The following is a 144,179-nucleotide window of genomic DNA, read 5'->3' as shown; positions in this document are numbered from 1 at the left end:
ATCAAATCATGTCTTTACATCAGTAAACCAGAGTAGAAGCAAAAAGTATTATACTTCTGCTCAGAATAGAGAACAAAGACTAAAGCTAGAATAATAAAATACACGCTGTTAAGTAAGTTAAACCAAAGTCCTAGTGCAGTATTTCACTGCCCTTACGTTACCTACATTAATGATCATTCCATATTAAGGCCCGGGATGGCCAAGTGGGTTAAGGCTTTCAACTCGTAATCTAAGGGTCGCGGGTTCGAATCCCGATTACGCCAAACATGTTCGCCCTTTCAGGAGTGGGGGCGTTGGTAAAAGAGTAGCCCAAGAGTTGGCGGTAGGTGGTGATGACTAGTTGTCTTCCCTCTAGTCTTACATTGCTAAATTAGGGACGGCTAGCGCAGATAGCCCTCGAGTAGCTTTGCGCAAAATTCAAAACAAACAAACATTCCACATTAACATATTTAAGGAAGAGAACTCCAACCCATGCATGCTTGCGCTTCTCTGTGCTACTTCTTGAATGAGTGAAACCTTGCTCCAGAAGGGCATGACACCCAAATAGATCAATCTGGTATGCGCAGGTGGAAGGGCCATTGCAGTATGTGACCCTTGTCCAAGCAAGAATAACAATGCAAGTTTATTCATTTCTAGATCCAGTTTGTCTTGTTTTGTTTTTTATTTCGTGCAAAGTTACATAAGGGATATCTGCGCTAGCCGTCCTTAATTTAGCAGTGTAAAATTAGAGGGAAGGCAGCTAGTCATTACTACCCACAGCCTTCTCTTAAACTACTCTTTTTACCAACAAATTGTTGGATTGGCCGTAACATTATAACGCCCCCACGGCTGAAAGGACGAGCATGTTTAGTGAGACGGGGATTCGAACCCGCGGCCCTCAGATTGTGAGTCGAGTGCTTTAACCAGCTGGCCATGCCGGACCTAGCATCCAGCTTACAGAAACACCATTAACTATGTAGAGAACATCTACACTTCACATTTCAAAAAATAGGTTCCAGAATATACATAGCCGTGTAAGGATATATTCAATACTAATTATGAATGAGCAAAATATGGTTACATGTCTTATCATCACATTTGGACTCAACGTAAATGGATAAGGCCCGGCATGGCCAAGCGTGTTAAGGCGTGCGACTTGTAATCTGAGGGTCGCGGGTTCGCATCCCGGTCGCGCCAAACATGCTCGCCCTTTCAGCCGTGGGGGCGTTATAATGTGACGGTCATTCCCACTATTCGTTGGTAAAAGAGTAGCCCAAAAGTTGGCGGTGAGTGGTGATGACTGCTAAATTAGGGACGGCTAGCACAGATAGCTCTCGAGTAGCTTTGTGCGAAATTCCAAAACAAACAAACAGTAAATGGATAAATCTTTTCTTTTTTAAATGAATGCTTCTATTAGAAAAAAAATATATATTGTGCTGCAATAAAAACAAAAATAACTAAAAATCCAACTCTTTGCACTTATTAAATATTATATTTAAAGATAATCAATTTAATATAATATTAGTTCCCGAATTGATTCAAACAAATTGCTGTTGTATCTACTGAGTTTGTTGCCATTTAAAGTTGCTCAAAGATAAGACTAATGTTAAATTTATAGTGTTTATCACTTTTTTTTTTTACTTTCTCAATCTGAGGTTGAGATGACGCTAGTTAATACAACATGCTTTAGAACCGAAAGTGGAAGGTGTAGTTTTATCATTTTACAACTTGCAATTAGCACAGTGAATATAAGTTTAATCATTTGTACCGTAGCATAGAAACTTCTCACATCATGGACTAAAATGAGAATGGTAAGATTATATTTCTTTTATTATTGGTTATTACACGATATTTACAAGTCCTACTTATCCTTATTTAGGTTAATATGCAGCTTATAGCTGTTGACGTGTTTAGCATTTAAATCATTCAAAGTTTGTTTTTTTTTTACAGAGTAAAAAATTATGGCTTAGTTTAGCCAACAATTTATGTCCAGTTTTTGACTGTTTCATTTACGCCATTTATCCACGTAAAATTTACATTTTAAGTACGAATCTGACGAGGATAAAAGCTTGGAAACTTGTTAGTGGATACAAGTTAGTTGTACTATTAGTATTAGTTCTATAATTCAGCATAAACTTAACCTCTATCCCTTAACACAAACCTAACGTGTAAACCTCTTTTTAAATGTAATTTGTATATTTCGCCTTTAATTAAAGTGAGACCAAACACTTGAAAAATAGCAGTGATAGGTCATCAATTTTACTGTGATTGACGAACACATTATGTTATGCCTTTTAAGCTTTGTTGCAAGGCTCATAGTGTTTTTTTTTTCTTTGTGTTTAGACCCTTCACGGATTAGCAACGAAGATTATAATTTTTTTGTGCTTAACCAAGATTAACCTTAAACTTATAAGTTAGCAAACTTGATGGAGTGGTTATAATTTTTGTTGTAATTTATATGTAAATGCAACATATTTCAAGCAGGATATGCTGTCATATATGGCCTTACATCATCTTGTTTTTAGACTAATTGTAAACAGTGATATTGCATAAAATCATGTCTAGTATGATTGTACTGTGTATGTAGTAGATATAAAATAAAAACATAAGACTGACTATCAAGATTGAAACATTAAAACTGGGATTACACTGAGCATTTACTGATTTAAGTATGGTTTTGTACAACAGGGTAGTACTATTACTAGTCATTGCTACAACTAGCTTTGGACACATTTGGAATATTGTGTTGTGTCTTGGGTTCCTTACCTCAAGAAGAACATTGAAATGCTTTAAAGATCTCGGAGAAAGGCTAATAGTAATAGGATAGTACATGGGGTAAAAAAGTGTTACACAAAGACATGTAAAGATATATGAAGTTGCTTTATAAGTGTCTCTTGAAAATATGAAGAGCTAGACTAGATCCATCATATTAAGAGTTTAAGGTTGTGAATGGATTTAATAATGTTTTTTTTTTACTTAATTATGAGAATGGTAGGACAGTGACATCCCAGTTCATCTACTCTCATTTACAATAGATAAAATGGGAATAAACTGAAAAAAATACAGTCATCAGGTTGTTAAATATAAAATAAGGTTTATATACAAAAATCATTTTGGCACAGTATCAGAAACAATGCATTTTTGTGCTTTTATGTTTACAATAGCCTTTTGAAACATTGACACACCTATATTTTTATGTGTATGCACATATACGCTACAAATATAGTGCATAAAAAAACCAGCATGTTCTCAAGAAATTATAATACTGTTATAAAGTTTTTTTTCTTTTACAATAAAGTGGTATACCCAGTTTATAGAAAAAAATATAGAACATATATTTTAGTATTTGATTACATTGCAGTAGACTGAATGGAAGTAAACAAAATGGGAATAAACTAATAGGACTGTATGAGACAAATATAAAGTTTAGTAGAGTAAGTAAGAGTTATCTTTATCCAAGACAGCATTGAAATGGGTTGTCTTTAGATTGGTGGATGTGGTAAATGTGAGGGAGTATAAGAGAAGGTTTTCAGTTTCGTTTTAGTTTAATAGATGGAATAGTGTAAATGGACCAGCAGGTTCCTTGTTGTCTTTAAATTTTATTATATATTTCATAATTATTTAGAAAAAATTCATCATTTCTCTCCATTCTTAACATAGCACAAAACTTGTAAATTTTTAATTGAATACTTTTTTTTCAATAGAGATTTTTTTTGAGGTCTAAAAGGAATATGTGGTTCCATTTTCCCAAACAAAATAACATTTTTATGTTCCTGTTAATGAATATTGGAATCTTTGCTTATATTCTTGAGGTTTTTTTTTATAACATAATGAACCATTTGGCCCAAAAATAAGTAAAAATTTCAAACTTAGCTATCACTTTTTGTGGAATTATTGATTGCTCTCTTAAGCTCATGCAAAGTGTTGAATTCCACTACTATCAACTGCTGATGACGACTTATTGTGTATGTTCATTACCTTGTTAGAAAAATGAACTCTAACTTGTATTTTGAAAATCTTAAACTTGTTTCCTGTCATCTTGTTATTTTTGAAATACTGCAGAAAGATATGAGACCTTTATTCTATCAATCCTATCTAGTATATATTCTTGCAAACTTAAAAAAAACAAACCTCTTTCCCTTCTGTTTTTCAAGAGAAAAGATCTCAATCTATTCCCCAAAGATAATCAACATTTTACAACTTGAATCATTCTTAGAAGCAATTTTCTTAACTCCTGCAATTAAATCATTGCTGGTTGATCAGCATGTGCCCACCCTGTCCTTGTAATTGAATACAGCCTTGGGGGCTGTAGTCATTCATATCTCCTTGGGTCATACCATCACTGTTTGCTCTGGAAAACTGTTTACCCCTGGAAAAAATTATCATCCCTCAGACCTTTATGCCCTCATTGAGCAACTGCCAACTTCCTTTTAAATTTTAGGGGATTTTAATGGGCATTATCCCTCTGGGGTGGTTTTAATATTGATGTGAGGGGTAATGCTATAGAGTATATGCTCCTGAATTGCAACCTGTCTCTCTTCAATACTGGCTCTTACACTTATTTTCATGCACCCAGTCAATCATTTATTGCTATAGATCTTTCTGTCTGCTCCCCTTCATTTTTCATTTGCTTTTCTTGGGAGATTGACATCAATCCATGGAGTAGTGGTCATTTTCCTATCATATTGAGAGGTTGGCCGTGGTTAGTGCCACTTGACTCGTGTGCCTCAGTGGAAGTTGGACCAGGCCAACTGGCCCTCTTTCACTGCTCTCTCAGAACTTGATTCTGCCATCTTATGTAAATCATTGATAGATGATTGTTTAGTAGCAGTAACTAACTGTATTGTCCAAGGAGCTGCTCAATGCATCCCCAAAATCTTGACATCTTTCCCACAGCATCCCCACCCTTGGTGGACTTCTGCTTGTTCTATAACACAAAAAGCTCAGAAACATGCTTGGGATAAATTTCGTAGATATCCCACGCTTACAAACTGTGTTGCATTTCAGCAAGCCTTGCACAGGCTCGGCAAGTTTGACGTCAAAGCCAGAAGGAATCTTGGATTAAATACACCTCCAGCATTTCTTCAACCACTAGTTCAAAAGTCATATGGGACAAGATCTGAAAAGTGAGTGGATGGTATACTTCTGCTCCCCTCTCTATCTTAATATTCAATGGCCATGAAGTTGCTGATTCTCAGAGCATTGCCAATACTTTTGGTGAATGTTTCTCTCATGTATCTAGCTCTTCAAACTCATCCCCTTCCTTCTTAGCTATTAAAACATGAGTTGAACATCTGCCATTTCTTTTTTGACTGATCATCCCTGTGACTACAACCACCCTCTTACACTGGTGGAACTCGAACTTGTGCTTCATTGGTCTGGCAATACATCAGTTGGACCTGATGATATATATTATGAGATGCTATACCACCTTTATCCTGGCTGTCTTTAACCAGATATGGCAGGAGAATGTCTGTCTTGATGCTTGATGCCAAGCTATTGTACTCCCTATTCTTAAACCTGGGAAGGATCCAAAGATTCCTTTGAATTACTGCCCCATTGCTTTGACGAGTTGTTTCAGTAAGACCTTAGAGAGGATGATTAATGCTCATCTTGTTTGGTTCCTTGAATCAAACAACCTTCTCTCACCCACCCAGTGTGGGTCCTGAAGACAATGCTCCATGATAGACCACTTAATTTGCCTTGAAACATCAGTCAGAGAAACTTTTTTGAAGTGACATCTTGTTTTTATTTAGAGGAAGCTTGTGATACAACTTGGAGATATGGCATCTTGCGAGACCTTCACTCATATGGATTGTGTGGCAATTTGTCACTTTTTATTTAGCATTTTTTAATGAACTGCCAATTTCAAGTCCATGTGGGCTCAACACTTTCATGTTTTTTCTTATGGGTACTTGGAGTCCCTCAGGGCTGTGTTCTGAGTGTCACACTTTTCATTATAAAGATTACCATCAGTGAGCAGTTACCCCCTACAGTTGCAAATGGTCTTTTCGTTGATAACTTTCACATCTCATGTCAGTCATCAAACATGAGGTTTATTGAGCAGCAGCTACAAACTGCAATCAATCATATACTTAAGTGGACCACAGCAAGTGATTTTCAACTTTGTCTCAATAAAACTGTTTATGTACATTTCTGCTGCCAATGGGATATTCATCCAGATCCAGAACTTCATATTGATGATGCTGTACTTCCTGTCATCCCTGAGGCAATGTTCTTAGGTCTTATATTTGACTATAAATTAAACTTTATTTCCCATATCAAGCAACTTTGTGTCAAATGTATAAGAGTACTGAACATCCTCCATGTCCTCTCTTCCACCTCTTGGGGAGCAGATCTTAAAATGCTTAAAATTTATCATGCCTTTATCCAATCCAAACTTGACATTGGGTTTATGGTTCTGCCAGAACCTCAGCACTGAAAATGTTGGATCCTATCCACCATCAGGGGCTTCGGCTTTGCACTGGGGCCTTTCGTACTTCTCTAGTCCAAAGTTTGTATGTGGAATCCCATGAACCCCCTCTGTATATTTGCCATTTGTAACTGTCTCTTATGTATGCTTCCAAACTTTGCTCTTTACCACAGCATCCTACTTGGGGTTGTGTTTTCCATCCTCATTGGGCCACACTTTTTTATAATAGAAAATCTGCCATTGTTCCTTTTAGCCTTCGTATTTGGGCACAATCAGAAAAATTGGATATATCTTTGAATAGCATAGCAGTATCAACAGATCGGCCTCTTCCACCATGGCTAATTACTATCCCCAACTGTGACCTATCTTTGAGTCATCTGAGGAAGGCCGGAACTCCCAATTGGAAATATCGCTTTTTATTTGCTGAACATCTTTCAAACAATCCATCTATTCCCATATATATGTATGGTTCAAAATGAGGTGATTTTGTAGGTTCTGCCATGGTTTGTTACAGTTCAGTTGTAGCACACAGAATCCCCTCTACAGTTTTTGTATTCATTGCTGAATTGTATGCTATTTCTCTAGCCCTGAATCATATTGAAACTATGCAATATATCAATTGTACGATCTATACTAGTTCACTCAGCTGTCTATTGGCCCTGACATCATTCCATGTTAGTTACCATCCTATTTTTATCCATACCCAAAACAAACTGGCCTATCTCTCTCTATCATCTATCTCTGTCCAGTTTTTTTGGATATAAGGTCATGTTATTATTCGTGGGAATGAGCTAGCTAACAGAGTGGCAAAGTACATCTGCTCTGGCTCTGGCAGTCCCTGTTCCATACATGGACTGTAGTCTAGTTATCAAAACCCGACTTACACCAGTTGGCAGGTGACCTGGAGTGAGCAACAAAATAATAAGCTTTTTCAAATCAAGCCTTCTTTAGCTCTTTGGCCATCTTGTTTCTGTAAAGATTGAAGGAAGGAAGTTGTTTTGGCTAGCCTACACATTGGTCACAGTTTATAACTCACCACTTCCTTTAATCTGGTACTGATGCACTAATGTGTGGTCACTTAGATCACAATCATACATATTTTATTATCATGCTATCATTACAACCAAGAATGATGATGCCATTTTAAACATATTTTTAAGGTAGGTTTGCCCTTGACACCAGCTAATGTCATAGGTGATACTGGCTGGCTCATTCATGTTTTTACATTTTTAAGAGCCATTAGTCTTTTTATCTTAATTTAAGGTTTTTATTGGACTATACATTGTTTTAGCATGATTTCTTTTACACATTTTAACCTAGGATTGGAAAGGCCAACTTTGAACTTAATGCTTCAGTCTTCCTGACAGGTTTTAATTTTACATATTTTTACCTTTATTTCCATGCACCATTATAGTATACTACATTTTGTTTGACACAGATAGCCTAGTAGCTTTGTGCCAATAAATGTGAAATGCCTACCTACCTACCTACTTTCAATGTCTCAATTCATTTGTACATGAGTTCATGTCATCAGTCTGTTGTAGCTGTAAACGTATTGGAAAGTTCCAGTCACTGTTGTCCAAGCCAAGGCTTAACTATTGTTTGACCTCTGAAACTAAATTAACCTCCAAGTCAAAATAAATAATCAAACTTTTTAACAGAGCTGCTCCACGTTATATGATGAAACTCAGTATTAACTGTTTAGATTGTTAAAAACAATGATTAATCACAAGATCATTAAATTTGTACCAGCTCTTGATCATTATGGTCTTGTGAAGCTTGTGTGCTCCTTTTATTGCAAAACATTTCAATAAATGATTTTAAATTTTAATTGGCTCCACTAGCTATGCAACAAGTTTCAAAATATTTGTTAAATATGGTAAAAAAATATTGTGTGACTATATTTATGTTTTGTTATTGATACATTTACTCTTTACTTGCAATAAAACAACCAAGAGTCTAATTTTTTAGTGTTTTGCTACAGAAATAAACCTTTTCAGGAATATTGCATCAAAAAAATTTTAAAAAATGGGTGAGTAATGTTTATTTATTCAAAATATTTGAAGAGACGTGGCATCTTTTTCTTCTGATGAGCTACTCTGCCTCATGCACATACCTGCTATCTATTAGCCTACCAAAATTGAAAATGTGGCTCAAATATCTGGTCATTTATCTCAATTAAAATTCTGGAAAAAACCTTGTTTGCATTTGTGCTTTATAAGTTTTTAATTCCCTAGTCTTTTTAATTATCACAAAGAGATTAATGTTTATATGATTCAATTCTGATATTTTTCTGAAATACTAAGAATAAGGAATATTGCTAATATATTCTCTTTTACAAACAATTAAAAGCTCAGCTATCTCATGGTGTTCAACAAAAGAACCTTCCTAATGGCATCCTTTAAGAATCCAATTTCCATTTTAACATTTTGCACACTGTAGCATATTTAAAAAAAACTTTTATGTTAGTTTTATCACTACCAGCCAACTTTTCTCATAAGATCTTTTGGATTTGCTTATTTCTTTCTCAATTAAATACCTTCATGCCAAAATCACTGCCATATTTTGCACACTCAACAACAGACATACAAATGAAAACATACCATTGACGTCTTTGTTGGCACTCCCATCTCTGTAGAAAAATACATTGAAATACTTGGGGTTAACCTTTGATTGGCAACCTAACTTCACCAAGCCACATTAAAACTGTAGTACTCAAAACAATCAAAGGTATCACCATACAGAAATTGCAGTAGGTAATAGAGATGATAAATGTTTCCTGCTTATGTTTACTAACTTCTTATCTACATTGTCATAAATTGTGCACTACTAATGACCAGTGTCAATGCTAAGCAGCTGGATAAGATTGAAAGGTTGTTAAATACACATTTAAGACTGGTCACAAGACATACCCATCAAGGCCTTATTGCATCTCAAAGCCTCTGTAACATCATAGTGCACACCATTAGAGCTTACAAGCAGATTTCTTCAGTGCAAAGACCATGCATCCCATCAATTACACCTTCACTGGTCTTTCAGTTGTTATAGCTTCACAGCAAAAACATCAGCCAATTGGGGAAAGGCCTGAAAGGCATATCATAAAACAATCATGAATGGACATGTGCTATACAGCCACCATTCAGACAATTAGGCATTTCTAGATTTCAGACACCCACACAATAAATATATGGAATAAACATTTGGCATAATTGTGATCTGTGGGGAAGTCAGTCTAGACAGAAAGTATGAGATTAAGCAGAGGGTGAAAAGAAAAGCCTGTGAATACCTACTTAAAAACCATGGTGAACAGTCACTGTCATCAGTCTTTGATTTCTATATCACAAATAGCAAAAGAGCTGCTTGGGCTTTCTTCATGAGCTTTCTGAATAAGGCTGATGGAGTATTCAAATTTCCCATAAGTAAAAAAGATAGAACTGAAAGACATAATACATACTACCTTCTGAATTGCCAAAAACACTAAACTACTAAAAGACAGTGTCTACTGGTGCAACACAAAATGATGGGGCGTTCTTAGATGTATCATGTTTGAGACTGCCTGCTCTTAATGTTTTGTGAAAAATGAATTTAAGGCCATCCTTAGTAGCCCCCTCGGTGTGGATTCCTGTACGTGGTGAGGGGACCTCCCAGGGAAGGTTCTGCTCTTTCAGTTTACCTCCTCTGGGATCTAAACATCCACCAATGTGTTTGCTGTGCATGGCAACCCATGAAGAGGAGGAGAAGATCTTAGTGGTTGAGGGGTCCAACCCTAACACACCACTTTGGCCTTGAATTCCTGTAGACAGGCAGCCTTTGGATGGCCCCCCTTGGGTCAATTGGCTGGTCCACTTGCTGGTTCCAGTGTTGGAAGTTCTCATCGGGTGTTGTAGTTTTGTGTCTGATGCTGGTGTTTGTGTATAGTGCTCATGAAACCCTGGCATTGCTGCAGTGTCCTTGCATGACATTGTAGTGCGTCCCCTCTTAGGACTCCATGGTGGGTGGGGTCAGTGGGTACCAAAATTTTCCTTTTTTCCTATGGATCCTCCAACAAAAAATTTAAATAAAATAGTGAAAAAACAGTCAATAGGTAAACAATCACGTCTTGAAGACTGAGCAGCAATCTTCAACATCTGTAACACCTGTACCCCATTTTCTTATATTACATTCTCTTTCAGAAAAACCTTTAGGGCAGATGTCCCCCTTTTTTATTCAGAAGGGACTAGAGGGACTTGCTGGTTCTCCAAAGTCAGTAAAGAAGCTTCGATCTGGAGACATATTAGTTGAAACATTCACATCCCAACACAGTGAACTTCTCTTGAATTCTAAGGCAATTGGGGATGTACCTATTGAGGTTACCCCTCATGCTACCTTGAATTCATCATGAGGAGTTATTGTTGAGAGGGATTTGAAGAACGTCCCCAAGTAGCTGGTCTCTCCACTCAAGGAGTTTCTGCAGTGACGTGCATCTCCACTTGCAAAGACGGAGTTACATTGCTGACACATATTCTCGTTCTGACATTTACATCACCACGTGCACCTGCCACCATCAAGGCAGGTTATCTTAATTACAGGGTACGGCCATACATTCCATACCCTCTCCGATGTTTCCAATGTCAGAGGTTCAGCCACTCAAAGACGTCATGTCATGGTTCCCTGACATGTACTTGTTGTGGTGGCAAGGACCATGATGCCTATGAGTGTCACACAGACCCACATTGTGTCAACTGCAATGGTTCCTACTCTTCCTACTTTCGTTCTTCACCAAAATGGTTGAAGGAAAAAAAATACAGCGTTTGAAAATGACTCATAACATTAGTTATCCTGAGGCTTGGAAATTGCTGTCTGCCATTCCCTCTCGGACAGATGCTGCTGCACTTCGTTCCACAATTAAAGTGGGAGTGCAGACAGATCTCTTTGTGCCTCCAAGAGAATTGTTTTCAAAACAAATGAAAAGCCTTTTGACCTCCATGGATAAAAAGGTTGATGAATCGACTTCTACACCCATCTCTGTTCCTTCCATACATTCCAACAAATCTCAAGATCCACATTTTTTGGTTTCAAATACAGGCATTTCTTCTGATACATCTTTTTCTCCCACCCCACGATCCAAAACAATCACTCGTTCACATCCTCAGTCACTGGAATCCCCTTCCAACAACAAAGTCCTGCCCAATCAACCCAGGGCAGGATACATGGAGGTCGATAGACCTCCTCTGAATAAGAACAGTAAGGAAAAAAGATGTGGTCATAAATAGAAGGGATCTCCAGCCACTTCGTCTACCCGTCATTCAAAATGGCCACCTTGATACAATGGAACTGTCGAGGTTTACGTTCTAATCTGGATGATATGAAAACACTGATTGCTTCCTACCATCCTGTATGTCCTTCCTTACAAGAAACGTTTCTAAAACCTGCTGATACAGTCACCATTTGGCAGTTTTCACTGTACAGAAATGACAGGCTGTGTGATGGACGAGTACATGGAAGAGTGGCACTATTGGTTGATCAGCATGTGCCCACCTTGTCTTTGTCACTCAACACACCTATGGAGGTCGTAGCCATCTGTGTTTTCTTGGATCATACCATCACTGTTTGTTCTCTCTACCTGTCCCCTGGAGAGACGTATGATCAATCAGACCTTGATGCTCTCATTGAACAGTTGCTGTCTCCTTTTCTAATCCAAGGGGACTTTAATGGATATCATCCCCTCTAGGGAAGTGCTGTTATTGATAGGAGGGGTCACTCTGTAGAGCATATGCTCTCTGATCACAATCTTTCTCTTTTCTATACTGGTTCTTCCACTTATTTTCACGCACCTAGTCAGTCCTTTACCACTATTGATCTCTCAGTTTGCTCCCCTTCATTATTTTCCCATTTTTCATGGAGGGTTGACAATAATCCACTAGGCAGTGATAATTTTCCTATACTTTTGAGAGAGACTGGCCGTGGTCGATGCCACCCTACCCATGTGCCCCGGTGGAAGCTGGATCAGGCAGACTGGTCCACTTTCACTGCTCTCGCAGAACTTGATCCTGCCATCGTGTATCAGCCATCAATAGAGGACTGTATTATACAAGCAGCTGCTCAGTGTATTCCTAAAACCTCGACACGTTTTCCACAATATACTCGTTCGTGGTGAAATCCTGCTTGCCACTTGGCACAGAAGGCTCAAAAATGGAACTGGGATACTTTCCATAGATATCCCACACTTTCAAACTGCATCGCTTTCCAATGGGCCTGTGCACGTGCTAGGTGAGTAAGACATCAAAGCCAGAAGGAATCTTGGATTAAGTTCACAACTAGCATATCTTCTACCACAAGTTCCAAGGTCATATGGGACAGGATTCGAAAGGTCAGTGGGCACTACAATTCTGTCCCCCTCTCCATCTTACTCTCTGATGGCCAAGAGGTAGTTGATGTCCGGAGCATCGCCGATACTCTAGGGGAAAGCTTTCGCCGGGTATCTAGCACTTCTGCTTGTTCCTCCACCTTCTTGGCCATCAAGACTCAGGCAGAGCATTCACCTCTTTCCTTTCGAACAGACTGTCTTTTTGACTGTAATTGTCCCTTTACACTAGTGGAACTGAAAATGGCCCTTCATCGGTCTGGCGGTACATCTGTTGGACCTGATGATCTACACTATGATATGCTGCGCTATCTTTCTCCTGCTTCTCTTGATATTCTTCTGATTGTTTTTAACCAGATCTGGCAGGAAAATGTTTTTCTTGATGCCTGGTGCCAGGCTATTATCTTACCTTTCTCTAAACCTGGGAAAGATCCTAAGATTCCTTCAAACTACTGTCCAATTGCTTTGACGAGCTGTCTTTGTAAGACCTTAGGGAGGATGGTTAATGCTCATCTTGTTTGGTTTTCTTCAAATCAAACAACCTCCTCTCGCCCACCCAGTTTGGGTTCTGACAACAGCACTCCACCACAGACCACCTAATTCAACTTGAAACATCAATCAGAGAAGCCTTTCTCAAATGCCAACATCTTGTTTCAATATTCTTTGACATTGAGAAGGCTTATGACACAACATTGAGGTATGGCATTTTGTGAGACCTCCATGTAAATGGGTTACATGGCCATTTACCCATGTTTATTAAAAAATTTTTTAATGGACAGGAGATTCCAAGTTTGTGTTGGTTCAACACTTTTCCGTTATTTTGTACAGGAACTTCGGGTCCCTCAGGGCTGTGTTTTGAGTGCCACACTTTTCAGTATCAAGATAAATGTCATCACTGAACAACTCCCTCTCACTGTTGCAAACGGGCTCTATGTCGACGACTTTCACATCTCGTGTCAGTCGTTGAACATGAGATATATTGAGCGGCAACTACAAACTGCCCTCAATCATGTATTGAAGTGGACTACGGCGAACAGCTTTAATTATTCTCTCTCTAAAACTGTTTATATGCACTTTTGCCGCCAATGGGGTATCCACCTTGATCCTGAACTCCGTATCGGTGAAGTTTTGCTGCCAGTGGTCCCTGAGACGAAGTTCTTGGGGCTTATCTTTGACCGTAAGCTGACCTTTATACCACACTTAAAGCAGCTACAGGTCAAATGCACAAGAGCACTGAACATCCTCCATGTCCTCTCTACCGTCAGTTGGGGAGCAGATCGATGTTCTATGTTAAAGATATATCGTGCTCTTATTCCTTCAAAACTTGACTATGGATCAATGGTATGTGGCTCTGCCAGACTCTTGGCCTTAAAGATGCTGGACCCCATTCATCATCAAGGACTTTGACTCTGCACTGGGGCTTTTCACACCTCCCCAGTTCAGAGCTTATACGTGGAATCTCACGAACCTTCTCCGCACCTTCGCTGTTTGCAACTGTCTTTACTGTATTCTTCGAAACTTCGTTCCTTACCAAAGCTCCAACTTGGGGATGTGTTTTCTTCCTCAGTGGGCCTTACTTTTTCAAAACGAACGATTTGCCATTGCTCCTTTTGGCCTTCGCATCCAGGTGCAACTGGATGAATTGGGTCTGTCCTTGGATAACATTGCAGAATCCACTGGTCAGCCCATCCCCCCCATGGCTTATTACAACCCCCAAATGTGACCTTTTTTAAGTCATCTGAAAAGGCAGATTCTCCTGATTGCAAGTACCATCTTTTATTTACTGAACATCTTTCGAACAATCATTCCATTCCAATTTATGCAGATGGTTCCAAATCAGGTAATTCTGTGGGCTCTGCCATGGTTTGTTGTGGTTCGGTGGTTGCGCGCAGAATCCCCTCTACAGCTTCTGTGTTCACTGCTGAACTGTACGCCATATCTCTTGCCCTGGATCATATTGAAGCTGAGCAGTACTCTGACTGCACTATTTATACTAACTCTGTTAGTTCTCTGCTGGTCTTGGAATCACTTCATTTTAACTCACACCCTGTTCTCGCTGATATTCAAAACCGACTGACCAATTTCTCATTAACGTCTACTTCTATCAAGTTTTTCTGGATACCAGGCCATGTTGGTATTTGTGAGAATGTGCTTGCAGACACAGCAGCTACATCCATCTGCACTGGCACAATCACCACTGTGCTTATTCCGTACATGGACTATGGTCCTGTATTCAAGGCTTGGCTCCATGCCAGCTGACAGTCCACTTGGAGGGAGCAACATGACAACAAGCTTTTTCAAATAAAACCCTATATTGGGCTTTGGCCGTCTAGCTTCCATAAGGTTCGGAAGGAGGAAGTTGTTCTAACTAAACTACGCATAGGTCACAGTTTTTTAACTCATCGTTTTCTTTTATCTGGAACTGATGCACTAGTGTGTAGTTTGTGTTACACTCAATTCACTGTAAGCCACATTTTACTTTCTTGCCATCGTTACAAGACTCAACAACGGCACTATTTTAAACATGTTCTGTCCCAGGGTTTGTCTGTAACATTGGACAGTGTTATTGGTGATGGTGACATTGTCCACCTTGATAAAGTTTTTAGTTTTTTAATAACCATTAATCTTTCTAGTCTCATTTAAGTGTTGGATATTTATTCATTACACCTTTTTAATTGTGGTTCCCTTTTCACAGTTTCATTCTCTCTAGTTCAATTTGACATTGAAAAATGGCCAGAACATTAAATAACTCGATACCAGAACTGGAAAGGCCAACTTCAGGTGACTAACGCTGCTGTTTGAACTACCCGTTAGTCAGTCGTCCTGGCGAGTTGTTATTCCAGTTTTGTTGCATGTCTTTTAACACTTTTATTGCTTTACCTTTTGGTACTGGCCATAATGACACAACTCGGAACAAGGACTGGAAAGACCAACTTCAGGTGACTGACAGTGGTTCTTGTACTTACCTGTTAGTCTTCCTGGCGGGTAATGATCATTACCATTCTGCTACAGGAAGTCCTTTACAACTTTGAAGACTAAATGTCAACATTGGTTTTATGCCATTTTCTGTTTTTAATTGCTGTTTTGTTTTTATCTTTGTTTCCTTTTACAAATTTTACTACATTTACTTTACTTTTACCTTTTTACAGTACATTTGGCTAATTTTTATTACGATTTTGCTATTTTTCTTTTAACACTTTTCTTATTTTACCTTTTGATAATGGCTGTTATGACAACATAACCTGGAACCAGGATTGGAAAGGCCAACTTCAGGTGACTGACGGTGTTTCTTGTACTTACCTGTTAATCTTCCTGGTGGATTATGATCATTACCTTTTTGCTAGAGAAAGTCCTTTACAACTTCTCTTACTCTGTTTTCTCTCTTAACATTGTAGACTAGGTGTCAACATTGGTTTTTATGCTTTTTCTGTTTTTCAATGATGTTTTGTTTTACCTTCATTTCCTTTTATGTATTTTACTGCATTTAATTTATTTTTACCTTTTTACTGGACATTTGGTGCAGATAGCCTAGCTGCTTTGTGTCATAAAACACTAAATCAATCAATCAATTAATCAACCTAGTTAGCCCAAGATTCTACCCTGAGGTATTTCCTACCATTTTAAAAAACATTTGCCAGCTCACTCATTAACAATGGTTCTGTGCAAATGAGTTTTCTTTTTTTGCAGCAAAAGTGGCAACAGGAGTGTTAAATTCAGCAGTCACTATGGGGTCATTCCATGCCAACTCACCTAGAACTTCCCAGTTCATATCATAGATTTCCTTGAAAAAACTTAAGCAAAAACTTTATTTTGATTTATTCAGCCATGCAGTACAGCTCTAGGATGTTTCATGGCTGAATAAATCAAAATTGAAGTTTTTCAAGAAAATCTATGGCATGAACTGGGAAAAATTTTTTTCTGGATGAGTTTGCATGGATTGAGCCTATGGGCTCCAGGTAGAGCCATCTTATAATGTCAGTATGGGATCATAGGCTCCAGAGTGCAAATTATGAAGTATCCCTGTGTCCCTGGCTTTTCTACCATTCTTGCTGTGTTTCCAGAATTCTCTAGACCTCAGAAATGTGCCAATTAAGGCAAAAGTAATTGGGAGTCTTCTGAGGTTACCATACAGACTCCACAAAGATTTTTGGGGCATTTGCTACTCTACTGGAATTACCACCAATATATATTTGCAGTTGACTCATGAGCACCATTATGTAAAATACAAAATAATTTGTTTCTAGATGAACAGCAGAAAACAAAATAAATGCATAACAAGTCTAGCACTGATGTTTGTGTCAGGTGAAGCTGGAGTAAAGATAAACAAAGCTGACAAGTTCAGAAGAGAAGCCCCATTGTCACATTTGGAACAACTGTAGTGGCAGGATATTGACCTCCTCTGCATTAGTTAGATGAAACAGCAATCATGAAAGGCCTCCATGAACTTTCAGGAAATAGCCTGAACAGCACCTCACGAAACAGACGGTGAAACAAAATGCCTGTGAATACCTACTTAAAGGCCATGGTGAACGGTTGCTTGTCATCAGCCTTTGATGATTCTTACATCACAAATAATGAGAGAGAGCCCTTGTGTAGTGTAAATAGGAAAAGCAAACAATGGGAAATCAGAGGACAGCGTATAGCCAGAAAGTTACTGATAAATTCAGTAAAGGAACTTTCTTTTACCTCCTATGAGGCAGATGGTTTGAGGATCAACACAAACTCTAGGATTTGATCTTTAGCATTTAACTCAATCTTCATGCCAAGTTTCACTTTATAGAAGACTGAGATAAATGCTGCTTGCAAGAAACACTGGAAAGGACTTTTACTTTTGGCTGGCCACAATTGTCTTAGAAGTAACACCTGAAAAATAGGCTTATCGTTTTTCCAATTCATCTGAAAAATAAGCAGACATATCTTAGAAAATAATAAATAATATATAATATCAAAATAAATAATAAAATAGAAAGTAATACTTTCCTCATTTATGATGAGTTATGACACAGATAAAATTTATGAAATAGTATACTTCATCAAATTCATACCATAACCATTGTTGTCAAATAATGCATTAATATAAATAACATGTCAACCACTAACATATCTGTACCTTCCATTCTGAAGAGACCTGGTAACAATAAATACTTAAAAAATTACAAAAACCATTTAACACTTACTGACATTACTAGAAATGTACAAATAAAAGACAATGCAGCTCTTCCAAAAAAGATGACAAAATAGCCACTGGCAATCCTAAAAAGTTCCACATTAATGCTGAACATACCTATCTCTTTCTGCTGTTTATATTAATAGTATTATAGGTGTTGTAATTTAAAACTTAAGTTAGCACATGGAGGAACTGCCTGACCAGATAGATTAACTATGATTACATTCCAAATGCATGTCCACTTTAATTATGTGTTGCCATCAAACATAAAACTCTAAATATGAAAGTTAACAGTCTAAGAAAGCTACATGTGAATTTATGTAACTGGGTAGCCATAATTATAAAAGAGCTAGGCCATAACTACAGCAAATTAATGAAACAGTAGCTTTATTCTCATGTAAGAATTAAAGCTAAGTTAGTAAATAAGCTCTAAAAACAAATGTAAGTCTATGAATGGTAAAATTTGAATAATTTTGTACAAATGTCAAAGGAATTTCAAGTAAGTACCAATGAATAACAACCATTAATTATAAGGAATATAATATTTTTTTATTAGATTGAATGCAAATATGATTTATAACTGTTAAATAAGATAATGCTGGGGTTAATGTATAAAAACAAAAATTTGAAACTTTAATTTTATAAGTTCAATTCCAGTGGTCAGAAAAGCATTTTTATCCCTGAAACGAATAAGAAAAAAAAAAAAATTGTCTTACTTTCAACAATTCGAATTGCTTATAATTCGAATAAGAATTATTAATTCTTATTAATAAGACAATTGCCTTAAAATTGTCTTACTTTCAACAATTCGAATTGCTTATAATTCGAATAAAGATTATTAATTCTTATTAATAAGACAATTGCCTTAAAATTGTCTTACTTTCAACAATTCGAATTGCTTATAATTCGAATAAGAATTATTAATTCTTATTCACAATAACAATTGGAGATGGTTATATTCAGTGTAGGTTTATATTTTTTTTTATCCATTTCACCTACTTGACTGAATCTTGTATGGGTTTGAATATTGACAACAGGAGATATGAAGTATTGTTGTTATTGTGACAAGACAGGACATGTAAAAAGTATATTAATTAAAGAGTTTATTTACATTAGAACATTATTTGCATTATCTTTGGTGTGGTGGGCATTGCAGGTATTCTTGCTCAAAAGGTTTGTTTTGTTTTTTCTACAATTTGATTTTAAGTAAACATTATGAGAAAGGTATTGGAACAGGCCTTTTTATGAGCAAATCATGTTATTTACACACATGCATGTGTGCTTAAAGTGCTGTGTTAATACAGGGAAACAGTAAGGAAACATTTAATCCTTAATGTTGCAAATATTTGCACTATATTAAAGTTATAAATGTTATTAAAGTATAAAAATACAACAATATTTATAAGGGGTTAATTTTAATTTCCTTTGTTTTCTATTCGACCTTGTAAGAATCACCAATCTACTATGCTCCTCAGTGCATTATGTAGACAACATATTTCACTTTTATTAAGTGTATTTAAAATTATAATGTGACATATGACTGAATATGGCTTTCATGTCCACATTGAGCAGAAAGAACTGTTGGAGATGATAAAACTTATACTGATGGTTGTGGAGAGGTTAATAGATATTCATTGAAGAAGTAATGAATGTGTTATATATGGTGTACACATGTAATTGACACGAAGGTGTGAGTAGTACAGTAGTGACAGTAGAACTTTCAAGTGTTTGAGACAGGAAGGGAAGAGATTTGTTCTAACTTCATTCTATGTTACTTAAGAACAACCATTCTGAATTACAGCAAATGCTGCTGCTTTCAGAAGTGTCATAGAAATTATATGCCAATTGGAATGGACAGAAAGTTTTGTTATCAGAAAATTTTTCTAAAGTTAGAAAGCTCTATCCACTGCAAAAGAAAAAAAATTCATTATGTTGCAATGGTTTGAAGATTATTAAAATTAAAACATACATGAATAATAATTGAAGCTAACAGTTAACAGTATTATTTTTATTTGTTAAGGTAAAAGAGTTGCATGAAACTGTTCCATTAATATAGCATTCTAACATTTTCTACAAATGGCAAGATATAAATTGCAGTAATTCAGGCACTTTCAAATAGTCTAGATAATGGCCTTGTTTTTGTCCATTAATCCAGTTCTTATTCTGATTTATGTATCTTATCTGTTTTTGTGACACTTCATTCAAGTTCGTAATAAGCTTTAGGTAGGGATACTGTGTTGTGTCATTAGCGTGAAGCTTATCAAAGTTTTGCATCTGTCAAATGCTATAAAAGATATGGTGGATGACATAACTATGTTTTATATAACTATTTATTTAAATTTCCTTGCATTTTTACTGTATTTCACTTATTTAAATTTCTGGAAATACATCCATGATTAAATTCAAATTGTATGCAGAACATGCCTTAAGGTTGTTTTTTTAATAGAATTTAGGTATCTTATAAGTTATATTTTACAAGGTATTTTTTTCTGGATTAAAATATAAGCTGATTATTTTAGTTATCTATGAATGATTTATGAATAGAGGAATCATACTATTAAAAATAAATGTGTGTGTGAAAAACTGCATCACTTGTTTTATCATTTATTAACTATTTTATAGCATAATTTTGCTTGGTAGGTGCCTAGGTGCTTAATTCTAACAAAATCTTTTGATATTGCAATAACAAAGTAAGTAACTGATTATAAGTACTTGTTTTGGCTGTAATTCATTAAGAAAATTGTATGTGTTTGATTCAGTATGTGTATTTTTGTGATTAACTTGAAGAGATTTCATTTCTTGTTTAATAACAGTTTTTATTTCTTTTCTTAAAGGTAGGCTTTGAACAGTAAAGAAGTATTCTCATTGAACTTCTGTGTACTGAAAATTATGTAAAAATGAATTAAAAATGGGACAGTGTAAGAGTGCTGTTAATAATGAAGTTGATCCTTATAAAGGAGGGAAGTATAAACGATTGTATAGAAATAAAGGTGGAATATTAAGTGCAACCTTCCATGTTTATGATAATGATGTATATTGGAATTTGATCAACATAAACACTGCTACTGAGGAGGAATTAATGACACTCCAAGGCTTCAATCGCAGCATTGCTCATAACATTATAGAATATCGTCAAGCTATTGGTGGTTTCAGGAAGGTAGAAGATTTAGCTCTTGTATCTGGAGTTGGAGCAAGTAAACTAGAGCATGTTCGCTCTGAAATTTGTGTTGGTTCTCGTCGGGGAGGTCTTAAAGGAGGAAGTCAAGCATCTTCAGGAAATATTTCATTGGAATCTGTTGCTGTATCAGAAAATAACCATCATACTTTTCGGACTTCACCATTAAAAATGATTAATGTTAATACAGCTAATATGTTTGAGTTGATGTCTGCACGAGGTGTGAGTCAAGAGGTAGCAGCCAATATTATTCTCCATCGGGAGAGAAAAGGGCCATTCCATTCAGTAGATGACCTATTAAAAGTTAAAGGGATTAACCTCCAAAAACTTTCCAGTATGAGATTTTTTCTCACTGTTAACCCTCCAACATTAAATGGAGAGAATATGTCCCTCAATTTGGAAACACCACGAAACTGCAGGAAAAAAACAAAGAAAATTAGCAACCACAGGAGGACATTGTCAGCACCATGTAAATATGACATAGATAGAATTAGACACTTAGATGAAACAAATAAAAATTTGTACTGTTTCCTGTCTGATCATTGCAATCGACCAATCATTGAAGAGAAATTTCATTATTCAAGGAATGGAAAATCAGCTATACGTATTGCTGTGTGGAACCTAGAAGGTTTGACTTTAGAAAAGGTTTGCAACCCTGGTATACAAGAAGTAATTTGTAGAACAATACTAGAAAACAGGTAAGCTCTAATAACCATAAAAAAACTTTTTGTATTTCATAATCAGGGTGAACTATGATAAGATTAAGTTAAAGAAGATTTGATAACTGTTGGTATAGATACAAAATTGTTATACAGGTTATTCATGTGGCATGCTATAAACAATAATTACACACTGTAGATTAAAAAGGTTATTGTATGAGTTTCTATTCATTTGATATTAGTAAAAATTAAGCATCACTGTTGGAAATATAAAAAAGATTACTCTACATTCAGAAGCTGGCAAGCTGTCTGTTCTTATTAAGTAGAGTACATACATTATATGAGATTCATAATCTTTTTGCAATCTTCACATATAAAATTAGGACATAAAAATTTTATTTTGAGATTTGATATTTTTTGTTTGATTAATTCCATCATTCTCAGGTCATATTAAGTCTGTGAATTTAACAATTGCTAATTCCTATAATATATGAAGCATACCCTCACTGTTTATTAAACTTGAGTACCAAAAATTAACAATAATTACTGTTGTTAAACATTTTAATATTTCAAGTTTAACTGAATAGTTCTGTAAGTTGTGACTGTTGTCTTGTGAGTCTACCTTACATCTGATTGAATGTAAGACTATTAAAACTATGCAAAGAACATGGCAACACTACAATTCCAAGACCATAACTTGCCTTTGCATGTAGTTTAGCTCTCTTCCTTGCACATCTACCTGAGAGAATTGCATGCCACTAGCTTTGAGGCAACTCCTACCTAATTTCATATGATTTAATCTTAGTTGAGTTGGTGAATGATGATGACAACAAAAGTTCTCCATCTATGCGCTTGAATAAACTTCATTTTTCTCCTTGGCATTATATTAATCAGACATGTTTACATTTCTCTTCTGAATCCTATTTGTTGAGATTTGCATCATTAACAAAACTTTTATTTTCACTTTCTTTGGCTTTTGTTTCAAAAGTGTTAATTTTTGTCATGAATTCTCAACTAATGTTGACAACTTAGTTCTTTGTAAGTGATGATGTTCACACACAGGTCTAGGTTCTGCTATGGTTTCTAGAGGCTCATTAGATGTTGAGGTCATTGCAGCTATTGTTCAACATATTATGGGTTTCACATACATATGAGGCCTTCTTCTTTAGTCCCATTAGCTTAATTATTCTCTCCTTAGTTAGAAATATGTTAGACTAGGACTTTAACCTAATTTACTTTGTTTAGTATCTTATCATTTGAGAAATGACCTTAACTTTCCAATTTATTTCTGGATTTCATTCTGGGGTATACTCCATTCCTTATCTTTTGCCTGTGTTATTTTTTTCTTGTTTTTTACTTCATGTACTGATAGTTGTTTGGGTTTATCTTGTCTTTTCTCCTTTGTTTTTATTAAGATTTATGCTGTTTTATTTTGCACATCCAAATGCCTTGTCTCTCTCATATTCTTTACTCCTTTTGTTCTGACATTGTAGATTTTTTCCTTTCATTTTCTCAGTCTCTATATTTTGTATCTGTTTGGATATCTTGGTCTGACCTTATGATTCATTTCTGGTTCCCCATTTTGTAATTTTCATTATTTTTCTCTCTACTCTCCTGTATTCTCTCTCCTAACTCTACCTTTTATCTGATGCACTTCATGCTTCAGATTAATTTTTGTAGACATTCATTCTCTTTTCTGTCTTCTTGACCTGTGTCACTTCTGTGTTCTTTCTGTCTTTACTTAGGTTTCACCTGCTGTTGTGACTCACTGGGTTATATTTCTTTTTACTGTACTCCTTCTATCCCTCTTTTGTACCTTTTATTTTTCTGGTTATCTTTCTTTACTCAGGTATCTTTTGTGAGGTTTGTTTCTCTTTGTTAATTCAGACTGATATTTTACAGCTTTTGTCCTTGTTATATTTTCAGGTTCTTTCCTATTTCTTGCCTCTGCCCTTTATCCCTGTCCCTCATCTAGGTCATTTCATTCCAGTTTTTCTGGTCTTCTCTCTATCAGAAGTATATTTAATAGCTTTTCTTTTCAACTGTCAAACACATACAGTTCTGTGGGTAACAATCTTGTGCTGTTGATCTCATTTTCTGGGCCAACAGTCATTTTCTTATCTCCACTCTGACCTTTTTCTTCACTGATTTTCCCATTTCGTTTTCTTCTCCTTCAATCTATGATATTTCCTACCTGGTCTACAGTTGGCCAGGGTCAGTGTATTGGATACCTTCATAAATGTTACTTTTTGACCCATCCTCCATTTGTATTCTGTGTTCTATTCATTGTTTTTCCACATCTTCTTGTTCCTTACTTTTCCCTTTGACTTAGCATCTGGCTTCTTTTGTTTTCCTGAATATTGTAAGGGCCTTCACTTGCCATGCTTATCCAATATATCCTTTACTGCACATGGCAATAGGTTTTAGCATCTTACATTCACAAGTTTATTAAACTTTTTATATTGAACTAATTGGTATAGTCAAATCATTAATTGATAATTCATATTTTGATAGTGTATAAGTTTTATGTTCTTAAATTTATAAAGCAATATTTAAAAAACATGACACATTTTCTCATCTTTATCTTATCCCCACCCCCAGAAATTACAAAATTAATTACTGACTATAAAATCGTCATTGCTCAGACAAAGTATAATATTTATAGCCTTCTATTTTGTTTTGTTACAGAGCTATCAAACAGAAAATCAGACCCCTTCTGCCACACCCACCTGTCAACTCTTGTGCTTAATTATATAATACTTATAACCAATAAAAAGTCAAGGTTTTAATATATCAAATAATATATAAGGTTGTGCTCTGAACACAGAATATTCAATTTCATTTCTAATTCAACTTTAGTTGCCACAGGAATCATAATGGCTAGCCTGGATTAATTTGTAATGACCCTTGTCACACAGTTAGAAAGCCATAAAAATTGGGGTCTGGCATGGCCAAGTGGGTTAAGGTGCTCGACTTATAATCTGAGGGTCGTGGGTTTGAGTCCCTGTCACACCAAACGAGCTCGCCCTTTCAGCCTTGGTGGCATTATAATGTGATGGTCAATCCCACTATTCGTTGGTAAAAGAGTAGCCCAAGAGTTGGCAGTGGGTGGTGATAACTAGCTGCCTTCCCTCTAGTCTTACACTGCTAAATTAGGGCTGGCTAGCACAGATAGCCATTGTGTAGCTTTGCGCAAAGTTCCAAAAAACAAAACAAACCATAAAAATTGGGATTTTAAGGTAAATATTCTAATGCATTATTTGAGTAAATAAAAATATAATGCACAATTATCATTAGTTATAAAAAGTAGGATTAACTGTCATTGATAGTCAAGAATGAAAAAAAAAAGAATATTCAAGTAAATACTTTATTTCTTGTTTTCATGTTTATTCTTTATTTATTATAAAAGTAACTAACATGTAAAAATAGAAATCTCTTTAGGTTAGTATACATAAAATAATCAATAATATTAAAAAGGTATTTCATGAGGAACACATGAGTAACTTGGAATAGCTCATGGGTAAAGTAATTCAAAACCATAATGTGATCTGTATATTCCTCAATTGATTTATAACTTGTAATAGGGCAAATAGTAGTTAGACACAGTTCAAAGGATAATAAATCGATAAAATTCGATTATAAGTAGATGTATGCTGTTATGAGCTCAAAGCTACTTAGGATAAATGAATACAGTTTCACACTACATTTGAAGTCAAAGAAGGGTAATTTGGATTTATTTTTCTCTCTATCTTTTGGTAGTTACAAGGTCAGTCAAATTGATGAACCTTGTGTAAAAGTTTGAATAGATTAAATAACAAATAAAATAGATTTGATGAAGACAAACATTTGAAGTGTATTTAAAAGGTTTCAGAGATTGCACAAATGAAATTTGGTATGAAGAAAAGTATTTTTAATTTTAACATGAAAATCACTTTGCATGAAGACTATTCCAAATGAATACTTGGTATATTTAAGAACAAATCTGTTTTGTTTTTTGTATGGAAAAGGCTTATAATGTTTACTGAAAAACTTCCAAATTTTATGAAATATATGCACTGTATCAAGTTAGTTTCAAATCTTTAAAGACTATACAAGTACAAGAAGGTCATGTGAATGATCAAGTTGACCAAGTCTGTAGGGAAATAGTTAAAGCCTACTATCTGGTCAATAGGTTTTATGCTTTTCATTCTCTTCCTGCTCCAAGATTTGGGCTTCACTTTTGCAGACACTGTCTTCCTTGGGACCCATCATTCCTTTAGGGTACACACACCCAAGTGTCTCTTATAAACCCAAACAATTCTTTCCTGAAGTCCATTGTTCTCATTTTTGAACTTTTCCTTGAGGATTTGCCATCTCTGAATGAAGGTAGGAGTTTTGATGTTTGAATGCTGGACAAACATTCAATCTACCTCAGTGCGATTATCATTCCAATTTTGCTTCTCTTGGTGGATCACTTGGTCATGTTCCACTCAGTCACTTCCGTGGCTTTCTTACAGCAGTAATCTGAGATCCACCCATTATAGGACCCTTTGTTTTCAAGTGTTAGACGTACACTCCTCAGCCTAGACTCGTTCACATCAGATTTGTCTGATTATCTGTCATTTACCAAAAGTTTAAATTTTGTTAACAGGCTTCATCTAAGCCAGTTTGCATTCTAGAAATGAAATAGTCTCTGCATCCCTAGGTCTTTTCTGAGGTTTGCACTTAATTGAACACAACCCCATATGGACACATTTTCTATCCTCCTCATGTTTTAGCATCCTTTCATTTAATTCCCTATTCCTTGTCTTTTGTCTCTGGCTGTTTTTCTTGGTCAGGCTTGATCTCTCCTATTTCAGTATGCCTATTCTACTATTTGTCTCCTCCCTTGACTTTATACACTACTGTCCTTGTTGGGTCATATTGTTTGTGCTTCTTTGACCAGTTCAGCCTTTATTTACTTAACATTTGGACCTTCATTCCTGCACCCAGTATCTTGCTTCACCCTCACACATTCCTTTATCAGTTAGAGATATCTTCCCTTCATCATTAGTTGTGGAATTAGCAAGATACATATCCCATTGGACAGACTTTCAGACTGTATGGTATTATTCTTGTTGCTCTTTCACTGGGGTTACCATAGGGGGAATTATTATTCATGTGTCATCTTACTGGTGGAAGGCTTTGGTCATATGACATAATCAAGGATAATCACAATTAACATTAAATCTAACGAAATTAAGTGGTAGTTACTTTAAGATTAGTGTCATGCAAACCTCTTGAGCAAATGCATGAGAGAGGTAGCTAAACTGTGCAAGATGTATCTGTTGAAAATATATATTCATATTAGGAAAATATTGCATTTCATCCCAGTGGTCACAAGTTTGTAGGAAACTTGTGTAAGTGTGCAAGATGTAAGTAATTCTAATACAAACTTAAGGTTTCAATCATAAAATTTAAACACATACTGTATGTCCATCTAAAGTCTTGTTTATTTTAGCCTAGAGCTTGTTAAAAAGGAAAAACTAATAAAAATGAGTTGTGATGATAAAACTTTGTTTGACCTTGTATTCTGGTATGGTCTTACCTTCTTTCACACAAAACTATCTCAATATTCCTTCTGCCTTCTAAGCATTGCTAAATGAATTATCATGCTCAGCCCATCTGTATGTATACACCACCAATTTCACACCACTACTGAACATGTATATATCATGTGACTAATCTCCGCCAGTAGTGTTGAGCCACCTATATATTCATGCAGCTAGCTGCTTCTGCTATTCCCACTCGATTGTAACTTTCTTGATTGATACAGCTTCATTTAGACTTGTGTTTTTTTATGCATGTGGTTAACATTTATGACTGTGTTTCTTTACTGTTTCATTTTTTAAACAATTTTGCTGTGTTTGCATTCAGTTGTTCCCTCAATAGTTTTTTTCTTTTGAATTTTTTTCTTGTCCAATTATTCTATAATTTTTCATGATTCAGTGTATTGACTACTGTAGTTTCCATTACAGTCAACAGAGCTACTGGTATGACTTACCAGGAATCTGGTTCAGCTTTATCTGAGAATAGGTATAACCTTAATTTTTAGGAGGATAGTTTTAAATGTTTAACGGGAATTTCTTTTCATTTTCAGCCTGACAACGTCACTGAGAAAAGATACAATCAAGGAGAAGACAGTTTGAACTTTTTTTTTCTGGCACCTTATTTTGGTCTGTCAGACACTACATCTCTTTAGATTTCAATTTCCACACATTTTTTCCTGGTTATTACTTAGTTCGAGAGTTTATGCATATTTTCAGTTTTTTAAAAAGTTTGAGGCAATAGTAATTTTGCAAGTTTTCTTTTTCTTACACCCCTGCTTACCAGTGGCACAGCAGTATGTAAGCAGACTTACAGTGGTGGGCAGATTACACATAGCCCATTGTGTAACTTTGTGCTTAACTTCAATAGCTGTTGCCCAATAAAGGTTGTGCTAAGACAGCCATAAGATCGAAGTATTTGATTGTAGAGAAAATTTTGTGTATAATTATACATATTAATTTACCTACGTTATGAGTATAAATGCCAATTAATTAAGTTCTATCTCTTTTGAGGATTTGGGTTTGCTTGGAAGCTCTCATTTCCTTATGTCGAGCTGATGTACATTCCCTTCATTATACACTCTTCAATCAGTGAAACTTCTACTTGGATCCCTTGGACCACTTCTTTGTCCTTTGTTCTTCAATTAGAGCCAACCTTCTTTCACAGTCAGATTCAACACCGTGATTTTTGATTCTGTATTTAAAGTCTGAGACATCCTTAGGGCAGGTGTCTCTCTTTTTCATTCAAAAGGAATTAAAGGGACATGCTGGCTCCCCCAAGTCAGTAAGAAACTTTTGCTCTGAAGATATTCTGGTGGAAACATCAACACCACAACACAATAAACTCCTTCTGAATTTGAAGACCATTAGGGATATATCCATCAAGTTTTTTTTTTCCCATGCAACTTCGAATTGCTCAAGAGGACTTACTGTTGAGATGGATTTAAAGAACACTCCCAAGTTGGAGGTCCTGGCTCATTTTTTCCATCCAAGGCATTTCTGCTGTGCACTGTATCTCATCTTGTAAGGACTAATTTTTGACATTTGTATTGCTCAGTCCACGTGCCACTATCAAGACAAGATACTTAAACTGTAAGATATGGTTATATGTTCCAAACCCCATTTATCATTTACAGTGTCAGTGGTTCAGTCATTCAAAAACATCTTCTTGTGGTTCTGTGACATGTGCTTGTTGTGGTGGCAAAGACTACAATGCACACGAGTGCAAACTGGAATCTCGCTGTGTTAACTGTAATGGTTCTCTCCACTCTTACTTTCGTTCTTTCCCCATGTGGGTGGATGAAAAAGAGGTGCAATGTTTAAAATCTGTGAACAATATCTCCTACCCAAAAGCTAGGAAGTTATTATCCTCCACTCCATCTCGGACATATGCCACTGCATTTTGTTCCACTGCTACAGTGGGAGTGCGACATCCCTCTCCTTGCTTTCAACAGAGTTGTTCTCAAACCAGATGAAGAGTCTTTTGCCTCCATGGTTAAGAGTCGATGCATCAACATCTATGCTTACATCTGTCCCAACCATTCTGTTTTGTGATGGAGCCAAAGATCCAGCTTCTTCAGCCATAAAATGCAGAATGATTAATTGTTTACGTCCTTAGTCCTGGAATCTATGCCCATTGACAGAGAGCTGCCCACTCGACCCAGGGCAGGATCCATGTAGGTTGACAGATCTCCTACTAAAAAAAACAATGGGATCAAAAACAGGAAGACTCTCCAGCCATTTCTCCTCCACTAAGTAAAAACGACCACTTTGTTACAGTAGAACTTTCAAGGTTTCTGCTCTGATTTGGATGACATCAAGGCTCTGATTCTTATTATCCTGCATGTCTTCCCTTACAGGAAAAGTTTCTTAAACCTGCCGATACAGTCATCTTTCAGTAGTTTTCTCTGTACTGAAATGACAGGTTCTGTGATAAACAAGTGCATGGAAGGGTGGCACTATTGGTCAACCAGCAGTGCCCACCCTGTCTTTGCCACTTGATACACCCTTGGAAGCCATAACTATCCATGTTTCCTTGGGCCATTACATCACTGTTTGTTCTCTCTCCCTGCCTCCTCTAGGGACCTATGATCAATCAGTCCTTGCTGCTCTCATTGAAGACTTTCCATCTCCCTCTTTAATCAAGGGGGGACTTTAATGGACAATATCCCCTCTGGGGTGGTGTTGATATAGGTAGAAGGGGCTATAACATAGAGTGAATACTCTTAGATCACAACCTTTCTCTCTTCAATACCAGTTGTTATTTTAATGCACCATGTCAGTCTTTTACTGCTATTGATATCTCTATCTGCTCCACTTTTCTCTTACTTCTCTTGGGGGGTTGACAGTGGCCCATGGGGCAGTGATCATTTTCCTATCATTTTGAAGGAGACTGGCCATGGGCAATACTACCTGATCCACATGCCTCTGTGGAAGCTGGACCAGACCAACCATTTTATTTTCACTGCTCTCTCTCTGAACTTGATCTTGGCATCTGTAAGCCATCAATAGATGACTGTGTGGCAGCAGTGACCAACTGTATTGTCTCAATTTATTTCTTAAACCTTTACACATTTTCCATGATATTCTCATCTGTGGTGGAATTCTGCCTGCCAAATGGCATGGAAGGCTCAAAAGCAGACCTTGGATACCTTCCATAGATATCCCAAACTTTCAAACTGCATCGCTTTTCAGCAGACCCATGCACATGCTCGACAAGTAAAACATCAAAGCCAAAAGGAATCATGGATTATGTTTACAACCAGCATCTCTTCTACCACTAGTTCCAAAATTGTGGGACAAGATTCAGAAGGTCATTTGGCAGTATACTTCCACTGCCCTTTTGATCTTGCTCTCTGGTGGCTAGCGATTTGCTGATGCCCAAAGCATTCTCGATGCTCTTGGTGAACGCTCTTCTCTTGCATCTAGCACTTCTCTTTCATCATTCACCTTCTTAGCCACCAAGACTCGGGCAAAGAGATCATCTTTTTCCTTTCAAGCTAATTGTTTCTATGATTATAATCACCACTTTACACTGACGGAACTCAAGCTTGCTCTTCTTTGGTCTGGCAGTAGATTGGTCGGACTTAATGATACTCACTACAAGATGCTGTGCCATCTCTCTCTTGTCTGTCTTACTCTTCTAGTTGTTTTTAACCTAATCAGGCAAAAGAATACTTCTACTGATGCTTGGCACAAGGCTATTATGCTCCATTTTTCTAAGCCTGGGAAGGACCAGAGTCTCTCAAGGCTCTGTCTTGAATGTCACACACCTTTTGCTGTTTTAAATGAACTCTATGTTGAAGACTTACATTGTCAGTTGTCGAGTACAAGGTTTATTAAGTGGCAGTTTCATATTTCCCTCACTCATTTACTGAAGTGGACCATGGCAAACAGTTTTACCTTTTCTTTCTTTAAAACCATTTGCATGTACTTTTGCCACCAACAGGGTATTCATCCTGATCCTGAGCTCCGTCATGATGATGTTTTTCTTCTTTTGGTCTCCAAGACGAGGTTTTTGGGATTTATCATTGACCGTAAGCTGACCTTCATTTCACACATCAAGTATACAAGGGTACTGAGCATCCTCTGTGTACTCTATTCTACCTCTTGGGGATTGGATCAATGTTCTGTGTTAAAAATCTGTCATGCTCTTAATTGATCCAAAGTAGACTACTGGTTTGTGGTCTGTGGTTCTGCTAGGACCTCAGCCTTGAAGATGCTGGACCCTATTCACCATCTGGAACTTTGACCCTGAATGGGAGCTTTCCACACTTCTCCAGTCCAGAGTTTGTACACTGAGTCTCATGAACTGTGTGCCAATAAACATCAAACAATTAACCAGAGCTGACCTCACTTGGTGATTTGATAGGGATCTTACCATAGCAAATGTACACCAATTGCACTTTCTCCAGTGTAATGTCCCTCCAAACTTTCCATCCCAAATTTACTTTCCCCCTTTTTCTCCAAATGGTACAAGGGAGTCCTTACCACTTCTCAGTTGCTGGGGTAATGAACCCTTGAGGCTTTTCTTGAGTGTATTGTAAACTTTTAAATTATAATATATCCTTTCAGTGAGAAGAGAGAAAAGCTGATTTCCCTCCATCCATTTCCCCTGAATGCTTATTTCCAGGTGGGCATTTGATTGGAGCAGGATCAGCCTACACAGTATTCTCCTCATGATACTAGGGATTAGGATTACACTGTTCCTAGAGTTATTTACATCAGACCACCCTCCTCTTAATCTTAATTCTAGTTGAAGGTGGTTCCTTCCTTCCTCCAATGATTGAGTTTGGGGTAATTCATCTGCCTTGTAATATTGGCAACATGATGTACATAGGTTACCCTAACCATAGGTTGAGTGAATGTTCCATATATTTCTTATAATTCTGAATGCAGGATCTCTTCCCTGCATTTAGTATTGGGTGACTTAAGATTTCTGTTCTGGTTACAAAAATTGCTCTGTTCTTACTGTTGAGTTGAGGCAACTCCAAGACCCCATAATGCATAATGTTGAGATTAGTTTGATGTACTTTCTCCTTCTGTGGTGGTTTTGGAAATTCATCTGGTTTCAGTTCCATGCTAACTTCCTCTTCATAAAAGTATGTATATGTAACGTGATCCACATGCCCTAGTCATAATATGTATGTTACTTTAGTTAGTTTCTAACTGATTGATCCTCAACCTCCTTTTGTCAAGGAATGAGTTGTGGAACCTTATCTGTTCAGTTGAGAGTGGATATATACATAGCTAAATCAGGTTGTTTTGTACTATGGATTACACTTTTCAGAACAAATTACACAACCTTTTTTCCACCTCGTACCATGTTCATTTCCTTTTTTCATGGTTAAGGGAATATTCCAGAAGAAGTTTGGTGCTCCATGTGTGATTTGATTCATTTTGGAGCACACTCATTCATTCTGGGTAGAAACTTTTCATTTGGTTTCAATGTTGTGCACATACTCTGGCCCCTCCACCTTTGCAGTGTGGAGTCCTAGCTTTGTGTAAGGAGAGGTAAGATTGTATTGGAAGTTAATATTTTCTTACTCAGAATATATTTCCAGTAGGTACTTACCTCCTCTCACACACTAACAAATTTTCATCCTCACTTCTGTTATTCTTTTAGATTCTGCCAATTCTCAAAGGTGAGGACTGAGTGAGAATAGCAGAGAGAACTGTTAGTGGAGAGTAATCATGTGATATGTACTCATTTAATAGTGGCATGAAATTGGTGGAGTATATAGACTGGTGCACTGAGCATGATAATGCCTTAGTAATATTTAGAGGACAGAAATAAGATTTGAAATACCTTTGTGTGGGAGGTGGCAAGTACCTGCTGGAAATACATTTTCAGTGTAAGAAATGCCAACTTTCACAGTATGCATACTGTAATGACAGAAACATTTCATGTATCAATATTCTCGTAAACAGTTTAGTTTTGTACAACATATTACTTGGAATGTGATATTTGTACATCAGTTTTATTATTTAACTCTGCTAATTTTTTATATAACTTGTTATTACTATTCTCAAAAACGATGTTGGTCTTTATGTCTGTAATATAATTTAATATAACAATATATACAGTTGAAGACATTTTTAGTTAGTGATTTGATCAAAATAGAGCATTTGCAATTAAATTTTGTACACAGTTACTTCCTGTTAGGTTGATCTTTAAGGTAAGTAGAACATTAAACATTATAATAAGCTGTGATTTAAGTGTTCATATAGCACTTGAATGTAAAATAATATTTATGTATGTAGAATTAACTCAATCCTAGTTGTTTTCTATTGATCATTTATCAATCTGATGATAATAGCTTAATTCTTTACCCTGATACATTCTAACATTTTGTATAATTTGTGTTGTTATTGATTTTATATCTTCAATTTCTTTTTACTCCTTGTGTAATGAAATCAAGCAGTCTGAGTGCTGCATTCATCATACCATGTGGCTCACTAAAATCTTTATTTAGATGTGTTCTTTAAGTATTTAATTTTAAATTAAGAAATTAATTCATATATACATTAAAGTTTGAATTATAATCTATAATTTGATTCCAAACTTATTGTTATAAATTTATAAATAGTAGTTCAATAAAATATTGAATATAAGATGGCAGATTGGATGACATGGCCTTTGACCCATGACCCATCATGAGAGTTAAAGGATTTTTCTCTGTAATCTGAAGTAAATACATTGTCATTTTTATTGCAGATGTGGTGTTTTATTAGGTACGACTTTAACAACAAGTTTTGAAATATTAGTGTTAATGCATTTGTGTGCATTTCTATAAAATTATGGAATTTTTTCAGAAGTGCTTAGTAAGTTTTTGTTGTTTTTTTAACTAACAACAACCTTAGGAAATTTCCTACAAAAGCCTTCACCTGAAACATACATTTATTAAAACAATAAGACTTGTAAATGATTTATTTTTGTCTTATTTGTTTAGCTGAAAATGTTTGCATAGTTTTAAAATATTTTCAAAAATTGTTTTTAAAATGAATTTTCACAAAACATCCTTTTTTAAACTGCATTGCATATAACTGTTAAATTGTCAGCTCAAGAACTATTAAAAATCAAGTTCAGTGTTAAGCAATAGTATGTGAAGGGGAAGTTATTTACTTTTTTTCCCTTTCTTTCTTGTTTTTGTGATCAGCTTAAGTTTCGTTGCCTTACAAGATGTGTCTTCAGAGGCTGCTCTTACTTTGGTAAGTTCTAAAATATTCCATTACATGAAAAATAGTTATTGTTTCATGTTTAATTTTTTCTTGATTTCTGACAACTTAAATTTGGATTTGTTTGTGACGATTTATTGATATTTGTCAGTTTAAGAAAAGTTATATAGTTTGTTTAAGGTGCTATCTTGAAGAAATACAAAATTAGTTAAAACATGTTTAGAAAAAACACCTGAACACCAACCTGTGGGTGGTGGAGGATAATAGCATGGTATGGGTTCATTGGACTTGTTCCATTAATCACAGATAGATAGATATGAATGTGTTATTATATTATCATTCTCAAGAATGTTGGACTGACTACATTGATGGGCATCTAAGGGGAAAGATTATTAGTTTTAAAAGGTAACAATGCACTATCTTTTCAGCCCAGAACTTCATCTGAATCAATGTGAATTAGTTTAGAAATTTTCTAGGAGCATCACCTTGAGAATGGAAGACAACAAACAGACTTGTTACTGTTTAATAAATGTGATGATCATCTATTCTATCACATGTATACCACATGTTCATAGCAGTGTTTTAACACATTTTAGACCAGGTCTCAACAGTTATTTTCAGATTTAGAAGCCAGTTCAAAAACTTGGGAACCCGGTATGCCCAACCTTACTTCAATGCCATTAGTACTGGGAAATGAGGGCTATATATATTTACTTACTTTCACAGCAACAATCACATGATAATAACAACCACTTGATAATATTGCTTGAACTAATTTCCTCTGGTCCTATGTGTCTAAACATGCATACTGATTTTTTGAATTGGGAGAAAGATTATTTAGAATTAAGCACAAAGCTATACAATGGGCTATCTGGGCTCTGCCTACCACGGTTATCGAAACCCGGTTTTCAGCGTTGTAAGTCTGCAGTCCTGCTGCTGAGTTACTGGGGGCAGGAGAAAGAACAAAAACAAAATAGTGTGAAGTGTGTTTTACAGCTACAGTATTTCATTCCTGAAAGAAAAGAGAAAAAAAAGCATGAAATGTTGAATCCTAGAAACGAAGTTTGATTTAGGACTCAAAGAAAGTAAAAATAGTTCCAGACTTCCAAGAGCTCAGAATTTTTCTAGATTCAAGTTCTATTTAACACAGCCTATTTAATACAAGTGAAATGGAAGAAAATGCAAAGCACCACAATGAAATGTTTTGTCTTCATTTGCACCCTTGTGCCTATGATTCCTGAAGTTCTGGTTTAGACTGTAATTAACACCAAAGATGTGTCAACTTCAATTAACAGAAGAGACCAAACCTCTTTTCTCAGATACATTGTTTCTCTCTACTTTTAGTAGTATGGTGTGTCTGTCTGTCTCTTCATGGTGTGTTTTTATGTTTACATACAGGAAGATCTTATAAGGAAACACATGTTAACCCTTCACCTACGAGAGCCGTTTTGTCTTATGGTGAGAGCAAAATCATGTTTGTCAACTGAAAAATTATAAGAGAACTTACATTTTATTGAATTTCATATTTTATTTTTATAAATAGTAGCATAACATTCAATTATTTGAACTAAATTGTATTATTTAATGAAGTTTAAAGAGAAACTTAGTTTTAAAGAAATCCCCATATGCATTTGAGGCTATAAATAAGCACCCTCTAAGAAAAGCATTTTTATTTTTTAAATTTTTTTCTTGCACTTTAGCTCTAGTTCTGCTATCTATTATTGGTATCTAAACCTTTTTCTAGTCTCTTTACCTTATAAAACTTTTAGCTAATCCTAGTCAAAGGTGTCAATTTTATTACCATGTTATTCCAATCTCTGTACTTCACAGATTCATAGGATGATAAGCAAGGTACATGACGAAACATTATTCTCTGGATTATACAATATGAATTTGGGTGGTGCTTATTATAATAACAGCCATTTTATGTAAAAGTTATATTTAGTAGTGGTCAATAGTACTTTTTTATAAGCCTTTGAAAACTTGCATCTGGAAAAAAACTGCATGAAATGTATGTGACTTATTATTTTTCTGTATTAGCTTAAATCATGCTATATCATTTATCTTAATAAATTATATATAAATTAACTCAAAGTAGATATATTTTTAGGAAAAGTTGATTCACAAATGTTAGGGTTAAGATCTACTGAATGATGAGTGCATGGTCTTTTCATGAATTAGGCTTAGCACGAGAGTTTATAATTTTTATATTCTTTTGCATTTTAAATTAGCAGTTTTAAGTTTGATAATTTAGCATAATTTCATATTTAATTCATAATATAAATGTAATTCAGTATTTAAAATGATTACCTTATGTGATATGGTACTACTACTAGTACCATATAAGAATTGTTTTTTCTTCTCAATTTCCTTTGTAGTAAGATCCACACTTCTGTTACTTTATAATTAAAATAGCCTAATTAATATAATAAATGTATATTTTAAAAATATAAATATAAATATGTATAATAAAAAGCTGATTCGAAAATTTTGCCAAGGGTTTAAAACTCAGTATGCAAGTGACAACAATAAAACCCATGTGCTAGTTGTGAAACAAACTAAACGCATTTGTCTTAATAATACTAGAGGGAAAGCTACAACATTCTCACAGTTGGAGTTTAAATGCATTAAAAAACCTAAGTTTGAAATTCCAATATAAATTTTGCCTATAATGAGAGGAATGTCACCAGGACTAATCTTATAAGTGCTGTCAAGTGATTTTCTTTGTAATTTATTTTGTCTGTGTCCTTTGGTAATCTATTGTAACAGTATGTATCATGTAACTAGGGTCAGGCAGTGTTAATTTAAACCATCTGTAGACACAAGCAAATCAAACATGCCAACTACCTGAGTGTGACTGGAAAGACAAAACAATTGGATAAGTGGGTTCCACATGAGCTGACTGAAGATCAACAAAATTGGCATTATGAGATCTGTCAAGGATGACTCTCAAAAAATTGATTGAATTGGGAATCGAGGTTCTTCTTCATCTACCTTTGAAATCCAGACCTTTCCTTTACAGATTTTAATTTTTTCAAGCACTTTGACAATGTTTTAAACAATAAACACTTTAAAAACCAGGCAGTTGCAGAAGACTCTTTCAGAGAGTTCATTGACCATAGAAACTCTGACTTCTACAGCAGGGGCATAAACAGCATTGTTACACGTTAGAAAAAGTGTATTGAGGCAACTGGTGTTTACTTTGATTAAAACATGTTTTTAAACACTGATTTATACTTTTCCAAACTTTGCACTTCAGGAACAACATTCATTTCTGGACAACCTAATACTTTCACTGGCAGTAGCATTTAAATTTTTGTCTGTGATACGAGGCAACATACTAGGACATATGTTGAAATAAACTTGTTTGAAAGTTCAAATAAATAATATTCAGGTACTGAAAACCTTTCTTACTATCATTTCTACAGTAATATTCAAATGTATATTTGCTGGACAGAATGAAAATGACCACTAACAGATATGATAATTTATGGCAAATATCTGAAGTTTACACTGCTTACCTCACAATTTTTTTGGCACAATAAACAAACGTACAGCTGCAATGAAACATAAACTTGAAATAAAGATACATTTATGAAACAAAAGTATTTTTTTAAATATGTATATAAATGTAAAATCCTATTTAAAAATAAAAAATACTCATTATTTATCTAGATTTACTTATAAATATTTTGTATCTTGTATATTACTTGAAACTGTAAGGAGAGTACATGGTTATTAAAAAATTAATAATAGTCAAAATTTGCATTTTATGAGCAATAAAAAGCTTTTAGAGATTTCAAAATAATGTACTGAAACATAAAATGTAAGAAGTTTACATCTGGAACAAATATAAATGTAATAATCATATCTTATAAATACCATTTCAAAAGTATTAAAGATCATAATGCAAAAATAATTAAATTTATTATAAATAATGTACTTCATGTTTCTTGAACTACACACACTTATGAAAGTTCTTATGAAGTTTCAAACACTTTCATCCACTAGTTTTATTGTTGGAACAAAATATAGAAATACTTGTATTGGCTACACAATAAGTTAGTGGCCAATGGTGATTGGGTTAAGTAAAAAAAAATTAAAATATCAGTTTTGATATTTCTTGCATTAAACTTTTTACCAATACTATTTTAAATTATTTTTAAATTGAGTTATCTACTTTTGTAAGTTTTATTTTTTAAAAGAGACTTAATTGTGGGATTTTTATTTTCCGTTTGAGTCTTTCAGTAGGTTAATAAAACTGAATAGCAATTGGGATACTCAGAGAGGCACTTCTGATAAAATAAAGAAATAGATAAATCACTCTAAATGATCTTTAAATCAATTTTTATTTCCTTAGCAATGTTTGTGAAAAATATTTGAAAGCCAAAAATAAATCTTTCATTTAATAATGTAGAAGACATTTTAAATAGAATATAAAATACAAGAAAATGTTTTACAAGGTAGAAACAAACTTCAAACAATAATGTAGTGGTAAAAAAATTACAAGCACTGATTAAAACTAAGGAAATAATGATTTAAAAAATTCAAACATTTGTTAATAGGACATATACACCCTTATTTGAAAACTAATTATTTTTTGATTCTGATTTTATGATTGGTTTAAGAAAGAACATGTCATAGGGCAAGACCCTCAGTGGCTTAGCAGTAATTCTGGAGGTTGTACACTAAAAACTGAGTTTTGATGCTTATAATGGCCAGAGTACAAATTTTCCATTGCCCAGCTTTGTGAAACACGAGAATGAATGTTGTAGAGCATTCACTTTTATAAATGTCAATGGAATGACTAGCTTTTTTGATGGCACTGAGCTATGTGTTTGTAAATATGGTTACAGTAGTTGCAACTAATATAATAGTTTAAACTTTAGATATTAATTGAATAGCTGTCAAATATTTTATGATCAGTGTAAAGGTAAGGGTTGCTTTTGCTGTTCTGACAAGTTTGTATTTCAGTTTCAGTCATACAATGAACATGTTATTCAGAAGTTGTCTCTGACTGAATACATTTTTAATATTAGTGTCTTGTTCATAAGAAATTAGAGATTCACTATGAAACATCTAATTAATAATGTTATTATGTGTTATGGTGTGAAAGTTGTTGAGCAATATACAAGTTCCTTGCACATTGAATAGGTGGTAAGTAAGTGTGAGAGAAACACATTTGTGATCATTGAAAATAAGTGTGTTGGTTGAAATGAGATCAAACATATCTTTGGAATCTGTAAATAGTTCAATGTACTCATGTTAGAATTACTGATGATTTAAGCTACGCAATCTCTGAAAATAAATTTGAAGGTTTTCAAATTTTACATTTTATATTCAACATTTTATAATGTTAAATAGATGTTTGAGTATATATGTGTATGTAACTGTTTAGAATATAGTATTGATTGCTTGATAAATCTTTGGAAAGAAAGAATAGTTGTCTTGTTTTATATTAGGTAATAATTTCTAAGACTGTAGAAAAGACAGCAAAATTGTTATGTAAAAATTTCATGTACAACTTCTTGTTTGTGTGTGTTCTTGCCAGTTTTGTTTTTCAATCACACTTGTAACACTTTTAAAATTTATTCTAATGGTAAGCTTTAAGTTAATTGAAATTACCTGTGTATTATATAATTTTTTTAGTTGGCAACTGAGCTGAATAACCCCCAGCAGAAACAAGTCTGTAACTGGGTGGGTGAACGAGGAAAGTGGAGCAGTGCCTTACCTAAACTCCCCATGAGAACAAGTGTACGTCATTTCATTATACTGTAAATGGACATCCAACCTAATAAATTATTAACCTGCATGTATATATTCTGTCTAGAATCTTCAGTACTGCTGAGAAAGAAGTAATGTAAGGGAATACATTTATTATAAAATAGTTTATGTAAATAGTAAATTCATTCATTAGATAGCCAGTACATATTTTCTGCTCAACTTGGGGAATTATTGTGAATAAAACAAGATAAGTTATCTAGCTAACTAATGAATAAACTTTTGTAAAATTTGCATCTTTGCTACAAGTTTAGCTGTCAGTTTTGCTGCAAATGTTAATTACATTATTTTAAGTTGCATGCTCAATCCTTTTATGGCTGCACTTTTTGTTTCACACCTGAAGTATTTTTGGTAAGATATCATAACTCTTTGCTAATACACACCAACAAACCACATCAAGCAAGAAAGTAATACTTGATAGTAACCCACATAAGCTTTAGGATCACAACCCTATTCTTTGGAATGGATCTTTACTTAACAGAACTAACTGTATTCTTGTTATAATACGTGGTGGTAGTTTTCCTCTCTGTAACAGTGTTGATAGCTTTCTTTATAGCAATGCCATGGAATTTAGGTTAACAGTTTCTTGTGATCACCTGTATGCAATCAGTACAAAAGTACCAAGCATCATTATTTATGCCAATTGCTTAAGCTAATATTATATGAAGCTAAATACTTTTCAATTAAGATAATTTCATAAAATTAATACATCTATGCTGAAAAGGTAGTAATTAATAATCAGTAATAACTGTCTATCAGTATGATACTTTTGAAAACTGGAGTTAAAAACTGCTAACCTAGTTTGCTTAGCCTAACCAATACTTATTTCATCTGCAGATCATTTCAACTCAAAATTATGTTGCTCTGAATCAGCCGTCTTTAATTCAAATGAAAAAAAAATTAAAAATGGTACACTTTTACTATTGGGTGAAACAGGAGCAAAAAATGTTAGACCAAACTAGTTCACTTGATTTTTTTTTTTGCACAGATGTGCACAAAAATTTGAGCAATTTTTGTTGAATAACTGTGTGTGTGGTTGATATTTACACCAAATGAGACTTATAATTATAGGGTAAAATTATTTATTCTTGTATCAAATTTAAAAATGTTAAAAGTTAAGTATGTTTTTCTGGCAAATACAATTTCTGTACTCTTGGTGTTAAAAAAAGGCAGGGGACAAATTGGATCAAAATTGGGGGTGTTACATCCCAGTTACTTCTTAATAGATTACCTTGAAATTTGTTATGTGAAGTAAGAGTCCAGAAAAGCACATCCACAGAAAATATATGTTAGTTTGAATTACCACAGTCTGAGATACAAAAGTTGGAAAATCACTAAACTGTCACTCCTGTTAATAACACAGCAGGTTGTATTAGTTGCACAACGTATTACCATGTGTCTTGATTCTATGATCCACTTGAAGGCTTTTCACATAATTTTATAAAAAATAGCTTTTATTCATTTAGTCTTTTAAAAAATCTTGGTAATGGCTATTTTTCACCTTATTCACATACCTCTTTGGTCTAATAGTAATTGACATAATATTTTGTTTTAAAGTTGCTGAATATTGATTTTAAAATAAAATATTTTTTTCTGTAACCAGTCCTGTGGTTTTTTGTTTGACACAAGCCACAGCATTGAACTTCAAGATGCACATTTATTGGTTTTACCAGAAGATAGTGCTGGACATTTTGATTTGCTTACTTTGTGTGTAGGAAAGTTCAAGGTTTGTTTTCCTCTTTTTTTTTTCTTTTGAAAACACATTACATAGTTAGCAAAAAAAATTGAAAATGTTTTAATTTTTGTGTGTTGTTAAAAAAGAAACAGCAGTAAGTTTTACTCTTTGTTTTTCATATGTTCTTACTTCAAATAATATTTATAAATGAACGTGTTAACTGTAATACAGTGAACAAAAATTTATTTAAAAAATATAATATTGTCTAATTAAATAAACTATTAAGAACAGTAACTTGATGCTGGAATAAAATATTTTAAAGTATTTGAAAATTTGAAGAACTTTATTTCAACCTTGTAATGACCTTTTCATGAAGCCCTAAAATGTTTAATGTTGAATGTAAATGATTCTGGCTAGCTACAAACTATTACTTCAAAAAAACTAGTAATTTATTTTCTTTAAAAGAATCCCAGATAGAATCTTAAAATGTTTTAATTTGGCCATAAAACAACTAATACAAAGCTCTTACTTTATTGCTAAAAGTACTACATATTTTTTCACTATGGATTGTTATCTTCTTTTTCACTAAAGTATCTAGTTAGACCTAAAATGTTAGATTGTTGTGGTCTAGTCTTAGATGAAGCTCTGAACTATTGCTTTATGTTGGTTTGACAAAATCATTTAAAGAGCTTTAATATACTGCTTTATTTGAGTATAATACAAATCCACATGAAATTATTGAGAAAAATGTGTATTAAGCCTTGTTCACAGCAGTTGTTCATTGATGAGATTTTATATTTTCGTTATTAAATTGTATTCATACAAAATATCACACTTAGAATATCTTTTATATTTGGAACAATTCAAGAGACTTGTTCTTATATCTTTAGGTGGATGGGATGAGCCTCACAATTGTTAATCGTCACCTGAAAGAAAATAATCTTAATGGCAAAGTAGGAGAAATGTTAACTGAAGTAATGGAATGTTTGACTGAACATTTAATAGGTAAATGTTCAGTTGTTTTTTTTGTTAAAGTTTGAAAAGTAACCAAAGCAAATTGTATCTGAAAGTCATACAGCATGTACAGAAATAGATTATATTTATTCCTGTTATTTCATTCTTTTAATAAGTATCAAGCAGGTGTTGGCACTGTCTGTGTAGGTATGGCTCAGGTTGTTCATCAAAATGATATTTTAAATATCTTTTCAATAGGTCATCAGAACTTTACAATACTAAACAGTGTTTCCTTTTATAACAATATATATTTAATGACTGAGTCACAAATTCTGGGAATGCCTGTAGTTATCACAGCAAAATGTTTGAATTTTTCATAGTTTTTACTGTTTTTTATTACATCACAACTCAAAAAACAAAACAGTAATGTCACAAAATTTTACTGAGGTGACAAGTTTCAAATGTAGTATCCATTTTTATAAGTATGATTAATAACTAGTAGTAATTGTAAAAAATAATAATTCCAATGTAAATGATGCTGTTATCTTTTCTTAATGTTAGCTTTCTTACAGAAATTTAGTACAAGATGAAACAGGAATTATTGGCCAACAATAGATGTTATGGCTTGAATCTCATTGTAATTAGAACTTGGTTATAAATAAACCTTCCTATGTTTATTGAAACAAAAAGTGTAGAGATAGCTAATATCAATTCTTTAAAAACAGTACAAATAAGATAGTAGAGATGGCATTTGCTTTATCCCTACATAATAGCACATGCAAGAATTAACATGTAGCAATATATTTATTTTACTGTTCAATCACAGTTCAGTTGAATTTATCCTCTTTTTGTCTTTTAACATTCTACTGCAATGTTTGTCTGTGCTATTATGTTGGAGTGATACAAATGCCATCACTACTATCTTTCTTGTATTTTTTTTGTAGGATCGATAGTGGCCAATCCTATATTTACTTCCTTTTTAGAAAACTTTTTCTTTACTTTGTTGTAAGCATTTTGGATGTTTTCCATAATAAAATGTTATTGTGAATAAACTATTTAGTTTGAAGTGCTGCTTAAAACTATAGGCATATTTTGGATTTTACATACACACACACACACAAACATAGTGGAAGGTATGTAACAAATATTAATTGTCATTTTTTATTTTAAGGTGTGGCAGTTGTATTATTTAAAGGAACCTTTTAAGCTTTTAGAAAAGTTTATAATTAAACTGAAATTGAATTCTACATCCATATTTACCAACACAGCAATATATGGTTAGAATCTCTTTATTTTTATTATTCATCATTGAAGGTGTAGAAATATTAAATAACATACTTTTCTTTTCAGAAGAAAAACATGTCATCATAGTTGGAGACTTTTATCTTCCTCCCACAGATCCCGGTTGGTAAAACTTCTACTTGCCTCATCCATGTTAGATGGTTGTTAAATTTGGCAGAAATGAAAATTTGAACATTTGTTGCATATTTAAGTAGTTTTGATCTTGCATTTATATGTTTATATTTTTGTCTTTTAATTGTTGCTTGTTTTCATTAGACTTTTTCTTTTATATTTTCCTTTTATTATGTTTGTTTTTCATCTTTTTCTATTCCATGATAACAGTGTCAAAACTAGTGGACAAATGAAATAACATTGAAAGAATAAAGTTTAAAAACAAAACTGTATGACAGTTAGATTTTCATAAAAGCTATGTAAATTTTACTACTGAAAATTATCTTTTTCTAAACTTTGGAAAACTTTTTAGTTTTTTACCTATATTAACTATTATATTTTGTAATGGCACATAACTTCAAAACAAATAAATTTGTTTTATTTCAGCATTAGAAGCCTTAACCAGTCATGGCTTTAGTCACCTGGTGCCAGCTAGCACAGTTACTAATTTAAAAACAAAAGAGCAGGATACCCATTTCTGGGCAAGTTGTGAATTTGAAAGAACATTTACAGGTCAGTATTAATGTTACATTATAAAAAAACATAAATCTCAAATATCTTAAAGGATCATTCATTGTTTTAGAATTGTGAAGAGAATATGCCTCATTTCCTTCTCTTTTCATAAGTTGAGCTTTGCTCAGACTGGAAATGGAATGACTTGTGAACCATAAATTGCACTTCATTCTCAGTTGAATGCAAAAAGTTGAAATTAATACTGATACTTACAATAAAGATTAACATATGGTCTGCAGGTTAATATGAATGATTTTGTTTTTTTTACCAAATATAATACTGCAAACAAACATCAAATCATAAACATGAAAGTTGATTTGAGGGAATTTATTTAAATATTTATTTTCTAATATTGTTGATTAAAATAGTCTTAAAAATGTCAAATACTTTGTTTTAATTTGAACAGTTGTTTTTTGTTTCAAGAAATATTCTTATATTCAACTTGTTTTTATTGCTCTTAAACAAATAAACTGCATGTATTTAGAATAAACAAGGTATGAAATTCATGTTGTTAATGTATTTTAACATTAAAAAGAAACTTCTGAGAAATTTACATATAAATAACCTCTGCAAGATTCTTGGTTCTATACAGGAGCCAAAAGCTTTTATAAATAAATTATTTTCTTACCTTGATAAGTGTCACTGTTTTCCTTAATGTTAAGCTATCAGAGGTGCCAGTGTCTTTCTGTATATTAAAATTGATGATTGTGTGGCCAAAAGAAACATCTGAAATCCATTAGTTTATTTAGTTTATTTAAGAGGTTATTTTTCAATGATCATTCTTCTTTTTTAAAGCAATATTTTTTCATTTACTTAAGGTTTTTTACCTATATATATTAATAATGTAATATTTTCAAAATAATAATAGTTATTACTGATTCTTGCAGAATGTGGACTTACATGGGTTGTATGTATCATTGAGTTCTTATTATTTGTTTTAATACAAGGTTTTCATTTTTTTCTCATTCTCTGTAACCTTTGTTTTAAAAATAATATACTTTATGAATTAATTTTAACTTTCAATTGATGAATTCTGTAATTGTTTTTATTACTTCAAATTTTTGTTAGGACATTGGGGTGTTGTTCATGAAGGCTTGAACCACCCTGCCATACCAGATGGATGGATATTGGGTGGACCTGCGAGTTGGCATTGCCCATTATGGGTAGAAATGTATGTTCAGAAGGTTGTAGATGATAAGAATACACAAATGTTCAGTGACCAGTTGAAAGTTTATTCATCCATAGGAAAAGAAAAGGAGATTGGTCATTCTTCAGTAGTGAATGATGAAAGAAAAAAGAAACATTCAACTCGAAAATCTAAAAGTTTTGTGGGTTATTTTCAAAGGCCCAAACTTTATTACAAAAGCACCATTTCAGCACGATCTAAGAGCATAAGTGGAAAATTATTCTAATTTTTACAAATTTTGAGTAAAAATAAATATAACAACAGAAGTGTTTAGAACTTTGAAATGTCTTCTTATACTTGGGAATATTTTAGCTGTAAGAATAAGTTTTATGCAAAACTTTATAACCACAGGTTATCAAGGTATGAAAAATAATGATAATCTGTGTATCATTTAAATATAGCAGGGGTATTTATCTGTCAACACTGAAATATTAACTAATAGTTGATGTGAACAAGTATATCTGGATCAGAGAGAAAGAGCTTTTCAAGTGTCAAGTACTCACTTACACATCAGATTTCAAAATTTAAGTAAGAATAATTATAAGTGTATTTCAACACTTTGTAACTCAAAAGATAGTTTAGAATTGATATTTTGTCATTTTGTAACATATATTTAGGATAATGTGGAAAAAAACCAACAAAATATTCAAACTTTAATTTTCTCTCAGCTCAGAACTTTTGCTCATGAACAACACATTTATAGTTTCTTGAGTTGTTTTCTTTTTATTACCCAGCCCAAAGGTAATTTTACATTTGTTACGAAACTATCATACTATGGCTTGTTTTTCACTAATTGCATTTTTATATTAGTTGTTTTATTTTTTACCACCATTTTATGATGTCACAAAATTTCTGAATATCTTTTAAGGAAGCTCAACTTTGAAAATAACTATATACATCATTTAGGTATGATTGGATAGAACTGTTTATGTTAATGTCGAATAAATGGAATGGTATAAGCAGTAAATCCTGGTTTATCAAGATACTGATTAGTCAGATCTCCTGTAGAGCTGTACATAACAAGACATCAGGCAAACGTAGTTAAGTTTAGGTGATATTTATTGAATACTATTATTATCTTTATCATATTGAAACAATATACACAAATAACAAACTATATTTATTTAGTATAAATTAATCTTTATTAAGAACAACGCTTGCAACAATAATATGTAGTCTGACAAAGGTAATGATCCTGTTTCAAAATTACATGAAGTCCTTGGTTGCCAATAAACTTTTTCTCAGTTTTAGCCACGTTTTTTTATGATTGATAGTCAGAAGTAGTGGCTATTATAATCAGAAAAATAAAACAAAAACAACTAGAAATATAAATCTAATTGAAATGTACAAAGTGGAACATTTTGATCAACAATAAAGATAAATTCTGAAATAAAAGAAAGTTTTTTGAAACTTATTAATCTAAGAAATCATATTTAATAGGTTGGTACTAAGTTATAATTTGAATAAGTGCTTTCACTGAGAAGGAAAAATATTAGGAGATATCAATGACACCTTCTGTGATCCAGATGGCACTTTAATTTCGAACTTAATATTTTTAGTAGATATGTGCTACATCATAGTACTTAAATGCATTGCAGGTGGTTCCTCTGTGTTCTAATAAATCAAATTTAAATGTTTTTTTATAAGCATTCAATGCTTTTTACCTGAAGGTAATCATATAGTAGTAAACATATGGGTATTGAAATTTCAAATTTATAGTATTTGTAATTATATTTATATTTTTTGTTAAATGTATAGTTAAAGATGTTTTAAACTGTTTACAAAATGAGCTTAGTATAATTGTTGTTTTTGACTAAATGTATATTACTGAAATTCTGAAATTATTTCTTGGAAGATTGACAAGAAGCAATTATGATATGTAGTTTAATCATATTTTCATTAGAATTTCTTTGTATATAAGAATTTTGCCAATATATTGTTGAATGTTATATAAGCTATATGGATTTATTATAGATTATGAACATAAATTCCAGTGAAATATCTTTAAAAAAAAAAAAAAACTAATGCTTGTATCGTTTATCCAACATAAATTTTTTAGTTATTGTTGTGCTTGAAAGATGTAATTTTGGTGCTTACTTTGTTGGCAGGGATATTAATTTCCAGTATATCTGTATTTATAATCAGTCTTAATAATTAATAAACTGACACATAACTACTTTTTTGGGGGCACTTTGCCCCTCTATCTTTGTAACCATGTTTAAATTAAACCCTTGTGTTTTTGAAATATATGAAAGTCTTTCATAATTTCTAGTATTTTTAGTGTTTGTGTTAATTTTTGTAATGGAAACTTGTTCAATTGTAATTTTGTTATAGGTGGTTGTTTCTCCTATTTGTTAACTGAACCCTTTTAAAGTTAATTATACTTGTCTTTCTCTGAAATGTTACTATCTTGAAAATAATGTTATGTTAAAACCATTTGTCAGTTATTTATCCATTATTTCAGCTTCTGACATTGACTTTGTTTCCTAAAATATTTCAAGTTTAATTGTTGGTGAACCCTTTTTTTATTTCATCTAGTTAAAATAGTACGTTGTTATTGGTATATGTTGATGTAGATTGGTTTTTCTTTTTAATGTAGATTAACTGTGTAATGTATCTACATACTTGGAATGATTTCATAATTTTAATTTAAGTAAGCAAGATTGATTAAATTTGTAAATAAGATATTCACTAGTTGTCATTGGAACACAAGTTTACAAACATGATGAAAGTGCCTATTATTCATCTCAAAATAAGCACAGATGGATGTTTAAACATATGGATATTGATACATAAGATAAATTACATTTCATTTTACTTATATTCTTATCTTATTGTGCTATCCAGCTTTTTATAAATATGTCTTATGTCCAACAGAATCAAAGTCATGTGAAGATTAAGTAGATCTTATAAAGGTATCTGAAACTTAATAGCAACAGTACATGGTACATTTTGTAAAAGTACCTGAAACTGAACAGTAGCAGTATATGTTAGATTTTTTTTTAAAGTTATCAAACTGAATAGTAATAATATATGGTAAAATTTGTAAAGGTATTTGAAATTAAATAGTAACCATATGTGGTAGATGTTTAAAGGTGTTTGAAACATCTTTAAGAGGTTGAAACATAATCTACTATTATTAGTTTTTTTTTCCTTTTTGTAGTATCTTATTCCTTTAATGCAAATACTGCACACTAAATTGTATTGAATGTCTGTGACAGTAATAATTAATTTTTCTCAATTACTGTAAATTGATCTGGGTCTTATTAGCAAAAAAATTAAAGTTAATGCATTTCTCAATTTGTTAGGTTTCAAGTAAGCTATATAACTGAAGAACACTAATTTATAATAAAGTAGAATGACACCTTTGTTGAAATAAATATGGTTGCTTCTCAAGCAACTGTAAAATACAAAATTATTTAAAGCTGATCTTTTGTCAGTACTTTTTACACTCTGCAATGCCAAAATATGTTGTATAAAAGAACAAATTATATAAATAAGTGTATGGTCTAAGTCTTTTATATTTTCACGAGTGTCATTGTTTGCATTACAGTGATTCGTTTTGTATGAATAAAGTCACTGAGCTATCAGTAAGTATCCAACTGGTTATGAGATGTTTAGTCCAGTATATTTGATCTATTCAAACACACACACACAGATATAATTCTCCTTGATTTAAACCTTTCACTTGGCAATGATAGAATCAATGTACTTTATAGATCTCAAGTCCAAGTACTTAAAATGTAAACATAAGTTTAATTATGTTTTTGTAAATCCTGACTTAAAACTTAAATTTGCACAAACAGTTTATAAATTCAAGTATCTCTGTAAATTGTGATTGGCCCATTCAACAAATGAAAAACACCTCTCAGGGAATGAAATAGAGAGGCCAGATCTGAATGCTGAATATGTCACTCCTCAGAGTGCCTTCAAACCTTAGTAGATATCAATAGAATAGTATGAGAAGCTTGTATTGGGCCCAGGGGATAGTACAAAGGAGTCATATCCAAACTTTGAATCATCTAAGGGTGTGTACATGTCAAAAAGTGTAGGTGTGAATAGAGGAGACTGTTAAATATATAAGTAAATAGTTATTATATTTTCATACATCATAAGAGTGAATTGCTACATAAATGAGTGGAGCAGAGTCAGATGTCTTAGCAGTTACATACATTTGCCAATGTGAACTTGTTGTAAAAGTGTGAAATAACTGTTTGAAAAAGACAGAAGCAAGGAATACAAAATAAATTGTGTGCTGGTAAAAACAATGCAATATTCCAATGAGGACTGGAAATTTAGAATTAAATTTTAAGTACATTCAAGGCATTTAAACAACAATGTAAGACAAAAATATACATCTTAATCATTAAAATATTATTTCAAAGAACATTTGGTTAGAAATAAATGTAACTTCCATGGTTCACTTTATATTAAAGAAAATGTCTGAGACTGTGATTAAGTTGAACATTATACTAAATTTATTCTTACAACTAATGTATTTAAATTAAATTGCAGAAGAGGATCCAAAGAACTTCCTGTTAAATATTATCAGAACTCTGAGACTGCAGGAAAACTTTGTACTCATAATTATAGTAAATATATTTGCATATTCTTAAAGTACTGTTATAAATACTTTCTCATACAGTTCAAATATGAATAGGTAGCACTTTTTGTATGATAGATTTCTACCATTATTTTATTTTTTTAATAAATAGTAGATAATAAAGTAAACATTGTATAGGTCACTGGTTGGGCCACATTTGGAATATTGTGTCCAGTCTTAAGCTCCTTTCCTTGGGAAAGACATTTAACTTCTTGGAAAGGGTTCAAAGAAAAGTTACTATAATGGTGCCTCGTATGGAGAGGTGGAAATCTCTCAAATTATTTTCTCTTGAAAAATAGTTGGGAGGGGAGATCTGATTGAGGTGTTTCAGTTGATAGTGTTGATACATCACCTTTTCTCATATTTAATAGTGAGAATAGTAGGACTAGGGGGGGGCACAAATTTTTGGCAGGGCAGGAATGATCTTCACCTAAGAAAGTTTTATTTTCTCTTGTAGGGTGGTTGACTTTTGGAATGGGCTGCCCTCATATTTGTTGAGGCAGTAAATTTAAGTGAGTTTAAGAGAAAGTTTGATGGGAATATGAATGATAAGAGGCTAGTTTTATTTATTTTTTTAATATTTATTGATAGTTTACAGGATGGAATAGCTGAGAATGCTAGCTGGTTCCATGTTGTTCTAAAATGTTATATTAAAAAAATATAGTAAAACAGGACAATATTATAAAAAAGTTAAAATCCAAACACATAATGCATCACCAAAGAATGGATCTTAATCGTGATAGAAAATCAGCCTGTTTTCAAATACATTTAGGTCAACAGGAAATTTGATTTAAGGCTGGTTGTCATAACTCCATCCTTTCATGACATACTGAAATAAATATTTCAGCATATACAAGAAATAAAATCACTACTGACTAATTTAAAACAAGAAACAGAAATGACCAAGAATTTCATCATAAATATTAATAATGTGTATTGGAAACAAGTTCAGGTGAAGTCCAATTAATTATATAATCAGCCAGGTGAGTAGTTTGAAATGGGTCATAACTATTTGGTTCCTATCATTATTATTTTCTAAACTCTTGCTTAAAAAACAAGGGTCTCAACACCATTTCAATGGACATTACAAACTCCTAGCTATACTTTTTGGTTATGCAAAATTTCAATGCACTAGGAAATACATCTACTGACCTAAACCATCCCAACTTTGTTAATCAAGCATCTTTTATAGCAAAATACTGTTCTATAATTCAGAAAGTGAAGGTCACAAAGTTCAACAGATACATACAATCAACAGACCACCATCACATTAAATAATTGAGTTATAATAATAAAGTATAGTGTGTACATTAAAGTAACTTAAGATACTGCCTAATATCTTAAAAAGCAAGGAAAACTACTTTTATTCAATCTGTTTTGTGTTGATTCCTGTATGTGGTGAGGGGACCTCCCACAGAAGGTTCTTTTTTTTCAGTTTACATCCTCTGGGATCCAAACATCCACCCACATGTTTGCTGTGCATGATGACCCAAGAAGGAGAGGAGAGGATCCTGGTTGTTGAGGGGTCCAACCCTAACCCACCACTTTGGCTTTCAATTCTTGTAGACTGCCAGCCTTGGAGAGGCCCCCCTTGGGTCGGTTGGCTGGTCCACTTGGGGTAGGGTCAACCAAGTACAAGTGTTGGATGTTCTCAACAGGTGTTGTGAACATTGTCTAATGCTGTTGTTTGGGTATAGTGCTCACGAAATCCTGGCGTTGCTGCAGTGTCTTTGTTTGGCATTGTAGTGCATCCCCTTGTAAGGCTTCATGGTGGGTGGGGTTAGTGGGCAGCGAAGTATTCCTTTTTTTTGTTATGGATCCTCCAAATAAAAACTAAAATAGTGAAAAAACAGTCCATAGGTAAACGACCACATCTTGAAGATTCTGAGCAGCAATCTTCAACATCTGTAACATCTGTTGTACCTCATTTTCTTATACTGCATTCTCTTTCAGACAAACTTTTAGAGCAAATGTCTCCCTTTTTCATTCAGAAAGGACTAGAGGGACTTGCTGGCTCTCTAAAGTCAGTAAAAAAGCTTTGATCTGGTGATATATTGGTGGAAACATCCACATCTCAACACAGTGAACTCCTCTTGCATTCAAAGGTGATTGAAGATACACCTACTGAGGTTACACCTCATGTTACTTTGAATTCGTCACAAGGAGTTACTGTTAAGAGGGATTTGAAGAACATCCCCGAGTTGGAGATTCTCACTGATTTCTCCAACCAAGGTATTTCTGCAGTGAGGCGTATCTCCACTCACAAAGATGGAATTACAGTGCTGACCAGTGCCCTTATTCTGACATTTACATCACCACGTCCACCTACCACCATCAAGTCAGGTTATCTTAATGGCATTGTATGATCATACATTCCAAACTCTCTCGATGTTTCCAGTGTCAACAGTTCGGTCACTCAAAAACGTCATTTCATGGTTCCTTGAGATGTTTTCATTGCAGTGGCAAGGACCATGATGCCTATGAGTGTGAAATGGACCCTCATTGCATCAATTGCAATGGCTCTCGCCTATCCTACTTTTTTCTTGCCAGAAATAGTTGGAAGAAAAAGAGGTGCAGCATTTGAAAACGATTCATAACATTACTCATCCTGAGGCTCGAAAGTTGCTGTCCATCACTCTCGGACGTATGGTTAAAAAAAGTTGATGAATCAACTTCAACACCCATCTCTGTCCCTTACACACATTCCAGCAAATCCGAAGATCCACTTCCTTTGGTTCTGGATACAGGCATTTCCTTGGGTACACCTTCTTTTCTCATTCCAAGATGCAAAACAATCATTCATTCATGTCCTCAGTCACTGGAATCCTCTTCCAACAGCAAAACCTACCCAATCGGCCCAGGGCAGGATCCATGGAGGCCGATAGACCCCCTCGAATAAAGACAGTAAAGAAAAAAGACGTGGTCGTAAACAGAAGGATTCTCCACCCAGTTTGCTTACACATAAATAAAAATGGCCACCTTGATGCAATGGAACTGTCGAGGTTTACATTCTAATCTGGATGACATCAAAGCACTGTGATCAATCAGACCTTGATGCTCTCATTAAACAGTTGCCGTCTCACTTTTTAATCCTGGGAGACTTTAATGGACATCATCCCGTTTGGGGAAGTGCTGATATTGATAGGAGGAGTCGCTCCATAGAGCTTATGCTCTCTGATCACAACATTTCTCTTTTCAATAGTGATTCTTCTACTTATTTTCGTGCACCAAGTAAGTCCTTTATACTACTGATCTCTAAATTTGCTCCCCTTCACTATTCTCTCATTTTTCTTGGAGGGTTGGCAATAATCCAAGAGGCAGTGATCATTTTCCTATAATTTTGAGAGATAGTGGCTGTGGTCGATGCCACTTAACCACGTGCCCCAGTGGAAGTTGGAACAAGCATTTCACTGCCATCGTCTGCAAGCCATCAATAGACGATTAAGTGGCAGCAGTAACTGATTGTATTATACAAGCAGCTGCTCAATGTATTCCTAGAACCTCGACACGTTTTTCACCATATCCTCGTCCGTGGTGGAATCCTGCCTGCCACATGTCATGGAAGTCTCAAAAATGGGCCTGGGTAACTTTTTGTAGGTATCCCACACTTTCACACTGCATAGCTTTCCAGTAGGTTCGTGCACATGCTTGGTGGGTAAGACGTCAAAGCCAGAAGGAATATTGGATTAAGTTCACAACCAACATATCTTCTAACACCAGTTCCAAAGTCATTGGGCAATATAATTCTGTCCCCTCTCGATCTTGCTCTGTGATGGCCAGGAAGTACTTGATACCCTGAGCATCTCCGATACTCTAGGTGAAAGCTTTTGCCTCTGCTTCTTCCTCCACCATCTTGGCTATCAAAACTCGGGCAGAGCGTTCACCTCTTTCCTTTCGAGCTGATTGTCTCTAATTATAATCGTCTCTTTACACTGGTGGAACTCAAACTGGCCCTTCATAAGTCTGGCATTACATCAGTTGGGCCTGATGATGTACACTATGAAATGTTGGGTCATCTATTTCCTGCTTCTCTTGCTATTCTTCTGATTGTTTTTAACCAGATCTGGCAGGAAAATGTTTTTCCTGATGCCTGGTAACAGGCTATTGTCCTGTTTTTCTCTAAACTTGGTAAGAATCCCAAGATTCCTTCAAACTACAGTCCAATTGCTTTGACGAGCTGTATCTGTAAGACCTTAGAGAGGATGGTTAATGCTCGTCTTGTTTGGTTTTTCCAATCAAACAATCACCTCTTACCTTTTGCGAGACATCCATATATATGGGCTACGTGGTCATATGCCCATTTTTATTAAACATTTTTAATGGGCAGGAGATTCCAAGTACATGTGGGTTCGACACTTTCCTGTTCTTTTCTACAGGAGTTTGTAGTTCCTAATGGCTGTGTTTTGAGTGTCACGCTTTTAGGTATAAAGATTAATGCCATCAATGAACAACTTCCTCTTGCTGTTGTAAACGGGCTCTATGTCATCGACTTTCACATCTCATGTTAGTCGTCGAACATGAGGTATGTTGACCAGTAACTATAGAATGCCCTCACCTCTATACCACAGATCAAGCAGCTATGGGTCAAATGTACAAGAGCACTGAACATCCTCCGTGTCCTCTCTTCCACCACTTGAGGAGCAGATCAGTGTGCTAAAGATATACTGTGCTCTTATTCGATCGAAACACGACTATTAGTCACTACTCTAGGACTCTGCAAGGACCTCTTCCTTAAAGATGCTGGACCCCATTCATCATCAAGGACTTCAGCTCTGCACTTGGGCTTTCTGCACTTCCCCAGTTCAGAGCATATACACAGTCTCGTGAATCTTCTTTGCACTTCTGCCATTTGCAAATGTCTTTACTATATACTTTGAAACTTCATTCCTTACTGAAGCATCCCATCTGGGGTTGTGTTTTCCTTTCTCGATGAGCCAAACTTTTTAGAACAGACAATCTGCTATTGCTCCTTTTGGCCTTCATATCCAGATGCAGTTGGATGAATTGGGTTTATCCTTGAGTAACATTGCTGTATCTACTGGTCAGCTCACCCTACCATGGCTTTCTACAGTTTCTAAATGTGACCTGTCTTTATGTCATCTCAGAAAAGCAGACATTCCTGATTGGAAATACTATCTGTTATTTGCTGAACATCTTTCGAACAATCCTCTCATTTCTATTTATATAAATGGTTTAAAATCCGGTGACTGTGTGGGCTCTGCCATGGTTTGTTGTGGGTCGGTGGTTGTGCATCTTCTGTGTTCGCTTCTAAACTGTACGCCATTTCTCTTGCCCTAGATCACATAGAAGCTAAGCAGTACTCAAACTGCACTATTTATACTGACTTGCTTTGTTCTGTAATGGTTCTGGAATTGCTTCACGTCAGTTTACATCCTGTTCTCGCCAATATTTAAAACCGACTGGCCCATTTCTCTTTAACTTCCATTTCTATCCAGTTTCTCTGCATAACGGGCTACGGGAACAAGCTCGCCGACACCGTAGCTAAATCAATCTGCTCTGGCACTATCACCGCTGTGCCTATTCCATACATGGACTATGATCCTGTATTCAAGGCTCGGCTCCGTGCCAGCTGGCAGTCGGCTTGGAGTGAGCAACGTGAAAAAAAGCTTTTCCAAATAAAACCTTGTATTGGACTTTGGCCGTCTTACTTCCGTTAGGATTGGAAAGAGGAAGTTGTTCTAACTAGACTACGCATTGGTCATAGTTTTTTGACTCGTTGTTTTCTTTTATCTGGAACTGATGCACCAATGTGTAGTCTGTGTAACACTCAGGTCACAATAACTCACATTTTAGATTCCTGCTGTCGTTACGACTCTCAACGACGGCACCATTTTAAATATGTTCTGTCCCAGTGTTTGTCCATAACGTTAGACAGTGTTATCGGTGATGGTGACACTGTCCACCTTGGAAATGTTTTTAGTTTTTTAAAGGCCATTAATCTTTTTAATGCCATTTAAGTTTTATAATTGATAAATTAGACCTTTTTTTATAATGTGATTCCCTTTTAAGAATCACAGTACATCTTGTTCGATTTGAAATTAGGAAATGGCTGTAACGTCAAATAACTAGAAACCAGGACTGGAAAGGCCAACTTCAGGTGACTAACGCTGTTGTTTGAACTACTTGTTAGTCATCCTGGCGAGTTATTATTACAATTTTGCCACAATTTTTTTACAACTTTTATTACTGTACTTTTTGGAAATGGCCATAACATCAAATAACTTGGAACCAGGACTGGAAAGGCCAACTTCAGGTAACTGACGGTGGTTTTTGTACTCACCTGTGAGTCTTCCTGGCGAATTATGTTAATTGCAGTTATGCTACAGAAAGTCATCTACAACGTGTATTATTGTAGTTTTTCTCTTAACGCTGTAAACTAGATGTAAACATTGGTTTTATGCTATTTATGTGTTTTTAAACTTTGTTTTGTTTCACTTTAATTTCTTTTTATGAAATTTACTAAATTTACTTTAATTTTAATCTTTTACTGGATATTTTGCGCAGATAACCTAGCTGCTTTCTGCCATAAAACACCAAATCAATTAATCATTTCTTTCAGTCATTGGTTTCTTGACCAAATGACCGTCCTTGCATCCGATTGAGGCTAATCTCATGCATATTGATTGAGAGATCATGGAAGTATGTTTGATGGACTTGCATAGTTGTCTGTCATTCCTAGACCTAATGCTTTATCTGACCTATCCTGATTGGCCAGGTAAGTACTCTATCAATTCTTTCTCCTTGTTTTTTTAGGATCAGAGGGTAATAAGAAATTGTTTTCGTCATCATCTGGTGCAACAATCGTGTTTTTTTACTCTTGGTCAAATTAGTTCACCAGAGGTCCATTAGTCATGTATAGACTGAGCTGATTACATATATTACACATTTTTGAAATTGCTCTCAACTGCTATGAATTGTATTTCAATGGACCAGTTCATTTGAGCAAAAGATGACGTCCTATTCAACTGGAGCTAAGAGACTTCTCTACTACTTTCAGGTACCAAAGACACATTGTCACTTTGGAACATTTGTCCCTTCACTTATCATAATATTCTCTTCTGTCATATCGTGGTCATTCATTTCTGTTGATATACAAAGTTGTTGTGTAAATGCATCAACTAATGCAGACCTTAAACCACTATACATATTCTTAGAGATTATGGGGCATCTAATGTGGGTGACTGCCCTTATATCAACAGGGAGAAAACCTTGATTGAACGGAAGCAAATTTGGCAAATAGCCTGTTGATCTCTGTTTATATACGTGGTATATAATCAATCACGACATAAATTAAGTGTTCATTCCATTCTATTTAATCAGGATTGACAAAGTTAGCAGGCACAAACTTAACAAATTGTATAACCTTCGCCACTACATCATCAAATTGAGAGAAGACTTGTTTGTGAAATTTAACTTCCTTATCTGAATGGATCTCTTTGGATGCTCCAAACCAGGTTATTTAATGTTCTGATAGTGCATCATCCATGGACTGTGTGAATCAACACATAAATCTTGGCTCAATTTGTGAAGTAATAAATGACCATAGACATATTCAGATAATCACATTCTATTTGTGAGAATAAACATGTTATATTCAGGGCTATTCTCTAAAGAGGAGAACCAATAATGTTTTGTGAGAGTTTGCTTTGTTTAGACCAGCTTTCTCTATGAGTGATATACACTGTATAGCGTCACATCAATGCTGATTGTCTTGAACAGAATGTAGCCAGAAGGAACTGCAATCAAATATTAGCATAATTGCATGTAACACCTTTGTGACTTTATCTTTGTATTATGCAAAGTATAGAAAATATTGTACCTATCAACTGACCACTAGGTGAAAGACAGGCTTATAATCACTGCTAGGTGGCTGATAACAATAGTACATCACACTGTTATGCACTCAAAACTATTTTTATAAGAGCCACAAGCTAAGTGCTTCCATGCTACATTTCTCAATCGGAACTGGCCATATTTTACTTTGTTGCACAGCAAGGAGTGCGCACACACACTAGATCAGAGACCTATAGTTGCCTGTCCTGGAGCTCTCAACATGTTAATCGTGATATATATCCACTAGTAGCATCTCCTCATGTGTAGAAACGGTCATAAATTAAACCAGTGTCCAAGATTTAACTATTGAATGAATGGACAGAGTCTCCTCATGTGGCGAGACAATCCTCCTTCATTTCTGTTTTTGGATCAAGCAGTAATGTATAAGGAACTCATACTCTTGCACATACCATCATCATTCTTTCATGTATTTTAAAATTTTATTAATCACTCCAGTGATGCATGTTCCACTCAAGCAATGAACTTTCAACCATGAATAATGCTGATAATGTTTCATGAAGACCACAATTGTAAACAATTCTGTCTTCACTGAAAGTTATATCCAAACAGGAGTTGTAAGTGTGTGAGTTTTTGCAATTATACCTTCTACTCATTTTTGCAGCTGCAAGAAAACTCCTTTAGTTGCACTATCTTTGACAATTATGTCTAACAGAAATCACGTTCTTGTAGTAGATGTGCCAACAGAATTGTACTATACCTTAATTGTTTTTTTAAAGTTATCTTTTTCAGAGTTTTTAACTTAGATAAGCTATCAAACCTCTCCTTTTCTAGCACACACATGACATGAATTCATTATCTGGCAATTATCTATTTTTACAAGAAAGATGACTCCCTGTTGGTAGATAGATGTTTTTACAGTTAGTAAATCAAGAGATAACTGGAATGCCACAAATTTTGCACTCAAAACGCTGTGGATGATTATTTCATAAGCAAAATACACTACGTACAGGTTTGATTTTGTGTTATGTGCTAGTGTAGTTTTGAATGTAAAGCCAGGTCTACCATGAGCAAACAGAATATTGAGGCTTAAGTAAGAACTTCTGATTTCATTTAGTTTATATTTAGCTAAATGTTCACATTGACATCGTATTTAATATATTTAGTGGAGTAATTTTTCCAAACACCAGAACTATGATTTTTAATGGAGTCAAAATTGGGTTTCTCAACTTTCAGTTTGAGTATTTCTCTTGCTCAGTTTTGTTTTATTTAACTTCACTTGTTGAGGGTGTTTTATTTTGCTTTTAAACTTTATATCTTGTAGAGACTATAAGGTGGAGTACACTAAACAGATCAGATAAACCACTAAAGATTTTTCACACATCTTTGCTAGTTAAACCCATTTACTGAATACATGTATCCTAGTATTTTGTGTTGTATATTGTTTCACTTTTGTGTAAAATAAATCTCTTATTTCGATTTTATACTTGATACTTGTTGTGCAATGAACTTGGCTAGAATTCAGAAAATATTTATTGTATCACTCATTTTTCTTAAACCTCTACTTAGTGGGCCTCAACTGATTGTTCAGAAGTAAACATGCCAGTCAGAATAGAATGAAGACAGCTTTTCGCATGAGAAAGAAAACACTATTTAGAGAATGATAAGAAAAGGGCTGAGGTAGAGCAGATTACAAGAAACATGATGTTCTGGTAGGAGACCTATATGGGATATTAGACTTTTGCCATTACTTCACTCGTCTGTGAAAGCAATCATGCTGGAGGTAAGACAACAAACGATGGTCATCTGAAATATCAAAGAACATTTTCCTATTGTAGTTGAGAGTTAACTGAAACTCAGGTAACAGAAAACTGGCAAGATAGTAAACAGGTTAGAGTGTTCAACTGTGTGGGGTAGTCTATTTAGTATCCCTAGATGTTTAGCAAGCAGAGAGGCATAACCTTACTTCTGGTTAATTCCGTCCATGAGAGAATGGGGAATGATGCTGGTGGATACGCTCCCACAATTAGGAGAGGTAATCAGAAACAAGGACAGTCATCCAGTTGAAAAATCACTAACTGATATGGCTAGGCAAGCCTTTTTTTAAAGCATCCAGTAGCATTGTGAGATACCATGCATGCACGACATGGCACATTTCTCACTCATGTAATGGTTAAAACATTTGTTTGATCGGGAAATCAATGACTGAAAGGGTTTTGTAATCTTACGCTACCATGTATCATGCGGTACTGTCCAGAAGAATACAAGAACTACATTCTATGATTGCTGCTTAATTATCACAACTAGAACAGTCGTGCAGTTGAAATATTACTCACTAAAAACATGACATTCTTTGTTTTCCGAGCAAATGGATGGTAAGTGTGAGATTCCATATATGAACTGTATGGTATGATCACCACGCAGTTGTAACAGCTAGGAAAGTTATTTGGTTGAGAAATCAAAACTGAAAGAGTGTTGTATTAGGTTGTCCAGAAATAAATGTCGATTTTGAACTGCGAAGTTTGGAAAAGCATAAACTAATATTGTATTGCCAACGTATAACGATGATATTTATGCCCCTGCTGTAGAAATCAAAGTTTGTATGGTCAATGAACTCCCTGAAAGATTCTTCTGCAACTGCCTGGTTTTAAGCTGAACTCACTTATCCAACTTTTTTGTCTCTTTAATCGCACTCAATTTGCTTATGCTTAGCTTTTCTGCAAACTCACGTACTATTGTGCAAGGGATTGTCTCAACTGCTTCCTTTAATGTGTTCTCATCTAAGGATAACTTCCTTTCACGACTTTCGTGGTCTTCAAGACTTTCATCTCCATGTCGAAACCTTTGGAACCAACACTGAACTGTGTGTTCAGTAACAGATCCATGGTCGAATGCCTGGTTGATATTCCTTGTAGTTTCGGTAGCTTTTCGTTCAAGTTTTAAGTCATAGAGGAAAATCAGACGAAAGTCCTTATCCGTGCTGCCTTGGGGGCTGCAAAATGTACTCTGAGTGGAGTTGAAACAACAGACAATTAAAACATCTTGTAAGCGACAAATGTTGAATTAAATCAACCAACCATCAATACGTTACTCGATATTCAGTTTCTAAATGTCATCGTGAGAATTCCGACATTTATTTCTGGACCACCTAATAACTCTTATTAGTTAAGTCACTGATTTATTGCCCTTTATGAAATGATAGTCCAAAGTTTCGTGAAAGTTTATTACTTTATCAAGGTAATATAAGTTCTGCTAAACAAACTACAGGATTCCCAAGCGAAAATTGCTACCATGCACTTAAGTATGTATGACTTCTCCATGCGCAGTAAGAGAATTGTGTTGTTCACATGTGCAGAAATTGGAACGGGTGACTTACTCCAATAGACTAGGTCTTGCTCCATTGAGATTATCTATGTTTGCTTTTCTATGGTGACGACTAATACCAGGTAGTAAGGCAATATAGTGTTCTGAAGGTGGCTGTCCAAAACAGTTACTACCCATTTACTGTTGACCATTGTCTTAAGCCACAGTTTATTTGAAGCTTTATTGATGTACAAACAAGTGGCAAAATGAATATTAATTCTAGAGTAAAGGAATTTTAGACTGAATAATCAAGTTGAGATAAATTCCATCAGAAGTTACGTATATCAGAAAGCCCACAAACTTTAGTTCAATTTCACCACGCAAATACAGAACCACGTTACTTGACCGTGAATATTGACGGGTAACTCATGTAAGCTACTGTGCTAATGACGATATGTCAAAAACAGTTGTGTGTGTGATAAAGTGTAGATGTTGAAACTGGTTTGTTTTGTTTTTTTACTTTTGCGCAAAGATACACGAGGGCTATCTGAGCTAGTCGTCCCTAATTTAGTAGCATAAGACTAGAGGGAAAGCATCTAGTCATCGCCATCCACCGCCAACTCTTGGACTACTCTTTTACCAGCGAATAGGGGGTTGACCGTCACATTAAAACACCCCCACGACTGAAAAAGCGAGCATATTTAGTGCGACGGGGATTCGAACCTGCGACCCTCATATTACGAGTCGAGCACCTTAACCACGTGGCCATGCCGAGCCTGAAACTGAACGATGCATGTGTTTATAATCATATGTATGTGTATGAGGTTCTGTACCACATATATAACTTTACATAAAGCTGTTCATAAATGTTATTCATTATAAAAAGAATCAATCACTGAGAATATAAAAAGAAGACAACTTTTAACCCTTTCTCAACGGGCTCGGTATAATACACAGGAGATCATACACATACTTGCACACGTTAAGTATTTACACTATAATTTTTGATATAACGTGTATATCATCACAATATTTGGAAATCGCTTAGTGAAGATTTTAAGTTTTTCGTATGCAAAAAATCAACTTTTTATGAAATTTTTTACTAAAGATTCGTTTGTAAACATATCAAGTCTGTTTGGTTACTATTCCGAGTGTAAAATGATTTCATGTTATGATTGAAAACTATTCTTGTCCCCAAAATCTCAGCTATTATTTGTGTAATACCTGAAACCTTCTAAGTACATTTAAAACGTTTGTTTGCAGTAAGACTTTACATTTTATGCTATTTTTTGTACCCTATGTGGAATCTGTCAACTGACCGACCTCGTAACCATAATAAACAATAAAAATAAATATAAATTATATTTTTTCGTACTAGAATGGCTATATATTATAACACAAAAATATATATGTTTAGTTCACGGAGCTTACGTCTAATAAGTTTAATCTTTACAAAATTATCCTGTCTCGGCTTTGTTTTAGTGGACTAGTATTTTGTAATATACAGTCAAATTTTAATTATTATACATTATATATGTACATAGATTATTAGTACTTACAAATAGATTATTAACTTATTTTTATTAAAATATATTACAATAAATAAAGAAGTGAAGCAAACAATTATCTCTTCTAGCTACAACCATTGAAGTCGGCTTCTGCTGGTCATGCTTCATGTTTTGGAATTTTGTGATTTATAGTCTCTGTGCTCTTTGTTTATCTGTGCTAAAAGTATCATTGTATTTTTTATAAAGTACTTATTGTTAGTTGTGCTCTCTTTAAAGAAGTAGATTATTTCTTTTAAAAGGTTTATTTTTGCTTTTTTCTGTTAAATGACTTATTTTTAATTATTTAATGTGTTTCCTTTAATAAAGAGTTTTTCTAAAACATATTTTTCACTATTAAAGGGTAATTTTGCATTTTTTGTTAAAGGTTTTTTTTTTTATTATACATTGTTTATTTGTTTGTTTTGAATTTCGCGCAAACCTACAAGAGGGCTATCTGTGCTAGTCGTCCCTACTTTAGCAGCGTAAAACTAGTGGGAAGGCAGCTAGTCATAACCACCCACTGCCAACTCTTGTGCTACTCTTTTACCAACGAATAGTGTAAATGATTGTTACGTTATGTCGCCCCTATGGCTGAAAGGGCGAACATGTTTGGTGTGACGGAGATTGGAACCCGCGACCCTCGTATTTATTATACATAACGTGTCTTATTGTTAAAAGGTATTTTTGTCTATTTGTGATTTTACTAGGTTATTTACATATACAGTCATGTGAAAAAGTTAGAACACTCTATGAAAGCCTGTGTATTTTTGTAACATTTTTAGATATATAGATATTTAATCTCAAATTTGACAATACTGAGAAATTACAGGAATATAACTAAACAATTAAAACTGAAGAAAATACTTTTCAAGATATTCTGTAAATGTACTTCTAGAAAAATGCATATTCTAACTGAGGAAAACGTTAGGACACACCCACATTTATTCCCATTTAAAATGGCTCAACTCACACACAGGTGTATCACATCAGGTGCACATGATTAGGAGATCGTTACTCAGCATTTTGAATGAGGCTTGCCCTATTTAAACCTCAGACATTTAGTTTGGTGTGCTCCTGACTGTTGAAGTGAGAGTGAGCACCATGGTGAGAGCAAAAGAGCTGTCTGAGGTCTTCAAAAAGAAAATTGTAGCAGCTTATGAGTCTGGTAAGGGATTTAAAAAGATCCCAAAGGATTTTGAAATCAGCCATACCACTGTCCGGAAACTAGTCAACAAGTGGAGGGCTTTCAAAACAATTGCCACATGCCCAGGCCTGGTCGTCCAAGCAAGTTCACCCCGAGAGCAGACCGCAAGATGCTAAAAGAGGTCTCCAAACACTTTAACATATTATTACAGGACCTACAGCAGGCTCTGGCTACTGTTGATGTAAAAGTACATGCCTCTACAATCAGAAAGAGACTGAACAAGTTTAGCTTGCACTGGAGGTGTGCAAGGAGGAAACCTTTGCTCTCTAAGAGAATCATCAAGGCCAGACTGAAGTTTGCCAGAGAGAATGTAGACAAAGATCAGGACTTCTGAAATAACGTTCTTTGGAGAGATGAGTCCAAATTTGAATTATTTGGACACCAGAACAGAGGGCATGTTTGGCGTAAACCAAATACAGCATTCCAGAAAAAGAACCTCATACCAACTGAGGCCCGGCATGGCCAAGCGTGTTAAGGCGTGCGACTCGTAATCTGAGGGTCGCGGGTTCGCATCTCGGTCGCGCCAAATATGCTCGCCCTTTGAGCCGTAAGGACGTTATAATGTGACGGTCAATCCCACTATTTGTTGGTATAAGATTAGCCCAAGAGTTGGCGGTGGGTGGTGATGGCTAGCTGCCTTCCCTCTAGTCTAAATTAGGGACGGCTAGCACAGATAGCCCTCGAGTAGCTTTGTGCGAAATTTCAAAACAAACAAACAAAACAATCATACCAGCTGTGAAGCATTGAGGTGGAAGTGTCATGGTTTGGGGCTGCTTTGCTGCAGCAGGACTTGGACAGCTCACAATCATAGAATCCACCATGCATTCTATTGTGTATCAAAGGGTGCTTGAGGAACATGTGAGTCCATCTGTAAGAAAATTAAAGCTAAAGCGGAACTGGACCCTGCAACACGACAATGACCCAAAACATACCAGTAAACCCACCAAGGACTGGCTGAAAACTAAGAAATGGAGAGTCCTGGAATGGCCGAATCAAAGCCCAGATCTTAATCCTATTGAGATGCTGTGGGGTGACTTGAAACGGGCTGTACATGTAAGAAACCCCTCAAACATCTCACAGCTGACAGAATTCTGCATTGAAGAGTGGGGCAAACTTTCTTCAGACCGATGTCAGAGACTGGTAGATGGCTACAAGAAATGTCTCACTGCAGTTATTTCAGCCAAAGGGGTTAACATTAGCTATTAGAGGGTAGGGTGTCGTAACTTTTATCTTAATAAGAACATGCATTTTTGTAGAATTACATTTACAGAATATCTTAAAAAGTCTTTTCTTCAGGTTTAATTGTTTAGTTATATTCCTATAATTTCTCAGTATTGTTAAACTTGAGATTAAATATCTATATATCCAAAAAATGTTACAAAAATTCACAGGCTTTCATAGGGTGTCCTAACTTTTCCACATGACTGTATATATAAGTTATACTGCTTGATTTTATTTATTATTAACTTCACCGACTGGGGTTGCGTTGTATTTTTGTCGAATGTAGCTTACAAAATAGAACATACTTAACTTGCAAGGGAAACTGTTAAAGGTTTTTTATACATCCATTGCCATTTCGACAGACTCACTGAACGCACTTGCATGTATGTAGTAGTTTGCTTTACTTTTGCGAGAAATAAATATTTTATTTAAACTATGGATTTTTGCGTTGCCTTGTCTTGTGTAATGAACTCAGTAATAATTTTGGAAACAATATAATCTGTGGCTAATAGACTTCTCTTGTATAAATCTGTGAGGCAGAAAATACTACATTACTAAAGCACGCTTCAAAGATTGAAATGCTTGCTCACATTTGTCATCCCAACGGAAGTGCATATTTGCTTTAGTTGAGAGCTAGTTACGGTGAGACAATCTTTGAAAAGTTAGCAAAAGACCATTTGTGATACAAAGCAAAGCTAAGAAAACTGTGGACTTGTTGTTTGGTAACATGTTAAGACCATAATCACGCCACCGCTATTTTAGCTGTATCTGTGAAAGCTTCTTCTCTACCCACAGAACTTCTGTTTCTGTGCATATGGATGCATATTTTCTTGGTTTCAGTTTTAAGTCTGCCTTCTTAATCCATTTTCAGGTTATAAGTCATACTCTCAAACATCAAGGTGTTGTTAACATACTTTAGCCACTTCTCCCATTGCAGTCCTTCAATGTAGCTCCATTAACATCTTGAATATTGCAGATAAGATATACTGGTTGAATAGCGTGACACAAAATTCATAAAATCTTATCTCATGCTGAAAGCAGTCTTAAATCTGATACAGACTGCCCCATCTGATCTTAGACTTAGGTTGTTTTTTGTTGTTTTTTTTAGGATTTCGCGCAAAGCTACTCAAGGACTATCTGCGCTAGCCGTCCTTAATTTAGCAGTGTAAGACTAGAGGGAAGGCAGCTAGTCATCACCACCCACCATTAACTTTTGGGCTACTCTTTTACCAACGAATAGTGGATTGATCGTAACATTATAACGCCTAACGGCTGAAAGGGCGAGCGTGTTTGGTGCAATGGGGATTCGAACCCGCGACCCTCGGATTACGAGTCGAACGCCTTAACCCACCTGGCCATGCCGGGCCCTTAGACTTAGGAAATGTTTCTCTACTGTAATGATCTTAAGTATTTAGTTCCCGAGCAATAAATGAATACATGCCGCATAAGACACAGCTAGGAATTGCATAATTTAAAAATTATCAGTGTTGTTGAAACTTCTAATCGCTGGGATACTTTTAAAAAACCAAAGCGTGTAATTATTTGCGAAGCTTGTTACTTGTAATGAGTCTTTCTTGTAAAAAAATTATACTAATAAATAACATTTTCACAACCAATACTTTTTGATCTATTTGGGTATTAAAAAGACGTTATGCTGTCGGTGAATAATATTTTTTTAAAATAACTTTAAATACAATCACGCAAGGGACATTGGGATTAAAGGTTCAATATGGCGGTTGGTGCATCTGATACAGCATGGGGAATTTAAGTGGGTAATATATTTTGTTAGTTGTTTATTCCTGTGAGTATTATTTGCGATTATCATGTTTGAAAGTAAAAAGAGTAAATAAGTTTTTAATTATTTGTGCTTAAACAAATGGTTAGAAGGCAAAATGATTGTGAATGATTAAATTATATAACTTGCAAGTTACATTTACAAATGCAATATTATGACCAGTAATTATAGTGTCACTAATAGTCCTAGTTAATTAGCAGTAAGTTAAGAACTGTTTGAAATAGAATAAGACAGTTGCAGATGTATTAACACTTAAATATTAATAGTACTGCTATTACTAATACTATTTTAATCATATGAAGTGTATATATGTTTTTATTATATATATGTGTCATTATCAATATTATTATTAATACCAATAATAATACTCGTATCATGGGACAAGATGTCACGAACTCCCCCTTTTTTTTTCAGCGAGGGAGAGAAAAAAGATAAAGACTATCGCTCAGTTTGTGAAATTTTAAGCAATATTTATTTTATCCATTGATGAAAATTAAGTTACTGTAACCATATTATTAATGATACTATTTTTAAAACAACGACTACTCTATCAATTACTAACAACGATTTATAAGCGTAAAGGAATTTATTTTGGGGGGAACACTAATAATATGCTTATAAATTTTTGTTTGGTAGCTTAGTTTAATGTGCTTTCTAACTCATATGATTGTGTTATTGATGTTATAAAGAAGTTTTTGATACTATTTTGCATAAGTAGGTCTTTTTGTAACAAAGTTTATGTCCTGGACAAAAAATCTGTCTTTCCAAAATCCTAAATCTGTCCTTGAACTTGCTGGTCTGTTGAGACTTGTATGAAACTAAAATCATCTATACTTTTAAAACTAACATCACTAATATTGTTGTTCAGTTTCATAAAACTAAAACCAAGGACTATGTTGGAGAAAATTTGACAGGTTGACATTTTTCCTGTTGATATTGTGTTTTATTAAAAAATAAAATTTAACTATATAGAATTTGAAAATTGACTAACTGTACTGTGGGTGTGACTTAGTTTTGAAATTAGTGAAGTGTGACCTTTAAAAAATATACGTCTTACATTTATTAGCTTACATCAGCCATTCAAGTGAAAATAATAGCTAAGTTTTATTAACTTATGATTGTTGCAAGTTCCTTACATATATTAAAAATAAAAGTAAACATTAAGAAAGAGAAAAAGTATAAGTTACTTAAAGAAAACATAAATACCAGTAATTTGCTTTATGCACTATTATAGATTTTATTTTCTTCAAATAACTTGACACCTGTATTTGCAAAACTTAGTTTAATCCTCCCTGACAAAGGGTTGTGACTAATAAAAAAAACTTTAAAGTCACTTGACATTTCAGATAAGTTACTATAACATGTTTATGTTTGGTTATAGAGTTGGGTTGCTCGATGGAACACCAAAGAAGTAATGTGTATGAAGATAAGATATAATGTGCAGTAAATTAAAAGAGTAAAGAGTTGTACAATAATAAATAGGAATAATCTTCACACTTTAGCCAAATTCTAAGTAATAAAAAAGAAAAATTATGTAATAAACATACTATGAAGTGTGTAGTACATACACTTAAATTATTAGTGACAAATTGAATAATACTACTGCCAACCCCTGTAATAATTATGCCTTGTCCTCATATCATAGTGATACACTTAGTTTTAGATTTGTTCATTGTGTATACATGTGTGTGTATTTGTAATTAATGGATGCGTAAGAGGAAAGATATAGTTGTGATATACTCTGATAAATACTTTAAAACAGGTTAATCATCAGTTTTCATCATTTTGAAAGTTGAAACTAGTGTGTGTGATTATTATTTAATAATTACACATAAGAATAGGTGTCTTTTAATCTTATAACCTTTAGTGTTTTACCAATTGTCTTATGATTGGAGATCACTGATTGCTGATTATTGTAGCTCCCAGTCAGCCCGATTATGATTATGTACAGTAAATTTGATTGTCATTGTGTAGAATTGTTGACAGTTTAACCTTAAAATTGTAATGGCTCTGGACAATGTACTTCATTAAATTTGAAATGTTTGAAGTTAATAAATCTGTCGTGAAACAAAACTCGATCGTTTTGTTTGTTTTTATTTAAATGAGTGTAAAATAAAAATGAAGGTTGACCTTGTGACTGTTACATGATTGATACATAACATTGTGACCATTGTGATAGACAAACATTGTTGAGGTTTATCAACTAAATTCATCATATACTTCAGCTGTAAGTTTAAATACTTTTGCTATCATTCTATACATTTTGAACTAAGTCATTTTCCAAACTAAATAAAGTTATGGTGTTTGATTTTTTTTCATGATTCAGCCTGATTCTAAGGCCTCCATGTAATGTAATGCACAGTCCATAAAAAGAAATGGGTGTGCAGAAAATTTCAAAGCATTGTTTTTTAACCTTTGATTTGGTGTATCAACCTATGTAAGTAAATGAGAAACAGTGTTTGTTTTATTTTATATCAAGTGAAAAAAGTATAGGGTCATGATTCTAAGTCTACTTACAGTTCAGAAGATTGGATACTTTTCCACTATACTTCCACAAATGGTAAGTTTTTACTACGAGATAATGCTTATGAATACATTTTTAGAAATTTATTATGGACATTTATTATATAAATAAAATGCATATTCATATATATATATATATATATATGTGTGTGTGTGTACACACACACACACTAATATATTTTTAAAACGTATTAAAATTGCAAGGTATAATGGAAAAGTTATTAAAATATATGGGGGTGTAATGGAAAAGTACTGCAGGTTGTAGTTATGAATAAAGTTGTGTGGTTAGAGTTATCTTTAATTTTTAGACAGTCTTTTTTGGGATCAAGAAATTCTACCAATTCAGATTGTCACTCAATTTTTGTATTCAAAGTGTTTTACAAATTTACAGATAAATGGAAAAAGTCCCAGATCTTGGTTGCATTCAGCTAGAACATCAGTGCCACTATTTGCCTAGCAAGAAACCTGTAGCAAAAACAAAAGTCATTTGATTGTTGTTAATCACAGAAAAGGAAATGTTAAACTTTTAAAAGTACTTTCAGTATTTCACATAAAATGCTGTATTCACTTTTAACAAATTGCATCACCATTTGTGCTACTCAGGAGTATGAATGGTTTCATTGATGGGGGCTAATTTGGATCACATAATGCAGTGTAATACTGAAGAGGTTATTCATTGTAATATGCTTTGTTTTTTTGTGAAAGTTCTTCAGCTAGAGCAATTTCTGAAAAATCCTATATAATTAGGTAAATGAGCATAATCAGTATATCTCTAAGCATGTCTAATGTACAAAACTTAATCTCTTTTATTAAGATTTGTTATGTATGAAATACATAAATATAAACTGCAAATTAAGAGATGAATTATCTTTCCCAGGTATTCCTTGTATGGTTGGAAGGCATTTTAGCTAAATCAAACATGTGGCCAAATGAAAAACATAAGTTTATAAGAATTAGTTTATTGCAAAACAGTTGTGATTTTTGTATCAAAATATAAAGTATTCACTATAATACAGAACATTAACAGTAATTATAAAAGGTTTTGAAATTGTTGATAGAAGACCATTGAAAGAGTGAGACTCATTTTGATTTTTTCTTTCACTATTTATAAATTTTCTAGTATTTTTAATTTAATCAGATAATCAAAAGTGACACTGGTGTATTAGTTTAGACAGGTAAGAGATTTTTAATTATATGGTATTAAACGTAACTATTAGAATTTGAAAAATATGTTTATCTTCCAAAAATATATATTCTTAATTTAAATTATGCTATTTTAAATACTCTGCCCTCTTTCTGCTTTTATTTTAGACTACCTGTGCTGTAAAGTTATCAGACAAGAAAGATGAAGCCATACTTGATATCTAGTTCACATCCATTCATCTTTGTTTTAAGCATCGAAAGAGCATATTACCACCCTATTTTCAGTCTTAGCATTAATGTATTTTTGTCAGACTACAAAGCATATACTGACATGTAATTTTTATATAGATCTGATAAAAAAGCAAGTCTAATGAAGCTGACCTAAAACAACTTCAAAATGTCTCTAAAATCTTATCGACCTATACGTATGAAACAAGAACTGCCATCCACTACTTCATCAACTGTTCCTGTGTGCTTTGTATGTGGAAATGAAAGTATAAGGCTATATCCGCTATACTCAAAGCCTTGGGATGGTGGTCCATTTTTTCCTTTTTTGGAACATCATCAATGTCCTCAAGGTGCAAGTCCAATTTCATCTAATGGAATAGCTATGGCTTGTATGGTTTGCTATTCTTTCCTAACTCAGCAATGGGAATCGTATGAAAAAAGTCGAACTTCACATGACAGAAGACTTTATTGGTTGAAACGTTGTGACAATGGTCCTTTCGCTGGAATTGAATTTGGTGTACAGTCAGAATATGCCTCCCAAGTGTTAGGTATACCTCAGTCTGGATCTACTGAATCAGCTCGTCAGATTTCTTATAGATTTTGCAGCATGGTTGATGAAGTCTCGCAGCCTGATCATATGGAGAAAATTGAGTCTAGAGATTCAAACTGTAGTGGTTTTTCTAATCATGTTGAGAGGTCTCAGCCAACTCTTGAAGATAGTGAAGCCTTAGATCTTAGTGTATCAAATCGAACGTCCTTTCTTGAATCTCCTTCAGCTTGTGTGGAGGTTTGTTATGTGTGTGCAGGTACTTTCCCTAAGGGAACTTTAGTTAATGTATATGCCAAACCAATAGCCAACTGTCCATTTTTTCCAAGTTTGGCCATTCATCCAAAACCTTCTAAAGCTAAGTCTATGGATTCATCAGGCAGAGTGAAAACTTGTGAATCTTGTCATAGATCTCTCCTGTGTCAATGGGATGCTTATCAGCAGCAGAACATTCCACATGCAGAACGTAGCTATTATATAACAGGCAAAGAAAATCGTCTTACATCAATAGATAAAAACAATCATTGTTCCAAGATCCTTCATGAAGAACCTGGCTTTGTTTGCTTTACTTGTGGAATGGAACTTCCATTTTCTCTACAGCGAGACATTTATGCATACCCACAGCCAGAAAAAGGCCCTTATTTTAAATTCCTCAGACGTTTGAAACCAAATCCTGGTTCAGTTCCTATGTCTTCCCATGGAAAAGTTGTGGTTTGTGCTTATTGTCAGAAGTTTTTCTTGGAGCAATACCAGAACTTTGAAATATCGTGTACACCAGAGGAGAAACGAGTATATAGGCTTCCAAGAGAAAATTCTTGCAAAACTTCATTTCTTCAGCAGAACTGTAATCCTGTTCAGCAGGAAATGATATCTGGAAGTTTTGGGTGTTATTTGTGTAAAAAACCAACTGCTATTAATCAGCTGTTCATGGTGTCTTCTAGACCTGAGAATGGCACCATGTTTTTTCCATTTTTAAAAGACCTCCCTAAACCAGCAAATGCAAAACCAATGGACTATTATGGACAAGTTTTAACATGTTTGGATTGCCATGGAATTTTACAGAATCAGTGGGAAGCATTTGAAATGGCTAACATCCCACATCACCAGAGACAGTATTTTTTACACACTACAAAATCAGCCAATTTTGATCATACTGGAATTTCAGGAAAGTTGAGTTGCCCTGAAACTTCTTTATCACCTCATAGCAGTAATTCTGCACTGCACATTCAAATCTCCTCTCCTGATATGCAAATTGATACTGGAAGGAACATAAAAAATCATGAACCATTGCTGACTACTGTGAGTACTCTTCTAACAAATTCAGTCCACAATACACAAGTAAACTTACCAGCATCTTCTAGAGTCTCAGCAGGTAACCAGGATTCAAACTTAGTTGCAACTGCTACAGCTCGTATCAACTCTTTGAAAGTAAACATAGAAGATCAGGATGGAAACAGACCAAGCAGATGTCAGGACTTTAGGATAGACTGCCCATTTAGTGCTTCCTTGAATAAAATGCCATTAATGGTTTCTACAGTGTGTTTTGTGTGTGGTGAAAAATCTCTCCCTGGACACACCTTTCCTCTTGGAGCCATTCCAAATAGAAATGAAAGTCCATTTTTCCCATTTCTACTTAAACATCCCTCTCCTATTGGAAGTCAACCTCTCACAGATTATGGGAGTTGTTTAGTTTGCACATTTTGTTATCATTCTTTGATGGCACAGTGGTTTGCATATGAAGCTTCTCCCTATGCTGAAGATGGCTATCCTTGGGACCGTAAATATAACACCCACCATTATGTGTGCTTCATATGTGGGACAACTACTTATCGTCAGCGTGTTCGTACTATATTCGTAAGAGATTTTCCTTTCCTGATTGATCATCCAAGGCCTCCTGGTGCTTTGTCTCTTGCCAATGGAAGATCTGTAGTGACATGTCTCACTTGCTATGAGTTTTTGATGTCACAGTGGAAAGACTTTGAAAGGATGAAAGTTCCTGTGGAACTCCGAAAATACAACTGGATTGTTATGCCTCCTCCTCCAGAAAGTGATGCTGCTCGTATTAATCAGTGTTTGGTAAGCATAAATTAAATTTCACAAATAAGGATAAACATAAAATAATTTAAAAATTGACATTTTGCAATTAAAAAGTAATAGAAAATTCTAAATTCCCAGTGTGTTTTTTATAAACTGCAATGAAAACTTCAGTTACACAAGATAGAGTAAACTTTCTCTGTGCTATTTGTCTAATCTTTGATCCTTTGACATTATCCACTGTATTCTAAAACTATCTGAATATTATAGGTTAATGAATAGAATTTTTGTTTCTTGTTTTTCAAGACCATTTCAAAATATTTCAGTGCTATTTAATAACTTAATTGTAATACAAAACTCAAAGTTTATTTTCTTATACCTGTTTTCAAAGTGAAAATTATTGAAGTATCTGGTTTTATTATGTAGTATACACAAAGTTTTGATCCTATTTGACAAATCTAAATTAACAAATTGAAATATAAAGGAGCAAATACATATTTCATTTTTTTGCCATGATAATAAAAAGTAGAAAAATGCACTTTATCTTGCTTAATAAATTCCATATTTTAACAGAAGCCACAGTAATCTGATGTTTGTTTGTTAACCCTCAGCAGTCAGTGTCTAGTCCCAGTCCTGGCATTAGATGGTCAGTATCAGTTTCAGAAAGCTGTGATACAGAAAGAACACAGAACTTAACAAATGCATTGATTCATCAAGGTAAGTTACAGTATTCTCATTTTAGTAGGCTTTTGTGTAACTTCAGATAAACTAGAATGTCTATTCTTTTATTTAAAATGTAGGTATATAGTATATGTTTTTGCTGTACTTCAGGAAATAAATTTTGAAATATTTTTGTCATAAATCATTTGGCTGTTTGAGGTATGTCACTGCACAGTATAAAACAAAAAACCTTTGGGACAACTCACCCTTTGTTGGAGGCAAAGCTGGCTACTGACTTTAAAAACTTATGAACACTTCTCAACAATCACTGCTATGCATTTTTAATGAATAGGTCATCATTTCTCAAGCAAAATAGCTCCAAGTGTAATGTGTCTGAGCAAAACATGTTAAAATACACAGTAATATGATATATGAAAAATGTATTGCTTTACTGAATATGGGACAGAAAATATGAGATAATGCATAGAAACGTGTGCAAAATACAAAGTTTGTGTTTGGATAATCACCTATTCCAAATTTAATAATTACCAATGTGATTACTTGAACCTCCAGAAGGATGTTTGCACAATCAGTAGTAAGTATTTTTCCGAGTGATTAAATCTTAACTGTTGAGTGATCCTTTATTTTATACTTCATTTCAAGTATTTGTTGAATTTTCAATTTAAGTCATTAGCACTATACTTCAAGTTTCTTAAGTCAACTTTTTTATTCATATTTTAGTATGCCAATACCATATATCATATTTTACTACAGTGAATATATATATATATTACAAATTGCATAAAAGTTCTAAATTTGAAACACTAAATCCAGTTGAGATCATGTGCAACATTCAGACTGGGAATTACCTTTTGTAGCCTGACTGATGAAGGAACTTATTTTGTGTTTCATGAAATAGTTTCATTGTGTCTTGCTTAGCTTTAAATTTGATAGATACCTTGTGTTTTTTATATGAAACAGATATGCTTTTGCAGTTTGGTATGTTTTTTTAAACAAGTGTTCAGCTGCAGAGAGAATCTTATGTTGTGAATGCAGTTTTGGTGTGGTCTTAAATCAGATTCATTCCAATGACATGCAGCTTGTTTCTTGATCTGAGAAAGCTAGAACTTGCTTTGTATGATCTCATATCTATCTGCTAAGTACACTTGTTTTAACTTCATTTTTACTTGAATTTCACTTTACTGTAAGCTCTTCCTTTAGAACTTGAAGACATGATAAAATTGTGGAATGTGAAATAAGTATTTGACTGTGTTTGCTAAACCTGTTTGATTCTTTTATTCTGTTCGGTTCCCCTCGGTGGGCTCAGAAGATAGCCCGATGTGGCTTTGCTATAAGAAAACACACAAACACACTTTTATTCTGCATTTTTCTTACATTAACATTTCATCCAGTCAAATTTTTGAATCTCTTATTATGAAAGGGTAGTTTAACCCTGTGTAATTATTCTTATAAATCAGGAATATTACATGTTTCTCGCTGGTATTATATGAGTATTTTGCTTATAAAAAATTTTTAAAAACATATTGTTTTGAAAGAATGCATTTATATGTATTAGTAAGAGGTTTTTACATGTGGAGAAATGGTGATATGTAATAATAAGCACATTTGAATCTGACACATCAGTTACACATACAAGTGCACACAAAAAATGGAAGAAAAGCTCCACAAAAAGTGATGTTTATATAATCTTTATTAAAAAATGTCAAATAGATAAAGGGTAACATTTGTCATGATTAACCCTTTTGTGACAGGGTGAGTATATTATACACAAGCCAAGTATTTATAAGTTTTGATGCACTATGAATACCTTCTTAAAATTAGGTAGACTTAATAAAGATACGTTTTTTTGTACACAAAAAATCAGGGTTTTTTTTTAGGAAGTGTTTTTACTAAAGATTTGTTTGCAAAAGTATCAAATATGTTTTGTTACTGGTCTGAGTACAAAGTGATTTTCATGTTATGATTAAAAAACTATTATTCATCCCAAAAATCTCAAATATTATTTGTATAATATCTACAACCTCCTAAGTGCATTTCAAATGTTTGTTTTAAGTAAAACTTTCTTTTCTGTTATTTACTGTACCGTAACTGTATTGGTTCTGTCAATGTCACTGACCTCACAACAAACAAGTTATAAAATAAATATAAATTAAGCTTTCCTTTGCTTAATTTATATGGCCTGGCATGGCCAATCACGTAAGGCGTGCGACTTGTAATCCGAGGGTTTCGGGTTCGCGCCCGCACGCTAAACATGCTTGCCCTCCCAGCCGTGGGGGTGTTTAATGTGACAGTCAATCCCACTATTCTTTGGTAAAAGAGTAGCCCAAGAGTTGGCGGTGGGTTGTGATGACTAGCTGCCTTCCCTCTAGTCTTACACTACTAAATTAGGGACGGCTAGCACAGATAGCCCTCGAGTAGCTTTGTGCAAAATTTCAAAACAAACAAACAAACAAGCTTAATTTATATTTATTTTAGAACTTTTGCTTGTTAAAGAATAACTACAACGTATAACACAAGAACACAAGTTTAGTGTAAGTATGTTAAATGTTATAACATTATACATTTATATATATTTATTATTTTTTCATATTGACCTAACATTACAGAAGTTGCCTTGGCATGGTGCATGTGCATTTGTGTTACTGTATCCAAGAGTATGAAACTGGCCTTTACAAAGTGGCTTGTCGTGGTTGTGTTTTGGTGTAAAATACAGTCACATTTAATTTATAATACATTAATACTATTTTAATATTACTAATATTATTTTCAAATGAATTCTTAGAGTAACTTTTCTTAAAACATGAAACAGTAAAGATGTACAGGAAACTATTCTCTTGTAGTAACAAACTGTGTACTCATTTGCTGTTTGCTAAGCTATCAGATTTCACATGTAGAGGATGTGAAATAAGATATTTTTTTAGGTTTTATATATACAATATGTATATATTGTAGTTGACTCAACTAACTAGGTTGAAATCTTTGATTGAAGAACAAGTTTGTCATTATATTTCAAAATGACTAAAAAAGGGCATTAGAGGAACATTCTGAGCTTTTGATAGATTATTTGCATGACATAGACAGAAGTATGGGTACATAAGGAAGTGTTTCTAAAAGTGGAAAGAGGTGGGTGAGGCCACTGTGTGTATCAGAATATGAACAATATCTTAGCATATAGAACAGATAGAAGGTTCTTATTTTATATTCTAGTTTGTCAGTATCTGTAATTTGAGTTCCTAATTTGTATGGACATCATAAATATATAATTTGAACTACTGCTCCATTTAACATACCATGTGCCACAGAAAAATCAGTAGTTAGTTATGTTCTTTAAATGTTTACTTTTAAATTAAGAAAGTAACTAATATATAATACCAATATATGAATTATAATCTGTAATTTCATATTGAAGTTACTGAAATTTATAAAGTAGTAGTTCAATAAAACTTTGAATTCAAGTTAACAAACATCATGACAAGGTTTTAGACCTGTGACCCAGAGTGATAGAGTTAAAGAATGGTAACATTATTAATGATGTTCCTGGAACTTGTACAATTCAGGTATGATACTTCCCTTCACTCATAAGATTAGTTTTCCAACCTTGTGCTGCTTTCTATGTGCAAACTTTTTCATAATGCATGCCACAAGCCTTCTGCATGCATGCGTGCACACACACACACACACACACATTTATATCATGCAAAACATCATGCATCATCTAGCCACCAATAGGGGATCATTAGTATCACATGATACATATGACTTCCTCTATGCACTACTCCCAAATCGTCACTTTTCATTTGTCAGTGCTTGAGTTCAGTCGTCTTTCTTTCATTCCAGTTCTGCTTGGAGTGGCTTACCATACTTTAACTTATACTGTTTATTTTAAAGTAGTTTTCAATTTCATTTGAAAGCATTTATGTACCAATTTTTTGCTGCCAAGTCTTTGCTTGGCTTATTTGTTCAAGGTTAAACATGTATTTTGAAGTTCATATTACAGGTCCAACTAATTCAACTGATGCTTTGCTTAAAGCCACAGGTGAGGGTGACTTATTTGGGGATTTATCAGCATTTATTTTACTTCTGTTTGAACCCATTGCTTCATGTTCTTTGTTTCACCTATGTCTCAAGGCATATTTCCTTCTCCTCTTAGCCTATGGGTGGCATTGATCAGATATGTTTGCTATAAATGTCACTCACACATTGTACCATCCAACATTTCTTCATCTTTATCCAGATTGTTTCTTCCTTCTCAAGACCTCAGCAGCTCATAAGGGTAACTCTTCCTTTTTGTTCATTTTTCTTCCTTTTGCTTCTCATATCTCCCTCATCTTGATCCAGATAGACTTCTATGATTGGTGTTTGGCCTTCATTGTTGTATTGCCTGCATGGTTTCATTCAGGGATTTACATCTATTTATTACATGGCAACCATCATCCTTTCAAGGTATTTCTCTCTTTTCCCTTACCAGGTGGTTCATTATTTCTTCTAGTTGGTTTTTCTTCCCTTGCTTTGTCTCAGTTGGCCTTTGGGGGAGATTTTGTAGTTGAGCATATGGACCACCCCTCAGATGTTCATCATCAGTTATCTCTACCAAGTCATAGTTTCTGCATCTTCAGGGTGTCACCTTCACCTGTAGTTTATACTTCAGACTTTGGTTTGGCTATATCACTATGTAAGTTTTTATTAATGCTTTCAGGGGACCTTGCTTCAAATTTCATATCTTGGATTCTGCTCTGTGGTAAGGGAGGCATGACCAGGTATTCTTTCTTCCACATAAATCCACACTGTATGTTATGTTGATTTGCAAGTTTTTTCCACAACTATGTACACTCATCTTTGAAATGGAGTGTGCCACAAAATCACTGGAGAGTAAATAATCTCATGGTATGTTCTTCATAAATAGGCTCACCCTGGACCATAGTACCCATTGACAGCATGAGTAAAGCATAATGGGATACCTGCCCGTTCCTTCTATGCCTTGATTGAATACATCAGTATGGTCTGCTTTTTAAAATATGATTTTGTGATCACCCTTTGCACTATCTTGGGTTTAGCAGTACTTCTCCATACTCTTCACTAGTCTTTTTTCCCCCTTTCCTTCTAGTAGAATATGTGAGTCCTTACCACTTATTAGTTCCAAACTGCATCTCTGAATGACCATGGAGGTATCCTGCTGGATGGGTTCCCATTCAGTTCAAATAGGGTAGTGGTGTTCTGCTAGTGTAGAAGTCATACCACTCTCTGGCTTTAATAACACACACAATAGGAGATGTCTAGATGCTGTTCACCCCTTCATTTGAGTGCCCTCGTTCCTAGTCATGTAGTTAGTACCCCGCAGGCTGGTTTTTGGTATTGAGTAAACAAATCAACATAAGTTGCCATACAGGTTTGGGGTTGTCCATCCTCTCTTAATTCTTCCCTGTGTGTTGTGGGTTGTGGAGGGTGTACATGGTTTGTTTCTGTCTCTGTACTGAGTATTCCCTCATTTTTCTCTTGTGGTGGTGATATTATTGACCTTTGGATTTTTTTGGACAACTTTCACTATCACATGAATGGATTATATATAATGGACTTCCCTTGGATTATGGATGAAACATTTCTAAATCCCAGGCTCAGTACCATTCCTGGGTAATATCTTGGAGATAGTGATTTCCTTATTTTTTCATATCCACAATTTTAGGGCTTGAGGTGAAGGCTTTATGATCCTCATCCTACCCTCAGAAGTATATTGGTAGCCAGCAAGGAGGTTTGGAATGTAGTCTCACCAAGTATGATCCACCATGCTTAAGCATTCTATTCCATGGGACATATTCTCCTTTATCCACTTTCCTTTTATGAGTTTGAGTTATTTATTTATTTATCTGATTGGAATTACTTTTCTGATTTCTCCCATCCAGATGTGCTTTCCTTTCCTACCATGTTTATTCATAACTGTTCATGGCAAGAGGATACCTGCTTCAGAAGTGGTGTGGTGCCTCTACTCAGATCATGTGATCTTTCTCTGTCCTATACAGAGGTATCCTTTGGACACTTTGGTGGGGAGGTGTTTGTTCTTCCCTCCTACCTGTCCTTTTTCTCAATGTGGGATTCTAGCTAATTATATTAGTGGAAAGAAGTACTGTATCAGAAGTTTTAATTTTCCTGAACTGAAAATGTATTTTTAATGGGTACTTTCATTCACTCACACTTACCACCCTCCTTCTCACAATCTTCTGGGGCTCACTACATCTTTCAAACTCCAAAGTGATGGTTTGTTAGTGGTGCATGGAGAGAATCATGTGCATCACATGATGGTGGTGCTCTTTAATTGGTGGAGAGATGATGCATGATGATTTGCTTGAGAGACATGTTGGAATCAAAGATACCAACAGGAGGTATGTGGAAGGTTTGTAGCATGTGTTTTAAAAAGTTTCCATATTGAGATCAGCACAAAATGGGAAAAGTTAGTCTTGTCAGATAGAAGCACCTATCGGAAATACATTTTCAGTTTAAGAAAATTATAACTTTCTACATATTTTGATAACTTAATCATATAAATCTAATGCCATCACAAACAAATGATTTGGAATGATGTAATGTTTGCATACTATCACATATAGAGTAGTCCTTAGCATATCAATTTTTTGTGGTATTCTATTTATTTATGATAGATATTTTTATGTGTGATAGCAAAACATATTTGAAAGCTTTTAGAAAACCACAAGAGTGTTTAGTGCAGAAGAGAGAGATATTAGTCAACAATTAATTGCTTTTCAAATAGCTGGCAACTGCCAATTAACAGTACAGTTGTTTTTCTTTATGATGTGCACTGAAAATTATGATTTTTAGGTATGTTACAATTCTTAAACTCTTACCATAAATTTCAAATAGCTTATGCAATAATGCTGTTTCTTAGTTCCCTTACCTGCATTAATTTTTTGTACATTTTATTGGAATTATTTTCATGACATCCTAATAATTATCACCATACCTTTCAGTATGTCTGGTCTGTTTATAAAATGGGGATAACAACATGATTTTGATTAGTTATTAGCCAAAAAATACATAAATATTATTGGATACTATCTCCATCCAATGAGTGAATCTGGATTTTTGTCTAGATGCTAGAAGCATTTGTTCAGGTTTAAGGAATTAAATGGTCATTCAGAAAATAAATTTTACTTTTAACTGGTACAGTTGTTAACTAAATATCCATATTTTATTATATGCCAACTTTTATTTTTTGTTATCTTAAGTAACTAGATTTTTATAAATAGCTATTACAGTTCTGATGAGAAATTTAATTTTGAAAAAGCAGTATGATAGTAAATTAGTTATGATAAATATTATACACTTATCCCGTACCATTCCTGGAGGATAGGTTCTATAATTGCAGGCAAAGGACTTAGAGAGGTTACACAGGAACACTCTGGTTGAACAAAAACTGAAAACACATGGGATACTGCGGCACAAGAGCTTGGGCTTCACAATGCAAGCTTCACACTACACAATTTTGGGGGGTGGACTGCAACTGTATCACATGTTATAACGTGTATGTGTATCTATGTCTGTGACCAAAATAATAAATACAGTGTAACAACATCTGTTTAATGGCATCACAAACAAAAAATCAATAACAAAAAATACTCATTTTAAGTATTCAAGATTAAGACAGAAAAATAACTATGGTACATACAACAACCATTCTTTATTACAGAACACATTTTTAAATAAAAATACTCTCCTCACAAAAAGAACAAGACTTTTGCTAGGACTTCACTTGAGTGTCTGATTATATCTTTATTGATGTAATTCCGAAATATAGTACTAAAAATTAGAGTTCTTAAAAAAATTATTTTCTGTAAAGGGTAACACCTTTAATGTATAAAAACATTACAGTTTATATCAGCACAATCTGAACACTTCTCCCAGAAAAATCTTTTGAGCCCCTCAGTGTAGATTTCTGTACGTGATGAAGGAACATCCCAGGGAAGGTCTTTTTACAGTTTACCTCCTTTGGGATCTAAACATACACCCATGTGTTTGCTGGTTGAGGGGTCCAACCCTAACACATCACTTTGGCCTTGAATTCCTGTAGACAGGCTGTCTTGGGGCGGCCCCCCTTTAGTCAGTTGACCTGTTCACTTGGGCTAAGTTCACCCAAGTACAAGTGTTGAATGTTCTCAATAGTTGTTGTGAACATTGTCTAATGCTATTGTTTGGGTATAGTGCTCATGAAACCCTGGTGTTACTGCAGTGTCCTTGTTTGGCATTGTAGTGCATCCCCTCATAAGACTCAATGGTGGGTGGAATCACTGGGCACTGAAATATTCCTTTTCTTATTATGGATCCTCCAAATGAAATCTTAAATAGTGAAAAACAGTCCATAGGTAAATGACCATGTCTTGAAGATTCTGAGCAACAATCTTCAACATGTGTAACACCTGTTGTACCTCATTTTCTTATACTACATTCTCTTTCAGACAAACTTTTAGAGCAAATATCTCCCTTTGTCATTCAGAAGGGACTAGAGGGACTTGCTGGCTCTCCAAAGTCAGTAAAAAAGCTTTGATCTCGTGACATATTAGTGGAAACATCCACATCTCAACACAGTGAACTCCTCTTGCATTCAAAGGTGATTGAAGATACACCTACTGAGGTTACACCTCATGTTACTTTGAATTCATCACTAGGAGTTACTGTTGAGAAGGATTTGAAGAACATCCCCGAGTTGGAGATTCTCGCTGATTTCTCCAACAAAGGTATTTCTGCAGTGAGGCGTATCTCCACTCACAAAGATGGAATTACAGTGCTGACCAGTGTCCTCATTCTGACATTTACGTCACCACGTCCACCTGCCACCATCAAGACAGGTTATCTTAATTGCATTGTATGACCATACATTCCAAACTCTCTCGCTGTTTTTTTCAATGTCAGCAGTTTGGTCACTCAAAGACGTCATGTGGTTCCTTGAGGTGTGCTCGTTGCAGTGGCAAGGACCATGATGCCTATGAGTGTGAAATGGACCCTCATTGCATCAGTTGCAATGGCTCTCACCCATCCTCCACAAAGTCCTTAGCAAGGTCCTTACAGGTTGAGTGCAGACAGATCTCTCTGTGCCTCCAAAAGAATGGTTCTCAAAACAAATGAAAGGTCTTTTGACCTACATGGCTAAATAAAGTTGATAAATCAACTTCAACACCCATCTCTGTCCCTTACATACATTCCAGCAAATCTGAAGATCCACTTCCTTTGGTTCTGGGTGCAGGCATTTCCTTGGGTACATCTTCTCTCATTCCAAGATGCAAAACAATCATTCATTCATGTCCTCAGTCACTGGAATCCTCTTCCAACAGCAAAAACCTGCCCAATTGGCCCAGGGCAGGATCCATGGAGGCCGATAGACCCCCGTTGAATAAAGATAGTAAAGAAAAAGATGTGGTCATAAACAGAAGGGTTTTCCACCTAGTTTTCCTTCACATAAATAAAACAAAATGACCACCTTGTTACAATAGAACTGTCAAGGTTTATGTTCTAATCTGGATGACATTAAAATGCTGATTGTTTCCTACTATCCTGTATATCTTTCCTTACAGGAAACATTTCTGAAACCTGCCAATTTAGTCACCTTTTGGCAGTTTTCTTTGTACAGAAATGACTGGCTGTGAGATGGACGAGTGCATGGAGGGAGTGGCACTGTTGGTTGATCAGCATGTGCTTACCCTGTCTTTGCCACTCGACACACCCTTGGAAGCTGTAGCCATTTGTGTTTTCCTTGGGTTGTACCTCACTGTTTGTTCTCTCCACCTGTTGCCTGGAGATACCTATGATCAATCAGACCTTGATGCTCTCATTGAACAGCTGCCATCTCCCTTTTTAACCCTGGGGGACTTTAATGGACGTCATCCCCTCTGGGTAAGTGCTGATATTGATAGGAGAGGTCGCTCCATGGAGCATATGCTCTCTGATCACAACCTTTCTCTTTTCAATGGCAGTTCTTCTACTTATTTTCATGCATCAACTCAGTCATTTACTGCTGTTGATCTCTGTTTGCTTCCCTTCTATTCTTCCACTTTTCATGGAAGGTTGACAATAATCCACAAGGCAGTGATCATTTTCCTATAACTGAGAGAGACTGGCCATGGGCAATGTTGCCCTACCTGCATGTCCCAGTGGAAAGTGGATCAAGCAAACTGGCTCTCTCTCATTGCTCTTGCTGAACTTGATCCTGCCATTGTGTATGTCAATAGATGACTGTGTGGGAGCAGTAACTGACTGTATTATACAAGCAGCTGCTTAATGTATTCCTAAAACCTCAACACGTTTTCCACTATATCCTCGTCCATGGTGGAATCTTGCTTGCCACATGCCAAAAACGAGCCTGAGATACTTTCCATAGATATCCCACACTCTCGAACAGCATCCCTTTCCAGCGGGCTCAAGCAGATGCTCAATAGCTAAGCCATCAAAGCCCAAAGGAATCTTGGATTAAATTCAAAACCAGCATTTCTTCTACCACCAGTTCCAAAGTCAAATGGGACAAGATTCAAAAGGTCAGTGGGCAATATAACTCTGTCACCCTCTCAATCTTGCTCTCTGATGGCCAGGAAGTATCTGATACCTGGAGGTCTTGTAAGGTTTTTTGCTGCAGATTCACTCGACAGTAATATATGTAAATATAGAAAAAATTATTTAGCTCGGTTGCTTATTTTGTTTTACCTATCATCCTGTTCCAAGTTGAACAAAAAATGTTGTCTAGCTATTTAGTGAATAAATATTTACTGTGAAATTCGTATCAATGCTGTAAGTGTAGCTACAATTTGTTCATTAATTATGATTGAATTTCTTTAAATCCCACACTCAATCATGTTTTGACTGCACTTTTTTTTGCACCTAAGATTTTTTTAAAAATTAAATACACTCACTTCAAAGAGAATGTAATTTTATTATAAAGAAGAAAGATGCAATGTTGTCGTTAGAAATTTGTAAATCTAACCTCTGCAATATTTAAGGCAGAAACATATTTACAAGATCTGAAATCTGGATCTGTACCATTGCACTTCACTGCCTTTTCTGGTAAGCTATTTATTAGCATAAAATGGGTAGAAAGCATGATATGAGAAGTGACGTATCATGTAATAATGACAACCCTCTTTAGCAACTGTTTAAATGACACTACCACACCATAGCATGAATACCACTGTTTTTTGTCATAGATTGCAGATGATTCAACAAACGTTCTGGGAGAATTCTTCTCAAGCCCAATTGCATCTACTCTGTGACAGTTGTACAAAACTGACCCACTGGAAAATATAGGGTCCCATAACACATAAGGGCGTGATAACATTTTCCGTGTGACCTCAACTGTCAATGTATGATATTGCTTGGAATGAGGAGTGTCCTCCACCTAACTTTTTTGCCATTGTAGCTCATGTTATAAAGATAATGATACTTAGGAACATTACATGTTTCTTGAATGGTAGCATATGATTCTCAACATTTCTTACAGCACAGAACCTGTTTTGTTGGTTTTGTGTGCTCAGACTGTGCAGACATTTTTGTTTTCTTATGTGACTGTACTTTTACCCTGTTCATCATTGAAAGCAGTATTGAAAGTATCCTGGAAATTTTTTACTGATTTGAACAACAAAAAATAATACTCAATCCTAGTTAAAAATAGGTAAACTTTAAAAACTAGCTTGGAGGTTATATCATAATTATTTTCAGTTTTTGGGTTGGTTTTAGATTTTTTAGACTGTTGTCTAAATGATGATACCAAAGTTAAATATTAGTCATTTAAATCTGATGATGTGAAAATTCATCACATTTCAGGGATTTTGGCCTTTTTAAGTTTCAAATTCATGGTTGAAGCTAATTTGTTTGTTTTTCAGGATTTTTGGTAGTATCAAATCTACTATTGTTATAATAAATTAGTAATTGTGATAGAATGAATATATTCCAACATGCCTTTTAAGATACAATTTTTTCATCATGTCAAGTAATTTAAATTCTTAAGAATTGCATCTTTTCAGTATTAAAGACATTATCAAATATTTAAAGAATTACATTTCTTTCAGTGTTATAAGTAATATCAAGGCCCTTAAGAACCACATTTTCTGGTATTAAAAGCTACAAATATTAGGAAAAACATTTATTGTTAAATAAAAAAAAACATGTAGGACTGACTGTTGAACCAAAAAAAAAGAACCAAACAATATAGGGACAGAAGTGGATATATCTGGCTGATGATGATGTATCAAACTAAGCTGTCTCGACTTTATGTGAAGAATAAAATCCCTACATTACTGTGCCCCACTTGGTGTTTGAATAAAGTTTCAGCTTTCATCATTATACCTTTCATTTAGTTAACTTTTGAATACTACTTTTAGGGCTGTTTTATAATAGAGTAACATTTTATGATTAGAAATTTGTTTTACCAGTGAAGAAACCAATAATGTGATAATTTTATTCTCCATGTAAAGTCAAGACAGCTTAGGTTGCTATGTTATCATTAGTCACAAATTGTGTAGTGTAGCATATATTTGTCATCTAATGTTCATTGTTATTGGCTGGTGATTCAGATTTCACCTTTTACTTAAGCTTTTTAATTAAAGGAACACCAGGTATTTGTAGGAAAGCTAATTTCAAGTGGCAATAACATCATTTACACTAAAATTATGATTATTTTGATTTTGCTTAGAATAATAATAAAATGGGTAGTCAAAGATCGTGAAGATTGCTTTATGACATCAAATGATGATAAATTAATATTTACTGCTGTAACTAGAAAGACAATAGGTCTGTTTAAGAAAGATGATAATGAAAAGAAATAAATATGGGTTTTATCTGTTCACCATTTTTGAACTTTGGGATTTTCTGCATAGCTGAAAAGCAGCATATACACTGGAGTTAGAGAAAGACTATGCCAGACAACTCTTTATATCTAGCTTTTGATTACCTGTCGAGAAGAAAATTCAAATGACTTTTGTATTGCTTTGATATAAGCATCAGTGTCATCCCTGTATGGAAAGTGTTAGCTAACTCTTTGGTAATTTTTTTTATATCTGGCTATATTTTTCTTTTATCTCAAGTTAGGTTACCTTGTGAATCTCAAAAATGTATGGTATCATAATACTGTTTTTAAACATTGCTTTCATTGGAAGATAAATCTACCACTAGACAAATATACTTATTAAAACTCACTTTGATGAAACAATGTGAAAATTGATGAAATATCTCACAGAATAGTTAATTTTTAAATATAATTTATTCTAAACTAATAAAATATCTCACTAAAACTAATAAAAGTATAGCAACATTAGTTTGGAATGAGATTTGCTTGTGATGTGCAAGAATCTTATAACCACAGATTTAGGCTCAAGACTAAAAGAAATACGGTAGTATTAATGTAAAACAAGACTTGCTTGTGATATGTCAGAGTAAATCCTCAAGAACTCTTGTGTCATTTTATCCAGTGATATTTATTTTTAATGCATTCAACCATTTTTAACACAAGTTTCTTATTAGCAGATTTTACAAACAAAATATAGTGTTCCTTATTGTTGGACCCAGCAAGGCTTGGTGATTAGGGTACCCAACTTACAACCTGAGGATCATAAGTTCAAATCCTTATCACTAATCATACTTGCCCTTTTAGCTGAAGAGGCTTTATAATGTGAGAGTCAATCCTACTATTTGTTGATAAAAGTTTTTCCAGTAGTTGGTGGTGGGTGGTGATGACTAGCCATCTTCCTTCTAGTCTTTCCTTGTTAAATAAGGAATGCTTAACATGTGTAGCACTTGTGTAGTGCAAAGTTCAAAAGAAACCAAAACCCAATCACGTTGATGAAGATAAGTCAAACTTTCAAGAGCAATTGGGATAGGTTTCATTATTTTGTTTTTAACTGATGTTTTGAATCTGTATTTCTCTACCATCATTATAGAAATCAGTATAATTTCATTTAACTATTAGTGCAGCACTCTTTTTCAAAAAACAATCATTCAATAAAACTTAGTTTTATATACTGTAATGAATAATAAGCTACATGAAAACCCTTTTGACATCCATGTGGAGCAACAAACATGAAAACTTCCAAGATTTTTAATTCAGTTATAATTCTAAATGACCTTTCTGGCTTTTTATTCTAATATTATTAAGTAAATCAGTTCAGACAAATTCAAAAGCATCCTAAAAAACATTTTAACCCCCATTTTGGACACTTTCTTACACTGTAAAAATTTCTTTCTTATAGTCTATGGGAGGAAAGAACTTGTATGCAAAACTTCTAAGTAGTTTCAAAAAACAATCAATGAAACATAAATGTGAAACTGCTGTATGATTTAACTAGGCTTGAACCACAGTTTAATGAGGTAAATTAATTGTTATAAAATAATAGGATAAAATTTAGAAGGTAACATGTTTATCAATACCCAACTGATGAATCAGTGCACTTTATTCATTAGTGAAAAGTGTTTGTTTTATAACCTTACTTGCTCCTAGTTAGACAAGTCTACTAAATTAGTTACATTATTCATTACATTAATATTTCAGTCTGATCCATGAAGTTACTAAGTATTTTCAAGTAAAGCTAATTTTCTCTTCAGATGACACCACCATCATAAGTGTTTTATCACCCACAGTCTTTATTCATGAAATATAGGATGTGCTCTTTCCATTTGTGTCTTTTCTATACACTGTTTTAAAAAGATTTTTACTTTATATGATAGTTTGTTTTCTGGTTGTAGTCTTTGCTTGTGTGTTAGTGAACCTTAATTATAGTGATTGCTCTTCAGCAGCAATTTGACTTTTCTGTTGGTTTCTCAGGCTAGAATTTTGATTGACTGATTTAACAGATGTGTAGCTAGCACACACAAATGTAGCATCATGCTGTTGTATGGTTTAATTAATTAAACTGAATTATTTAAGGCTTGTGCCACAATTTAATGAAGTAAAATGTTACAAAATAGCATAAAATTAATTAAATACTGTAAAGTTGTGAAGAAATAAAATGTTTATTTTTATAAGAACTTTGTTGAGATTAAACATGGTATTCACATTGTTTATTTGTGTGTACATTCATGTGTTACCTGGTGCATCTATAAGCTTCTTGAACAGTTTAAACCAAACATTTGGTGTATTTTTTTAATGGCTGTGTATTCTAAGTTGAAGATTCAGAATACTGGAAACTATGGAGTAGACAGTTCCTAGTTTAGGACTTGTGTTTTTAGCATTATCCTCATTTAAGCTTCATCTAATTTATGACAACAAATCTTCTAAATTTAAACAGAACAAAGTTTGAGGAATCTTTTTTTGTTTCTTTGTAAGGGTTATCCTTACAGTTTTAGTGTGTCTTATTAACACGTTAACTTTTCCTGAAAAAGAGTTACAGTAATATTATGATATAAGTTACTCTAGTTTCTCAGTTTGACCTTTCTTGTCTACTGTTTTGATTTTTTAAAGCGAAACCTTGCTGTGAGATGTGAAAATGACTTCCTTTATCGAATTTGTCTAAATTTTCTATATGTATTTTTAGATTCCAGTTACATGTAGTATTGGCAAACTTATTAACCTTTCATAACGATTAATCTTGATAAATTCAATTTAGCTGTTGGTTAAGTATTTGCAATTTACTTCTGGAACATTACTATAAAACAAACTATTTAAGAAAAAATGCATTTAAAAAGTAAAGAACTTTTTATACGAAAATGTTTATTTTCTTATTAATAATAGTTCAATGTATAATACAGTATTAAATTTTTATTGTGAAAAGCGTGCTATACTTTGAAAGAGAAAATTATAGGCTTTTTTTTTAGTAGAATTATGAACCGAATTAGTCAATCAGTAATTTGTGATGCCAGAAACCAAACAGGATTAGTTGAATGTTTTTCATTTCTTTCTTGTTTTCCTCCTGCGAACACTTTTCCAGTTCTATGATTTACGGGTAAACCGAAGTGTAGGCGTTATTGTTGGTACAATTCCAAATCTCAGCGGCAGGTGGACATAACAGATGTTATCGGTTACAGAAAGCGACTTTTGTTTTATTATAGTACTTCCGTATTGCTGCCACTGAATCGATATTCAACATTTGCGCGTTTGCTTTTGACATGTTGCTTGATTTAAGCTTCATTATAATGCAATGGATGTTTATACTACTAACAGATATCATTGGTCTTCACGGAAAGTAAAGCTGAATTATGGGCCTTGCGATCAAAGGTAGGATGTAGTGGATAGTTGACACCTGTTCATTACGTATAACAGAATATTTGAAAAGAAGTTAAAATATTGCGCAACAGATGCAACGCGTTTGGAAAGGTGTTTGCATATGTTTATTTTTCTTCCCCAAATACATCAAAATATTCGTTAAGAAGGTAAATTATGCTAAAAAAAAAGACATTCACTTGTATATAACACAAACATATATATTGCGTGTTTGTTTTAACTGGAATAATGTCAAATATATTCACACAGAATAAGATTGGACTACTATATTTTGCGTATCTTTTCGTCATGATATCAAACTAAAACAAATCTAACGTGTCTGTATGTAGTAAGTAACCAATAAAGACAGCTATTTACTATAACTGTATCGTTTTCACAAGATTAGAAATGCATAATACGTGCACTAGTATGGATACAAGCATACGTGTTGCATTAAACGTTTTGTACAGTTTTGATGTACGCTTTGTATTGTTATTACAGTTAACCACTGTATTTAAAATTGATTAGATTTATTTGTTGAGACAAATATAGGTTGTGTGTAGGTAATGTTATATAGCTCGTTACCCTTTCGTATTATATACGTCAAAGACGCGCCGATTTGTTACCATGGTTTTATATAAACTGAGATTGTTAAAACCTTATCGTATTCAGCGTAATTGTTTTCGTTTAAGTTTGTTACGAATATGTGCGTTGTATTGATTCTTATGAATATTTAAATTGTGAAGTTAGTGTACATTTACAAGCTGTTTCAAACTGTCAAGTTGAAACCCAAAATATATTTCTAAAACTCTCGCAGTATACTTGTATGTTCAGAAGAACGTGCGAACAGAGTTTAGTGGAATGGTTCAATCCATCGATTATTTTGAGAGTAAAATATACGTCTCCAAGGGTATCAGTAACACTCATAACCCTTATACTTGAAAACTTGTATTTATCCCAAAATATAAATAAAAATATCGGTTAAACTAATCACTTTAAATAATTTTAAATTAATGTAATTTCCAACTTGTTTACTGTGTTGAGTATTTATAGTTCGTACTTGGCTGTGGAATTAAGTACAAGTGTTTATGAGAAGATCACGATTTTTTAAACTCGTTAAATATAGAGGGAGAAAGCACGAGCCGTATTTGACTATGCGACATCACGGGATCAGTGTAGTTTCACGTTAAAGTAATTCTTAAACTGAAAAATGTACAGTTGTTACCTATGCTATAGTTCAGTCGTTGATCGAAAATAGTGTCTGTATCATACCTGAATACATATAACATAGTGTATCAGAAAACGTATGTTAATACGTGTGTAAATTATTTATTAAGAGGTAGTTTTTGATGTAATTATGGGTAGAAAATATTTCATGAAGCATTTCTTCACGGAATGTAGTTATCAAGTATTTTTCATTGCGCATTTGTTGATCGTTGATACACCATTATTATACTTGTTACTTTTAGTAGTTCGATAAACAAAAGCTAACATTATCCTTTTAAAATACAAATTAGTATTTTTATGTCTACTGCTTTTATCTATTGGTTACAAGTCGATGTTTTTAATTCCCCAGAATATCGCCTGAAGATCAGTACTTTTTATATTTATATTTAATTTAGCATGTTCCCGATATTCCGACTTCCCTGGTGAACAAATAGTAACAAAGGTTAAGTCTCCATTTCTGGGGTGGAGGATATTTAACTTTAGACCATATAGAAATATCTTTGTTCATTGTGTTGTGTGGTAAGATCTTCAGTTGTTCGGAAACATCAGGTCTCGTTTGATATCATAAGCTGTATGAAGTGAAAGAGAATGTATAAAAGTTACTGGTAAGGAAGGAATTATAAGGAAATGTACTAAGCCTTGTAATTGGTTTTTGAACAAGTAGTCATTGGATAGCCGTTGATGTCTTATATATATATATGAAAGAAAATATCTATTCCATACTTATTAAAGAGCTACCTGGTGTTAAAAATGATGAAATTAAGTTTTATTACGTTTCATATGGTTATTAAAATAGTTTTTTATTGTCTCATGTATTTATCAAGATAAGTAAACAGTTAAGATAGTTGTCCAATAATAAAGTTATGTTTCTGTACAGATTATAAAATATATAATTGTTTTTTCCTTATTTTACTGACGCTTAATTCACAAACCACTTGTGCTTTTCAAGAACCAAATGACTCAGCGAAACAGTGAGTCTATTGCACGAGGTAGCAAATCCAAAGGTGGATTGATTGAATGACTGTTTAATAGTACAGACGTGTGGTTAAAGTTCTTTCTGATAAAGAAGTGGATATTATGACGTACAGACAATTGTCTTTTCTTTGCAAGCTCTGTTGTTTACCTGAATCAGTAAAAAACTACTCAGAGAACATAAGATTTCAGATATTTTGCAGGAAATTTGAAAGAAAAGAAAAAAAAGTCATTGTTACAGATCATAAAAACTAAACCTGCTACATAAACAATTCCCACCTTTTGCTGTAAGACGTTGTTACAGCTCGGAATTAAGTATAATTGTTTTGGTGTGTATAAACACATTAAGTGTATGTAAGTCTTGTTACTACGTGTAGCGCTCCATTTTTCATAACTTACTTTAAAATATGCTCATAGTGATTTTATTTGTTTATTTTGTAACTTTTACTCATAGCCGACCCTAGTATTCAACTGATAAATTAGAGGGAAGGCAGCTAATCAACAATGCGACTGCCAACGCTCCGACTATTCTCATCTTACTGAATAGTGGAGTTTGACGTATGGTGTGTGAAGCACCGACGGCCCCTAAGTGTGGAGTGAGTTCTTTACCATAGGGGCGTGGATAGTGAACTCTCAGTATACCATTAACATGATTATCTATGATCTAGGTTTCTCTAAGATATATGTTTATGCAAATAAACATATTCTAATAAATACAAAAAGTGCTTAGAAAGTTAGAAAGTAACTTAGTTATATAGAGAGTTACTCTTCGCTATTTGAATGAATTTACAAGTTCGTCCGCCATTACCGATTATATTGTTTTTCTTTTTTGTTAGGAAATGTTATTTTACTATGAGTATAAACATAAGATGTAAGAAAGTGATAAAAAATTTGTAAAAATACTTTCAAGGTTATTTTTATATATCTGTATATCATTTTGTATGTGTAAGAGAGAGAGAGAATTAAAAACGTATAGCAATACTTGCAACTATATATTCGTTTAAACGGAAGAACGTTACATTTCTTTATATTGTAAAGAGAGACCAGTAAGATATACCCTCGTCTCTCGAATTTTTTTGTTCGCGTAAACATGACCCTTGGAGAATGTGTTTGTTACCACAGCAACTCGTCTGCCTTTCGCGACAGCTGTTGGTTTCTTCTCTTGTTTGACAGTAAGCGTTCCCTCTTCCTGTACCGGAAGCTAGACTTATTGCTACATACAAGTATGTGCTGGCCACAAACACCGACATGAAGTTGTTTCGCCTGCAGGTGATACGAGTGTGTCTCACTGATAAGAGATTAACTGTTAAAACAACATAAATCTTAGCTGGTTGGTTAATTTTAAATACCTGCTAAATATACCATGATATTCCACATAAAAAGTAATTTTAATCTCTTAAAGCGTGATAAAACTTGCAAATGTGTAAGTCCCTGGAAAGAAAGCTCAACGTATTTACCGATAATAAAAAAAATTTGTACGTAATTAACCGTTTTTGAGTTTTATCTTTAAAATATTTATTAAGTTGGACTTGGAAATAAAACGTGAAATGGGCATGTTTTCCTACCCATGTCAGTTTTTCAGAAATACTTATTTTATGGGCTTGTGAAATTATCAAAATTATAAAACCTTTTTTTTAATGTAGGACAATTTGAGTTTATTATAAAAAGAGCTAGAAAATAAAGGTACGTGTTTTATAAACGCGTCACATAACTTGTCATGAGGTCATGTTAGTAAACCAGCCAATACGTTATTTTGGACTTGTGAGTGCTTTACTGATGTTTGAAGTAGTCATGAGTGCTATTGCTAATTTGTCATAGAATGGGGGGAAAGAATGATAGTAAATTACATAGGCGATTTTGACCATGAAAGTCATTTTAAAGTTACAAGGGTAACGTTGTCAGAATGGCTGTTTTGTGAATCTCGCAAAGACTGGAATTTACTTCACAACATCCTTTAAAAACAAAACTATCACTTAGATGTATCTACGTGATATAAGTTACATTTTGAATTTACACGAGAACGTATAGCACAACTGAATACAAATGTTTTGTTTTTAATGTTTTTTATTAACGTTGTTATTGTACCAAATCTTTGCTAGGTATATTTCTGTGAGCTGCTATTCAGCTCGCTGTAACTAGAATGTACCATTTATTTTGGTTATTATAGTCAGGGTTGTCTCACTATCCTTACCACCGTTATGCGAAACTGTCAGTGTTGAGTACATCCATTTCAGATAGTAATCGAAATGTTTGATGATACACAAGCTGTAGAAAAATAGGGCCATCATCAAACATAACGGTTCAAGTTTTAACACGATAATACGTAGTATGTAACATTTAAGTGATAATAAATTTAGTTTATCAGAGAGGCATAAAATGGATGTCCATCTATGGAAATCCATAAAAAGCTCATTTTGTTCCCACGTTAACTCGAAAATTACCTTTGACATCAGTATTGATGATGTAAATTATTCACTTCTTTTATCTTTGTCTTATATGTATGACCACTTAATTAATGGTTAAGGCACTCGACTCGTAATCTGAAGGTCGCGGGTTCGAATTCCCGTCACACCAAACATGCTCGCCCTCTCAGCCGTGGGAGCGTTATAATGTTGTGGTCAGTCCCACTATTCGTTGGTAAAAGAGTAGCCCAAGAGTTAGCGGTGGATGGTGATGACTAGCTGCCTCCTTTCTAGTCTTACACTACTAAATTAGGGACGGCGAGCGCATATAGCCGTCCTGTAACTTTGCGCAAAGTTAAAAAACAAAACAAACAATTAATAGTTTATTTTTTTTATTTCCATGATACTTTTTAATGCATGGCTTCTCTACCGTGATTGTGATTTATGAGAGTTCGTGACAAAGTAGGATTAGTGACGTAAGGTTAGTGTTTAAACCTTCCTCTATTTCTGTCTAAATAGCACGTTTATACAAACCCATATTCAACGTTTAACAGTATTTTACTTTATAAATACGTATCACAGGCTGGTATAGCGATTTGGTTCTCTTACTTTATCAGGAATCCGTAAACTCAACCCAGATTAATTTACCTTATGTATTATTATATAATCTAGTTTAGAATACTTCGGTTCTGCACAGAAAACCTCGTGACTATTAAGTTTATTATTTAGTAACATTTTGTGATCGTTCTTGAAAAAAAGTTTTTTGCTCGACATTGTAGTTATGTGGCACGTGCAGCACGGTTGTGCTTCGACCTCTCGTGACACGTGCCAGCTGTGAGGGCATATATTATTTCAATAGACACCACACAGAAGCTGTGTCACCCATGTGGTCTTGGCCTATTGCCAGATAATAGGGTTGAGGCACGTGATGGGGATTGGGTAAAGAAAGGGGAGGTTGCATAGCGTCAGTTGAAAAACTGCTGGCTTGGATCTGTTGTGACATTAAGTGGATTTAGAAAAAAACGAAAAAACTCTGTAGTCGTAATGCAATATTTTTTTTTCGAGTGCGTGGCTAGTTATTCAACTAAGAAATAAACCTGAATTTTTTTGTTGTTGATGGAGTGTAGTGGTGTGGGCATAACTTTTGTATTAAGGCTAATACTTACCCAGTAATTAATATTTGGTTTTTATATTTAAAAAAAAAAGATACACTATAAGTTTTGTATTCCTGTGTTTCAAATTTTTCAAAATCTAATGGAAATAACCCAAACTTTAAAATTAAAATTGAGAAGACGATAATTTATTCAAGAATAAGTAGAAATAAACAAATCAGCATAACTTTAATCTCGGTTCAAGTATCATAATATTTAAGGTAGCGAAACGTTATGCTGGTTTTATATTTTATGATATTTGATGAAGCGCAGATGACTTGGTCGTTTCTACCTGTTTTCGATTTTACGAAAACTTACCGTCTGGTTATCACAGCGTTTTCACGGTACAAGTATAAACGCTTTCCTTATATTTCAGGTATTTGTCGTCTATTATTTGACGAACTTTCTGACACGATTTAAATTCCATTTTAATTTATTATATCAAAATATTTTAATGTAAATTGTTGTTGTAAGACAAAAGCATTTGTATTGTAAGTTGTTATTCACACGTTTTATATAAAAATGTTCTTAACTGAGGAAACTTGTGTAGTGACACAAACTACACCAAAAACTGTCTGTGCAAAACTTAAGTGTAAATTATGTATATCAATCACGAAACGAGTGTATTATTTTTGAAACTGTGTCGGTCAGAAAATTCATTAATGTTTATAGAACACGTCACAATTAGTATTTATTTATTATATTAGTAACCAAAACCATATTGTTTGACAATCTTAGTTTTAAACGTTTATTTATTTTGATAACCACTTATATGTGCAGTGTAGTTTCGACTACAGCTGTTTTTATTGATAAACTATACTAAACAACTGATTGTTTTTAATTGTCGTACTGACTGTTGTTTTTATTGCGTTCATTTGTCACAAAACTGATGTTAATTGGTAGTTATTAGTAAGGTTATATTTTTAATATTGCTAAAAACGGATTTGATTGTTTTCTATAATGGACGTTTTTTTCTTTATTCACGTGGCTTTGTTATTGTGTGGCCGATACCATTAGGGTAATAGCAAAATATTTCAAACTTCCGGTCACTTAGATCCGGTACAGTTCTCGGTCTGTTACGTCATTTTGCCACCAGATGGCTGCTGACTGATATTTTGTATTACATTCTACCACATGGTGACTTGCGGAAGGAAGCTCTTTGTAGTTTGTACTGGGGTCAAAGAGAATGTAGTTAGAAAGGCCTCCATGTGGTGTATATTATATATACATACACACACACATCCTGTACGTGACTGAAGTTGTGGTGTTTGTGTTTGTCTATTATATATTGTATTTTTTACGTGATACAACTCTCGTTTCTTACTGTTATATTTTTTGACCTCACGTTTTTAGTTTTAATTCGCAAAGTTAAAGCTGCAACATATGATCAGATGGACAGAATATAAAGTTTCTAAACACTTGTGTACAAGTACATAGCGTCATTGTACTTTGACTAAAACTTATTGTAATCGTTGAGAAGGAAATGAATTTTTAACGTTGTTATAACGTAAACATAAGGCTTAACATGGTGTATATAACTAAAGATTTAAACTAGAAACACAACAAAGGATAAGCTTGAATTGTTATGTTGCCTCATTAAGTGATTGTCTGTAAATTGACTCTTTTTTTTTTTTTCAGTAACTTCTTGGACCATGTGTATATAACACGCTTACTTAACGAATCAGTTACTTTCAACTTGTCCACTTAAACAGAATACATAAATATTTTAAAAACGTCTTTTCTGAAGTAATTTAGTGGTTTCAGTACTGTAAACGTTCTCATTGATATTTTTTGTAACACTAAAGCATAAAAAATATTCTATTGAAATGTAAAGATATGGAGGTAAGTGATTAGTTGTAGTGTGATATACGAGTTTTTACCACGCATAGCTATAATGAGTATTAGAATGCTTATATCAGGTAACGTTTAGCAGACAAGATGTTTTTTTTTCTTTTTTGTTTAACCTAATCTATATAGTCACAGTGGTAATCGCTCAGAATTTTTGCTTTTTATTATATGTTAATTATTGGTCGTTTTAACTTTATCTCTTTTGTAATAATGATTGCTTACTGTTGGTCAAAAGAATACTTTGTGTGTGTTTATTAGATACAAGTTTAGCATATAAAATTAGATTATCAATACAAATGCTACACGAAACCTGTAGAACTCGTGACTGCCAATATATATCGTATTGTAACGATATATATATCGTATATATATTGTCAAAAGGTGTCGAAAAATTATTGTTATACTGAAATACAGTATTACATGTCAATCTGAAATAAAAAAAAAACATGGTTAAAATGGGTTTTATTTTCATAAAGTATGTTGCATGTAAGACATTGTACTTTTGTAAAAATAATGATACTACATATAATTGTATGATGCCCCCTAAAATATTGAGTTCGCGTGTTTCCTGCGGGACAAGTGTTGGGGCTTCGCTCTCACACGCATATAAACGTACTGATACCAGTCCTGAGGGTATATAAAGCACGTATGTGTGTGCTCCATTCATAACGGTAGCCTTGTCCCACGTACGCGATGTGTTACTTGAACTGTACTGTTTGTGAGTATGACGTCTTTGTCTAGTGGCTGGGATGCCATCTTCGGTGTAATCTCGGGAGAGCGTGAGTTTTGCTGGATTTTCGTGGTTAAGAGGAAAGGTATCTGGAGTATGCGTTAGAATCGAGATGGATTGATTATCATTCTTGTCATGCCTTAATTAAGTTTACATAGTTAAAAGGAGGCAACATGTATTGGTGACTCAGTATTTTCTCATAAATACGTTAATAGTTGTGGAAAATTTAAACACCGAAAAACATCGTTCTTCAACTAACTTCCAACGTAAAAAATAAAAAACTCTGATACTACTACCACGTGACAAAACGCACCCAAACATGCTTGCTCTATGGAAAGGTAGGTTCAAGTATTCTATATTAGTATTAGATCTGAACAACAAACTCCTTTGTATTTATTTACCTAGCACAACGAATTTAGTGAATTAGAGCTAGGTGTTTGAGGTTGACGAAGTAGAATTGAGGAAAACAAAGACGTTTCACAAATACTTAATTTATTTATGATTAAAGTATTTGTAAAACACAAAATTGTCATCCTTCCCTCCTCAATTCTGTAATTATGGAGTTTCATCAAGTACCGAGAGTTTCAAGTATCAATTGTATGACAAAGTAGAACATGAAAATCGTGGTTTATTTATAATTGACTTTTTTTTTCGGATATGAAGAAACTTTATAAAAATACATAATTATTTCGGTTTTGTCGTTTATGATTCTCGTACATCTGTTTTGTACATGTATATGCTTCGTAATTTTAAATAATATAAACTTTTTCTTTTATACTGAGATTTTGAGACCTGTACTCTATCAAATTGAGTGCTGACTAACTAGTGCAGTTTTATTCATCTGAATGGTGTTGCTGATAGAATGTATATGTTACCAGGCGTTTTTGGAGGGCATTTCGAGTTGCTATTGTAGATCCTCACTAGTTCAGAATGTCACTCCGAAACCTTGACATGTACGTTCTACCACCAACACATTTCAAGTGTATCCTTTTCTGTATAAATAAACATATTTACATACCAACCAGCACATATGTTAAATTATGTGTCATCAGCATATCTAACTAACTTTACTAGTCTAGTGTCTTGTATACTAGACGATAGTGTTATGTAAATTGTTATACTAAGAGGAGGGAACGCAAGAAAACAGTAATGAAATAAAACCTGATAAATATCCCATTACAAATATATTTTGAAGCTCAGTTTATGTACAAATAGAGTTGCTCAGTGAAGAAGACATTTTGTAAGAAACGCTCAGGCCAATTCTTCACCTGATGGTTGTGTACTGAACTTAAAATGTAATGGAGAAACTGGCTCGTACTATGGAATATTCAGTAAACTCAACCCAAGCGGGTATAAAACAGGAAACTAGTCAAACCTCTTAAAACGTACTTTGCTCTTCCCCCAACCCCTCTGCTAACGGATTATGGTGACTTTAACCTGTACACTAATTCGACCTTGAACTTAAGTACTTTCAAGTTGTATTTAAAAACATATTCTACAGGGGGAAAGATAATCAGAACCCTTTCGTTATCCACACAGATATAAGTGATATGTCATTTATTGATGTTCGCCGTGTAATAATTTGTTATGTATTATATGAATATGTATACTATTTGCGTGAATAGCTAGAGTATATGACACCTTATATTTGTTTAGATCTATCGTCCGCGGGGGCGTTGCGCGTGTCTAATACATTTCATAAATTCCCTTAAAATCTTAGTAATTAATTTAACTGTATAATAAATTAAATTACATAATAAAAACACATCAATTTGCAAGACTGGTTGTTTTTAGTTTACTCATATAATTAGTTTGTTTTTATAAATCGGTTTGAAATCGTACTGACTGATATTGTTTTTTAAGGCAGATTTCCTTCGGCAGAGACATTAGTATTGTTTGATAAGTCAGATTTACTTCGGTAGATACATTTTAATGTTTGATAAGGCAGATTTGCTTCGGCAAAAACATTTTAATGTTTGATAAGGCAGATTTGCTTCGGCAAAAACATTTTAATATTTGATAAGGCAGATTTGCTTCGGCAAAAACATTTTAATATTGTTTGATAAGGCAAATTTGCTTCGACAAAAACATTTTAATATTGTTTGATAAGGCAGATTTGCTTCGGCAAAAACATTTTAATATTATTTGATAAGGCAGATTTGCTTCGACAAAGACGTTTTAATATTGTTTGATAAGGCAGATTTGCTTCGACAAAGACGTTTTAATATTGTTTGATAAGGCAGATTTGCTTCGGCAAAAACGTTTTAATATTGTTTGATAAGGCAGATTTGCTTCGACAAAGACGTTTTAATATTGTTTGATAAGGCAGATTTGCTTCGGCAGAGACATTATTATTTCGAGGGTACGTTAGCAAAGAAATATTGATCTCTCTTTGTTGTTACTACCTTACTGTGGTATTAAAAGTTAAATATTCCTTGGATATTCATAATATATGCATAATATAAAATTGTCACCATTTCGACTGTTTCCCAGTGGCATAGCAATATGTTTGCAAACTTAAATCGCTAAAAATCGAGTTTCAATACCCGTGGTGTGCAGATTACAGACAAGCTATTGTGTAGCTTTGTGCTTGACAAATAATAATTTCGATTATTTAACGCCTATTCAAAATCATTTATCGATGATATAAGGACCCTAGTTTGGAAATTTGAACTTAATTGTCAAGTACAAGTGTCAAAACGAGCAAGGTGACTTTTATATTTATTTAAAGTAGTTAATTAAATTTTTTTGTGGCTGAAAAGACATCAGTTTTATCTGATGAACCCAGATTTTATGTGGATGGAAATGTATATATCCATTCTATTATAGTGATTATGGACTAAATAACTGTAATGAAATTGGATCAAAATTTTAAGGGTGTTCATTCGCTGTGCGACATTAATCATGGAAGTAAGACCCATGTGAAATGAGAAATGCTATTATACGGCTCGGGTTACGTAGAATGACGTTTTAGGTCTCGTGCTGTCTTTGCTTCACTTCCATCTTTGATCGTGCTTAACTTTGAGAATAGCAGTTATTATTTAAATACCTAAAATCCATGTCATACGTACACGTGGGTACTTTACAGTTTTAAGGGTTATTTGTAAGTGCAACTGAATTATGATGCGATATGAAAGTTTTATTTTTGCTCTAGTATCGAATAAGGCCTTATTGTATATATAATAGTTATTATACTAAGTTAGCGAGCGGTAAATTTACAGACTTGTAACTGTTAGATTCGGAATTCGATTTTCCGGGTAGAAATAGCGGCACATTGTGTAGCTTTATGGTAGAACAAACTTTGTGTTATACTTGCACAAACTTTTTGAACCTTTACTTGAGCAACATTGTAGTTGTATTTTGTAATTGCGTGTGTTTGTCTCGTTTGCACCCAGTGTTGGATGCTTTAAAATTATTTGTTTTTCTTTCTTCGGATCTTTGTTTTTAATAAATTATGGTAGAACTTGATACGATGAGACTTTGAGAGTGAAGCGTATTTAAATAATACGTGTAGAAATGCACTCCAAAAATTCTTTTGAAAATTAAGGTGTGCGTGTGTGTGTTACAAAAGGAAAAGAATAAATTAGGATTTTCACTGTTTTCTTAACTCCCGAATAGCGTTTAAATTGACACAAGCTATTTTTCGCACATCTACCAGCGTTTACATGAGAAATGAGAAGTTTTTATTTCAAAATTTAAGAATAGAAGTTTATAATATAAAACTGTTTGTTTGTCAGGGACGAAAATTTTCCAACTTTTGATTACTATGAAACTAAAGGAGTTATTGGTATGTCTCAGAGTGATTCAACAAACATTACTTTTATCAGTTTTCTCTTTTGTTAAAATTTGACATCCATTTTAGTTTCCACCGTCCCGTAATTCACGTGAAACCAAAGGAGTAAATGTCTTCTCTATAGACACATTTTTTATATACTGTTAAACATTAATGACACTCTTTCTGTACCCCTTCTGACAAAGAATAAATCATATGTCCCTGGCGTGGGGATGAATTCATGGAGGGCATCGTGTTCTTCATGTTATGTGTGTATACGTACGTGTTGTAGTGTTAGATTGTGTTAAATTAAAACTTATTCAAAAAAAGCTAATACACAAAACAAACCTCCCATGTTTAAAATACGATATAAGATCATTTGCTAATAAAAACCTTAAGACATAGATTATTTTTTAAAAAATAAATTATTTTTAGTATTATTTCCTTACGTCCACTAATACTCTTTCTAGATAGTCGAAAATATAGTTCATTTTATCGTTGTTCTTGCTTCACGTTACTAGAACATTTTTTTAGTTTTGCACGTGCTACTTACTAGTCGTTATTTTCTTCTCTCTGATGAGCTGAATAAGGAGTCGAAACATTGCATTGCCGTATTTATATACGTGTATCTATCTATATGTAATAACCTTTTTTACAAGTTGGAAACAATGAGAACGGGGGCTTCAGAAATTCGTATTGATGGTCGTCTTGATATGAAAGTTTTTACCTTCGTTATCACCTAGTTTCGATAGTGTGTGGATTGCGAGAAACCGATGATTGATTATTTGAGACTCGTCGCAAAAATGAGTTCTGCACTTCCGTGGCTTTGGGTACACTAAGGGAGCTTTTAGTTCAGACATGAGTAGGCTAAATGTCGGTTGTGGGTGCTGTTGGCTAGCCATCTTCTTTGCGATCTATCGGTTGAAAATTACGAGCGGCTATGCACGAATATAATTAATTGTAGCTTTGCACAAAAATAGTGAAAACAAACAAAATACGTAATTAGGCATGCTACTGATGATGATAAACAAAATAATGACGAATTTAACTGTTTTCACGCTACATAAAATACAGAAAGTAATTATGGAAGCTTTAGATGAAATACAAATATTGCTCCCACTGTTGTATGACAAGGAAGTGTACCAGATTACAGCAACATGCTGATAACTTGCACGTTAACAACAAACAGGCAGTCATACTATTCCAAGCTGAAGTGTGGTGATTTTATTTATGTGGAAATACCACGTGGTTAGTGAAGGTTATTCCATGCGATAGATTAAGGCGAAATTTGATGTTTCAGTTGTTTAAGTTCTGAAAAGGTGAATGAAATTAGCAGTTTATAATGTAAATGATTATTATTGTAATAATATTCTATGAAGAACAGCAAGGTCAGTTTAGATTATATACACGGTATAAAAAGCTTGGGCGAAACATTTCCCAACTAAGGATAGAACTGGGACCTTTTCAGTATTGAATAGTATTATATACCCAATATATTTTTTAGGTTTAAAAAATAACAATGATACTTTGGGTATTAGGATTTTTGCAATAGCATTTTTTTCTGTTTGTTTTTTTTTTTTTTTTGTAGAATTCGATAATACTTGACTTTCGTATTTTCTCAATGACCAGTTATATGTTTCATTACAGTTCATGTGATCTGCCCACTACAATATCAAAATTTGATTTTATCTGAAGCACAAAGGGGATACGGTTGTACACATACAGGAGCTAGCCCGTTGTGTAGTTTTAGGTGTAACAAAAACACCCCTTTTTTATCTAGTCATTTAACGTTTTATTTCGGTTTTTTTTTGCATCAGGAAAAGAGAAATGATAATTTAGATCAAATGTAATTCAGATTTTCACTCACCTTTGCTCTGAAATATTATCAGATCTAGTTCACAGCTCTTTCTATTCTCCAAATAGAGAATGGAATTTTGAGAATGCTTGTTTAAAAGTTAGGCCTTGACGTAGTAATAGAGAAATGAAAGAATTGAGCTGGAATACTGTTTAATTGTTACACTTTGAATTATTTCAATACATTTCTAGTTTTTTTATACACTGTTTACTTAACCTAAAAAAGTTAACAAACACCATTTAAAAATAATGTCTTATTAATTAATATTATTTACTGAAAAAAGCATGTTAAATTTTAACAGGAAGCGCTCGTTTTTTGTTTTTTTTTTTTCTGGTATTTCATTGGAACAAATGACTAAATAAATTCATAGGAATGCGTAGGCATTCCGGATATTTGATATCCATAGCGTAAACAACTTTAAAATAAAGATAATCTGCTTTTATGTAAGAAAATTATTCAATTTTTTGTCTTTCTACCAGTTCAAAAACTTACAATTTGATGGTTAACTTCCCCTCGGTAGAAGTGAAAGTAATTGAGTTTGATTCTTGTCTTCAGGTTATTTATTTAGGGAAAATATCTGAAGTTCGTACCTACCTATTAAATATCAAACAAAAATGCAAATAAAAATACAACAAAAGTAAATGGTACACGACTAACATCTTTATTGATTCATAATAGAGAATTAATGCACCATTAATGTGTACTAGTTATAACATTCAGTAATTCCTTTTAAGTCTTACCTCGAAATATATCAAGGTGTGAAGCTACTGTTTCACATAGTTAAACAACTTCTGACAAATTCGTCCATAAAGATTACAAAGCTGATAATTGTGCACCAATTGGTTAAAAAAAACGCTTGGAAAATCTTTGATATCATGTCTGTTAATCATATTGAGCCAAATAGCAGCACAGTTATCCATAATTTTCTAGTGTGCAGGTCTTGCAAGCTTCTTAAAAGCCCTCCGTAGGAATAATACAAAATCAAATGCGCGGAAGTCCATGGGTGACTTTCCACAAGTATTTGGAGAAAGCAACTAGCACGGACACTAGTTTCATTCTTTATTGTCGAAACGTTGGTTTAAGTTAAAGCTTTAACTGGCTGACATACTTAGGAATAGCAAATAAGAGTGTTAACAAAATGACATTGTAGAAATGAGATAAAACAGATTTTTTTTATATCTAGTTTCATTTTTTAATATTTAATATCAAGCGTGCGTGATGAAAAGATTGAGTTAGGCACACTCAACAATTAGCCACTTGATGTTGGGTGATGAGGAACGTTCTTGTCAGTATTATTTAAGCCCGTGAGTAAGTGTTCAGCTAACCTAGGTTGTGGTTGAGCGTATGTTGTATAACATAAACACATACATACTGCCGTAACAAGGAATGCCTAATTTACTAATGGATTTCATTTTCCTTTATTTGAGATATGTAAATGCAAGCATTTTTACTTGTATCTTCTGTGTAATTATTAGATGTAAATCTCTTAACGCAGAACCGTGCGGTTAATGATAACCGTGCCCCTTTTGAAAGGATACTGCAACTGGTCTTGACTTCTGTAAGACACGTGCGTACAGGGCGGGTTGTGAGAACTGCTTATCTATTAAATTAGATCTGAGAAAATCCTGTACTAAATCGGCAGGTGATAACATTTATTTTTATTGCACGTGGAAATTGTTACGAAATGATTTTCACACCGTTTGTTGCTGTTGTTTTTTAATACAGTTTTAGATTTTTTGTTTACAAAGTCAATGAATTTAATCAATTATTTCACAAACGTGTTACGTTTAAAACAAAGTTTTAACGATAAAAACATACCTACACTATTCCTCCTGACTGCCTCGTTATATAACAAGTTGGTATGAAATGGGACTTATCGCCATCTATCGAGTATGTGATGAACTATGAAGTCATTTAGCTCTTTGAAGCTGTTTAGGAGATCATATTATTTATAAAAATGTTATATTTAAACTTCCTTCTCAAAAGACATTATCCATTGCTTGTTTGTTTTGGTTCTCTGTACTGATGTATATACTCGTTTTGGAATGTATTTTGTACCAGTCTGTAATAAAAGAAATCCCTGCAAGGTATACCAATTTAGTAAGACTTAAATGTTAGAATATGTTATTTATCTATTTAGGGGAGGAATTTTGAAAAATAAAAGTCTCAGATTCACCATAAATTATGGAAATATTCACTTACAGAAGTTTGTTATGGAAGTGTACTCGGCATCCACTAATGATAATTGTAACATGAAATAGATGAAATAATCATATATAGCTCAGTGTTTTAGCAGAAGTCATGTTTGAGTGTTTGTGTTACCTTTATTTTTTTCATAGGAACAAACTGCATAATGCAATATTTAGTGATACACGTATTAGCAGATTTATATTACATGATATTCTAGTATTTACATGTATATTATCAGATGCAATACAGTATCCACTGGTATCAATATTAACTGTTAAATCTACAGTATTCATATTTTCTGATATTATGCAGAAGTACTGAAATCAACATTTCCTAACTTTTACATAAAACAGTATTCACTTTAACAGTCTTTAGCTTAATAAAATACAGTGATTTTCTGGGCTTGTTCATTCACATCCACATGTTCTTACAACTAACATAAATCTGTCCTTTGTTAACAATTCATAAAAACAGTAATCATGTGATTACTTTTACAGGACTCCCTCATGGGTCTAGATCTCTTTCTGGAACAATACAGCCTTCCTCCAGTGGGCCACAAAGAGCTGGGAATCAGAACCTTCAAACCTCATCACCAGTGGATTACTCTTCTTCTCATGGTAGTAGTGTTATTGTGTCATATGGTACAGCTAGCAATAACCCAGCTCTTAAGGCAACTCGTACATCAAGTTTTGCTGCAGCACTGCGGAAACTTGCAAAACAAGCTGTAGATCCCATTACAGGTATGGAATCTGTACCTTTAAGTTTAAATAATTCTTTGTCAATGTGTTGCTGTTGTCCAAATATGTGTGGTTTTAACATTACTGGCCTAATAGGTTAGAAAAAATGTTTGTGAATAAATTATGCAAATAGACTATAAAATTATTCTGTTTTGATCTGATATATGTGAAAATCCCCTCGGTGTGTATTCCTGTATGTAGTGAGGGGACCTCCCAGGGAAGGTTCTTTTCTTTCAGTTTACTTCCTCTGGGACCTAAACATCCACCCACCTGTTTGCCATGCGTGGCAACCCGTGAAGGGTAGGAGAGGATCCTAGTTTTTGAGGAGTCCAACCCTAACATGCCAATTTGGCCTTGAAATCCTGCAGACTGGCAGCCTTGGTTGGCCCCACTTGAGTCAGTTGGCTGGTCCACTTGGGATAGGGTTAATCAAGTACCAGTGTTGGATGTTTTCATCAGGTGTTGTGAACATTGTATCTGATGCTGGTGTTTGGGTCTGATGTTCATGAAACCTTGGCATTGTAGTGCATCCCCTCGTAGGGTTTCATGGTGGGTGGGGTCAATGGGCACCGAAATATTCCTTTTTTTACTATGGATCCTCCAAATAAGAACTTAAATAAAATAGTGAAAAACAGTCCATATATGAACGACCACGTCTTGAAGATTCTGAGCAATAATCTTCAACATCTGTAACGCCTGTTGTATCACATTTCCTAATACTACATTCTCTTTCAGACAAACACTTTTAGGGTAAATGTCTCCCTTTTTCATTCAGAAGGGACTAGAAGGACTTGCTGGCTCTCCTCTTGCATTCAAAGCCAATTGGGGATACACCGATTGAGGTAACATCTCATGCTACATTTAATTCTTCACGAGGAGTTACTGTTGAAAAGGATTTGAAGAACATCCCCTAGAAGGATATTCTCGCTGTTTTCTCCACCCAAGGAATTTCTGCAGTGAGGCATATCTCCACTCGCAAGGATAGAATTACAATGCTGACCAATGTCCTCATCCTGACATTTATATCACCACATCTACCTGCCACCATCAAGGCAGTTTATCTTAATTGTATTGTATGTCTATACATTCCAAACCCTCTTCGATGTTTCCAGTGTCAGCAGTTCAGTCACTCAAAACATCATGTCTTGGTTTGTTGAGGTGTTTTCGTTGCAGTGGCAAGCACCATGATGCCTATGAGTGTGAAACGGACCCTCATTGCATCAATTGCAATGGCTCTCACCCATCCTACTTTTGTTCTTGTCAGAAATAGTTGGAAGAAAAAGAGGTGCAGCATTTGAAAATGATTCATAACATTACTCATCCTGAGGCTCGAAAGTTGCTGTCCACCACTCTCAGACGTATAGTTAAAAAAAGTTGATGAATCAACTTCAACACCCATCTCTGTCCCTTACATACATTCCAGCAAATCCCAAGATCCACTTCCTTTGGTTCTGGGTATCGGCATTTCCTCGGGTATATCTTTTTCTCTCACCCCAAGATGCAAAACAACCATTCTTTCACGTTCTCAGTCGCTGAAATCCTCTTCCAACAGCAAAAACCTGCCCAATCAGCCCAGAGCAGGATCCATCGAGGCCGATAGACCCCCCTTGAATAAAGACAATAAAGAAAAAAAGACGTGGTCATAAACAGAAGGATTCTCCACCCAGTCCGCCTACACATAAATAAAAATGGCCACCTTGATACAATGGAACTTTCGAGGTTTACGTTCTAATCTGGATGACATCAAAGCACTATGATCAATCATACCTTTATGCTCTCATTGAACAGTTGCCGTCTCACCTTTTAATTCTGGGAGACTTTAATGGACATCATCCCATCTGGGGAAGTGGTGATATTGATAGGAGGAGAGCATATTCTCTCTGATCACAACCTTTTTCTTTTCAATAGTGGTTCTTCTATTTATTTTTTGCACCAAGTAAGTCCTTTATAAACTACTACTGATCTCTAAATTTGCTCCCCTTCACTATTCTCTCATTTTTCTCGAAGGGTTCGCAATAATCCATGAGGCAGTGATTATTTTCTATCATTTTGAGAGATATTGGCTATGGTCAATGCCACTTGACCTGTGTGCCCCAGTGGAAGTTGGATCAAGCACTTTCACTGCTCTCGCAGAACTTGATCCTGCCATCGTCTGTAAGCCATCAATAGACACTTATGTGGCAGCAGTAACTGACTATATTATACAAGCAGCTGCTCAATGTATTCCTAAAACCTTGACACGTTTTTTAACATATCCTCGTCCGTGGTAGAATCCTGCCTGCCACTTGTCATGGAAGTCTCAAAAACGGGCCTGGGATACTTTTTGTAGGTATCCCACACTTTCACACTGCATAGCTTTTTAGAAGGTCCATGCACATGTTTGGTGGGTAAGACGTCAAAGCCAAAAGGAATCTTGGATTAAGTTCACAACCAACATATCTTCTACTACCAATTCCAAAGTCATATGGGTCAATATTCGAAAAGTCATCGGGCAATATAATTCTGTCCCCCTCTCAATCTTGCTCTGTGATGGCCAGGAAGTAGTTGATACCCTGAGCATCTCCGATACTCTAGGTGAAAGCTTTTGCCTCTGCTTCTTCCTTCACCTTCTTGGCTATCAAAACTTGGGCAGAGCGTTCACCTCTTTCCTTTCGAGCTGATTGTCTCTGATTATAACCGTCTCTTTACACTGGTGGAACTCAAACTGGCCCTTCATAAGTCTGGCAGTACATCAGTTGGACCTGATGATGTACACTATGAAATGTTGGGTCATCTATTTCCTGCTTCTCTTGCAATTCTTCTGATTGTTTTTAACCAGATCTGGCAGAAAAATGTTTATCCTGATGCCTGGTACCAGGCTATTGTCCTGTTTTTCTCTAAACTTGGTAAGAATCCCAAGATTCCTTCAAACTACAGTCCAATTGCTTTGACGAGCTGTATCTGTAAAACCTTAGAGAGGATGGTTAATGCTTGTCTTGTTTGGTTTTTCCAATCAAACAATCACTTCTCGCATTTTGTGAGACCTCCATATGTATGGGCTATGTGGTCATATGCCCATCTTTATTAAACATTTTTAATGGACAGGAGATTCCAAGTACCTGTGGGTTTGACACTTTCCTGTTCTTTTCTACAGGAGCTTGGAGTCCCTCAAGGCTGTGTTTTGAGTGTCACACTTTTAAGTATAAAAATTAATGCCATCACTGAACAACTTCCTCTCACTGTTGCAAACAAGCTTTATGTCGACAACTTTCACATTTCGTGTCAGTTGTCAAACAAGAGGTATGTTGAGCTACAGACTGTCCTCAATTGTTTCCTGAAGTAGACCACTTAAAATGGCTTTAACTTCTCTCTCTCTCTCTCTCAACAGTTTGCATGCACTTTTGCCACCAATGGTGTATTCACCCTGATTATGAACTCCGTATCAATGAAGTTATGCTGCCTGTTGTCCCTGAAACAAAGTTTTTGGGGTTTATCTTTGACCATAAGTTGACCTTTACACCACACATCAAGCAGCTTATGGGTCAAATGTACCAGAGCACTGAACATCCTCCATCCCCTTTCTTCAACCACTTGTGGAACAGATCGGTAGGTGTTCTATGCTAAAGATATATTGATCGTGCTCAATTTGTTTGAAACTCGACTGTAGATTACTGGTCTATGGCTCTGCCAAGACCTTGGCCTTAAAGATGCTGGACCCTTTTCATCATCAAGGAATCTTCCATTGCAGGCTTTCTGTATTTCCCCAGTTCAGAACATATATATATATATATATATAGTCTCTTTAACCTTCTTTGCACCTCTGCCATTTGCAACTGTCTCTACTATATGCTTTGAAACTTCATTTCTTACTGAAGTATCCCATCTGGGGTTGTGTTTTCCTTCCTCGGTGGGCCAAACGTTTTAAAAACAGACGATCTGCCATTGCTCCTTTTGGCCTTCATATTGAGGCTCAATTGGATGAATTGGGTCTGTACTTGGATAACATTGCTGTATTCACTGGTAAGCTCATCCCACTATGGCTTCCTACAGTCTCTAATTGTGACCTATCTTTAAGTCATCTGAGAAAAGTAGACACTCCTAATTGGAAATACTGTTTGCTATTTGCTGAACCTCTTTCAATCCATCCTTCCATTCCTATTTCTACAGATGATTAAAAATCAGGTGACTGTCAGGGATCTACCAAGGTTTGTTGTGGTTTGGTGGTTGCATGCAGAATCCCCTCTACAGTTTCTGTGTTCACTGCTGAACTGTACGCCATTTCTCTTGCTCTGGATAACATAAAGCTAAGCAGTACTCAAACTGCACTATTTATATCGACTCACTTAGTTCTCTACTGGCCCTGGAATCGCTTCACGTTAATTCACACCCTGTTCTCACTGATATTCAAAACTGACTGCCCCATTTCTCTTTAGTATCTACTTCTATCTAGTTTTTTTGGGTACCGGGCTATGTTGGTATTCATGGGAACGAGCTCGCCGACACCACAGCTAAATCTATCTGGTCTGGCATTTTCTCTGCTGTGCCTGTTCCATACATGGACTATGGTCCTGTATTCAAGGCTCAGCTCTGTGCCAGCTGGCAGTCAACTTGGAGTGAGCTATGCGAAAACAAGCTTTTCCAAATAAAACTCTATATTGGACTTTGGCTATCTTGCTTCTATAAGGATCATAAGGAGAAGTTGTTCTCACTAGACTATACATTGGTCAGTTTTTTTAACTCATCGTTGAGAGTCATAACAATGGAAAGACACCAATGTGTTGTCTGTGTTACAGTCAGATCACAATAAGCCACATTTTACTGTCTTGCCATCATTATAACTCTCAATGATGGCACCATTTTAATCATGTCCTGTCCCAAGGTTTATCCATAATGTTAAGCAGTGTTATTGGTGATCATGACACTGTCCACATTGGATATGTTTTCAGTTTTTTAAAGTCCATTAATCTTTTAAATGCTATTTAAGTTTTTTAATTTATACATTAGACCTTTTTAATGTGTTTCCCTTTGAAGAATCAAAGTCCATCTAGTTTGATTTGAAATTAGAAAATTACCATAACATCTAATAACATGAAACCAGGGCTGGAAAGGCCAACATCAAGTGACTAACACTGCGGTTTGAACTACATGTTAGTCATCGTGGTGAGTTATAAAATTAAAGTTTTGCTACAAGTCTTTTAAAACTTTTATTACTTTCTGAAAATATCTATAATGTCAAATAACTTGGAACCAGGAGTGCATATGCCAACTTTAGGTGACTGATGGTGGATTTTGAACTTGGCTGTTAGTCTTCCTGGCAAGTTATAATAATTAAAATTATGCTACAGAAAGTCCTTTACAACTTATTTTACTGTAGTTTTTCTCTTACTGCTGTAGACAAGATGTAAACATTGGTTTTAATGCTATTTTTTTTTAAACTTTGTTTTGTTTTACCTTAATTTCCTTTTATGAATTTTACTAAATTTACTTTAAACTTTTTACCAGATGTTTGACGCAGATAACCTAGCTGCTTTGTGCCATAAAACACCAAACAAAACCAATATGTAAAAATTAAACATTAAAGTTCTACTCTTATTATAGCAATATTAGATGAAAGCTTTTCAAAACATTTCTAAAGGTGGGCATTTTTTTAAATATAAGATACTAAGTACACTAATTTGTAAATTGTATACTCTTAGAAACATGACTGTTCTGTTGTTTTTTGAATTTCGCTCAAACTTACAAGAGCGCTATCTGTGATAGCTGTCCTTAATTTTGCAGTGTAAAACTAGAGCGGAAAGCAGCTAGTCATCACCACCCACTGTCAGCTCTTGGGCTACATTTTTACCAACAAATAGTGGGATTGACCATCATATTATAACCTTCCCATGGCTGAAAGGGCAAGGATGTTTTGTGTGACGGGGATACGAACCAGCAACCTTCAGATTACGAATCGAGTGCCTTAACCACATGGCCATGCCAGGCCAAACATGACTGATCTAGTTTCCCTTAAATTTCATATGATCAATTGCCAAAGATGCTCATTTACTGTTAAGTTAATTAGTTCAATGTATTTTCATCAATTATCTATTAATATAGCAAGCAATTAAAGCAAAATTCAGTTACAATGACAAATTTTATTGTTTCAGAGAAACTAAAATTACAATGTGACAATATAAATTGAGTGAATAAAATTAAACAGTACTTGGTTTTGGAACTATAGATATGAACAATGTATTTGTATTTTTAGAATTGTAAGAAGTATTTATTGTAACTGGTTTTGTAGGATGTGATACAATATGTAAGGTATGTTTACAAACTTTGCCTGAGAGAGAAAAAAAAGTACTTTTACTATTGGAAAACCTGCCCTAAATATTATGTTTTGAAGGCATTTTTGAAAATTTGCATGTTCAAGGAAACCCTTAAGTGTTCCAAAACCTTTTTGATTGTGCCCTGTTGTCAACCATGTCTGAACAGGATATGAAAGAGTAATTACAGTTATTTATTTATTTGGGTGTTGGCTTTTTGAGTTCTTACTTTTCATTTAATTAAGTATGCTTTGTTTCTTGTGTTTCATTAAGTTTTTAGGTTGTAGTTAAATTAGTATTTTCAATTTATGAATTTTAATCAAATATTATATATTTTTAGAAAATATGTTGAAAAACATCAAATTTATATGAATTGTTTGTCTTCATGTTTTATAGTCTGTTAGAATGTTATACTAAAGGGGGGGATTAGAGAATGGATTTTTGTTGTTGTTGTCTGTTTATATGTTTTATGTTAACATTAATGATTTGAATGGGATAAAATATAACTTACTGCTTTACCTCATAGAAACTACTGCTTCACCTGTCAGCCCTGTATCCACACCATTACCAGCCCACCGATCAACTACTCCTAAACAGCACATTTTGATCAGTAGTCAGTCATCTATGCCCTTGGTTCATCCATTAGCAGTTAGTGTCTCTCCAACATTAAGCTATGCCACTCACACTACTGAAAGTAGAAATAAGGTAAAGTTTCTTGTTAGTTGAGATGGTTTAATGTTCTTAGATTTGGCTTCACTGGTTCAGCTGCAACTAGAAATTTAAATTTTATCCATTCAAACATGATTTGTAACCGTAATAATTTTTTGTTATAAATGACCTTAGAGTATGTAAGATGGACTTTCCGAAGTTTTCCAGATTTTGTAATGGACACTTACAATAATGCAAGTTAAAATCATTTAACACTGTATGTGAGCAGATTTTGTTTGAGTGCAGTGATATTGTATAGAACTAATTTTTAGGACACTGAGTTATCAAGGCATTTACAAGGTGGCACCACAACTAGTTTAATGGAACCATTAAGCCTGAAAATTGATAAATCTACATCCAGAACAACAAACAGTGGCTATTATGGCAGTGTCAAGCGAGAGGAACTATATCATGGAAGCAGTGATATCATTAGACATCCCTCATCTTCTCTTCAAAGGCAAGTTGCTATAGCTGTATGATTCATAATGCCTTACACAGAGTAACATTAAATTTTAATACTGAAAGTCATATAGGAATGGTCTGTGTATAGCTGCATCATCCTTATATTCGTGTTTGCATTTTATTTTTATTCACTGGCATCTCTATGTCATTTTTATTTACAAAAGTAATTTTATTACTTGTTTTGTGACATTTTTATCCCTGACTGAAAGTTAATGTAGTTTGTGAATGTGTGTATCTCTATATAATGTGGATTTCTTGGTTTTCAAGTTTTGTTAATAAAGCCATTTTTTTCTTCATTTCATAAAAAACTCCACTTTTTCATAATATTTCAGAAATAAAATTTTTATAGTGTATTTTATGTAAGAAAGCAATTACACTAGGCTTTTTGTAGTATATATAAAATAATAATTTCATTTAACTTGTGTATTTTCCTTATTAATCCTAGTGAGTGTTTTAGATATGATTAATTCTTTATTTTAATATTTTCTGCACTCAAGATGAATTGCAGCCTTTACTGCAAAACTGTATCTGTATGTTTTTTCTAATTTCACACTGTTTTCTGTTAGAACTGAAACTGGCAGAGAGTCTGAAGAGAGTCATGTATCTTCCAGTGGCTTTCACATTTATAGAAATGTTGAAGGGGTGCGAAGCTCTATTCCAGCTCACATTCCATCTTATGAACATCCAATGTCATATCCTTATCAAGCAACTTTTCTACCACCACCACCTCCTTCATTTTCTCATCATACATACAGGTACATCATTTCTTGTTGTTTGGACATGGCTCATTAACAAACAGTTTTAATTTATATTCATTTTTAGCATCTAATTTGTTATGCTGTTTGTTTTACAGTTGTTAAACTTCTGTATTAAAAAAACAGATAAACTTACTTATCATCCTAATACAAACTGTATTGTGGGAATAACAGACATGAAGATGCCATGTATTTGGACCATTATGGATTACTGAAAACTCCTACATCTCATTTACCCACTTCATCAGGAACTCTAAATCTCCCAGGTTTGCCATGTGTAACTGGAAATCCTTACCCTCCAGAACTCTTAGGGCAGTCTGTGAGAGTCGCATCCCCGAGCAGCTCTGTTACTGCTCGTGAAAGGTATTTCTCATTGGTTTGTTTATAGGTTTTGTTACAATTACTACAAAAAATTACAAACAACTGAACTGAAATATTCTTTTTGCAGTTATGCTTAATCCTAAATATCAAGAATCGCCTTATTTAAACACTCAATTGGATACTCACACTTAGAACTGAAAAAACAAAAACAAAGATAACATCATTTATCTCTTAAGTTATAGTTTTAAGACACTAATAGAACTGTTATCGTCAGTCTACATACAGATGAAAGTTTAGGATGAATCTGTAAGAATTCAGTCTAGTGTAACTTTCTATAGATAAAGTTTGAAGCACAGAAACTTCTTAATGTCTGTTTTTATCATACGTTGACTCGTGGATTTTAACCTAATAAAATATGATTTTCTAAATTAGAACAAAATTTGAAGAGGAGCGGGTACAAGAGTGTTCCAGAAATTCTTCCAGAGAAACCTACAGTCACTTTGTTCAAAATCCATTGTCTGTTACATTGGCAAGAAATTCTGAATCTCCAGGTAGGATATTGTTTGTGTAGCCTGATTCAGCTTTAATTTAGTAATGCTATAAGTGTGAGATTTCTTGCAGATATTTAACCTTGGATATTGTGATTACTAAAACTATATTTCAAGTAAGATTTTCTTGAACATTTTGTGAACAACATTTTATGATATAAATGTTTCTGTATACACCATCAGTAGTAACTGTAATTTGGAGTTACATTCTGTTTATTTGATTATCTGGGTCAGTAGTTCTTTCACAGTAAGTGCTTCTTTTCAGTTAAAAGACAAATAGCAAAATGTTTTGAAAGTAAATTGTAAACAAAATTCTTAAAAGTATAAATTACATAAAAGCTATAAGAAGCATATCTAAATTCCATTGAGTAACTTGTGCAAACATTTCTTTACGAAGTAAAATAATAGAAAGAACATCAATTCTAAACTTAAATTTACCCATTCAAAATACACTTAACTCTTTTACTACAAAAAGTTTATACTCAAACTTTAATAATACAATTATTAAAACGTTTAAAACATTTTTAAGGACTGTAGCTTGGATTACTCAAAAAAAAAAACTTGTTCTGATTCATTTCCATCTGAAACCTTCTATTTCACTGACTCTTCTTTCAAAATATAAGTACATTTTTGGAATAACAAGTAAATGGTTTTTTAATTTTGAATGTTACTGGTACATCAGAATTTGATAATTTTGGAAGAGCAAATGTAATAATATACCAAGTGATTATTTCATATTTTGTTAATGTACTAAAAAAAAACTGGATTCAAGATTCATTTGATTTTTGTGATAACAAAGAATCACAAATTACTATATCAGTACCACAGAATTCCACTGTAGTTTATTAAGCTTAAAATCAAGCTGTATTTGAATCTAAAAAAAGGAATAGTTTCTTATGCAAACATCTCAAAGAGGCTGAGAAGACTGCTAGGGGTACATTTTAAGGTTTCAATTGATTATACACATCAAGCAAATTAGATTTAAGAGAGCAATTATTTTCAAAAATGCAAGAGTTTGGTGGAGGTCACCTTGGCTGATTCAATAAATATATTATCTGTAAATATAGAAAATATGGAAGGTTCTTATATTGTCTTGTTAGTATTGGTAATCTAAATATCTAATACATAAGAAACTATAGACATTGTATGTAGACACCTACTTTGAATAAATGCTGTATTTAACATACAACATGACACACAACAATCATTATTTAGGAGTTTTTACTTTTAAATTAACTAATGTATAATACTAAAATTTGAATAATAACCTACAATTTGGTACCAGACATTGACATACATTCCTAAAATAGGAATTCAATAAAATTTTGAATGTGAGTCTACAAACACAATGACTTGGCCTGTGACCTATGTTGACAGGGTTAAAACCAATTCAACTGCTGTCCAGTATTAGTATATATAGCGTGTGTGTGAATCCAATTAAAACATTTATATTTACTTGGTATACTAAAACTCACTACTGTAAATAGTTAGTAATGAAATATCAGTGAAAAATGTATTTTTTAGCAATTAGCTAAAATTGTTCTATCAAAAAATATTTGTTCAAATGAGAAAGACTGCTGTTGTGTGATCAATGGAATCTTGTTTGGGATTCCATGTCAACTCCCATTACATTTCTTCCAACCATCATGGACAATTGTTGGTTGAATAAGCTTCACATATTGATGGGTTTCCCACTTTCTCCTCCTTCATATTTGCATCTCTTTATGGATGCATTCCATCAGGGCTAGGGTGCATGGGTTGTTGGTCTGTAGATCAAAGGTCTTTCCGTACAACACAAAGAGCTTATAGCAGTCTGTCAAACTTTGTCACTTCTTTCCTTTTGCCAGAAATTGTTTGGGATGATTCATTCTAGCAATTATAAAGTAGTAGCACCTATCAGTTGCAAAGGGGGCACCTGATCAAGATCTGTTTTCAAACACTGGGTCTACTATGTTGGGCCCACTCAGATCATATTCATGTCATTGTGTGTCACATTCCAGATGCTTTCAGTCTGGTAGTGGATCATCTTTCCCATCCTGACCAGATATATTTGAGAGAGTGGGTTTTAGATACCCTAGTTTTCTGGTGGTTTTGCAGTAAATGGGGTTTTCTCCACATATATGCATTTGCTACATATCTCAATCACAAGTTACTTCTTCTTCTTCTATTTTTGTTTGGTCCCTGGTACCTCATCCTTAGGCTCTGCCATCAATGCCTTCAGCCAGGACTGGTTCCACAAAATATTTTAGGTTTATCTCTTGTCAATTTGCTTCATCAGGTGGTCTTTCTCATCCATGTCACTCCCCACCAAATCATTGGCCAGCTCACCTGTGGTTTCCACAATTACAACACCTGCAACTTTTTACTCCAGTACTTCTTTCTCTGTCTCATTCCCTTCTGTGTCATCCACAGTCACCAGTTATACGTCCAGTCATTACCATCATTTGTCTTCATGCCTGGTAGTTATCCTATTCACAGTGGAGGTAAGGGGGGTTATTCTGGTTCTGTCGTTTTTGCTATCCCTGCTTGTATCTTATGCCAAGGATGTTATTTCCTTTGAGATGGTTCCAGTCAGTTTTGCTGTTGGTGGAATTGATTTTTATTATAAAGATATCATTAATAAGATAATGTTTAGGTGTCAACATTATTTAAAATATAATTCTTAAGGTTTTGGACCACTGTTATTTATGAACCACGTTCTCAGTGAAAATTTGACTTTAGTTTGAACTACAACAGTTACAAGCTTTTGTTTCTCATATGCAATGACTGTAACACTATTTAATTTTAGGTCGTCCTGGATCCATCACTCATGGTACACCTCGAGAACAGTCTAGCAAACATTCCTCGCCACCTGTCACATCCTTCTCCGTACCTCTTAACCTTGTCAGAAGCAACAATCAAAACAGTAATAAATGGGTTCCTCATTATCGAATCTCACACCAACAAAATAAAAGTCAACAAGAAGGATTAGGATTTCATCACTCATTACTTTTACAGCAGGTATTGGATGTTATTCATTATTGTCATAGCATCTTATGTGTTGTCAACAAGTAATAACCAATCTTCAAAATCTTTAAGTATGGGTTAAATTTTGTGCATTTTAATTTGAAATGAGTATGTTTAACAACATTCATTGTTTACGTTCATTTACAGCTTATTTTCCGCATAACAAATAATATTGTCTTCATCATTCATTGTTTAATTAATTTAGTTGTAATAAAATGTTAGGAAATTGGATTATCCCTTATTCTTTCAGGAGCCAGATAACTTAAAAATCCTTGGATAAGTATTATCTGTAATTAACATTCATGTCTTTATTACCCACTTACAAGATCTCAACAGATTTGCTTATTACTTTGACAGAAGGCTTATTTGTTAAGTACATAAAGATGCATCTAATCCAAACATGAACTGAATATTTTATATTGTAAAATTATCTGTTGGTTTTAAAGCAGATTTTGTTTATTCAGGTAATCAGCTAAAATGTTCAAATTCTATATTTGGTTAGTTTTTAGATTTCAAAATTCTAAATATTATTTAAATAGTCCAGAGACATGGTTTATCATTGACTATTGTAAGACTACCTACAGTAAAATAGGGGCTGGTTTTGCTTACTTTCTCTGTTTATTTTGTAATGTTAATATGGTTGCGTGATATGTTGCTGGTGTTAAGACAGTATTAAATATTCTTTTACAGTTTATAAATAATTATTTGTTCCTTATTATCATAAAAATCTTTTGAACGGTTTGTAACTTGAAGAGTAGATCAACTTGCTATATGACTTTGTACAAAAATTATTGTCTCTGTTGATGCTTGTTTTCTTCATTAGGATCTAAAGCAGCATCTGGCAGTAACAGGAAGAAAGGTGGCAGCAAATGAAATGGAGCTTATTGCCAGAGAGAAAAATGATATAGTCAAACATTCCATTCCTCAGAGAAAACAAGGTTCAAATTCTCCAACTGTGGATGGACTTCATAGACAGCACTCCCCTTTACCTAACTCCAGTCATTTGATACATTCAGACAGGTTAACTGTCAAACCATCTCTGTATTCCACAAGATATGACTCGCCAGATAGATTAACCCTTCTTAATCAGGAAAGGAAAAGTGTTATATCTGCTGACACTAGTGGTCGGTCACCATCTGAACTTACTAAAACAGAACTACTGTCTCCCAAATTAGTGGCTCATCACATATCTAATTTTCATAATAGTATAAGTAAACCAGAAGCAACACCAGAACATATCTCTACAACTCTGATTATAGAGGATAAACATCACTCTGTATCAACAGTTGAAGCTACCTGCAGAGACTCAACACAACAAGCTGCTCATTTTCCTGAAAAAATGACCACAGACTGTACCAGTGGATTGCCCAAAGTTATTAGTAAGCTTGATTTGGAGTGGGAGAAGCTTCAGAAAGCTAGATTGGCAGGAAAGTGTGGGGTCAGTGATGATGAACTTGACACAGAAGATGAAGATGAGGAAAATCACTTGAGAGAAATTCTGATTATTACCAAAGGGCCTCCTCTAAATCTTGATCTCAGTCCAAAGGTATATCTGTTTCAATTTAGGCTTATCTTATTTTCTCACCATCTTTTCGCTGTTGTATACAATATTTATTATGTAGATTTTTTTTTTAAATATAACTTGCAAAAAACTTGCTTTATCATTTTATACCTGATATGGATTATGGTATTGCAGTACAACAGGTAATTTTTGTAGAACAAGATGAGGCTCAAAATTTGTCTTGAGTATATAATTTTGCACACACTCTTTCGAGTTTCATTACACTGACAAGGTGGCTGTTTCTTACTCTGTATTCATATCGGGTCTTATCGACCTATGTAATTGCATGAATAGGCAAAGAAAATCACTGAAGAAAAAAATATATGTATAATATAAATGAATATAAAACAAGGTTAAATTTTACTAAATGTATTAAATATTCTTTTAACAAAAAAATTAATCTTGCTTATAATTTTGGGATGTTAAAGTTATTGTATTTCAGTGATAGTAAATCCAATGGAAATACATGTGATATTTTTTTAACCAAAAGAAAGATAAAACTTACAGTTTTACAAAATAAAGATTTTGTTGGAAAGCATTACAATAATGTAGAAGGACATAAAAATTGGTACATGAAATATAAAACAAAGGTAAGCATATTTAGTTGTTTTTTAATAAAAAAAACTTCCACAACTGAGAATTCATACTCATATCACACATAAAAACAGGTGGTTTTATTTTATCAGAGCTATATAATATGTAGAAAGTTCATTTTAAGTTTCAAAAAATTTCATCCATTATTTTTTATTTTATTTTCCAACACAGTAAAATTAAATCTTATGACAGACAAGTCAAATTGATGTGCCCAAGAATGAGTTAAGAGAGAATATTTTGTATTGTTAATTGAATCCATTATTATAACCATAAGTCAGTCATATTGTGGAAAGAGTATATTTTTCTTCTACTGGTCATAAATACAATGTTGTAGTTGTATCCATATCTTAAGTCCTGGTGGTTTTTTTTAAATACATACACCAAATATACAATTGTATACATTGATCTTGTACTGTTGGTAAATTAAATTTAATAGTAATAACCATGTCTAAAGTCCTGGAGGAAGTGAGAAAACTGTAAGAGATAGAATCCAGATGAGTTGGAGGAAATGAAGTATTCACAGTAATTTGTGACAAATCGTTATTAAAGGAAAGCCAACAAGATCTGGACTTTGTTGAAGAAAGCAGATGGCTTGTTGATAAGGACAGAAATGTGAATGTTGAACTACTACTGGTAGTGTTGCTAAAAGAGAAGTGAATGAATAAGGACATTTTAGGAGTCTGTGGAATAAAGGAAGAGGCAGAAACAGCAAGACTGAAGTAGCTTGGTCATGTGAAGAAAAGAGAGGAAAAGCAAGCAATAAGGAGAAGATTAGAGCTGCCAGTTAGTTGGCAAGAGAAGACAGGGAAGGCCAGTAAAGCATTGGATGGATGTTATTAAAAAAGATATGACCAAAGGGAGGAATTGCAGAACACTTGACAGTGAATGGAGATGATTAGAGGAAGGCAATACGTGAAGAGTGGCAATCACTGCTAAACAAAAAAGCTGAAGAACTCTGTATTTCCTGCAATAGTCATCTGTTGTTATGATAGTTGTCTGTTTATTTTGATCCATTGCTACTGTTTATTTGATTTTATCTTTTCTATGAGGATGGCTTAGTACTGAAAGTTAAAAAAATTATGTTGACTTCACACATTTTTTTAAATCATCCATCTGTGTTTGCAAGGATGGAGATTGGGAGTTTAATTTGTAGAAACATTAGAATGGTTTCTCTCCTACTTTAAGTAATTTAAGGGTAACTGCCTTCTCACAACTGGCTATAGACAGTGAAAGACAGTAAAAGCTGCAAAGTTGGGGGTGTAAGCACTCATTTTCATACACTTATTCAAGTTTCCATGACTGCTGACTAGTTTAACATCAGTGATTGGATTTTGTATGATAGATTGATAGATGAGATATCCACAACACATTTTGGTGCTATTACTACAGACATTATTTGCTATGACTGACTAAGTTGGCAACCTAGGCTAGTAATGGTGATGTGATATCAGCTGTTATCAGTTTTTCTTATATATTTTTACATAATTTTCAATTCAATTATGAATTTCCTTTATCATTTGATATAGGTTATTTGTATTTAAATGTATGCATTTGTTTTTGAAATTGTTACAAATGATTTTGCACAAACAAAGTAAAACTAGACCAGATTTGTATTTTATATTCTGCTTCCATTTTCACTGGTATTTGTTAGAGCAAGATAATTTAATTAATATAATCAATTATTACTTAAAGTAATCAGAATTACATTTAAATAATTAACTAATCTAAATATTGCAATTGTGTTTTTGTGTTTATTTTTTTTTTATTAATCCAAGGTTGTTCAGCTTAATCATTTAGTGTTTACAATTATTAATGTTATCAGTTTTCAGCTGTAGTGTTTATACATAATTTAGAATGGAAATGTGAGCTTCTTTTGTTATTTGATATAATATTTTTTTAATGTATACTTTGTTTTTAAATTTTTTAAATGATTTTGCAAAATCAAATGACCTGGTTTCTGTTTATTTATGTGATATTCTGCCTTCTCTGTTTTATCTGCTGAGAAACTATGACAAATTTAAATGATTAAAAATGCTAACTGATACTGATTCTAGTATTAAAAGTATTCTATTCTATATTTTTAAACATATAGATAGTTTTTTGTTATTTAATATCACTAAAAATGGACATTATTTACTAGTAATGTTAATAATTTAGTGTGTGTGTTATGTTGTAATTTTTTAAAATGTAATTCGAACTTTTTCAGAAACTGGAATTTCTTAGAATATTTGGGCTTATATCTCATCAGAAGAGACAAAGTAAGTATTTACAGAGAGTTTTTGTTAGTTTACACCTCAAAACTATTAGTTAGTTATGGTTTTTGTACTTATCTTATAATAAGCTAGTTGGTAGATGTGTCAGTGTTGTGCTTAAAATATCTATACATTTCATTCACATTAAAGAAATAACACTAATAATTTCATATAAGAGTGAAAAGAAAGATTTGTAATAATAATTCTAAAATTAAATATCTGTTTAAACTTCAAATACATTCACAAGGATAAGGTTGAAATTTCATTTTATTAGATTGTTTATCATTATATGTTAAGAGTATTTTCTTTACCACAGTTAAGTAAATGTTTGAATCATTACAAAAAGAGAAATTTTTAATTTAAAAATTTCCTGGACCCCTTTCTGTAGAGTTAGAGTTTGAAAAGTACATCCGTAGCAGAAAAGTTCTAGAAGAACAACAGTTTTTTCCTCATGATACTAACAACACCAATAAGGATTGTTCAACTTTGTTACCAATGACAACGAAAATTAATTCTGAGGAACTCTGTCTTGTTCCTGATTTTCCACAGAGAGTTCAGTTTTTACAGTTTCTAGGGTTGCAACCAACAACCTTGCAAGAAAAAATAGGTAAGGTGGAATTATAATGAATGTACTTGAATAATTGGTGTTTGATATAAGGTAAAGCTTGAGCATGAATTAAGAACAGGTCACACTGCTTTTGCTTTGGAAGAACAAATGTGTAAATATTAACAAATGAATATTGTATGGAATATAGTTGGAAAGACAAAACTTAAACCTAACTTAAGAATTGTTAGGTAATGGAAAAATATAGAACTAATCAAAGCTAATGCTTTCTTGCAGTTGATAAGAAACTGTGTCAACTACTATTTTTTAAAATATGTGAAATATATTTTACAGAGGTTGAACAAAATTGGAAAGTTACTGAGGAAGACAGAGTCTGTAGAAAGCGAAAAGTAAAGACTAAGCACATAAAGAAAATTAAACTTGCTGACATAAAACCTCACAGTTCAGGTAGTACAAGTCGAAGTTATCTTTTTAAAGTTACCTTGTTTTATTCACTAACCATTACATTAACTGGATAATAACAGACATGTTTGTATAAATAAATTTTAGTATATATTTTCCTTGTTACATAGATATTTTAAAACTAGTTTTTTGAGGGTTCTCAAATGGATATGTGAATAATAATAAAGGACAGATTATCTTGGATTTCAACCACTTCTCACTGTTAGTTATTTAGAGAAATCACTCCCATAGCTATCATTGAAATATATTAATTCTTAAGGAAAGTGCAACTTATGACATGGTGATAATCTTTATTAAAGACATATAACAGGATTGAATTATAAGAAAAGTTACTTGGGTTTTAAATCAATTATCTTTTTTTGTGATAGCTTTGACTTTGTATTAGAAGCATTTACAGGTAGTCAAAAAATTTGACACCAATCCATTCAGTCTTCTAAATCATTTTGAATAATTTTATTCAATGTAATGTAAATAAACAAATAATTCAATATAGTGAAATTTAGAATTGGTTAAATATACAGTTCCAGTGTCATCCTATTCACATCTGTAGTATACTAGCATGATAAGGGGTTGAGAGTTAGAAGTTTTGCATGTCCAGTTTGTGAATTAGCAAGCAGGATACAGATGACATAGGAATGTAGTAACAGCCTGCTGTGATTAATCTGCATTGGAAAGAACAGTTTAACAATAAAATTGTATTAACTCTTACAATACTACCCCTGTGGATTACACCAACCTCGTGACCCTAAAATAACCATCAAGGTTTCTATACTATAGCTGTTAACAACTCTTAACATGAAGTTTGTATCTTCACAAGATTTTTTTCTGTTTTTAATAAACATTGAGACATCTGTAGACAAAAAAACCTGAATTTTTAGTTCAGTATTTTTACCGAAAAGTTTATATGTGAATATATACATATTTTATTTTTGCATAGTGTGTATGTGCTTTGTTATCATTATTGAGCTCAAATTATATTTTGTAGAGAGTCTACCACTCCAAATGAAGAAACAAAGATTAGAGTCTAGTCCGAGCCGTCCTAATGGAGCATTATCTGTTGAAGAGTATAACCCTCCTGTTAAAGTTGCAGCCATTGTTCAATCCCAGCTGTCATCTTCCAAACCCAACATTACTGGCAAGTATTGTGTTTGGTATTTCTAGTATGATATGATCCTGCATAATTAACTTTTTTTTTTTCATATGAGCTTTCATTTTATATCTTCACAACAGTATGGTAAGATTTTGTTATATATCAAAATTATTTTGTACACCAAGAATTAGTCTGTTTTATTAAATATTTTAAGTAAAGATCTGTTATTTGCACTCGCTCTGAATATTTCAAGTATTACCATCAACCTGTTGTGCAGTGAAACATTTAAAATTAAAAATAGAAATAATGTGCATAGCTTTGACTTTTTCATGAAATAATCTTGGAAATATTCTTTGTTTATATTCTTAATTGTAAGTTTTTACTGTTTTAGAAAAATGTTTATTTTTGATGTTTTATTATCCTTTCCTATCCTTTAGCATTATTACTTATCATAACACGTCAACAGATGCTCTTCTGCAGCAACACTTGTCAGAACATTGGGACATTTGTCTACTACACTAAGTCTGATAAACAGAGGCAGTTTGACTTACATTTTAAAAAAGTATTAAACTCTCTGATATGCACTCTCAAACATTACTAACATATAATTAACTCAAATATAAAACTTAAACCTAAATAAAATGTAATTATCTATGGAACATATTTATAAGTGAGGATATAACACTAAAGTGCTAGTGTGAACACAAGCAGCAACAATGCTAAGAGCCTATGACAACTTCTTTGTGGAATTATTTGCACTAATTTTAAAGTAAATGTATGTTTCTGTCCATATGTAGATTTATAGTGTACAGAAAGAACTATTTAATTTACAGGTATGAACAGTGAGAATTTTGTGAACTTGTGCCTCAAACTGAATATTATGGTTCCTTTTGAAGTAAAGGAAGTAAAATGTAGATACCATAAAACATTGAACTATAATGTAAACTTTAACACTGATTTCCTTGGTATACATTGATTGTAAGATTTATTTAAATTTTGAATGTAATAAAGCAAAATCTTATGACATGCTCAGTACAGGCATTTCCATAATTATAGGGTAAATTAGCTTTCTAATTGAGGCTTAAGGGCTTTAAAATAATTTCCTTAACCCTTTGGTCTAAACACTGCAAGAAAAAGTTTCTAACTGGTGACTGTTCTGAAAGCAGAGTAACATTGTATGTCATTTGATGGATTAAAACTTTGTTTTTCTGTTGGTTATAAATGGTATGAAATGTCAGAGTGAATTGTTAGTAATTTGTGACAGGGAGGATGTAGAAAGGTGGAAAGGGCAATTGGGTCTGACTTTCTAGTTTATTTTTCCATAAATCAAGAATATTGAAGGCTTAAATTAGACTTTGCTGTAGTAAGTTACATTAAATTCTGTACATCATAAGATGGTAAATAAATTACAGAAGGGAGAAAACATAGAGAATAAGTTTCATGATTCTTATACTAAAGGAGATTGAAGATTTTTTTAAATACAGTGGTACCTCAGTTCTCGAACTTAATCTGTTCCAGAAGGCTGTTCGAAAACCACATCAATTTTTCCCTTAAGAAATACTGTAAATTAAATTAATCCGTCACAGACCTCCAAAAATTACACATAATAAATCATTTTAAGTAAAAATATTGCTTATTTATACCTGTATAATAATACTTACATGCATAAAGTCAATTACAAAAACTATAAACACGATATAAAAACAGTAAATGAAAATTTAACTGCACTTCTTGTGCTGAGGAGAGCTAATGGCATAAGTGAAAGGTGGTGAGGAACGTGGAGAATAGGAGGGTTATTATTGTTTTGAAGGGGAGTCACCTTCCATAAAAACATCAGGTAACTCTCTTTTTGGGGTTCTTTCTCTTTTCTGTCTCTTTGCACTGCTACAACCCGCTTGAGACTCACTGGACCTATTTCTCACTAAAAACTTGTCTAATGAGGTTTGTTTCTGCCTGCATTTTAAAATGTTTCTAAAGTAAGACATGGTATTGTTATTGAAAAGGTTTATGGTGCAGTTTGCTACAGCTTTGTCAGGGTGAAATTTTTCCACAAGACTTTGTTACTCTCCCAATTTTTCACACATTTCCGAGATTAGTGAACTAGGAACATCCTCCCTTCCCTCCTCCTCATCTGAAGACACTTCCTCAGTTGCCTTCTGTTGCTGCTCCTTTTGAAGGTCTTGGAGTTCTTCCGTGGTGAGCTCAGTGTTGTGGTCTTCCACCAACTCCTCCACATCATCACCACTCATATTCAAGCCCATACACTTGCCTAGTGAGACAATATCCTCGACAACAGGCTCAGCCTCAGAACCTTCAAAGTCTCCATCTGCTACTGAGTCTGGCCACAATTTCTTCCAGGCTGAGTTCATGGTCCTCAAAGATGCTTCCTTCCAGGCTTTGTCTATGATCCTCAAGCAATGGAGGATATTAAAGTGATTTTTCCAGAACTCTCTGAGTTCTGTGTCAGAAGTCACTTCAAAGCACCTTTGAAACAGTGTTTTGGTGTAGAGTTTCTTAAAGCTCAATATGACCAGCTGGTCCATGGGCTGAATGAGAGGAGTCATGTTAGGGAGCAAGAGCTTCACCATAATGAAATTGTATTCCTCCATTAACCTGTCCTCCAAGCCTCGTGGGTGAGCAGGTGCATTGTCCATCACAAGAAGGGCCTTAAGTGGCAACTGTTTTTCTGTGAGGTAATTCTTTACACTTGGGGCAAACACTTCATGGACCCACTCCATATAAAATTGCCTGGTTACCCATGCTTTTTTATTAGCCCTCCACATGACATTTAGTTTACTTTTCAGGACATTATTTTTCTTAAAAACCCTCCGGTTCTCAGAATGGTACACAAGCAAAGGTTTAAGTTTTAAGTCCCCACTTGCATTACAACATAACAATAGAGTTAGCCTGTCCTTCATTGGCTTGTGTCCTAGCAGTAACTTCTCCTTGGTGATGTAGGTACTCTTTGGCATTTTCTTCCAAAAGAGGCCTGTTGAACACTTGTTGGGGAATAAAACCTTTAGCTTCTACATAGCCCTTAAATTCCCTAACAAATTTATCAGCAGCGTCTTTGTTAGAACTGACAACCCTCTCCATGTCTCACCACACTATGTATGCCACTTCTCTTCCTAAGTTTTTCAAACCACCCTCTACTAGCCTTAAAGGCATCACTTGTATTAGCACTCATTCCAGGGGTGTTTTTCAGGAGGTCAGCATGCAACTGCTTTGCTTTCTCACAAATGATGGTCTTAGAAATGCTATCACCAGCTAACTGTTTTTCGTTTACCCAAATCAACAACAGTTTTTCTACCTCTTCCATTGTTTGTGATCTTTGTTTTGTAAGCACTATCACTCCTTTTGCAACATCAGTTCCTTTGATGAACTCTTTATTTTTCAGTATGGTACAGACTGTAGACTTCACCATACCAAACTGTGTAACATGGTCAGACACACGAACATCACTGTCATACTTCGCTATGAAATCTTTTTTCACCTCTGTTGTGGCTCTAACAACTTTCCTTTTTGTTTCACTGCTTTCATTATCCTTCTTTGACTACATGGTGGCTTATTTAATTGGAATATTTAGAAAAACAAGAAAAAAAGAAAGAAAAACGAGAACTTTCACAGCAGACTAGTGGGGGTGTGGACTGAGAAACAGGTGCGAGTAAAATGTTTTGGGCAAGCTTGGCGTGGGCCGAAAATGGTCAAAGGGTCACTCGGGTCATCAGTTGGTTTATTTCTGGGGTTCAGGCTACGACACCTTGATTCGGGAACTGAGTTTATGTTCGACAACAGACATTTTTTTCCCAAACAATATGTCCGAAAACCGAATCGTTCGAGAAGGGAGTCGTTCGAGAACAGAGTTACTTACAACTTTATTTACTTATAAATCTAAAAGCATATCAAATTTGATGTATTAACAAACAGATGTATCTCAAGAACAAGTTTATTTGTATACAGTGATAATTACATTTTGCATGTAACTAAAAATTTGTGGCATGCACACTTTGACCTATCTGTACCAAGAGGGTTAACAGAAACTGTGGTGAACTAATGATGATTTTCTACTAGATTTCATACAGAGAAATGTATTAGCTTATTATAAAACACTCCTTTGTTTGGTTGGCTTTGAAAATATAATTTACACTGACTTGTGTATTTTTCCGATAAAGAATAAGGTTGGAATATATGGGAAATATACACTTGTATTGAAAAATAATTTGTTTTTTTCAAAGTTAAAGCAGTGTTACTATATGCATGTAGTTTAGTTGAATGGGTACAAAGCATAAACAGGAAAATACAAGCAATATGGAAACCTCCAACCATTAATGTACGACTGCATGCTACCTGTTGTTAACATATCAAGTAGCATAATTAATATTTTGAATACTGAAGATACATACAAGTTTGCACATGAATGGTAAGATAGGTGCCCAAAATTTGGTACTTATTCTCGTGGGAAAAATATTGGTTCTCAACAGAAGAAATATTTTTTTATATTGTTATTCATTGATTTCTTGTTACTGATAAATTCCAAAATCTTAAGCAGTTAGTCAGACTATCTTCATAAGTAGAAACATCAGTTTCAGAGATAAAACAGAAGCAGCAGTGACAAACATCTTTACCCAAATGTCTGGACAGCACTGTACAGCAAGATGAAAAATGTATGGATGATTTTTTTGTCAGTGGTTTAACATGATGAAACTGAGACCACTAACATGGAAACATACCTGTAAGTTTGAATTTATATCACCATACAACCAAATGGAGTTTGCACTAGTGTTAATACTGTGAATATTTCATCAGCAAAAGTTAGACATCAAGCTATCTGTGGTTAAAGTATACAAGATCTAGTAGAAAACTGGCATTTTAGAGGCAATTTTATCATGGAAAGGGTGCTTGTCTAACACTAATGATTTGTTGTAAACATACTGCAATTTCAATCACGTTTCATTGCTTTATATTAGACAGTTGATAAACTTTCTACTTTGAAAGTCTAATGCATATTTTCTTTTTTTATTTCATCAGTGCTGTTTCTTTATGAGGGAACCCAAGTAATTAACTAAGCTCCTGATGTGGATTGATGAAATTCATTATTTTTGTTATCATTTTTACATTAACACACCTATCTATACATGTTTTAAAATCAGAATGTTGTATAATGCATTATTACATTTAGATGTACTTTAATCTACATTTACTTATCTAATACCTTCTGGTTCTGGATGTTACTCTGAAATATTTACTTTTACCCTGGGATTTATGAAGGGTGATATCTCAGTGATTAAAAGGTGCACCAAAACATTTTTTAAATAAGTTCTTTTTAATATCAGTATAAGTGTCATAGAATTGTAGCATTCAGGTACATTGATATTAAACAGGTAGCCCATAGTTTCTGCAAAATGTAGGTTTAAGAAAGATGTAAGGAATAACTGTACATGAACAGCAAAGATAAAAAGTAAATACAAGTGAACAAATGAAAAATCTGTTCACAGTGATTTTGCCAAATTGGTCAGTTTTCTGTTTAGATAAAGTAGCTGGAGAAGGATTTACTAAATCTGTACAAGACAGACAAGAATAAGAATATTATTCCAAGTCAGAAAAAAAAGAGGCCTAATGAAGTATCTTGTAATTCATAGACTACCACCCTTGAAGGTTATTCTTATGGCAGTATATTCAAGGAAAAAATCTCCAACTCATACTAACTTGTACAAGTATATGGATCATTCTTGGATCTAACATAGCCAATAGATTAGGACACTCAACTCTCTCTCTCTCTCTCTCTCTCTCTCTCTCTGAGGGTCACAAATAATGGGTTTGAATCCCCATTTCACCAAACATGCTTTCTCTTTCAGCTGTGGGGGCAGGTGGGTTATAATGTGACAGTCAGTCCCATTATTCATTGATATAAGAATATCCCAAGAGTTGGTGGTGGGTGACAATGACTGGCTGTTTTCTCTCTAGTCTATCACTGCTACATTAGGAATAGCTAATGCAGATAGCCCTCGTGTAGCTTTGCTTGACATTCAAAACAAAATGCCCCTTGAAGTGGGCAGGTATCACCACTAGACTGGTGCAGACATTAGAAATAATTTATATATACTTTTTTGAGATAACAATTCTTATACAACTTTTATACCTAAAAATGAGCATTATTGTATGTTTACAAAGGTTTCATAAATGCATGCAGAAGTATTTAGAAAAGCTGCCTGAATGTACCCTATTACATATATATTTGAATTCAATTATAGAAGAGTGAAATTGTATTTATATTGCAGCAGACTCAAATAAATTTCAAAACCAATTAAAACACTTTAAAAAGTTAATTTTTCTTGGAAGAGTTCTGTTACATTTAGTTTAGAAATAATGTATTTTTGTATTAAGGATAACCAATCAAAACACTTTAAAAAGTTAATTTTTCTTGGAAGAGTTCTGTTAAATTTAGTTTAGAAATAATGTATTTTTGTATTAAGGATAACACTACTGGAACTTAGGAAAAACTGTATACATACACACTAAAAAAATGAAAGAAAATTGTTTGTGTTAATTCCCTTTAAATATTTTATTTTCACAAAGGTTCTTACAATAGTTAACTTGATACTGTGTGCTAATACAAGACATTTTAAAATGCTGTCAGATCTAGATAACTTTAACCAATTGTTTAAGCCCAGGATATTGTTTTACTCTGAAAGTCCAGTTCTGCAAGTTTATTATACAATTTTCATGTAAATTGTTCCTTTTACAATTCATTGTGGTATAAGTGACGTTTTATAGAATCTTTATGCATGTGTGTGTGTGAAGCTCACAAGGTAATATGTTTAACCCACATTGAGAGTAGATGCAGAAAAAAAAAGAAATATAGCTAATAATATTTACTCCAAAAAATTACATGCATTGTTTTATACAGGTCTACCATTATGACAAACTGCATAGGAAGCAAAAGTAAAAAAAAAGACTTTCAATTTTACCGAAAAGTATCTGAAAGCAGACAAGTATTTAAATTGTAATTATGATTTAATAATGATTCATTTTTTTTTAATAAAACCAAAATTATTTAGTTGTACCAGTCATAAAAGGATTAACTAATATAAATGCTAGTTATTTCCTGGAATTAAACTTGAACTGCAATAGTAATTTAATGAAATTCTTATGTGCATGTATGTTATTTTTATATTAAACAGAGATGTTGACAAAATATGATACTCCAGGGGTCAGTGCGATACCTCACCACCATCATCCTACAGTTGGACAAAAGGGTGATTCTAAAGATCGGAGAGTGGTTATCATAAGTGATCCCACACAGTCAGACAAAAAAACGAAAAAGTTAGCCAAAGATTTTGTACACGAGTTTCACAAGTCTGTGTTAGAGACTACACAGCAACAGCTAGGTAAGTCACTAAATTTTGAGTTCATTATGTGTTGTTTTTTAAAGTTTGTAGGTGGAAATAAAACTTAGTTGTAATAAAAATAAATTTGTATTTAGAATACCTACTTTTAATTTTGTTTCAAAGTTATAGTTGTTTTTAGACTTAGGCCACATAAAAATGTGTGGTTCCAATTACTCAACTGACTATTAAGAAATTCATACTGACCTACAGTTCTAAAAGGACAAGATTTCAAATTGTTAAAAAAGATTCATATAACCAAATGAGAGTTCATACACTAGATTCAGTTTTCAGTATCAATGTATCTAGTGTGTTACACTAAAATTTTCATTCTGTCCTACTAGATGTTTTTAAATGTGTCCCTTTCTCAACTTTTTATCACAAGACCAGGAAGAGTTTGATACAAACCATTGTAAAGATGATTATGGTAATTACAAAAACAGTTTAAAACAGGATCTAATGCCTTAAAGTGTATACACTTGTACAGGAATCATCAACATCCACAAACGTTTTATGAAAAATACAAACATTTTCACTAAAATCTCTGAAAATAGATTTTCTGTTCCACTTTGTGGCTGTTTATTGCTCTGCCAAATGCCCTCTAAATTTGCTGCACTTTCACTGCTTCCTATACACAGAAAGATGGAATAAGTGAAGGGTGTGTTTGCTATTACTGGCATTTCTCTCACTGTATGGAGCATAGTAGAAAAATGGCAAAATTAAAGCCTGAAATGGTAAAGTTAGTTTTATTAATTCACAGTTCATTAACTTTATGTTCTTAGTTTGTGCAATCTTACATTATCAGTATCATTTTTTTATATTAACAAAAAAATAATATTCCATGGTACTTACAAACCACTATTATTTTGTATCATATGTGTAAGATGTATGTGTACATATATATACATGCTAATTTATTTGATTCATGTACCAGTTTCATTTATATTTTCATTCAATAAATTTAGTTAATTTAGTAATAATAAAATACAATGTTATGGGTTTATTGCTTGTTAGAATACTTTTTAGTAAAATATTTTTTTCTATCAACCTACCCTATTTTGAAAATTGGTCTTACTAGAACATGCACACGTTTTTATTTGGCTTTAGAAAATTTATCTGCTGATTACCATTAAAAAAACTGAACATGTATATTTAGGACTGCTTTGTGGATGTGTAAGTCTTATAAATGCATATAGGGATCAAGTACTTTTGTATGTTTTGTTTGTCAGAAGTTTGTACATGTAATGAGAAAAAGTTTTACTTCATCCCTTACAACTAAAACTAGACACTAATAACATGCTCACTTAGTGGTTAACCACTCACAACCTGAATTATCTGTGAGACCAAATAAAATTTTAATGAGTAATTTTTGTTCTACAGTATTGAAATGCACTGTAGAATGCTTTAGAAAAAAAAAAAAAGATAAATTTCAAAATCCTTATATACAGCTGAACAAAGTCGCCATTGGTCAGCAGAGAGTAGGACAGAGGTCACTCCATCTCCAACAACATGTTCTTCTGAAAAAGTAGAAAACTACCATTGGCCTGGGATTGAAATAGTAATGGAAGCTTATGAATTTTACTTAAAAGGTGAAATTAATTTCCATATATGGTATCAAGTTGCAGTGATTAATCAATTATACTTTTGGTAATGTTTTTTTATAATTATTATTATTATTATTATAAGAAATTAATAAATACCTTTTCATCTAAAAGAGCTTTTAAAAATTTTGAAAAGAAGTTGTCTTCTCATCCCACAGAATAATATATTTGCCCTTGTATACAAATTGTTGCTGAACTTTTAAAGCAGTTTTTCTTTATGTAATGTTTTTTGTTTTTTTTTTAACTTTGTTAGTGATACACAAAGAACTTCTGAAAAAATAAATATTTGTTCATGATCAGTTTTATTGGCAACGTTATAAAATGACACATGCTGAAGAGAAGATGAGTTTAATGAATAGTGTTATGAAGATACAAAGATTTCAAGACATGCATATTTTTTTGTTCCTTGTAATCAAATATAATTTTCCTTATATTTATAGTATGTGTCTTAGAATAAAATGATTTTGTAGGCTAAAGGAAAGGTTCTAGAATTAATTACTTTCACATACAAAAATATCAGTATTTAGATACACTTGGTGTACTTCCCTTAAGATAATACGTATTTGAGTTTGAGATAAAAACTAAAATTTCATTATTTTACAAGAATAATGCAACAAGTACACATTTTTAGTCAGTTTTTACAACACATTGCATCAGTTGAAAAAAAACATTTTGTTTATTTAATTCTTCAGAACAAAAGCAAGAACAAGAGTTTCTGATGGAAAGGTGCCAATACTTAAAGAGAAAAAACCAAGATGCCAGCCTTGATGCAGAAAGGCTCTGCTATCGTATGACCGTAAGCTTAGTTGATTTTTATCAGTAGAGTTGATTATCTGACATACCTACAGTACAAATATATGTAATTGTGGAAAGTATTTAACAAAGTATTGATATTTATGATGTAACCACTAGTTTTTATCTGTTGGTTACAGGAACTCCTAAAACTAAAGCAACGACTTGACGAAGAAAGACACAGACACCAAGTTTCAGTTGACAACTTAAAGAGGTTTCTGCAACTAATGAGATAGTGACTAAACTGTTTCAAATAATGCTTCAAACCTGTATGATGTGATAGGATTTCTAAATAATATTTTTAGTGTTTTTAGCATTCAGCAAAGAAATAGATTATTACAGAATTTTTAGTTTTACCACATTGTAATGGCCGTTACTTCATAGCTGGCCAAAGACAACCTTGTGTGTTACAATAGCTTTGTGATGTATTACTTTCTTAGAGACTGCTGTAACTTTTATATATTTTATTCATTTGATAAGGTGAAGTATCGTAATAGAACGACATTCACTGCTAAAATTATTTATTGTTTCACTTAGTGTTGTTAACTATGAAGGACCAAGATGTCAAATAAGGAAACAAATATTGATAAAGGTTTTTGCACCATAACATTTTTTTATTGTATACATATTTTGGTGCAAACTTTTTATACTGTTCTGATAAAGATTTTGCCATTAAGTTGCTCATTGTTTTTAAAAAAAGCTTTTAATTATGTGCCGACCTTTGTTTAAATTTAGGAATTTTTGTTGCAGTTTCAATTAAAATTCAATTTCACTTAAATAACTGAAGTTTATATTGAGCATATTTGTAATAAAAACGAAACACAAATTCTAAGTGAAGGAGTAATTTTAATCTTTAAAACTATTACTTCATTTGTCTTACAGCTTACATAAACTCTAATGTGTGTGCGTGAGCGTGTATGTACATATATATTTAGGTGGAATTTTTTGTCATTATCATTATATTACACTACTTAGTAAGCCTTAATCTCCACAGTGAGAATAAAAAGGAATATTCAAAGTACAACAATGTATGTAGAATTTAAAAATTAAATAATAAAATGCACTTTGACAACATACAACCACAACCATGTAGACTTCCTTGATTACGTTTTGTTCATAGAAAATTTTCTAGTTTTGTAATTTTCACATTAGATTTGTTTTTCAAAGATTTGTAAAAGACCTTTTGTGATACTTAAATCTACTTTTATGATCACTAGAATAACTCTTCAAACTTTTGTTTTCTTACAGAACTATAATGTAATAGACACAATGCATTTTGCATCTCTAAAGTAGAAAAGGGATTCAGAGACTGAAATTATTACCACTTGGGATTCCAGCCAGATGACATGGTTTAATAACATATACCAATGCTCATTGAATAATAATTTTACCACTAAATATACAGAAATCAAGGTAAAGTCTCACTGTGATTTACTGAGTTCAAAGCAAAGAAAGAGAATGTACATGAATTAATAAGTGCACAAGATGGAAGATGGCACCCTTATTGGAAAGTTAACTATCTCAAAACTCCTAAGAACTAGTTATGAATCAAGTAAACTAGTTAATTTTTTTCTTGCTTGATACACTGGGTGGGCTTGAGCTTGAAAGTGAGTTAACTGAGAAAACATAGCATTATTAACAAAATTCTCTGCATCATTATTGGTCATTTCAATAAAAAAGATAAGGGGTGAAGTATCCTTAAGGGACCATTTATGTAATTCACTAGTATAAAATATAACTGTCCACTCTCAAATGCCATTTTCATCTTTACAAAAGTCTTTTCCATGGGAAGGTACACATAGATTTATTAAGTAATTAAAAAAATAACTTTTTATACGTTTTTAGCTTTATGCATTATTATATATATATATTAACACATGTGACACAATTAATATGGTGGCAACAAGAAGGGTAATACACAAAACACTTAAATGTTAAATATGATAATCTCTAGTTTACCGAGAAGAAATATAATGTCTCATGGTAATTAATTGTGAATAAAACACTCCAAATAAGATAAAGGAAATGTCCAGTCCTTTTAATAATTCAAAAATATATGGATATTGAAGATATTTACCCAATTATTGTGTTGAAGAGTAATTTGTTTAACTCAAAATAAATACTGTTAGCTATCAGTAACATTAGATCTAGCATTTTTCACACTTAAGGTAACAGCAATGTGTTACTGATTATATTAGTACAAACTTGAAACACATTATATGCACTAACATCAAAATGGTAAAGGTTCCCACATTTGCTCAAAGTTAAAATAATAAATGATAAGCTATCAATTAAAAAAAGTTTGCCTTAACTGCCAAACCAGTAGCCAAATTATTGTATTGCTATTTGGAAAGTGAGCATTGCAGTGACATTTTAGACAATGCATCTACTAATGCCAGCCATGTTAATTAATAATTTAGCAGCTGTTGCCCCATATTCTATGAATATTATTCTGTGAAACCACTTGATTGCTGAGAAAGTAAGGGTTGCAGCTCCCTTTTAGTCCTGTTAATCTTGTGATAAACAAACAGTCCCAAATTTATAATAATCAAGTGGATATTGCACAATTTAGTGTGTATATTTCATAGAGAAGCATCACTTGATAGCTGGGAAGATGAGAAAAATCACTTTTACTATTATTGGCTGTCCCAGTTGATGGTAACTCAGCAAAGGTCAAGAGGTTGGCATCTTGACTGACCAGTGGATCTGTGATACTGCTTCTCCACTGGTCTTTCTTTGCCTGGCTTCTCTAGATGACCAGACAAGTACTGCCAGAATCTTCCTATTCATCCAGATACTTGATTGAGTCAAGCACTGAACCATGCAGATGCTGCACCAGATATTGTCTCTATCTGAATTTGTTCATTCCAGACAGCAAGCTTTATGAAGTATTTAAAAAAAAGTAGTTCAGGCCTTCCTTGACTCTACCCTTATATATTCTGGAAGGACCTATGGGGGTAGGTGGCTTAAACCTTTCTTCTGAAGACTATCTGCTAAAGCAAGGCTGATACATTCTGAATGTTAAAAGTATAATATAGTTGGTCAAAGCAAGAGCCACAACACTTGAAGGAACATTGTTTCTGTCCCTGAATGGCAGAGTGATGAGTTACTAAGTGTAGATTGTTCATTAGTCTCTATTTTTAATGTATGGTTAATTGTCGTAAAACCCTTCAAAAGACTTGGTAAACATAGGAGAAAATTGTATGAGTTAAACAAAGAACTTAAAATTTACTTACAAACCTTGGGGTTTAAGCTTGAGAGAGAAAGAGATAAGTGAGAGAATATAGCATTATATACAAACTTCTGTTATGCCATTCCTCATTGGATGCACATTCGACCTACATCATTACTAATTATATTTTTGAGAAATTACAATTTTAAGTTAAATTGATATATTTGTAGACATTACTGCTGTTTCTCTATATAGTAAACCATAAACATTTGTTTTACTTTCTGCAGTCACCAGTTACTCCAAGAGATCTTTATCAATGATTACTGTATATAAATATGTATGTATATATACATTTAAGAGACATGCATTTTTATATTTATTAACCTTCTATTGCATACTTTATGAAAATATGGTGGGAAAAAATGTTTTATTTGAATTTCCTTCTTGTGAAATGTATTTTGGTAAGTTATAAATGGGTACATTACCTAGAAACAAGCATGTTTAATTGAGAAACCAACAAACATAATTCCATGGTTTATTCAGACTATTATCTGAAAGTAAGAGTGTTCAACTATAGAAATGAAGCATTTGTGTGCATTAAGTAAAAAGGGGTGGTTAATATTGATTCAGGTCAATGTATAATGTGAAACTGGTTTTAAAATTTGGTATTAAGATAACTTATCTTTGATTTGTTGTATTTCTAAGACAATGAATGACTGTGTGGTAAAACTCGGGATTTTGAAGCTGATTAGCTGAGCAAATTATAAGAGTGACAGACGATCCCTTAAAAGGGTTGACATGGTGCTACTGACTGGCTGCTTTCTTTATAGTCAGTAGTTCAAAATTAGGGACAGCAGCAGATGGTGTTAGTAATTTTACCATAAGTACAAAATACACTTTTAAAAAGTTGTAAAAACATTACTTTTGAGTTATTTTAAGAGAGTAAATTTATAGACATGTTGTCATTGAAAAACATTGTGCATGTTAAAAATATATGCATAACTACATTAAGATGAACTTATCAAATATGTAAAGTCTTATCAATATTAATGCTTTCTGTCTTATTTTCACTAGATTATAGTTAAGATAACAGTTGATAATCATCTGTATATCAGTATCAAAAACACTGGTCGTACGTACTTCTTTTGTCAAGAACCTGTTAAGCAAAAAAAAAATTTTTTAATGAAAATATTTCTTGTAAATGTAGAAATTAATAACACAACAAAGGTAGAATTTCTGTAAAAATTGCAATTTGCCAATGAAAGCTCATGTGCTTGTCATTTTACACTGAACCAGTGGGAATTTCTAAAAGCAGTAAAGTCAAAATAGTTATTTTGAAAGCTACTTTGAGGTCTGTACATCAAATAATTCATTTATGATTGTAAGGTCAACTGACTTCTTTTATTTGATTACCTGACATAAAAGATATGTATAGTAATATGCCTGAGAACCAATATGAAGCACAGTATATTCTACTTTAGAAGAAAAAAAAGTCTGTAAAATGTTTTTTTTAATACAAACACATTACAAAATGTTTTATTTTTAACTAAAAGAAAATCTTCACCAGGAAGCAAAATTTGTGAAATATCACAAAAGTTAAAGTAGAAAATATATTCTGAAATACTGTATACATTTGAAAATAACAGTATGTCTGAACTGTTGATTTTGTGCATGAGTGCTAAAATACTTCCAATGGTATAAATTTTAAAATGTATCTTAAATCTTCAAAATGCTTGTTTTATTTATAATTTTATTAATTATTTTGTTTGAAAATTGCAATTTTTTTATTGATTTCAACTAATATGTCATTTGTTTGCTGCTGATAACATTTCATCTGTGACAGCCTTCTTGTCTTACAAGTGAACCAGGACTGCAACACAGTCTTATGGAAAAATCTTGTAATGAGTTCAAAACACTTATTTGTTAATGTAGTTATTATTTCATTAAGTATTTTGTTATATATTTTAACTAAGATTTTGATAAAATGCCATGCAAGTTGCAGCTTTTTAAATATTTACATTTACAATTATTTCACTTACTTGCTTTCTTTTTCCAGCAAAATTTGAATACAAATAAATCTAGAATTTTATTTTTAAAACTGAATGAAAAAATTATAAAGCAGGGTAATCTTAATGAATGCCACAGCTTATTAGTAGTCAATTAATAAATGCAATTTTAAGCTTCATTATTACATAATTTTGATTTTTTTTTCTGTTGGTTACACCTAAACAGTTAGATTCACAATATTTTAAGAGTGCTCTTGGTCAGGCCAACATTTGAAAATCTGTTCTGTCCATGTGTTACTTCTATTCATTTACATGAAAAAGATGCATTTTGAATAAAGTAATATCCCTTACTGATTTTATCATATTTTAAAGTAAGCAATAAGGAAGTACAATTTCACATTATATGCTTTATGAATAATATGTGTAGCATTTTTATACTATATATATTTGTACAAGAAGCAATTGAGTAGCATGAAAATCCTCTGATGGTTTTACTTTGATTATGAAATGTAGTTAATAAAGGATATCTATGTTCAGTATAAATTTCTTGGGTCACACTTATAACTGTGATCAAGCAACATAACTACTTTTAAAATTTATTATAACTGTAATCCAAACTGAACACTCCTCCAAAGCTTTATTTACCTTAGACAATAATAGCAATTAGTTTCTTCAAAAGCTTGTTTTATTCAATTTATGAGCAACTCCTCGAATGTTGTTACAGATATTAAAGTTCCAAACAAGTATCTAGCTTTAATATTATGCTAGGTCTTTCACTTTCTCACTGTTGAAAGTTTGCTTTTTAGATTTGGACAGATGTGACATCCAACTTTGGTTTATTGAATGTTTGGCTTCAGATTTTTTTACATCACAATCATTTGCTGATTTTAGGCCAGAGGTGTATATTACTGGTATTTCATATTGACCAATTTGTCTTTCAAGTTACCCATTATACCTACTTCATTAATGTATTTTATTATTTTGAAAAATATATGGTAAAATAATAAATATTACTTATTATCTTTGCTACATTACCTATAACTATATTAGGAGTAGTTAAAGGCCTTAAACCTGCATATATCATGTGGGCACAGCTTGATCTAATTAAACTGTTTGAATCTGTCTAGAACTTAAACTGCATTAAATAAAGTATGAAAATAACTTGGCATTCATAATGTGTAAATCATAATAAATGCATGTGTCTTGAACTGCACTGCAACATTTGATTATCCACTGACTTGAGTATGAGAATTATACATAATATATGGTATTCATACAGACAGCAAAGGCCAATTTCAGTTAAGGGCAATAAAAACCATTATTTTTAAAATAAAATGCTGAATCTGTGTACTATGTATTGCATTGTGATGTATAGTTGTTTATCCTGTAGTGGATACTCTTGTTAGTGTTTTAATTGTGTTTTTAAGTCGAGACATTTTGGCAAATGTGTAATCATCAGGAAAGAATAAAATGATTTTACACCCTTTAGTTACACAGCCACTTTTTTTTTTACTTTTTTTTTACCAGGACCAAAACAGTTAACCCAGAACAAGAGTTACTTAACTCAGCGTTATGACTGCTTTTAAGGAAAGGATTAGTTTCCATCTTCACTTTCCTCATTTAAAGTTTTAAGCTTATATTGTTTACTAAACCTGGCCTCTAACTTATGCCCAGCTACCAAAGGCAGCATTTTTCTTTAACTTGCTACTCATGCATATCTTTTGTTCTAGAAAATATTGTTTCTTCAATTGGGACTACAGGTTTGTGTTTTTTTCTCAAATTCACTGATTTCTCTTAGAGTAAATGAATAGGAAGCTGCAAAATAGTGGGAGGTTAGCCAGAAACCACCATGAAGAAGAGGTATGAGCCTGACACAAAAAAAAGATTAGACACAAAATTGTACAAGAACAAGTATTTAATGTGCTGTTAAACTGGAGAGAGATTTTTTAGAACTCTCTCAAAAGTCCAAGTTTTAAGTTGAGCTTAAAACTAGTATTAAAAGTGAAAATTAAAAAACAAAATAAAAATTAATTCTCAAAATTAATCTATAAAATATGAATGGGGAAAAAGCCCAAAACTAAAATCTAAACCTATTTGAAACATTAATGTATTAAACACTCTCTAGGTGCAGTCCACAATAGTAAGTCTTCAGACTTGTGATGATAGAAACTGCATTTTGATACACGTAATGGACACGATACAGATATCCCATTGTGTAACTTTATGCTTAAACACCAAACTCTTTTAAGTGTATGTGATTGAGGGGCATTCTCATATCAACAAAGGGTGTCATCTGGCTTATCGTCAGAAGTAATCACTGTTACTATCTGTTGCATGTGTCTTGGTACATTAATCTTTTCTAATTGGACAATACATGATGCCCTTTGTGACTCAAACAGTCCTGCAAATAACTAGAATATGAGTAACTTGGTTCTCCTGACTGATTTTCTGTGGTAAGTCCAGTTAAAAGTATACAAAAAATTTTCAAAAATTATCTGGTAAACGAGGAAGCAAAAAACAATAGAAATTCCAACCACATTCTTTATGATGTTGATTTCTGTCTGATCAATTAGCATTTACCCTGCATTATGATACTGCTTTATCTCCATATGTTAATTTTTATATTTCTTCTATTGACATGGAAACTGGGTTTGTCATCACTTTAAAGTTGAACTTCTGCTCTCCAAAATTTTCATAGTTCTGAGGTATTTCACAAGATCATTGGTTCTTGCATCGTCCAGTTCAATTCTGTTTTTACGATCATTTTCTGTCACTTCCTATTCAGTCTCATTTGCCGTCTGTCTATCATGACTCAACTTATAAATCTTATCTTTTAATCTCAATTTTATCTTG

The 144,179-nt window shown here is 33.6% G+C and overlaps 2 protein-coding genes across 9 annotated transcripts; both read left to right on the top strand.

Moving 5' to 3' along the window:
• The first annotated feature begins 1,610 nt into the window (after positions 1 to 1,610).
• Positions 1,611 to 49,666, top strand: LOC143248921 (endonuclease/exonuclease/phosphatase family domain-containing protein 1-like). Of its 2 annotated transcripts, none has more exons than XM_076497918.1 (9): positions 1,611 to 1,790; positions 20,757 to 21,795; positions 34,481 to 34,532; positions 40,149 to 40,253; positions 41,884 to 42,006; positions 42,846 to 42,960; positions 44,260 to 44,313; positions 44,749 to 44,874; positions 45,943 to 49,666. In XM_076497918.1, exons 2-9 carry the CDS (start codon positions 20,831 to 20,833, stop codon positions 46,284 to 46,286), a joined length of 1,884 nt encoding a protein of 627 aa, XP_076354033.1. In that variant the 5' UTR covers positions 1,611 to 1,790; positions 20,757 to 20,830; the 3' UTR covers positions 46,287 to 49,666. The 2 variants fall into 2 exon arrangements, with proteins under 2 accessions (XP_076354033.1, XP_076354044.1); XM_076497929.1 differs by having other exon boundaries at positions 1,649 to 1,790; positions 20,761 to 21,795.
• Positions 49,667 to 67,443: 17,777 nt separating this feature from the next.
• Positions 67,444 to 142,811, top strand: LOC143248890 (uncharacterized). Of its 7 annotated transcripts, none has more exons than XM_076497813.1 (20): positions 67,444 to 67,518; positions 70,065 to 70,105; positions 71,380 to 74,062; positions 74,632 to 74,737; positions 107,523 to 107,765; positions 114,573 to 114,751; positions 115,027 to 115,211; positions 115,783 to 115,971; positions 116,146 to 116,334; positions 116,725 to 116,843; positions 119,629 to 119,840; positions 120,670 to 121,392; positions 124,208 to 124,259; positions 124,642 to 124,860; positions 125,152 to 125,265; positions 126,266 to 126,415; positions 133,552 to 133,758; positions 135,204 to 135,344; positions 136,049 to 136,152; positions 136,289 to 142,811. In XM_076497813.1, exons 3-20 carry the CDS (start codon positions 71,609 to 71,611, stop codon positions 136,382 to 136,384), a joined length of 5,682 nt encoding a protein of 1,893 aa, XP_076353928.1. In that variant the 5' UTR covers positions 67,444 to 67,518; positions 70,065 to 70,105; positions 71,380 to 71,608; the 3' UTR covers positions 136,385 to 142,811. The 7 variants fall into 7 exon arrangements, with proteins under 7 accessions (XP_076353928.1, XP_076353937.1, XP_076353975.1 ...); XM_076497822.1 differs by having other exon boundaries at positions 67,450 to 67,522; XM_076497860.1 differs by having other exon boundaries at positions 67,465 to 67,551; positions 74,635 to 74,737.
• Positions 142,812 to 144,179: the final 1,368 nt, after the last annotated feature.

Source organism: Tachypleus tridentatus, chromosome 1 (assembly GCF_004210375.1).
Source record: "Tachypleus tridentatus isolate NWPU-2018 chromosome 1, ASM421037v1, whole genome shotgun sequence".
In the NCBI taxonomy this organism is placed as follows: domain Eukaryota; kingdom Metazoa; phylum Arthropoda; class Merostomata; order Xiphosura; family Limulidae; genus Tachypleus; species Tachypleus tridentatus.
Note: the sequence above shows the minus strand (reverse complement) of the source record. Positions and strands in the feature narration are given on the sequence as shown.

Bases quoted from the DNA above. Each gene is read 5' to 3' on its own strand.
- LOC143248921 (XM_076497918.1), top strand. From the start codon at position 20,831: ATGGGACAGTGTAAGAGTGCTGTTAATAATGAAGTTGATCCTTATAAA. The intron at 40,254-41,883 runs GTACGTCATTTC...TTCTGTAACCAG, and splicing joins AACTCCCCATGAGAACAAGT to TCCTGTGGTTTTTTGTTTGA. The intron at 42,961-44,259 runs GTAAATGTTCAG...TTTTCTTTTCAG, and splicing joins TTTGACTGAACATTTAATAG to AAGAAAAACATGTCATCATA.
- LOC143248890 (XM_076497813.1), top strand. From the start codon at position 71,609: ATGTCTCTAAAATCTTATCGACCTATACGTATGAAACAAGAACTGCCA. The intron at 114,752-115,026 runs GTAAAGTTTCTT...ACTAATTTTTAG, and splicing joins CTACTGAAAGTAGAAATAAG to GACACTGAGTTATCAAGGCA. The intron at 116,844-119,628 runs GTAGGATATTGT...ATTTAATTTTAG, and splicing joins AAGAAATTCTGAATCTCCAG to GTCGTCCTGGATCCATCACT.